The sequence below is a fragment of the Pogona vitticeps genome, chromosome 4 (genome assembly GCF_051106095.1).
Source record: "Pogona vitticeps strain Pit_001003342236 chromosome 4, PviZW2.1, whole genome shotgun sequence".
NCBI classification, from domain to species: domain Eukaryota; kingdom Metazoa; phylum Chordata; class Lepidosauria; order Squamata; family Agamidae; genus Pogona; species Pogona vitticeps.
This window is the reverse complement of record NC_135786.1, coordinates 32,307,616-32,412,992: the sequence shown is the minus strand read 5'-3', so window position 1 is coordinate 32,412,992 and position 105,377 is coordinate 32,307,616. Positions and strand designations below refer to the sequence as shown.

General features: G+C 41.9%; 2 protein-coding genes and 1 long non-coding RNA gene across 10 annotated transcripts; 2 read left to right on the top strand and 1 right to left on the bottom strand.

The window, feature by feature from the left end:
* Positions 1–6,446: 6,446 nt before the first annotated feature.
* LOC110070625 (adenosine receptor A3-like) lies at positions 6,447–36,826 on the top strand. 2 transcript variants are annotated; one of them, XM_078393234.1, is made up of 2 exons: positions 6,447–30,138; positions 35,990–36,826. In XM_078393234.1, the coding sequence occupies exon 1, from the start codon at positions 7,082–7,084 to the stop codon at positions 8,159–8,161; it is 1,080 nt and encodes a 359-aa protein (XP_078249360.1). In that variant the 5' UTR covers positions 6,447–7,081; the 3' UTR covers positions 8,162–30,138; positions 35,990–36,826. The 2 variants fall into 2 exon arrangements, with proteins under 2 accessions (XP_078249360.1, XP_078249361.1); XM_078393235.1 differs by having other exon boundaries at positions 34,040–36,826.
* Positions 36,827–40,977: 4,151 nt separating this feature from the next.
* Positions 40,978–62,345, bottom strand: LOC140706533 (uncharacterized). Its single transcript, XR_012086200.2, has 2 exons — positions 62,143–62,345; positions 40,978–49,887 (listed from the first exon to the last, which is right to left on the bottom strand). It is a non-coding gene; the product is annotated as an uncharacterized LOC140706533 (long non-coding RNA).
* Positions 62,346–62,419: 74 nt separating this feature from the next.
* Positions 62,420–99,753, top strand: TP53INP2 (tumor protein p53 inducible nuclear protein 2). Of its 7 annotated transcripts, none has more exons than XM_078393236.1 (5): positions 62,420–62,847; positions 78,632–78,983; positions 80,926–80,994; positions 89,690–90,038; positions 93,338–99,753. In XM_078393236.1, exons 2-5 carry the CDS (start codon positions 78,860–78,862, stop codon positions 93,585–93,587), a joined length of 792 nt encoding a protein of 263 aa, XP_078249362.1. In that variant the 5' UTR covers positions 62,420–62,847; positions 78,632–78,859; the 3' UTR covers positions 93,588–99,753. The 7 variants fall into 7 exon arrangements, with proteins under 7 accessions (XP_078249362.1, XP_020656785.3, XP_020656783.3 ...); XM_020801126.3 differs by having other exon boundaries at positions 62,458–62,847; positions 89,903–90,038; XM_020801124.3 differs by having other exon boundaries at positions 62,458–62,847; positions 89,900–90,038.
* The last annotated feature ends 5,624 nt before the right edge of the window (positions 99,754–105,377 follow it).

Genomic DNA, 105,377 nt, shown 5'->3' with positions numbered 1-105,377 from the left:
GGGATCTATCACACAGTTACTAAGCTGCCACCAACCATTCCCTATAATAAGTCACACAGACCAGGGATGGATTTTTAAACAATAAAAGAATAAGGTTTATTTTAAATACAAACAGGGTAAATAAAACAATCAGGTGAATAAAATAAAGTAACGTGGCTTATTCTCACACACACAAGCATACAGTTTGGTTCACCTAGAACCTTTAACTTAAAGCACAGACCCTGAACCCATCAGTTCTGGCTAACCAACAGACCCCTGAACCTTTCAGGCTGGTACTCTGACACACAGTAGTACCCTGTCAGACACCCAGACTCCCACAACAGCTTCTTCTTCCCCAGCTGCTGCTTCGTCCCAACCCAGTGTCTCACAGTCTGTCTCAGCATCTACCTTCACCACACAGGCATCACATATTTATACAGTACAGCCCCTCCTCCTGATGTCCCGCCTTCCACTCCCCATAGGATGGAACTTTCCCTCCAAACCCATGACAGACAGGTAACATCAGTGCTGTTATGTAACACCTCCCCTCTTTATAAGTTGTTTTGTAGGGGGAAAGCTAAGGTGCTTTTTCCCAAAAAACAACCTGTATAAAACACACAACACCAATTATACCTACCATATTATACTTACTTACATTCTAAGTTAAACATTTCAAATAGGCATTTAAACATTTACCATATACCTTACATTAATTTACCTTTATTCATACAAACCAAATTCAAAACCAGGTACATTTTACTTTTTGTCAACATTATATACACATAGTCCATGTTCTTTCGCCGTCTTCATTCTTCAGGTCTTCTTGATAAGGCGTCAGCAACACAGTTCACTGACCCTCTGACCACCTTCACTTCAAAGTCATAGTCCTGTAGGTTTAAAGCCCACCTCATAAGTTTGCTATTGTGGGTTTTCATTGTCTTTAACCATTGCAATGGTGAATGGTCAGTACACAGAACAAAATGTCTTCCCCAGATGTAAGGCTTGGCCTTCTGGATCGCGTAGACTATGGCCAAACACTCCTTCTCCACGGTTGCCAAATGTCTCTCACCTTTTTGAAGTTTCCTACTCAGGTAGGACACTGGATGCTGGTCACCATTCTCATCCTCCTGGCACAGAACTGCTCCTACCCCGCTGTTAGACGCATCGGTGTAGATGATGAACTCCCGGTCGAAGTCTGGAGCCCGCAACACAGGATAGTTGATTAACGCCTCCTTCAACCTCTGGAACGCCGCCTCACAGTCGCTGGTCCACGGGATGCGGTCATCAGCCTTCTTTCTCGTCAGATCGGTCAGCGGAGCCGCAATCTCGCTAAACCTCGGGATGAACTTTCTGTAGTAGCCCACCAACCCAAGAAATGATTTGACCTTTTTCTTGGTGTTGGGTCTAGGCCAATCACGAACAGCTTCTATTTTGGCCTCCAGGGGTTTTATCATTCCTCCCCCTACCATGTGACCCAAGTATTTTATTTCTGGGCTACCCAGCTGACACTTGCTGGCCTTTACTGTTAGCCCTGCTGCACTTAACCTCTGCAGCACTAACTCCAGGTGTATCAGGTGATCTTCCCAGGTATTACTGAAGATCCCTATGTCGTCAATGTAGGCCACTGTAAAGTCACTGAGCCCTGCCAAGGTCTGGTCCATCAGTCTTTGGAATGTGGCTGGTGCATTTCTGAGACCAAAGCTCAGGACTCGAAACTCATAGAGACCAAAAGGGCTGCAAAAGGCAGTCTTTTCTTGATCCCTGGGATCAATTCTTAATTGCCAATATCCCTTTACCAGGTCCAATGATGAGATGAACCGACAACCCCCTATGGTTTCAATCAGGTTGTCTAGCCTGGGCATTGGGTAGGCATCAGGAGTGGTTACACGGTTTAATTTCCTGTAATCAACACAAAACCTAATGCTCCCATCAGGCTTGTCCACAAGGACTATCGGAGAGGACCAAGGACTAGAAGAGGGGACGATTATGTTCTCCCTCAGCATCTCGTCCAGCTCCTTCCGCACCTGGTCCCTATAGGGTCCCGTTACTCGGTATGGGGATACTGCCTGCGGGGGTGCATCCCCTGTGTGGATCCGATGCATCACTCCCTTCACTATCCCCGGCTTGTTGTAAAACACCTGTTGATATTTACTAAGCAGCATTTTTAGTTCTTGCTGCTGGTCTTGGGTGAGTGCAGGACTGATCTTTACCTCCTCTGGGTTGTATTTTACTTCCCCTCTACCCTCCCAGAAGGGTAATTCAGCTTCCTCACTCTCAGCTGCTTTTATAGCAAATAGAACCCTCTGTTCCCCTCTGTAGTAGGGTTTTAGGGCATTTACATGAACCACCCTCCTTGCTTGGTTCTCCTCCTGCTCTATTAGGTAGTTCAGGTCTGACATCTTGGAAATGACCCTATATGGTCCTGCCCATTTGAGCTGCAGCTTATTCTCTCTGCAGGGCCTAAGCCAAAGCACTTCCTCCCCTGGGTCAAAGTGCCTCTCTCTAGCTTTGCGGTCATACCATGTTTTCTGTTTGACCTTCTGAGCTTGCAGGTTTTCTGCTGCCAGCTCTAGATTCCTCCTTAGGTCATTCATCAAGGTGTCTATGTAAGTCACAACGTCTTGTGGGTCATCCTGGGTGATCTGCTCCCAATTTTGTTTGATCAAATCAAGGGGCCCTTTCACCCCTAAGTGTGCAGCAACCATGTCAGAGTGACCCCTTTTTAAGATCATGGGGCGATACTTTTCAGGTACCACCAGCTGACTTCTGATCCCATCTCCCCCTTTTGAGATATTCCTCAGGGTTTCTCTATATAAAATCCCCTTTTTCTCCAGAAATCTCACTGGGGTTTCAGGTGTTAGCTGGGCGTCAGTCACCTGTTCAAAACACTTTTGGAGAGTGGCGTCTGCCTTTTGCTCCTGTCCAAATCTGCTGTCTGTGGTTAAGGTTTCCACCACAGCTTCTGAACTCCCCTCTGCTTCAGTCTCTGGCTCATCATTACCCCCCTGAACTGTCCCTGTGGTGGCTTGTGAACGTGTAATCACTAGCACCCGTTTCACATGTTCAGCCAGGTCATTTCCCACGAGCACGGCTGCTGGCAGAGTCGATGAAATCGCTATCCGCCAATCTCCCCTCCAGCCTTGAAAGTTGACAGGTACCTCTGCTATTGGCAGAGAGATTACCTGCCCCTCAATCCCTGCTACCTTTATGCTCTCATTTGGGATTATAAACTCCCTAGGGATGATATCTGGATGGCATAGGGTTACCTGGGAACAAGTGTCCCGCAGTCCCCTATACTGACGGTCAAGTATTCCTACGTCCACCCCTGCTGTCTCAAACAACTGAGAATCTGTTTTTACCAGCAAGCAGCGCTTTACCTCCCCAAGAGGACCATTTTCCTCAGCCTGATCAGCAGAGGTAGCTGTTCCAGACTGAGTAGTCATGGCAACAGGCTCCCTCTGTGACAATGAGCTTTGCTCTTTCTGGACACAGAACACAGCTTTTGGCTTGGTCCCACTAGAATTCTGAGGCACCATTCCTTTTAGCTGCTTTAATTTCTCACACTCTGAGATTAGATGACCCTTTCCCTGACAGAAATAGCATTTTCTGGTATATTTTGATTCTCTCTCATCTTGTTTTGGTTTTCCCTCCAAAATCTGAGGTCTTGGTTTCATGTCTGAGGGCTTCCCTTCACCATGGGCCCCTCCCCCTTGCTGGCTTTTCCCTGGTCCCTGAGAGTACTTGCTGTAGGTTTCTTTGGGTTTACCTACAGATTTCCCCTCACCCAAGGGCTTTCTTATTTGGGAGATAAAATCTGCGATTTCTGCGGCTGCTGCCACAGATTTCGGTTTCCTTTCCCTCACCTGGAATTTCAATTCCCCCTGCAGGACTGAATAGAACTGTTCCAGGGCTATCAAGTCTTTAAGCTGCTCATAGGTCTCTATTCCCTCCTGCGATAGCCATTTCTCAAGCAGCCTCACCAATTGGGCCCCCACTTGGGTAAAAGTCTGTTCTGGTTTCTTGGTGAGGGACCTGAATCTTTGTCTCAGCTGCTCTGCATTTATCCCATGTCTGGCAAACACCAGTTTTTTAAACTCTGCAAAATCTTTCATCAATTCCTCAGGCATCTCGGCATAAACCTCAGCCAGGCTACCACTGATTAAAGACCGCATGATGGTCATCTTCTCAGTTTCCCTCACTGAGAAGTCCACAAACGCTCTTTCCACTAAGGAAAAGAACACCTCAGGACAATCTCCCTTGTGGTACACAGGGAATTTCTTCAGGTCAGCCTTAGACAATTGGCCTCCCTCAGAATCCCTATTATTATTATTGTTCTGGTTCATCAGTTCCAGTTTTTTTAATTCAAACGCCATTTTCTCCCTCTGCAATTCCCTCTCCATTTCCATTCTCTCTCTCTCTAATCTTTCTTCTTTTTCCAATTGCCTCATCCTCAATTCATGCTGTTGGGCTATGAGCAATTTTCTGAGCTCTGGGTTCTGTTCTCCTGTGCTGTCACCCTGCACTGAGCCAAATTCATCCTCAGAACCTTGGTCAATCTGGGGGTCTTTCACTTCACTCATTTCTGCTACTTGGCTTCGAGTCAAGGGCATACCCCCCCTCAGAACAGGCTGCTTTAAAAGTCAAGCCTCAAAATAAAACGACCACTTTTTTCCCTCCTGCCCCAGAACCAGCTCTCCCAGAGATTGCTGCTGTTCTTCAGCACTAAATTTGCAACAGTATCGAGTCAGAGCCTACCCCCCTCTGCTGGGCCTCTCAGCTGGCAAGCTAGCTCACTGTTGCTACGCAGTTTTGCCTCAGCGTTTTCCCGCCAAAACTAGGCTGCCTCAGAGCACCTTAATCTAAGTCTCCCCAGTTGGCACGTTCTTCTACTAGCGCACCTCCCCGTGAGGTACACCTAGAAGATTACCTACGCGCCTCAGACTGTCCCTGACTAGACCCCCCTTGCTCTGGGCACACCTGCCAAGGCTTTGCTGGACCACTGGACAACTGGACCAGTCGTATCCCACACGCTGGACACCAATCAATGTGACAAACCCAGACCTACTGGGATCTATCACACAGTTACTAAGCTGCCACCAACCATTCCCTATAATAAGTCACACAGACCAGGGATGGATTTTTAAACAATAAAAGAATAAGGTTTATTTTAAATACAAACAGGGTAAATAAAACAATCAGGTGAATAAAATAAAGTAACGTGGCTTATTCTCACACACACAAGCATACAGTTTGGTTCACCTAGAACCTTTAACTTAAAGCACAGACCCTGAACCCATCAGTTCTGGCTAACCAACAGACCCCTGAACCTTTCAGGCTGGTACTCTGACACACAGTAGTACCCTGTCAGACACCCAGACTCCCACAACAGCTTCTTCTTCCCCAGCTGCTGCTTCGTCCCAACCCAGTGTCTCACAGTCTGTCTCAGCATCTACCTTCACCACACAGGCATCACATATTTATACAGTACAGCCCCTCCTCCTGATGTCCCGCCTTCCACTCCCCATAGGATGGAACTTTCCCTCCAAACCCATGACAGACAGGTAACATCAGTGCTGTTATGTAAAGTGCTGGAAAATCCTGAAAAGGGAGGCCATCAGTCAAAATTGACTTGAGGATATATTATTATTATTATTAAAGAGGGGCCGGTGCTCTGACTCTGTAAAAGGGAGTTTTCCTGCTTTCCCCTAAGGGGGTTTAGCAATATACCTGGAAGAGGTGGCCAAGCGATCCGTACTTGTTGAGAAGACGATGCCCGCGATCTGACCCTCCAGTGGTTTCTCTTCTGCCAAACAGACCCGCTCTGGAGACGGCCGGAGCGTCCACCTCGCCCTCCTCTTCCCCCTTCTCCTTCTCCGCGGCGCCTACACGCTCTCTTCGGGCGGTCTGCACAAGAACCACCTCGCGGAGCCTTCTTTTCTAACCAGATGGAGCCAGGTTAGAGAACTTTGCGCAAGCCCAGGAGCCCCCCCCCCCCCGCGGCGGAGAGCCTTTGGCGGGATCGAACTTCGGGTCTCCGGAAAGTGGCTTTCTATCTAGCTACCGGAAAGGGTTAACTGGGACCGGAGGCGCGTCTGATTCAAGGAGCAATTGGCAAAGCGCGCGGCACCTCGCAGGATCCCACCCGGTTCGGATGAAGGCAGCTGGACCAGTTGCGAGGGAAGTCCAAATCTTCGGGGGGGGGGCAGCGAGACGAGTTGCCCGCGCCTGGAGCCGCGCGTGGAGCGCCCCAAAGCTTTGGGGACCGAGTCGAGCGCGCAGGTGGATGGCTCGCCATCGCCGCTGGGTTTTTATTTAGCGGGGTCTTTGCGGCAAGCGGGACGCTGGCCTTCCTCGGAGAAGACCCAAGCAGTTTCGGAATGTTATCCAAATGATCCCCGGGACGAAAAACCTCAAATGTGGCGCCGGCTTGAATGGATGGAACTCCTGTAATCTGCACAAAAGGCGCCTCCAACCCGGGAGTCTTTTGCGGAACCCTCCAGCTCAGGCGCGTCCTTTGCTTGGCCGGTTTCTCAGTGCAGAGAGACCTGACCTCCATCGGCTGTCACAGGGAATCGTGGCTCATTCCGGAGTAATCTGTAAAAATTTGCCCAGGTGAAACAGAGGAAGAGAGAGAAGCAGGGTTCTCCCAAATCTCAGGATTAGTCTGACTTTATGGTGATACATCCACAAATGTCTCAGTCAAAATGAAGGTGTTCTGAGCAAAAGGATGTAAAATCATCGGTTTTACAGGTGTATCTGAATGAATGTGCATGAATTTGTAGGAGCTGCACCCTAATCTGCTTCTGTTCCTTTGTGTGTGTGTAAGTTTTGTGAGGAAGGGAGAACAAGACAGGCTGTGTTGGGCAGGCAGTTTGCCATTGCTGCCCCATTCCTATTCGGATTTTATTCAGCTACTTCATACCTTCAAAGGCTATCTGTCGGAGACCCCTGAGCCTTTGTTGGCCACAGCTTGCAAACTTGAAATGCCGCGTCAGGTGTTCCCTCTATTCTTCCTTGGAATTACTTTTTCAAATAAGGGCCATGGAGCAAGGAGGATGTGAAGTCCCGTCTGAAACCTCGCAGAGAGAAGCGAAACCAGTCAATGTGTGGAAACGGCAGCAGCGGAAACCCCAATTCGACAGCCTGGAGCCCGGGATTTGTCGGCGAGGTCAGCAAGCTAGCGCTCATGGTTGTCCTGGTCATTGCCATCACCCTCGGGAATCTGCTGAGCCTCCTCGTTTTTCTCTGCCTCAAGCCATTCAGAACATCCCAAGGCTACCTGAAGGCTTCTTTGGCCCTGGCTGACTTGGCCGTGGGGCTCATCATCGTGCCTTATTCAGTTTACAGGGAGGCGAACGGGTTATTCTTCGGCACAAAGCAGCAAGAGACGGGTCCATCTGACCAGCTTGCCTGCCTCCTCACTGGCCCCATCTTTGCAGGCTGTACTTTTGTCTCAATTAGCACCATATTTCTGCTCTCGTTGGAAAGGAGCGTTGCAGTGCTTCAGCCCCTGCAGAGGAAACGAGTCATCACCAAACGCAGGACTCTGTGGCTCATCCTGGCCTCCTGGGCCTTGAGTTTCTCCTTAGCAGTGATCCCTCTGCTCTCTGCCCCTGACATCACTCTCCAGTACAGTCCCTGCAACAAGATGTGTAGCTACTCTTTTCCTCCAGACAAGCTACCTGAACCCCGCTGGAACGTCATGCTGCTGTATCCAGTCTTTGATTTCTCCCTTTTAAGCGGTACCTTTGCCATCAATGCAGTCACTTTTGCTACCCTCCATCGATACTGCAAGATGCGGACGCAACTAGGGGAGGAGCAGCTGAGTAGTTCCCGACTCTCCTTCTCAGACATCACTGCTGCCAAGACCATCGGCATCCTGACCTTTGCGTTCTCAGTCTCCTTCATACCCATTGCTGTATTTGTGGTGGGCTCAGTGGCTGGCCACCAGTGGTGCCAGTTTTCCTTTTATGCTTTCTGGATCCTCACTTCTAATAGCTGTTGGAATGTGGCCATTTATAGTGTTTGGGACCCCAAGTTCCGTCAGGGGCTCCGGGAACTGTTCACCAAGCCAGTGCTGACAGCAGCCACACTGCCTCCCAGCTGCTCCCTGGAGGTTCACAGTTCTGCCCCTGCCTACGTGGCAGACTTGAAACAGATGTTTTGCCCAGACAGAATTTGATGGCATCACGGATTTCTTCCATTTGTCTCAGAGTGGCTGCTGTGGTCATACACTGGAACAAAATGGATGTGTAGCTGGACATTTGGATTTTCACTTCCATCCAAAGCCATCCTCCTGTTTCATTGTTCTACCTTTGTGGAGTAGTCTCTCTTTCTAAAATGCATACTTCTTTCCAAGTGCAGGACTTTTCCTTGTATATACTAGTCTGCAGCCTGTTGAACAGCATAAAGCACATGCAGCAGGGTTTTAAAGAGATGTGCGACAAAGAAGAATCTGAAAACATACTGTGCTGTCAACAAATGATCCCTGTATAGACTAAACCAGTCGTTCCCAAACTTGAATAGCCCAGGTGTTCTTGGACTGCAACTCCCAGAACCCCCAGCTGGCATAGCTGGTGTTGAAAGCTACTGGGAATTGCAGTCCAAGAACACATGGGATACCCAAGGTTGGGAACCACTAGACTAGATGTAAACGCTTTGAATAAAGAGCTGATGTATGTCTGCAATACTAAGTCCCCACTGAAAGGTCAGAGAAATAGATTCTGGTTTACATATATACACATAAGAAAGACAAAATTCACAAATCTCTAGATGTGACAAGAACTGAGAGGAGAACTACTGGATAATTCAGTGGTTTATGTATCTGACTGTGGAGCCAGAGGTTGGGAGTTTGATTCCTCGCTCTGCTTCCTTGACAGGAGCTGCACTTGATCATGCATAGAGTGTGTTCCAGCTCTGCAGTTCTAAGATGATGATAAGTTATTTTCTGCACAACTTGTAAGATTCCTATATAGATTCATATAACACTATATCACAAACTGCAGACTTTGAGTAATGGATGTAGTTATTGGTAGTAGCAGTTGTTCTGAGCCATCAAGTTGCATCTGACTTATGGAGAACTCAGCAGTTCAAGAATCTGTTTTCAAGGAATATAGGATATTTAAAGAGTGGTTTTACCAATCTACCCTCTTAATGAATTTCTCTGAGGGAGTGGGGATTTGAATCCAGGTCTCCTGCATCCTATTCTGACACTACACTCATTCTACTCATTGCTAGTTACAAAATCACAACTATGGTTAGGTACTTCAGAATACACCATAAGACTTTCCCTCAAACTGTAAATAGGTATGGTGCTTCAAAAAGAAAATAAAAACAGGAAGGAAGGAAGGAAAACATGTAGATGTTTTTTCTTGAAAATGGGCATCTCCAGATTGGATCATTTGTGCCATACAGTATATGTAAGATAGCACCTCTTCTTCCGGGTTGAACCTTTTCTGATTTCAGACTACTGTATGTTCATTATAAGAAATTAAGACAGTCAAATATTGTCAGTCATTAAAAAAAAGTGGTGAGAATACTCTTTCATCAGGCCAAAGTTGGAGAGCCACTGGCTTACTCATTTTTACCTCTAGCATAAATGAGTATAGAAGAACAGCATTCTATCTGCCCAAATTGCATGTTCCAAGGATGGTTAAACTGGATTGAAAGGGGCAGTGTGTCTATATTAAGAAACTACTTGCAGCAAAGTGATGTGGAATAGAAGTTGTAAAACATGGTCACGATGCAATATTAGGATGATGACTAAGTAATGGATACTTGTTTTGTTAGCAGACCTTTCTTTGGTGTGTGTTTACACAGGATCATTCCATGTGGTATTTTGTTATGAGTTCTGTTCCTATTTTATTGGTTTAAAAGCTGCTCTTTTTATCACGTGAGGCTATCTTGATAACCAACTCTGTTCTGAATATATTCAGTGAAGTTTGTTTGCGTAGATTAAACATCATCACAATAATATGACTGTATCATATAATAATCTTTAATGTATCACCATAATGAAAATACACACGCAGTCCATTTATGATGCGGTTGTTAGCACTGAATTCCTTTTGTAGTCAACAGCTTGAGAAAAAAACTGCTTTGTTTGGCTGTTTTGGAAGCAGGCTGGGTTCTAAACTTCTAATATTTTGTAAACTTGCAGATGCTTTGTGCTACCTTCTATTCTTGCTCAGTATGTGAATAGATGGATTTTCATAAACTATTGATTTCCAGCGATCTGATGTCTAGCATGGTCTCCTCCTACAAAAGTTTCATTCCAGTTCCCCTGTAGGCAAAGAAAGGAGAGGGTGATGGAATATCTAACAAGTTTGCAGAAGTTCCACAAAGAGATGGGGCATCTAGACTGAAATCCCACATCAATTCAGGAACTTAATGGGATTTGCTCCTGAATGGGTAGTCAGAGGACTGTTATATACCAGACTGGATTTATTTGCAGCACAACATCACTATGGCATGGTGAGGATGGTTTGTATTGGAGAGAAATGTGACCACCAGGCTTCCCTAACTAAGGAATTATTTGAATCAAAGTTTGAGAACCGATGGATAGAAATGTATTTTAAAAGTAGGTATCATGGCAGAATTTTCCCTAAGGGGGTAAGTGACTCAGGGTGTGACTAAACAGCTCAGTTGTGTCATTTGGGGGCAGTCCTTGCCTCCATATGTAGGGATTGACCATGCCACTCTTCAGGCAATTCTGTTTAGCATCATCTTTCTAGACCAATCTTTATTATCTTTAAAAGGAAAGAAAAAACAAAACAAAACAAAAACCTTCCTGTCTCCTCCTGCATGCTTTGCCTAAGTCACTGAACAATGTTCAGAAATGGAAAGCTTCCTTGATACTCACCTGAAGAGAGAAAAGGAAAGGATGTTTTGTAATTGTTTTCATTGTTGCTTACTGGCACAATACTGATGCATTAGGAACAGTTGAAAAGAAATGCAAAACTTCCTTTCCCTTCCCCTCCACAGGTGAGTGCCAAGGAAACTTTCCATTTGTGAATGCTGTTAAGTAGCTTTAGCAAAGGGACAGCCAGACAGATACCTTGATTTGATCTACACACCAAACCAAAATCAAAATGGAGCAATCTTATCCATTAAAAAGAGTAGCCCTTGACAGGGACCCCGGAGGTTGTGGGTAGGTATTGCTCAGGGCAAACTAATTCACAAGAGCATGTATGTCATGAGGTTTCCAGGAAAAAGAGCAAACCAGTCCATCTCCAACCTGAACCAAACTGCAGGACCAATGCTGGTCTGATTGGACCCTTTTGTGCCGAGAGAGCAAATTCTAGCACAGTTTTTATTAAACTGAACTTCCTCTTTGCCCCTTCACTTCTGGCAAAATGTCCAACTTTTTATTTTCAAAGCATAGGATACCTAGAAAGGAGGAGGTGGTTTTGTGATATCACTGGTTCTACTCAATCAGTGCTGTGCACAGATGGCTTTAGCCACAAACACATAAAACTGGTTTGCCCTCAACTGAATCCAGGAGGCAAAGTGATATGTTTAAACAAATTACAATGACTGTGTTCCCAAAGGTGCCACGAACCGTAGGTCTTTATGTGTCTTTTTTTAAAACAAATATATTGAATGCCTTGCTAGGAACATACATAAGAGAGTTTTCCTCTTTTGAACACAATGTCCTTTCACTAAATCAGATTTGCCTCTGTCTGTAACCTTTGCCTGAAGGTGTACCATAACCTCCCAAGGCTGCATTTTAATTCAGTTAAGTTAGATACCTCTCCCTGCTATCTGACTTCCTGCAATTCAGGGGTGGAGAACTGAATTTGGCCAGACGTTTTAGACTTCAGCTCCCAGATGCTGCAGCCAGCATGGTCAATGGTAGGAGGTTGCCAAGATGTAGGCTGGAGGACAGAAGGTTTCCCATCAATGTCCAACTGGTATTTGAAACGACACATACATTCTTGATGGAACACATCCTCCTTTCATAATATCCCAAGCTGTTTGCATGAAAGAAAAGAAAGAATTTATCTCATGTTAGAGTTTGAGGCCTGATCAAAAAGTTGAAGATATTAAATTGTTTTGATTTTCTTTTTTAAGATTAGCTTTACAAAAGCCTGTACCCCACTTATACCTTTGGAAGTAGTTGGTTACAGATTGAATACTAGCAAAATGCCATTTCATTTTCACATCCTTTGTATTGTTTGCTTTGTAGACACATCCTGGAGTGCCTTCTGAATGTAACACATTGTGGTCTGGATTGTGAAAGGATGACCTAGGGATTAGGCTGATGGCACAAAGCTCCTTTTTAAGCAGCAGAATCATATCCTGTAAAGGTTTCTTTCAAATTCCAGTTTGGGGTAAGATATGAAGAAGAAACAGAATACCCAACATAGTGTGCAGAGATCATGAAAGAGGAGGTACAATAAAACTAAAACTTAGCCAGGAATAAGCTACATTGACCTTGATGAGTTTCTATCCATCTAGATAGAATTGAAGCTGCATCCATATTGCAGATATACTCACTGTTGGTTTGTCCCTTTTTGCCATGTGTGTATGAAATTGGGGTTGAAGGGAGCCAATTATGCACCAAGTTTGTTGTCCGAGACTAAAATAAAAGTGTTTTATTATTTCATACTTAGCTTTGTATCATTAACAAAAGATACTTTGGAGCTCAGTGCTCACAAGTAGAATAAAGTGGTATGTTAAGAGAACGCAAAAGGAAAATCTTAGCATTTGAACTTTCTTGCATCTTTCAGCATTGAATAAATACCAAAAGTAGGTAAGCACAGGAAAAAAAGAAGGTATGCATGTTCAGAGCTTTATTCAGGAAGGGTAAATATTTGGGTTTGGTCACGGTACATTCTGACAGCTATGACTTTGAAATACCATTGTGGGAAAATCAAGATAACCAGAAGAATAATGGAAATATATTTGTTCCCCACCGCCACCACCGCATAGTATTATACTTGTATTATATTTTGCAAGTAAGTCTGTATTTTTCTTATTGTTTTGTGCCGATAAGACAGAATTGACTTAGAGTAACCCTAATAGGGGGTTCAAGGTAAGTGAGATATATAAGGAGTAGTTTTACCACTTCCACACACAGATGTGTATACACAAACACAAGCACAAAGTGAGTTTCCATGGCATCTCTTCATCCTTTACTCTACCGATTACACCACACTGGGTATTCAAGACTGTATTTTTACCCTTCTTTTAAAACGTCCTTGAAATCATAAAAAGTTAAGTGCCTGATTATCTGAAGAAAAGTTACATTTGGAATTTTTTTACATAGGAAAAAAAATGCAAGAAAAGGGGTCACAGCACAAATGTGGGTGAAAAGAGCAGACACAGAGAAAATGCCTCCTCTCTTTATGCCACAATCATCCAAAATCTTCTAATGAAGCAAAACGTTGGGAGAGCCAGAAGAGACAAAAAGAAAAGCTTATTCACAAAATGAATAGGTAAACAATGGGATTTGCTCTGACAAGATGAAGCAATGACCACCAACGTGGAGGGCTTTAAAAGTGGATTAAACAAATCCATGGGGACTGAAGCTGTCCGCAGTTAGCCTGCTTCTAATGGCTGCTACTAATGTTTGTGCTTTACTTGCAAGAGCAGAGGTGATATGTATTTGAATACCAGTTCCTGGGAAGTATTAGGGGGCAGGACACTATTCATGTTCTGTTTGTGAGCTTCCATCTCCTATAGCAAGAGAAATGTAGATTACATGGGCTTTTGGTCTGATTCAGAAGGCTCTTTTTATTTTCTTATACTTCCCCTTCCTACACTTGTACATGATGCAGCACATATTAGCTGCTCTGATACACACTTCAAAAAAATGTTTTCACTTCCTCAGTCCTTCCACACAGCCAAGGAAGTATTTAATTGGCCAATGCAAAGTGGTTCTCTTCTTAAGACAGCAAGCAGCTGCAGACCAAATACTGTAAGTCCACGTGCCATTTGGATGCAAGGATCCCACTAAATGGCATAGTGGATCTCTAGCAACTCTATTTAACCCAAACCAACTTTCTCCAGCCCAGCCTTAACTCTGATTTCAGCCCTGCACTGTGTGGACACTAGGATGTGATACCACTTTGATGGGTACAGGGAAATACTCAGCATAGATGGCCTCTTTGTTAACCAAATAATTATTTTTTAGGGAATAAGGAATCCCCTCCTCCCTCCCCCTTTTTAAAAGAATGTGCTAATGCAGAGATTCACTTAAATGCAGGTCAGTGTTGTAGCTCTAATAGACTGGCTGACTCAGCAAGAAGTGTCATGAGCAAGCAAGACTTGTCCCCCATCTATCCCAAATCTTATGGGAAAACAGTATCTTGTTGTTTTATGTGCCATCAAGTCACTTCTGAGTTATGGTGACCCTATGAATGAGTGATCTCCAAGTTATCCTGTCCCCAACAGCCCTGCTCAACCCTTGGAAACTCAAGCCTCCTTTAGTGAGTCAATTCATCTCATATTCGGTCTTCCTTTGTTCCTACCACCTTCCACCTTTCTCAATATTATTGTCTTTTCCAGAGAATCCTATCTTCTCGTGATGCCTCCAAAGTAGGACAGCTTCAGCATCAACACTATTGCCTCCAGAGATTGTTCAGGCTTGATGGTATTTCCTTATGGGGATTTTTCTGCTGGTCCATTTTCATCAGAAAATCTCCATGTGTGGCTGCAAATACCAAGATGATTTGTTCAAATTGGGGAGGGGGGGGACAAAAGCCCAGAACAACCTTTCCTACTAACGCTTTTGCCCTTCATCCAGTTTGCAATCTGCTGTTCTCAAAATGACCTGTTCTCATTTCCAGAACACTTGTCTACAGCTCATTCTCCTATGCTTGAATCGCATGTATTTGCGATGGAATTAAAGTGAAACAAAATCCAAGTGAAGTGGAGAGTAGAGGCTACTTTAAAAGCATTAATGTGTTCATATGAGTCTTCAACATGCAGCCAAAGTCTTAAATTGTTTGCACAATAGCACCATCTAGTGATCATTGAAAGCACTGATGTCAAACCTGAGTTGAAGGAGCATCTCTTTAAAAGTACTGTATGCTATACTGTAATTCAGAAGGGAAGGACAGAGGATGAGATGGTTGGACAGTGTCATCAAAACGATCAACATGAATTTAACCCAACTCTGAGAGGTAGTGGAAGACAGGAGGGCCTGGCGTGCTCTGGTCCATGGGGTCACGAAGAGTCGGACACTACTAAACGACTAAACAACAACATAATTCAGAAAGTGAGAAGGACTTACAGTAAGGAACCTTGTAATGAGGGTGAAAGAGGAGAGTGCAAAAAATGGTCTGAAGCTCAACATCAAAAAAACAAAAAACAAAGATCATGGCCACTGGTCCCATCACCTCCTGGGAAACAAGGAGAAGATATGGAGACAGTGACAGATTTTACTTTCTTGGGCTCCACGATCACTGCTGATGGAGACAGCAGTCATGAAATTAAAAGACGCCTGCTTCTTGTGAGGAAAGCGATGACAAACCTTGACAGCATCTTAAAAAGCAGAGATATCACCTTGCCAACAAAAGTCCGAATAGTCAAAGCTATGTTTTTTCCTGTAGTGATGTATGGAAGTGAGCGCTGGACCATAAAGAAAGCTGACCGCCGAAGAATTGATGCTTTTGAACTGTGGTGCTGGAGGAGGCTCTTGAGAGTCCCCTGGACTGCACGGAGAACAAACCTATCAATTCTAAAGGAAATGAACCCTGAGTGCTCACTGGAAGGACAGATCCTGAAGCTGAGGCGCCAATACTTTGGCCATCTCATGAGATGAGAAGACTCCTTGGAAAGACCCTGATGTTAGGAAAGTGTGAAGGTAAGAGAAGAAGGGGATGAGAGAGAATGAGATGGTTGGACAGTGTCATCGAAGCAAGCAACATGAATTTGACACAACTCCGGGAGGCAGTGTAGGATAGAATGGCTTGGCATGCTCTGGTCCATGGGGTCACAAAGAGTCAGACACAACTGAACGACTGAATGACAACGATAATTCAGATTGACACTCAGTTTGAAGTCATGGGGGATTGCATGAGGAACAGGCTTACAGGGCTATTCCTCCCCACTGCTATGAAGCAACCCCTACACAGGAATAGAAAGGGTAGGCTATAGAATTGCATCCCAGTAGATGCCATGCCTGGGGTGTTAGCAGATGTCAGTTTTGTTGCTCTGTGCCATCAAGTCAGAACTAGTTTATAGTGACCCTAATAGAGCTTTCAAGGTAAGTGAGATATTTAAGGAGTGGTTTTACCAGTACAGGGATGTGGTGGCACTGCGGGTTAAGCCGCAGAAGCATCTGTGCTGCAAGGTTGGAAGACCAGCAGTCGTAAGATCGAATCCATGCGATGGAGTGAGCGCCCGTCGCTTGTCCCAGCTCCTGCCAACCTAGCAGTTTGAAAGCATGTAAAAATGCAAGTAGATAAATAGGTACCACCTCGGTGGGAAGGTAACAGCGTTCTGTGTCTAGTTGCGCTGGCCATGTGATCACAGAAACTGTCTTTGGAGAAAACGCTGGTTCTATGGCTTGGAAACAGGAATGAGCACCACGCCGTAGAGTCGGACATGACTGAACTAAATGTCAAGGGGAACCTTTACTTTTACCAGTTCTACTCCCCTGGTGAGTTTCCGTGGCTAGGCAGGAATTGAAACCCAGGCCTCCTGAATCCTAGCCCATCACTTTATCCACTATACCACATTGGATAGTTTATGTAATATACCCTGTGAATTTGTCTAATATACTGAATGTATTCACTGACTGGCTATTATGTCTGTTTTATGCCCTTACATTTGCTTGTGAGTGTGACATGATCTGGAGATGAATTTCTCTTCCACTCACCCATGTATCCAAGACTTTGGAACTCCCTCCCACAGAAGGCTAGTTTGGCCCCATTTTGTTGTCCTTCCACAAGCGAGTGAAGATCTTTCCATTCAGGCAAGCTTTCCCTCAATGACTGGCTGCCTGAGTGGGGATCCTTTTAGATGGATTGTTATACCTCACTGCTTTGACTGTGTCTTTAGCATTGCCTAAGTTTCTCATTTCTAAGAGAGTTATTTTGTTGTTTATTTTAATATTTCTACACTTAGTGTTTTTAGCTTTTTAATGATGTACATCATCTTTGTACTGTATATTCATTGTTTTGTTCTTAAACATTGTCTTTAAATTTTGTAAGCCGCCTTGGGCCATTTTCTAAGGAGAATGGCAGGGTAAAAATATGTTAAATAAATAAATAAAATTAAATAATGTATCTCCAATGATCTCCTGCATTTCCCATCAGATGATGGTCAAATAAACCAAACTACTTTGTCCCTTTCTGAACATGATTAAGTTGGCACAGGGATAAAGACATAATCCAATATTTAAAAGAGGACAGAAAGCTAAACTATATGGGTTTTATTGTTGCTGATGGCTTTGAGTCAGCACAGGATCTCTTGATTTGCACTGTATTTAACCATGGGGAGCCAGAACCTGCCTCCTTGACTCATGTTAGGGAATACATTATCTCAGGAACTGGACTGTCATGAGTAGAATAAGGCAGATGTTCTAATATATTCCCCTCAAATATTTTAAATAACCACAGAACCATTCTCTGAGCTGAGCTAAGGAAGGTTGAGTTCACAATTCCCATATCCCCAAATGAATTACTGCCTGATTGATTGATTGATTGATTGATTGATTGATTGATTGATTGATTGATTGATTGATTGATTGATTGATTGATTGATTGATTGATTGATTGATTGATTGATTGATTTTTACCCCACTTTCCTCCTTGAGAAGGACCCAAGCTTTTAACACTATTAAAAGCTGGAAACAGTAAGTATACAAATACTAAAAAGGATCAGATACCACCATTAAAAGACAGTCAACAAAAGCAACACCCAAACCACATTCAAAGCTGTAAAGCACAACCATCCATTTAAAACCCCCACTCGGGTAGCCAGTCACTGAGAGAAGGCTTACTTGAAGAGAAATGTCTTTGCCTGATTGCGGAAGGTCAGCAAACATGGGGCCAGCCTGGCTTCCAGGGAAGGGGGGCAAAAGTTTATTTTGCCAGTAGCCTATTAAAAAGGCAATTAAAATACTGACTTCTGACTGGCTTAAACTCTCAATGCCTCACAAGAAAGATAACCAAGTTCTTCTTAACCCACACGTGACAATGTATCCTTTTAACTGTCCCACAGATAAGATCTCTATGGATGAAAAATATCCTGTGATAGGGGCTCTTAGGCTGACCCAGGAAATAAGCAATGTATATGGTTCCTAGCAATATGCTGACCATCTGGAGAGTGGCAGATTTTTCTCAATTTTCACCTGGGAGAAAAAAGAGAAACATCTTTGGTTGCACTGTTCCATGTCACACAGCTTTTGTCGCACACTTCCCTGTCACCAACACTGCTCGTACGGATCTTCTCTGGGTGCTCCTTGTCTTTCTCGTGTACCTGCCCAGAGACTGTGCAGCTTGCCCAAGGCCACACAGGCGGGCTCTTTTGGGATGCACAGAGGAGAATTGAGTTCACAGCCTCTGGCTCCATAGCCAGATACCTAATTCACTGAGCTATCCAGCCCGCAAACTTGATACATACACAATTTTATTTATAATTCATAGGCTATGCCAACATGAAGTCTGGGGCCTAATGTAACTGGAACAATGTGTATTCAGAGAAGAATCAGACGTAGGGCAGGGAACTAAATGCGCTACAATTTTCTGAATGCCTGTGTGTGCAAACAAGTTCCTAATCCCTTTTACCAGGAAGATATAATTGAAAGTATGTGGGCAATGTCAGGTGGCAACACAGAAAACTGTGTGTATAAAGAAGATTAGTATTTCCAGTGATTAGAGGGCAGCACTTCATTGCTCCATCTTTCCTTCCTTGTGGTATAATAGATTGTATTGGTGTAAGCAAAATGATTCAAAGAAGGACAGAAAATAACAACAAAGTTTATTTTGACCAAAACATCATTAAATCAATCTAGTTGAAATTTCAGGAGGAATGGTTTAATGAAATGGCCCTTCCCTAACTTTTTTTTAATCAATGGATTTTTTTTTCTGGCTAGCACATTGGCTTGGGGGGAGGTCCCACTGAATTTAGGGAGGCATAAAATTGCCCTCAGAGTGCAGCTACATTAGCGTCTGGGAGTGAGCTAGTGTGACCTGCTTTGGAATAATCAGGTTTGATTAGAGAGATCAAATCAATCCTTCCCTCTCACATGGAAATTACAGTACTCCTACAGCCCATCTCTTAAAGGGCCAGTCAAGAAACTATTTGCAGCCAAAGTCACTGCCAAGGATTCAATTGCAGGCAGTTTCTCAACCAGGCCTTTAAGAGGCGATCAAGAAAAGATCAGTGATGGTTTATTGCACGGTCTTTTAAAAAATCATTTCTCCTGCCCCTCTGCAGAGGAAGTGATTAATCTGCTAATATCCCATAGTGGCCCATTTATTAAGCCAATTTATGATACTGGCAAATTAAAACTGGAAGTCTTGCTTTGGATTTGTTCCAGTGGTCACGTGTGTTGGAACTGATCCAACCAAAGCAATGCTACCTGCACCAGGAAAGTACAAGGCCCTGACAGGGGTTTAAGAAAGGTATGTATAGAACCACTCTGGGGGTGGGATGGTTCGCTCCAGCAAAGATGTCAGCTGATCACTATCTCTCGGGGTTTTTCCTCTCTCCCCCAAGAAATGGCATCAGACCATTTTTAAAATTTCAAGTCTGCTTTAGAACATAGATGCGTCTGTTTTTGCTTATGCGCATGTGTTGCAATATATTCTTATAAAAAGCAAAAGAAATCCAAACTTTAAAGAAGTCTCTAGTTAACACAGCTTTAAAAATAAGATTACATGAAATTGCATGTTGTGACTTTGTATTTTTAACCAGCATGCTGAAGTTGCTATCCTTTCTTTCTTTCTTTGATGGGCTATTTGACACAGCACCCTTTGAGAGTTAGCTCACTTGATAACTCTGTGGACTTGTATGTAAATATTCAGGAATATCTACTCTAAAACAGCGGTCCCCGACCGTTTTTTGACAGCGGACTGGTTGCGGAGTGCAGGCTCAGTGTGCGGGTAGGCGTGTCATGCTCATGGGCAGGCGTGTTGTGCTTGCCTGGGTGTGTGTCACACTTGTGGGGTGGGCATGTCGTGCTTGTGGAGGGGTGTGTCTCGCTTGCAGGGTGAGCATATCGCTGTCATGCACATCCCCACAAGCGTGACATGCCCACCCACGAGTGCAACATGCCCATCCTGCGAGTGTGACATACCCCTCCACAAGTGCAACACATCCACCCACAAGCGTGACACTCCCATTGTGCATGCGTGCCAGGGGCAGAGGTCCGTGTCCACGGCCCAGTTCAAGGAAGCCCACGGACCAGCACTGGGCCACGTACTGGGGGTTGGGGACCCCGGCTCTAAAAGCAATCCTAGTAACTGGGAGAGGAAGCAGAAATTAATTAAAACAATGACAGCCATTTTGAATTTCCCCAGGCTACTCTGATTATCTTCTACTCAGACAGAATTTCACTTTGTTTTTGAAATATATTTGAAGCACCTAATTTTAAAGTAGGTGGAATTGATGAGAAATTGCCCTTGTCTATATAGTATATGTGCTGTGCCAGGCAGCAAATGCTGGAGCTGTGTAGTCTTAAACCACTCCTGATTTGTATTGCAGGAAATCTGTACTATCTGTATATCAAACTGTTAGTTCAGTCTAAAGAGATCAGTCACCTTCACAACAGGGAGCAAATAAAGGCAAAGCAGTTAGCAGTCCATTCATCAAGGCTGAACAGGTAGCACAGAAAAGCAAGCTAGAGGTGAATTTCTACACTGTCTCTGACAAAAGGTCTGCTGGCAACACACACAGAATGTGTAGCTCCATGTGAACCTCTTCCTGGTGACCAGTTGTTTCCAGTTAGTACCAGAGATCCTCGAAACGCTAGTTGTGCTTTTGCTCTGATCTTTTCAACCTGGCACCTCTCCGTGGGACAAATGGGTCTTGCATCTGTTTCAGGGACGGGATTTTTGGATTTTCTGCTTTACAAATACTCTAATTCTCCATTCTGGGAGTTCTAACTACCTTACAAAAAATTACAAACACTTAAATGTGATCTACCCAGGAGAAAGGTCTAAGCTGGTAAGCCTGAGGCAGATCTGACAGATGGGTGTCCAATTTTCTCTTGAATGCCTCTAGGGTTGGAATGCTGTGTCCAGAAATGAACACAGTACTCTAGATGAGGCCTAACCAGTGCTGAATAGAGGGGGGATTAGTACCTTGCAGGATTTGGAGACTATATTTCTATTAGTGCATTCTAAAATAGCATTTGTCTTCTTTGCAGTCACATCGCACTGCTGGCTCATATTTAGTTTGTAATCTAAAGCAATTCCAAGATCCTTTTCACTCATAGTATTACTGAGCCAAATAACCCCTAACTGTGAATTTGTGTTTTTTCCTAGGTGCAGAACGTTGCAGTTATCTCTGTTAGATTTTGTTCTGTTGTTTTCAGCCGGTGCTCAAACCTATCAGGATCTTTTTTGAATTTTATTCCTGTCTTCCAGAATATTAGCTATCCCACCCAATTCTGTGTCATATGCATATCTGTTAAGTATTCCCTGCATTCCCTCATCCAAGTCACTAATAAAAATGTTGAAAAGCACTAAGCTAAGGACTGAGCCTTGTGGTTCCCTACTTGTTACCTTCTCTCAGTTTGAGGCAGAGCCATTGATGAGCCCTCTCTGAGTATGATTCTGTAACTGTGTATCTACCTGACAGTTGTTCTTTCTAGCCTACAACTAGTTAGCTTGTTAATCAGAATATAATGGGACACTTTGTCAGAAGGTTTGCTTAAATCAAGATATATTACATCTGTAGTATTCCTGCTGTCTACCAGGGAGGTTGTGTTATTAAAAAAAATGAGATGATTAGTCTGACAGAATTTGTTCTTGAGAAATCCATAATGGCTTCTATTTATTTTTGCATTGTTTTCAAGGTGCTTGCAAAGTGACTGCTACATACCATGTAGCAGCTACTTGCTGGGGTGTATCTCAATTATGCAGTTGGATACAGCATCAGGTACATGACCAAGGCATGAACTGCACCTCATTAATTACCTACAAGTAGCTGGAGCAGTTTATACAAACATCAGGAGCATTCTGGCCACAGTGTCCTAAATTACGAAAAGGATGGGGAGGAGTGTAACCAAAATCCTGGAAAGTCTGTTCTTGATCTTGACATTCAATCACACCTGGCCTTAAGGAAATTCACTCATCAATTGTTGGCAGTGCTGCTGAGGAGAATGGCTACAAACTCATTATTACTGGAGCAGACATGCTATTTTTCTTCCTCATGGCGAAATGCTTTGAGCGTTGACTGACATCAATTTTGGAGTGCTATGGCTATAAAAAGACAATTAAGGATTTGCTCCTGGAATGCTACCAGTAAATCCTGAAAACCATCAAGGTTGAACATCAGGAGCCTCAGATTGGGAGATGGGTGGAAAAGAGCTATTTGACTTTAGTTTCTGCTTGAACAAAGAATCCAGCCTTGGAAACAAGAAGCAGAAGAAAAACATTAGAAGTGGTTTCTGTATCAGACCAGAAGCTCACCTCATCAAGCATCCTTCAACCAACACTGGCCAGATGGGTGCTTGTGGGAAATCCGGGAAAAAGGTATGAAGATATGAGCCTTGCCAGTACTGCCCCTGAGGCCCCAGAGGTTGAGGAGTCCTCTGGAAAAATTCCATGGATTCCAGTTCAAGATCTTCCAATTTACATTTTCCTAGCAAACTATATCATATGCCTCACTATGTATGTAAAAGATCCATCCATGTTTATTACTATGACAAGAGTAAATGGACAGCCAGGCAGCATTTTCCTCAAAGTGCTAAAGTATGATTCAGACAAAAGAAAATATTTGACATTTTGTCATGAGATGATTTTAAATACTTACTCCCAGTTTAATAATAGTTCATGTTGGCTCAATTGTTTACTTTGGTAATCTTCAAGGGCCAGCTTTATGTCATTTCGTGTTAGCTAATTGTACATGACTATATAGGGGACTGATGTAATCCTTTTGCAATCTTATTGACATGGTTAGTAGCAAACAATTCTTTTTATTTGAAAAGTCCAGGGCCACATAATATCTGCAACTTATTTATTTTCCATTAAAAATTTCTTAGTAAAATTATGCACATTTGGGTTCTTAAAGCCCAGTCTACAATTGGTAACAATCCCGTCATGCAGTTTTCTCCCAGTGTTCCTCTGGTGACATTAGATCAGGCAAAATGCTAGAAGTGGTACAATGTAAGGCGAGGAGAAATAATGCTAGATAGAGTCTTGTTTATGCTCATATAATTCTGGCTACCTTCGAATTGTATTACTGAACTCAGTGGATTTTGATCCACAAAAGCTCAAACTGAAATGAACCTGTTAGTTTTTAAAGCAACACAAATATTTTGCATTTTCCCCCCTTTTAATTTCACAGACATTGACTCACCTCCGTGAATGTATACATCCTTCAGTCTCAAAAGCCTATAGTTATGTGCTCTGAACACCGTCTATTGTGGATGAGAAGGCCAATTTGAGAGTGACAATCCCTTCCACACTGAAGACAAATACAATCTGTCCTCTGTCCAGCTGCCTGATTTTTCTGGTTTCGGGACTGCCTTTTTGCCTGAGCCTGCTGGACAAGGGTCTCTTCAAATTGGGAGAGGCCATGCTGCGCCACCTGCCTCCAAGCTGAACACTCAGATGTCAAGGTTTCCCATCTGTTGAGCTCCATTCCCAAGGCCTTCAGATCCCGCTTGCAGATATCCTTGTATCGCAGCTGTGGTCTCCCTCTGGGGTGCTTTCCCTGCACTAATTCTCCCTACAGGAGATCTTTTGGAGTCTGACCATCAACCATTCTCACAAGATGCCTGAGCCAATGTAGACATTGCTGTTTCAGTAATTTATACATGCTAACAATTCCAGCTCGTTCCAGTACTACACTATTTGAAACTTTGTCCTGCCAGGTGATGCCAAAAATGTGTTGGAGACAATGCATATGGAATGTGTTCAGCTTCACTGCAGTACAGGAGTGTGCTCAGGACACAGGCTCTATAGACCTGGAGCTTGGTGTATGTCGTCAACTTCTTATTAAGCCATACTCTCTTCTCACCTCCACACTAGCTCTCTATATAATTGGTGACTGCTTGCTATTATATTTTTGGCGGTAAGTGATCTTGTCTCCCAAGATAATATGTATGATTTAGTAATACTGCATTTCCCCCCCAGCTCTGCTGGCAGAATATTTTATTCATTCCTTCAAGCTATGTCACTTATTTGTCCAAAAGCACACTATTCATGGACCAAAGGACATGGGAGGGTACTTGGGGGAACAGAGAGGTTTGTAGAAGCACAAACAATATTTAGAGGAAAAGACCTAAACCCCACCTCCCCTCAAAAACCCCATTGAGGCTGATCATGGTCAGTAGGAATGGAAGGCTAACTGTGAGGGAGGGAGATGAACAAACAGGGAAGGTGGCAGACGAATCGGGAGTATGCTGAAGAATGGCAGGCCACAGCACTCCACACTGCAACATTTTATCCCTTGTCCCTTTCTTTTCCTTTAATGGCTACCTGAACTTTCTCCCACTGTGCAAAACCCATTGCTCATCCAGCACCTTTGGCCAACATCCAGTTGGCAAAAGACATAGCATGTCAGGGCAGTCACCCAGCAGGTTTTCCTCTTATGCAAGCTGCCCTCCACCCAATTGGTCTGTGCCTGACCTCACAATCAGAGTCTGGCTTTCTGTAATTTCATATTAACTAATTGTACAAGACCGCGTATGGGAATGATGTAATCCTGTGCAATCGTGTTCATATCGTCATGCACTGTCCCACAAAGCTAGGTTGTCTCCCTGTTGTCTTTCTGTAATCAGGGAAAGGCCTTTCTTTTCAGGCAGGGGCATGAACTCAGGCACATGGAGAAGAACCTTCTGGAAGTGGGACGAAGGGCTGTGAGACTGGTCCTTGTGCAATTGTATACAATCCTTGAATTTTGGTTAGTTTCTCACCCCATGCCCCAAATAACTACATTTCCACCCATTACATGGACAAAGTTTTTCACCCTACTGTTGATGGACTGAAGCTAGCGTGAGAACAGGGCAAAATAATATATAATGTTTTTATTTTTAAAGCAGATGGAGAGGCCGAAGAAAACACTGCTTCTGTGAGGTTCAATATGTAGAGGATTTTTATTTCCTCTCAACTGTAAACTTCATTTTCTTTCAAAATGCACCCACGTGACTGAAAATACAAAATGCAGGCAGAGATCAGGCAAAACTACTGGGTTTCATTTTCTTATTCTGCAGCTTTGTAACACTGGGCAGGTCTCTTTAATGCCCAGAGTTTCTATAATTAACTGCATTAAATATTAGATGGAGGTGTCCATGGCAGGCCAGATCCCTTACAAAACCTCTGGCAGATTTCCTGAGATTATGCGACATGCCACAATCTGGCGCAATAGATTAGAAACTGGTGATGGCCCCTTGCCAGCCTGTCAGCTTTGAGAACTGGGAAGTGAGTTGGAAGATGGTATGAATTTGTGGAGGTAGCTAAAGGAAGACGGTGAGACCAGATGGTGGGCTTAGAGCTGCATGACATAACAATAAGGAACACTGAAACATGAATTTATGAGTCTGAAGGACTGTGTTTATACTCTAAAGGATCATATCACCCCATAGAAACCTTCTCAGCTTTTAAGATCCTCTGGGGAGCCTCTTCTCTCAGTTCCACCATCTCCCCAAGCTTGTTTGGTGAAGACATGGAATGTGCTGCCCTATGAAGTTCAGTTGGCTGCCTCTCTCTTGTCCTTCCATCATCAGTGAAAGAACTTCCTTTTCAGGCAAACTTTAAAATAATAAGTTGGGGTAGTCTCAAGAATGCTATAGTTATCCAATTTAGAGATTTTTTAAAAATTGTTTTTAAATTGTGGTTTCAATATTGATAAATTGTAATGGTTTTTAATATAGTTTTTATGAAACTTTAAAATTTGTGGCGGTTGTATAATTATAGTTGTTGTGAGCCGTGTTGGGCCCTCTATTTACTTATTTCATAAACTTGTATATTATGCCTCCTGATTAGTGCTAAGCAGCACTCTGGTTTACATCCAAAGTAATTAATTTTAAAATATTATAAAAATGATGAATCACCTCCAAGTAAGCAAATTGTCAAAATATTATCCATACATCAGACCATAGAGCAACAACAAAAACAAACACTGAATGATGACAGAATGGGCAACGCTGAAATAACAAAACCATAATAACCTTTAGGAAGGGATGGCCTTAAAGATTTCAGTAAACAGTCCTGTGTTGAGCTTCCTCTTGAAGGCTGTGAGGGAGGAGGCCAGGTGCAGTTCTACTGGGAGCCCATTTCATAGGGATGGAGCCACAACCAAGACAGCCTGGTTTCTAGTCGATGTCTTCCTGGCCACTCTTGGTGTGGCAACCTGTGAAACCATGGCCTGAGAGGATCAAATGATGCAGGCTTGTGTTCTTAGGAAGAGACACTCTGACAAGTAGCAATGTCCCAAACTATGGAGGGCTTGAACCTAGCCCAGATCAACACAAGCAGCCAGTGCAGGTGAGTCAGGACTAGGGAAGTGTGATAGAACTTATTCACCTTCAACACCAGCCTGGCAACTGTGTTCTGCAGGTCAGTTTCAAAGGAAGCCTCACACAGAGAGTGTGACAATAGTCAATCTTTGAGCTCACCAGGGCATGCATCAATGTCTCCAGGGCCCCCTCTCATCCAGGTAGGAATGCAACTGGGCAATCGGCCTCAGCAGGTTGAAGGCTGACTTGGTCATGGTGAAAATCTGGGATTCCCATGAAAGCACTGGCTCCAGGAACACACCGAGATTATGAACACTTGATCCCCAAGTGGGAGAGTTACACCATCCAAAATGGGCAGACAGGCCCCTAACCTGTCCAGAGGACCAACCAGAAGGAGGTCTCAATCTTACAAAGTGGTGCCTCGTTTAGCGACGTTAATCCGTGCAGGAATAAACATTGCTAAACGATTTAATCACTAAGCGATTTTAAAAAGCCCATAGGAACACATTAAAATGCGTTTAATACGTTCCTATGGGCTAAAAACTTACCTTAAAGCGATATTCCTCCATAGCGGCGGCCATTTTGGGTGCCTCTACAGCGAGGCAAAACAGCGGTGGCCATTTTTTGTGGCGGCCATTTTGGAACCACCGATCAGCTGTTTTAAAAAGTTCGCTTTGCCATGATCGCTTCCCCGTGATCATCGCAAAGCGAATTTTAGCCATAGAGGACATTGCTAAGCGTTCGCTCCAGTGATGGCCAAAAGTCCATCGCAAAGCGATTTCATCGCTCAACGGAGCAATCGCTAAGCGAGGCACCACTGTAATTGGATTCAGCTTCAACCTATTAGCCATATCCATTTTGGGAGATGTCATTGTAATAAATTATCTTAAAATGTCAATGGGTAGATTCTTACAGCAACTTAACAGTGAGAACTATTGCAGGACACCAGTTTCCCAGCTGCCAGAGTAATAAACGGAGCCCCATATCTCGGGAACCTAAACTTTAGTTTCTTATCACACCAACATCAACTTTATACAAACTGGCGAATGGTTCGTGTGGGTAGGGCTGCAGCTGGCTCCTTCTACAAGGCCTGGGGGCTTCCAATATCATCCTTGTGGTTAGGCAGACAAGAATTCTACAGCAATAGCCATGCCACCAGCAGAAGAAAAGTCAGTTCAAATTATTTAAGGCCAAGCATCAGAAAGCTTGGGTAACGGGCTCAAGGTGATCTTCTAGGTCTTGGTACAGTGTGTTTCCCACTCATTTTTTGTATGAACAAGAGCTTGCTTTTCCCCAAAGACTATAAAGATTAGATTTTTGGATTCCAGCAGCAAAGCTGGCTGGTGGCTTCGAGAATTTGTTGCCCAAGCCTTTTTCCAAGCTTTGCCTGACTCACCTTCTTAACTTCATGTGCTTGTTATCTATTTGTCAGCTACCTGGCTCACCTTTGTTCATTTATGCAAAACTTCAGCCACACCGGGCAACTCTGTCAGGTCTTATAGTAACAATGAGTATACCTGTTCTGCAGCTGGCACCACCTAACAGCCCCTGTCACATTCCTAAGTTGTGGCTCACAAAATTATCAGGCTTTCCAATGCTGACAATGAAGAATGAGGTGTATCTTTGACACAACTACATAAGCTAAGGTTTGTGTAATGATGTTTTGCTGGATGCAAACAAATTAAGTTTGCATAAGATGTGCTTAAGAGAAGTTTCAGAGGTAGTCACTGGTGCAGACCAAAGCCCTATTGCTAGACAACTGTAATTTATTTCAGTAGTTTGCACCACATGGTAAATTGCTTTCTATATTTCATTGGTATTGTGAATGTGATGCTTGCTAAACCTTTCAGAAATGACGGGTTATGCATTTCTTAGTAGGGTGAACAAGATTACATAAGAAACCAAGCTGCCCCAAATTTATGGTGGCAACGTACACATTTGCATTTCATTTCCTGTTGACATCCCCCGTCACCACCCTACCTCCAACTAAATGTACTGCGCATGTACCTGAAGTTCTGCACAACACTTCATGCAGCAAATGAAGTGGGCCACATGGGAGGAAAGCTCATATTGTAATACATTTGGATTACATAGAAAAGGGCCACGGTGACTAAAGTAGCATCAGATTGCTCTAAATTTGAACCTGTAGGTACACTTACATTGGGCTCTGAAGAGTTTTCGAAAGAAAGTCCTTGAAAAAGACTGTTGTCTTGTGTGAAGTAAGAAGTAAGTAAGAAGACAGTAACAGTATGTGCAAATCCAGAAAAATACGTTTGTAAAATCTGAACCAGTGCTTAACCACTAGATGGGCTTGCAGTTTCACCACTTCTGGTGCAGCTGTTAAACTGCAGTATTGCAGTCAAAAGTCTGATCACAAACTGTGTTCAATCCCAATGGATTCAGGTAGCCAGCTCAAGGTTGACTCAGCCTCCCGTCCTTCTGAGATCAGTAAATTGAGTACCCAGTTCGCTGCTGGGGCTGGGCAATGTGTCGCCTGCATAATTAAATTGTAAGCCACCCAGAGAGTACTTTAAGTGCTATGGGGCAATATATAAGCAAGACATTTTTTTTTTGCTTTTTTAAAATGCTAGAAATAAAATTCAGATACACTCATCAAAGGACAAACAAGAGCTGCAAGGAGGCAGGTATTCTTCTTTAAAAAACAACCACCAACAACAACCCAGTTCAGCTCCATTAATAATGGTATTCACTGTGATCAGATTTAACAAACACTTGGGTTGGCATCCACTCCTGTACACAAGAACCAAGAGAGAAGGTTTAGTATTTTAGTGGATTCTTTCACTGAAGCAAAATCAAGACCAACTTTTTGTGACTGTTTAACTTAGCACTTGGTTACCACCATAGTTTTGCATAAGTGCATCCACAGATCTAATCATCTTACTCCTGGTAATGCTGACACAGATGTGGTTGTGGTTGTGGTATGTGATCCAGGGAGTAATGCCCATTGTACAGGCACTGAACAGCCTGTAGGGTCAACACTGGGTTGCAATGTGCAGTTCCACAAAGATTTGTAGGGTGCAAGCTTCAGCTTTTTGCTGTGTTGAGTAGGGCTAATGGGCATTGTACCTAGAGGGTTACACAATGCCCAGCCTTAGTAAAGGATTTGGCATTGATGACTATAAAATCGTTGCAGCCTAATGAAGCAAACCTGATGGGTGTTGTGTTAATGGAGGAATGAACATAACTTAGAAAAAAAAGAGACAGAAAAGTCCAGGCCATCCTTGTATAAAATCCAAAGACAAAGGTGAGAGATACCTTTTTAAGGCTATTGAAAATTTCACAAGCAGAAGCTAACATCTGTCTCTTGCAGTTAATCATTTTACTTGTAATTTAGGCACACCCAAAACTGTGTTTCCTGAAATAGCAACTGGGTGGAAAGTCAAGGCTTGATTATTGCATTTGGATTGCACTGTAGGCAAATGTGGGTGCAGTTTCAAAGCTGTTGTCACCTCTTCTAAGATGAATGTTTCCACCACTTTGCAACATTGCGAGGATACAACACTGCCATAAATCAAAGGGCACTTCTGGAAACGGAGCAGAGGTCACTGTTTCAGGTTTGGGGTTTGTTTGTTTTTTTGCTGTTGTTTCAGTTAGGATAATCTTAAATACAAGTGTATACTACAGGGTCATATCAGTGCTTATTTAGCTTTCCACTGCTGCTTGTGCCACAGTCGAAGAACCAAGAGTTGCATTTCCTGGCACTTCAGTTCTGTTGCAGAGTAAGTAGATGTTGGCTGTATGAGAGGAATCAAAATTCAGGGTTAAACTATATCATTTGTTTGCCAGAAAGCCCAGTTTCATCCCAGAGCATCTCTAGCAAAACGCACCAGGTCATGGATGATGTGATAGACTTCTGCCTGGAATTCTGAAAAATTGTTGCCGGTCACCATAAACAATATGGGGCCCGACCGGAAGTGAGCAACGTGAAGCCCTCACCATCGTCAGGGCCCCAGTACTCCCATGTAGTCAAAATTAATTTTTTAACAGTGGCTCAAAAAGGCCACTTATGCCCTCTAGAGCATGATTGTGGGGTGATTCTGTAAAGTGCAAAGGGAACACCCAGCACCCTTCTTCCTTGATTTATTTTTTCTTGCAAGCACATTTGCTTGGGGGAAAGTCCCACAGAATTTAGGGAAACATAAAATTGCCCGCAGAATGCCGCTATATTAGCAGCTGGAAGTGAGCTATCGTATTTTTTCCATGTATAAAATGACACTTTCCCCTAAAATAATTAGAGAAAAAAAATGAGGATCATTTAATACACAGAAGGCAGCAGGACGAGCCCTTTGATCCTTTTGCTAAGCTTAGCAAAAGAAAGGGAAAAGCAGGGATCAAATTTTCTAATTTGGCGTTAAAAGGGGGGGCCTTGTCTTATACATTGGGTTGTCTTATAAAAACAGAAAAATATGGTAGTTTGCATAGTTTTGGAATAGTCAGGTTTGATTAGAGAGATCAAATCAAACCCTGTCTCAGACATGGAAATGGCTTCTGCAGCCCATCTTTTAAAGGGCCAGTCAGGATATAGCCTGTTTCCCAAATTTTAGAAGTTAGAACTGCAGAGCTGCAAGGGACCTGGTGGATCATCAAGTCCAGCCCCTAGCACAGTGGGGAGTCAAACTTCCAACCTCTTTCTCTGCAGCCTAAACTATTCCTCCTGCCCCCCAAATTTTCCTTTTTAAATTGACTACTAGAGGGCAGAGAGGGGCTTTTTTTAAGTTCAAAAAAGGGGGCAGAACAAATTGGTGGTGAGGTTACAGGCATGGGTGTGGCCTTCCAAAATCAAGGGATGGGCAGGCATAACCCAAAGGCTCCTAGAATTGACCTCTCCAGGCTAGACAATCATATTGTGCTACTAGCATAAAGTAGCTCCCTATATTGTTTTGCTTGAACCTTAAATATGATCCTGAAGTGAGAAGGGTCAGAGAGAAAAAAAATCCTTGAGAAACGTGACTAAGGTTCCTTGACAGAGATGCTAGACGACACTCTGAGGAAGACCACATAGTTCAGCTATATATTTGATGATGGCTGTGGAAAAACCTTGGGGGTGGGGGAAGAGAAACTGCTTTCTCTCTTATTGGCATATTTTGTTGGCAAGCTTTTGTGTTAGCTTGGCTCTATGGTTTATTTATTTATTTATTCAATTTATGCCCCGCCCATCTAGACCAATGGTCTACTTTGGGCGGCATTACAAAATTTAAAAAACAATAGCACCAATAAACATGCAAGAATCCAAGATGTAAAAAAATGTAAATATTAAGATACGGCAGGAGGGAAAGCCTGCCTAAATAGCCATGTCTTAAGTTTACTTCTAAAGATACATGTGGATAAAAATGAGGTGCTATGCAAATGCACCACACAGTAGCAGGAGAAATAATTAGTGAGTTGCACTGAAAACAGCTGTTAAGCCAGTGTCTTTTTGTTCCTGGTTTAGTCCCTGAACCTGTAATGTGGTGGGCAGAAATCCAACACTCTATATACATGAAAGAAAAGGATGCACCTGTTGAATTCTTTTCATCAAGCAGCTGCTAACAGAAAAATGACACTGTCGGTGAAGGGAAGACAGTAAGATAGGTTGTGAGGGTGGGATATGGGGAGAGATAGAAAGGAAGAAGCCAAGTGGAAATGGTTGAAATGAGAGGTAACTTCCACCACCTCCACATTTAATGAGGAAACACTTGTTCAAGTCATAATACCGCAACAAGTGGTTCCATGGAAAGCTCCAAATGGTTTCTATCAAAATATAATGTGCAACTATTTAGTATTTTCCTCAGTCTTATTTTAGTGATTTCAGTGGGTTTTATTGCATTGCAGCTTGAAAGGCCTTGTTAACACTACAATCAACACTTTCATAAATGAAGAAAATAAATGTCAGATTTACAGGCAAATAGGATGACCACCAGGTTAACACTGATTTTTACCAACAGATATGTGTGTGTGCGTGTGCAAGAGAGAGAGAGCCATCCAGGAGATTAATCATCCTTTAGAGCCTAACATTTGTTGTGAATAAAGAGGAGCTTAAAAGTAACCATTGTAACAATGAAATAAGTTGTCAGTAGTTCTAAGGTTCTGTATTTTGTATGTTGCTGTTGAGCTTCTAAAAACGAAGTTATTTTGAAGACAATAATTAATTTATGGTATTTGTTGCCTCATGTTTGATGGTCACCAGTTCAATGCCGCTGCAGTTTCCATCACGCTTGTCTGAAGGCCTTAGGAAAAGGAGTCCTTTTATTTATTTATTTATTTATTTATTTATTTATTTATTTATTTATTTATTTATTTATTTATTGGACTTATATACCGCCCCATAGCACTACAAGCACTCTCCGCGTGGTTTACAATTTTTAATTATACAGGCTACACATTGCCCCCCCAGCAAGCTGGGTACTCATTTTACCGACCTCGGAAGGATGGAAGGCTGAGTCAACCTTGAGCTGGCTACCTGGGATTTGAACCCCAGGTTGTGAGCACAGTTTTAGCTTGCAGTACAGTGTTTTAACCACTGCGCCACGAGGCTCAATTTTACTGTGGGTCATTTGCAAACAGGCACAAAGCCACTGCAAATGCATTGAAGCACGACATGTGGAGCAGCCCAGCTACTGACAGTGCCAGGGTTGGGGCAGAAGCTTGCCCCACTTGATCTGCCAGCTGCCCAGCGCCAAGGTAGCTGGGAAGCCTCTCAGCACTGGCTGGCCAAAATCTCTGCTCTAGCCTGGGATATGGTGTGTGTGTGTGGACCCCAGTTATTTCAGTTTTGCCACATAACAAGCAGGTGAGGACTCTGCTGCCCCAGTCCTGGCAGTGTTATTAGCCAGGAAATGTCCCAGAATTGGCTGCCCATTGACAGAAATCTTACTGCAGTTTTAAAACACATTTGTGCCCTTTTAAAATTGTAGTAGGACTTGCCTCACATGCAGTGATCGAAGCTGCTGCAAACTCAATGCAGATTGAAGACAGCAGTTACTTTGGGAAAAACTGGTTTCTGCTTGCCATGGAGTTTTTGCACACATAGGATCCATGTTGTGAAAATATTTGGCAGTTCTCTGGGTGAGTACTTCAAGTAACTCAGGGGTGGGCATGAAGAGAGTGAGATCTACTGGCAGAACTTATTTAAAGTACAGTAGAAATGGATTGTGACTACCAATTACAGTCCATGGCAACCAGGAGGTCTCCAGCTGTGTTGAATGATAACTGACATCATTTCCAGCCAACACTTACCATAGTAAAAAGTTCTGAAGATGAGCAGGGTCATAAACCTACACATACAGAGGGCAGCAGGTTGGAGGAAAAAATCCTATTATTTGTCAACAGCAGAAGGTGTGAGGACTTCCACGTCGATTAAGACAGTTGAAATGGAGGATAGTTTGAGGAAAACAGTAAGCCAGTTTTTCTGCAAAAGTACTAGAAGCTCAGTTTTGTTACTAAAACAAATGACTGGGTTGCACATGTATTCAACAGAAGCACCTTCCTTGAGCCAAAGAGTAATAAACAAAACTGAGGGCAACCCTGTGAAGGACATGAATGAGGAGAGCGAAGATACAAAGCCATACAGGATGCATTCTGGGGCTCAGGAGGACAAAGGAGAAAGCTCAGCTCAGCAGCAAGCAGAAAGGGACCCTTGTCTGAAGGAGACAGAGACCTTTCTCCTCTGCTTATTTATAAATAAAACATGTACATTTTCTTTCCTGTAATGTGAGAATGGCGTGAGAGTCATTCCTTCTGAAATGTCTGTGTGTCCTTTTTTATGTTGATGGAAGCTACTGGTTTTCAGTTAAAGCACTGTTAAACTGGAGTCTAATCTGAAAAAAAAAATAAAACAACTAATTACAGACTTTGTTTCTGAATTCTAGCACTCCAAATTTTTGGGAACGTAAATGGTGGTTCCAGTGAGTTAAAGCTACCACAGGATTTGTCCTTGAGAAAACGCAATTTTTTCCAGCCTCATTTCCAAAGGAAGAGTAGAATTGCACCATTTTAATAGCTTATTTTTCTCACTGGATAAACAAAACCATGTCAGGCAGTAACCCGAAGACCTCTTTAAATGGAGACTTGAATTATTTAGAATGTACCAAGAGACTTACACATTGTTCTACAGAGACTGGCTCATATTAGGTGACCTGAGGACTCACTTCAAACCGAGAAGAAAAATCTGAAATAATGAGACAATCTGTCTTATGGAGTGCAGTCCATTTTAACCATTATATTGGATTCAGTTTTTACCTCCAGAGAATACAGTACTGAAGTACCTGGACAATGAGACTTGACCTAGCTCTTACTAGTGAAGGTCACTATGTGAGCAGTAGGCTTCAATATATACAGCATATATATATATATGAATCAGCTCCTACTGTATCTCATTTGCATTCATAACTTATCATTTACAATGTCCCTGAGGTTCCTTTGAAGATAAAAATATGAATTAGCCTTTTGCTGAACTGCTGAGCTAACCTTTTTATAACTGTGCTTGCACATAAAGAATGAAAGATAGCTGAGGTCTGTTTGCAAGTGACATTCAGTCACCTGGAGTGAGGAAAGAAAGGAGAGCCCTGAAGTGTTATATCACAGAGTCTAATTCTATTGTCTATATTTAGAGCATTTTTCAGATAGCCAAGTTGTTCTATAGCTCTATAGTTACACTGGCTCAAATAACCATGCCATGCTTGGTTATAAGTAGGCATTTAGTTGTAGATATATGTGTTTCTGAGGATGGTGCACTTTAAAAGGCACAAATGCGCACAATAAACATATGCTTTTTCTTGGCACTGAATCCACATTTTGGAGAGGCCTTGAACAAGATGCTTTTCAGAAGCACTCAGAAGGAAGCATGTGAGGGGAGTGGGAATGATTGCACCTCTTCTTTACTTTTGTCTTTGCTTACTGTCTTAAAAAACCCCAGGTAGTTGTAATCAGGCAGTGAACAAGCAGGGGAAAGAGGAGGGTCCTGGAGTTGGCAATACAGTAGTGCGTTTGCTGGGACATGGACCTAGGCAGTTACCCATCAATGCCAATGGCCGAGATTAGCCTTTTGAGAGCCAGGGTGAAATAGCGGATAGAGTGATTGACTAAGGAAACTCATTGGTGGGGCATGAAAACTTCCCAGGGACTAGCACTGGCAAATCCACTCCTTACTATTTTACATACCTTGAAGACCCTCTTAGAGGCATAGTAAGAACATTTAATTCAAGACCTATCCTTGAGCTTCTGTTTTTGTTTTTTTATGAAAAGGGCAACTTTGCTAAATTCTGGAATGTCCAGTGGCCATTTCCTATAAAAACACATACATGGACTATGGGGCACATGTTTTGTTTTAGAGAACTATGCCTCTTTCAGAGGCTTCCAGAGCCATAATCCCCTGACTCACCATTCACTTATTTATTGACTTACTTCCTTGTTGAATTTTTTTTCCAGAGGTTGGAAACTGGACCATAGTGATGTTTGGAAGGCTTGAATGATGCCACCCAAAGGAAAATAGTGAGCATGCAGGTTTCTGCCAATCTTCTTCTCCTATTATGTGGCCAGAAGTAGGGCCTTAGAGGACCTTAAGTTCACTTTTGAAGAATTCTGTCTGAACTTTGAACCCAGGATCTTCAAGGCCATCCACTTGGTGTATTTCTTCAACTTTCTTTGCACCCATGATACCACTACTGCACCCCAGTGTCCACATGACATAAAGTTGAAACTAGTGTCAACAGAATCAAAGCATCTCTCTTTCTTCTGGTCAGTCTCTACCACCTAGGTCCTATTGCTTCTCCTGGTTAGTTGTCCTGGAACATCAACTTTCTTCTGCTATACTTAAAAAAATATTATCACTTTTGTGTCAGGTGGAGATCTGAAGGCTTAAGAAGGGTGAGCAATAAAACAAGGAGAGAAGGGAGGAGAAAGAGTGATCTAGATGTGGAGAGGGTAGGGAAGATATTAACTATTCTTGCTTTTTTCAGTGCCATAGTGCTAAGGTGAATACTTTTTTTTAAAAAAAATAGAAAGTTTGAAAAGAAACATGGAAGTTTCAGAACAATGGGAGGGGAAAACAAGAAGGGAAGAGAGAGTGAAATAAGTGGGGAAAGGGCAGAGGAGATAGACAAATGGGAACAACAATCTGGGTTGGGAGTAAGACCTCATGAAGCCATTGCAGATGAGCATGGACCAGTGGTACAGGAACAACCTAGTGCATCCAAAAACAAATACTCTCCCTAATTATGGACATAATTATGGGGATGATCTATTCAAATCTGCAGTAAAAATAAATACCAGAATGATCCAGAGTATTCCCTGAACAACTGGAGACACTTACTGCAGTATAGGAGCATACTCAGGACACAGGCTCTATAGACCTGGATCTTGGTATATGCCGTTAGCATCTTATTAAGCCATACTCTCTCTGTGAGTCTATAGAACATGGTAGCTACTTTGCCAGTGTGTTTATCCAGCTCGACATCTAGGGAGAGAGTGTCAGAGATCGTTGAGCCAAGGTACACAAAATCACATGTAAGAGCTGCAGGTTAATGTCCTTGGGAGAATTATCTAGTTTCAAAGATATTTGGAAATAGCCCACTCTCAGAATGTTGATCAAGTAGTCCCTTGCAATAGTATCATTTCCACAACCAACTTTCTATAGATGTAATATCATGGAGGTGATGGTAAGAAGAACGTCTGCCTGGCAGATATGGAGGGAATGTCCTAATACTGTCAGTCCATCTAGCTCTGAACTGGGAGTGGGAACAAGGTTCACTGAAGTACTATCGAATTGTGTCTCCCAGCATCCCTCATCATTGACTACTCTAGCGAGCGCTGATGAGTACTATAGTCTAATGAAATCTAGAGGGCTCCATATTCCCCACTATTGTTCAGCACTAGCTAGCATCAGGTTTTCAGTTTTGCTAGAGACAAAAGGAACTAAACATACAACATTGTGCACAGAAAACAAGTGCTCTATCACTCTCTGGCTTCTTATCAGAAGCACACCAGCACCTGTTCTTGGGCTTGGTTTTGCCCTCCAGGCCTGAAGAAGAAATGGAAAATCCCACAAGCAAAGCCTTTCATTCTCCAACATGTGAAACGACTCTTTCTGGAAAGTGCAGAAGCTTATTATGAATCCTTTGATGTGAAGCTATTATAATGCAGTCACCCAGCATTGCCAGAAATTGACAGTATCTTCTTCAGGCACATGCAAATCAGTTGTACTTTTAAATGTTATTTTGACAAGAGTGTTTTGCTCTCCATCACTGAACCTCGTAGTCAAACCGCTTTCAAATGCTTAATGTGCTGTCTTGTCAACAGCAACATGGAGATCCTCCCAAGGTTCTCTAAGTTTAAAATACTCCCAGGAGGTTTACCAGTTCCTCCTTCTGGTGCCACTCCAGGACTAAATAGCATGCCCAAGGCCATACAAGTGGCAGGGCCTGTAATGTCACCTGACCTGTCTGCTAGGGAAGCTCAGGGGAGTGTGAATGCTCAACCCACACACTCTTAACCCGCTGGGCTAAACTAGCACATTATAAATATGTAAAGGGGCACATTTACCCTACCAAAAATTGCTAGATGTCCATTAAAGACACAGGCATAATTACTTCACAGAAAAGGAGGACATAAATCCATGAGGGTTTTGCCGTTCCAGCATAAAACCTTTCAACATGTTTCCCACATTCCATAGGGAATTTTATTTATCCAAGAGTGTTTCCAGACAGATAGCTCCTAGCAATGTTAACCAAAAGGTGTTATACAGCTGGTAAGGCTGAAACTCTACATTCACTTGTCAGTGGGTAAGTTCCATTCAACCTATCTGGGCTTGCTTTGCACATGTTTGGGCTTGCAGTATTGGGCCCGGGGTTTCCACCAATGCTATCATGGGTTGGGGGAAGTGTACCCTCCAAGGCTGCTTTTGTAGCCCTCCCGGGACCATTTATTTCTGGTGGGAGAAGAGGAGGATTGTAGCTCTTGTCAGTCTTCAAGAGAGGTGAATCCTCTTTTAAATAGGCTACAGGTCCTGCCAGCAGTTTAACATCGCCGGCACCCCTTCATTTTTCAAACTTGGAGGTGGGCGTCTAGCCACTTGCATGGGTTTTGGTTCCTTCTTTCTTCCTTTCTTGTGATCTGTGCAGCAAATCAACCCAGCAAAGGTACTCTCTCCTGGCATAAACAAAAGCTTACATCCTTAGCTTGCGCCCTGGAGTAGTTTTTTTTTTTTTTTTATGATGCCAGGAAACAGGAGATAAGAGCATTCAAGAAATAGATACAAACAAGCTTCCTCCTTAAAATAGCTTTCCGGTTAATTTCAAAGTGCAGAATACTTATAAATAGAGTTGGGGATGAATATAAAAATGGACTGCTTTTTCCGATGAATATAGCCAATTCGTTAAATATCTGTCAATCCATATTTGTGGGTTCCAGAGACCCCCCACGAATATGAAGGGACAAATATTTACCTGTTTTTTTTCGTCCTTCATATTAAAAAAACACACACACACACAAAAAAGACCACACCATTCTGCCTACCGGCCGCGGATCAGCTGATCGGTGGCAGAAAGGCAGCCACCACCCCACACAGTCACCCAATACCACAGCCTACTCCCCCACCCCCTTCCTTTCCCTACCTTAGGCTCCACGCCACCCCATCTCACCCCACTCCCACCAACACTCTCTTACTTTAATCACTGCTGCCGAGGTCTTCTGGTCCTAGCCTGCCTTAAGGGAATCCAGGCTGCCCTTTGCAAAGATGGCAGCTGCAGCTTCCCTACCATCTTTGTAAAGGGCAGCCAGTCTCCCTTTTTACATGCCATGGCTGTGAAGGCCTGATGGAGACCTCAGCAGCAGCTATTCAGATAAGAGGGTGTTGGTGGGAGTGGGATGGGGGCTAAGGTAGGGAAAGGAAGGGGGTGTGGGGTAGGCTGTTGGGGTGGCTGGCAGTGTGTGTAGGGTGGCTGCCTATCAGCTTCTGATCAGATGATCAGTGGCCGGTAGTCAGAATGGGCTTCTGTGCCGTGTGGTAAACTCTCCTGGGGGATTTGGATGTTCAACATCCAATCTTCACCAAAGTTGGCAGGTGTGTTGGGGAAAGACACAGGAAGCTCCGTTTTGATTCTAGAGTCTCTAGGTACCTGGGGGAGCTTTCCTGTGGGGATCCTCTTTGTGATTATATAACTTGGGGGTCTGTGATCCAATGTTCACCAAACTTTCAGGAGTTGTAGAAAAGTGTCTGAGGACGCTTCTCTGCAAATATGGTGTCTCTAGGTGGGGCCAGTGTTATAGCTGTTTAAAGTGCAGACAAATTGACGGATCGATCAATCAATTCATCAAAGAATATTTGTATATTCATATTCGTTGATCCGTTAACTTTGATGAATAACAGATCAAAACGAATCACAATTTTTAAAAATTTTCCTCATCTCTACTTATAAAGGAAAAACAAAACATTGATTCTAAACTACAGTGGCACACATTGTAGACTTAATGCCAAGGTCATCAGGCAGGGAACAGGTTGAGACCCGGTGGTCATGATCAAATCTGTGATTACAACCCCCAGCTGCAGCATTCCATACAAATGGATTAGTCTTTCTCAAGTTTTGTAGCTGCCTCCTGTTTTTTCAGGCTTTCATAAAACATCCTTAGGGTAGTAGGAAACATTAGTAATGCAATTCAGATAATCGCAACTCCCTTCAGTCCAAGCCAATATAGCCAATGATGAGAAGTCATGGGACCGGCAGCCCAGTCACATATGCAGGGCTGTGTATTGCCCATTGACGCTACATGTAAAGTGAAGTGCCCTAGCAAAACTGTTAGTGTTCCTCCAAAGGAATGGCAATCATTTCTCAAGGGTCTGTGTTCCCTGGGAATAAGGCTACAGCTTGGGAGAAAGTTTATTATTGAATGAAGAAAAGGCCAGGTTCAAGGACTCTAGCATCTATCTGTTCAAAAAAGGATAAAGATGTAGTCAGATCTGAAAACGCCCGTCAGCCACTGAGGATTGTTGTCATATTGCTGGCAATACCTGGTCAGAAGGTCCAACTGCTTAACACAGTAGAAGACAACCTTCATTTGACCTCTGCTAATAATAAGAAATTGTCACTACTCCTTAGTGGAATATAGTACTAATAATTTGTTTTGACATCAGGAGTTTCCCCAAGTGTAATCTCCATTCCTTGATGTTCTTAAGTAGCATGGGTAACTAGTTGAGTAACTATCTGTTGTACTCGAGAACTTTAAAAAAAATCATCTCACCAACTTACATCCCACTAGGATGCTACCCCATTGGCCAGTGGTGAGCCACAGATGGCACTGCAGCTGATTTTTCACTAGAACATCTATAATCCTTTACCATTGACCACCACAAAGCATGAGAGTGCAACCTGGCATGCAAGGGGATTCTTATGTAGTGAAGAAATATACAATAAAACCACAGGTTCCATATTAAAAAGCTTTATTAACAATAGCAGCAGAGATCTAAGGAACAAGGGAGATAAGAGACTGGTAGAATTAAAACTAACAAAACAATCTGGTCTCTGAGAAATCAGCACTCGACAGATTTAAAAGAATTACTGTATCTCAATTGTACTTGCAAAGACAAAGAACCACCTATGACAATCACAAGATCAGATACTTTTTAAAAAATGAGCAATAATCATTTTTATACCTCTGGGGAGGGTACGAATAAAATAATCCTCTAATCAGAGATGGCTGTATGTAGCTTGTGCCCACCTCAAGTGCCAGGCAAGGCTGGGGTCTGGAAAATCCAGCTTGTAGAGAAAGGAGCATCTAGAGGTCAGACGAGTAACCCACTAATGTGAAAGCAAAATGGAGTGAAATGCGAGATCTCCCATCTTATCTTGATGGACAAAGAAATCCCAGGAGTCATTCTGCCTGTTCAAGAAGACTGCTTGATTCAGGAGAGGCCGTTTGCTGTGTAATAAGGAGCTAGGCCAGGATCTGCTCTACCATTACACAGAATGAGGGAGCTATGTCCTCAGGCAGCACATTCTGAGTCATAAAAGGGTAGTAAACTATTATTTAGTTAATTTACCATCATTGTACTTTATACCGATTGAGATGAGAAGAGGTGCATGAGGAATCTTGTAGTTGTGTCAGGTGCTATGCGCCTTAACCTGCATGGATAAGAATCTTATCTGCTATTCTGCATCAGGCATCTGTAAGCAAGACCATTATGCTAGGTCTACTGTGATTGTTGCATTTTGTTCTCCGGTCTCTTTTCTTCCACATCCAGTTATAACATCAAGACATAAATATGTGGAAAAACAATCAGGTCAGCTCTGGGTTCTAAGGTCATCGCTGAAATCTGGTTACCTGGAATTTAATATGGTGTAGCATTTGCATCTTAATATTGCATGTGGCACATGGCTGCTCTCTCAGGCGTCTACTGCTTTAAAACAACTGGCTGTTATTCAGGACTCTGGGATTCTCCACTCTCCCATGCAATGGCTCCCAAGTGTGTCATGGCCTGAAAGTCATATGGAGTCTCTATAAAGTTGTAGCCTCTCCACTATAACCCATGGGATGCAGAGGCTTAAAGCTGTATTTAAGTCTGCTCTGAAACTGCATAAAGCAAAGCACAGTGAGAGTATAGAGTTTCTGCCAGCAACAGTATTGCTAACTCTTCAAAATCCCTTTCACCTTGACTTTTCTTTTTCTCCTTTTCCCCCCTCCAGGACCCAAAATAACTCACGACAGTCGCTAAATTTACCCACCTCCACCTCCTCTTTTCTTCAGGATCATTAGATTAATTTTCCAAGGCATGGCTCATGGACATACCAAAATATCAGAGAGACAAACAGCTGAGTTAAATGATACACACTCAGCAAGCACAAGTTGGAGGGATACTCAATCCTTCTGTGTGTACATCTTGATTGGAGATGCTTTCATGAGACAGCAGGTGAAGCTCACACACATGGAGCACAGCTTTGTGAAGCAGCACCCCTTCACTCAGCTGAAAGCAATCCCTTAAGCAACTGCAGGCTACAAAGAATTCTGAGGGGCAGTTCTCTTCCACAGATTAATAGGCCATGATGACAGTGAAATCTAGAGACAGGTGACCATGGTTGGGGGGGGCAAAGAATCAAACAGGCTCCTCCTCTACTTGTGAAAGCACCATATTTTTGCCCTGCAGTTCCTATGGAAAACATCTAATAAGTGGCAAGCATACTCAAAATGAGGCATTTCCCCCCAAATACTTTGCTATAAATTTGTAAGTAGAGAAGCACGTAAATTTACTTGGTAAAAATTTGGTAACCGAAGAGTTAGGTGTTAAACTCACTCACACACGCACCCCCCCAAAAAAAAGTATTATGGAAACTTTGTGAAGAAGAAGAATCCATCAAGTCAATTCTGAGTTATGGCTATCCTTTTCAAGATTTTCTACATAGTGAGCAACTAATGGGTGAATTAATTGTGAGCTTCTGATGATTCTAACTCCACTGCCTCAGAAGTGAAACCTCATATGGAAATAATTTTTTCACTTCCAAGGTACCACAATACTTTTGTTTTCCTTATGCAAGCTGAAATATCTAAGTAGCATGGCTACTCCTTTGAAAAACATTATTATGGATGTCAGCTCAGAGTCTCAGCCAGACTAACTACTGTCTACTCTGGGGAACCCCAACAAGCAACATTTTCAAGCCTCAAAATATTTAGACTTTATATTGCCTGAGTGCAGAGCATGTGGGAATGTACAGTTACATGGTGGAAAATAATGACTGGGCTGGAGGAGTGAAGCAATCTTGCATACGGTACTTCTCCTTTAACAGTTGGTGTCAGTTAGGAATAAACCCTATTTGGTTCTGCTTCCCAGATACTACTGTAGCTGCAACTAACAAAGTCTTTTTTCTTCTTTTTATTTTTCATGCCTCAGAGTTCTGAAGACAGCTCTTTGCTTCCGACTGCTCCTTTGTTGACTTCCATTCCCCTCTCCTCCATCTTCTGTTCTGCAAAGACAGGTGTGCAGAGATGCACCTCCACATTACATAGAAGGGGTGGGGGGGATACAGGTATATGCTGTCTAGGCTACCCTCCTTGAGATATGAAGTTTCCAGGGCAACTGATATGTATATAAAAAGGTCAGGTATGCAGCAAAACCAACATTTTCCAGGGGCCCTGGCCCACAGAATGCTGCTAGAGCTTTGTCTGAGACCTCAAGGAGGTAGGCTTCCCAAGAGACTTCCATGCTGTCGTAGTTACTACTGCTAGACTAGGTAAGTGGAGAAGCAGGAAGGAAATTTTAAGGAAAGAACAATTCATGGGGGTATTATAATCATGAACGCACACTTTTACAAAGTCTTCAGAGAATGAGTATGATGTAGTAGTGAGTAGGGGCTGGAGAAGGGCTCAAGAGATTGTAACTCACTAGCTGACAATATGCTTCCTCTCCAAAAGCACCTGGTCAAAAGGGCTTATGTTTTTTAGTATAGTATTAATTTCATCCTTTTTAGCATTTGTACACTCAATGCAATTAGCATTAAATACTGTCTTTTAATAATGTAAGCTGCCTTGGATCCTTTTTCAAGAGAAAGGTTGAGTAAAGATATTTTTAAACAAACAAACAAACCCCTGCCCGATAAAACCAACAGATCAAGATGGGCAGCTGTAGTGAGTTCAGGGACTACATTCTGCCCCAGAGTCTTTCCACAGCCAGAAATGGCAAAAAGCACAGCCAAAAATGGCTTAAAAGCCCATGTCCACTTTTCAGAAACAGACATCTTGGAGTAGTAAATGGTACAGGAGGGGAGTGTGACATGTTTCAAAGGTGAACCACCACTCCTGAAAACTTCCAGCATCTGCCATTCACCTTTCTTGCAAGGAAAAAAAGATGGGCAGTGGGAGGGCTGGGGACCACAGAAACAGCCCCCTCCTCTCTCAATAACAGACTAACACAGAAGAGGATTATGAGGGGGACTGTAGCTCAGTGGAATGGTGCAAGCAGAAGGGCCCAATTTCAAACGTTGATATCCCTAGTTAGAAGGATCAGGTCAAAGATGATGGGCAAGATTCGTTACTGGAGGAGACCTTGGATTGCTGCTTCCAAACAGAGCATGCTGTACTGAGCTAAATGGACAAACAGTCTGATCCTATCAGGAAAAGGGATGAGGACTGCCTGCCAAGCACTGTTAGGTCTCACAGCTTACCCTAATTTAGTCAGCCTGAGTGCCATGTTTACAGGTTAACTATTTATAGTTTCAGAAAATGTATCTGTGACCTTCACAGATATAGTCAGCGAGAATGAATAGCTGCCTGGGATGAACTTTCAGACAGGTAGGAATAGAACGAGAGGTTTTTGTTTTGAAAGCCAGATTGTGGCAGTAAGGCAGGAGCCAACCGTGGAGTCTTTGTAGAAAGGAAGTATCCTTGAAATATGTATGTAGACCCATACAGATAATGGTTATAGACTCATATCCTTCACTCTCTCAGCAATTCTTGCAAATGTCTGATTTGCCAGCAAACTGCTTGCTTGATTTCCAGTCCCACAGAATCATCTGTGCAAAGAACAAGATGGAAACATATGTTTTTGTTGGTTGTTGTCAAGCTGAAACTAAATTGGAGCCCTAGGATGCTGACTCTCAATCTATTCTCCCCACAATGGTTTCTACTAAATCGAGGCCATCATGAGAAGACAAGGCTCACAGACCAAGGCTAAGTAATACTGGGGAAAAGTTGAAGGCAACAGAGAAAGAGGAAGACTGCACAATAGATGATTGACTCAATAAAGAAAGCCATGGCATTGAGTTTGTAGGACCTGCACAGCGCTGTTAAGAACAGAATGTTTTGGAGGGCACTCATTCATGTTAAAAGAACTGCTAGACAGCTCAGGGATTACAGTACAGTGGTGCCCCACAAGATGATGATAATGCGTTCCATTGAAATCACTGTTTAGCTAAATCATTGTCTTGCGAAAAGCGTTTCCCCGCTGGAATGCATTGAAAGCCGTTTAATGCGTTCCAATGGGGAAAATAGTCATCGTTGTGTGAAGATCGCCCATAGGGAAGCCATTTTAAATCGCTGTCTTCCGAAGCACTGGTGCCGAAAACACTCTAGGGAAGCCATTTTGCGAAGCCACCAATCAGCTGTTAGAATCGTCCTCTTGCTAAGCATCGGTCTCGGGAAAAAAAAGCGTCTTCAGAAGCACAGACTGAAACATCATATAGTGAAATTCCCCCATAGAAAACATGTTTTGCAAAGCGCAATGGCAGTCGCAAAACCTCGTCGTCATGCGGATTTGTCATTTTGCAGGGGCATCGTCTTGCAAGGTACCACTGTATGTGGTTGTGGAGCCAGAGGACAGGAGTTTATTCCCCACTGTGCCTCCTTGAAACAGGCTGGAATCAGTGATCCATAGGGTCCCTTCTAACTCTGTACTTTATGATTATCTAGCTTTTGAAACTTTATAAAAGATTGAAAAGCTGTGTATGTTTATGCGCACGCATGTGCACACATACGGCTTTTCAATCTTTTATAAATATATTTTATATCCTGTGGGATTTTTATAGGAGGTTGGGAAAGTCCATGGAATGACTAGAAACCTTCCTAGGCTAATTTTAGTCCTACAGTGTTAATCTGCCCCTGCAAACAGAAAGAAGAAACACTGTTACATTTGGAGTCACAACCAAACACAAATGGTGATAATCTGAGTTCCGTTTTGAGAATATCTATCTATCTATCTATCTATCTATCTATCTATCTATCTATCTATCTATCTATCTATCTATCTATCTATCTATCTATCTATCTATCTATCTATCCATCCATCCATCCATCCATCCATCCATCCATCCATCCATCCATCCATCCATCCATCCATCCATCCATCCATCCATCCCTCCCTCCCCCTTTTTGAGGACATAACAGAAGCAAATGTTGACAGATGTAGTTAGAGACTATCAGCATTCACTGGTATTTTGCTACAGTAGTCAGACATTCACAAAATTTGTCTAGAATTCTTTATTTATTTTATTTATTTGTTCAATTTATATCCCGCCCATCTGGTATATTCTACCACTCTGGGCGGCTTACAGAATATCAAAACAATTTAAAAAACATAAAAACATTAGCATACAACAATAACAAATAGTGCAGGAATAAATAAATAATAAATAGCAAAGCAAAAGAAATCAGTAGTTGACAGGAGGGAAGGCCTGGATGTACATCCATGTTTTCAGCTGGCATTTGAAAGTACCCAGCCTCGCGAATCTCCGGAGGAAGGTTGTTCCAAAGGCAAGGAGCCACCGCCGAGAAGGCCCGGCTTCGAGTCTTTTCCCTCCGGGCCTCCTTCGGCGTCAGGCTCCTCAGCCTCACATCCTGACTCGTGCGGGTAATCCGAGTAGATCTTGGTGGGAGCAGGCGCTCCGCCAAGTATCGAGGTCCTAAACCGTTTAGGGACTTATAGGTAAGCATTAGAACTTTGAATTCAATGCGGAAACGGATGGGCAGCCAGTGCAGCATGACCAGAACAGGAGAAATATGTTGGTGTTTTCTCACTCCGGTAAGGAGTCTGGCCGCTGCATTCTGCACCACTTGATATTCGCATGGCAATGTCAATATTCACCACATTTCGGATATTAACTCTAATGTATACACTGCTGGTATGTGTGAGATATATAACACTCAAGAGGAGATCTACACCAAAGCTAGGAATCTTGGGGGATTAGAAAAGGACTTTAGTGTCCCTTTAGCCACCTTCAGCATAGTTCAAGACAACTCAGATTGCTGTATATATAGCTAGCTTGATTTCCAAGACCACTATTCCAATTTCCAACCTCCACCTTGCTCCCTCCCCCATCACAGTATCATAGGACAAGCATGTATGCCTAGCCTGCAGTTGACCTAAGGATATCAACAAGTTAAAAGAGATGACTGCTTTTTCTTGTTTAGTGCTGCCTGAGAAGACTGAGAGCTCCATCCTACAGCTGATTTATATAAACTAAAGGGTGTGGCATGTAAAAGGGAATTTCTGCATGGCTACACTGGATCTGATGGCTGGATAGCTCAGTGGTTTAGGTACATGGCTGCGGAGCCAGAGGTTAGGAGTTTGATTCCCCACTGTGCCTCCTATGCACAGAGCCAGTCTGTGCGGCCTTAGGAAAGCTGCAGAGTCCCAGGGCCCCCCCGGAAGAAGAGAAGGGTAAGCCACATCTGTATATTCTGAGTCTAGAAAATCCTGGAAAAAGTCACCATAAGTTTAAATGGACTTTATGACACACACACACAGACATACTGGATCTATGAAATGATAGACTCGCGGGCTAGTGAGGAACTACCTTTTGGAGCAGCCAGTGGTCAAGAAGTATACATTTTCAAACTGCATAAGCAAGACATACGCTGCAATCCTCAAAAAATGCTAATTTGAAAGAAAGTTCTACTTAAACCAATGTTTAGCTTATTCCCAAGTAGAGATTTCAATGGAAGGCCAATGGTGGCTCAGTAAAACTACTGGCTTCAATAACTGAAGAAATGTGAGATTTTGTTTTAACCATTTTTTTAAAAAAAACTGCCTGGCTTGGGGGAGGAAAGTTTTGATTGCAAAGATCTAGAAACAGAGTAGGCAGAGAATTTCAACTTGGTGTAGTTAAAAAAAAAACTGTCCATTTTAGAAAATTTCCAGTTAGGAAATATTTAGAAAGTTGAACTGATTCTGCCAATTGTTCCATGACCCCAAGTTTTAAGAGATAAAGAACAAATAACGAGAAGGCCAAAGATTAGAATTAAGAATTCCTAAACAATTGAAAGGATCTGATTATCACAGCAGGAGCTACACTTCATGTAGTTTCCAAATTAGCATGATTTGTTTCATGATTTGTTCATTACAAATAACGCACCATTACAGCTGAAATCATATCAAAGATCTGATTTAAACTGTTTTTATGCCTGACAAATCAGACTTATACCCTGGAAACAATTTCTCTCTGTCTTCTCATATCACATCGTCATGTTGCTCATTTTGTTATTTATTTAAGTCCGGAAAAACACAGTGTGCAATGCAGGGACCCCTGATGAGGAGCAAAAGATTGGAAAAGCCAACCCCAAAAAAAATTACTGCAGTAAAAAGCATTCAAATCAACTACCTTGGTTTGATTGCAAATTATAAGCTAAAGCTCTGATTAATCAGACTCAGCCATCTGGGCTCCTCCACTGTCACAACCAGAATTCTACACAGATAAGAGGAAGCGGAGTCTATCCCATAATCTACTGCAAGCAGGCAGAGAATACTTAACACAATGGGATTCTCTCCTCCCTTCCTATCCCTGGCATGTTTACATCTACAACAAGAACCACACCCATCCTCGTTCAGCTTCCTATCGTAGTCCCTACTCTTCGAGGAGGTGATGTTGTTACATTTGTCTGTTCCATTTCTGTGGATTACCATCTGCTGCATATTTTGGACAGTGGAAGAATGAATCAGATGACATAATGGCTCCATGGGCGGGAATTATTTTATTTATTTTTATTTATTTATTGTATTTATACCCCACCTATCTGGTCAATTACCTGTGATTTACAGAGATCCCAGATCTCCTGGTACAGTATTGAGAATATAATGGACAGGGCTGGCTATATCATTAGATGGAGGCAACTGATCCAGGCAGTAGAGGTATGGTAGAGTGAAGGTGGTATCAGCATTAGCTCCTAACCATTCCACTGCCCTCTCAATCCAGAGGGCAGAACTATGTATTCCAAGCAGCCAGACCTAAGTTAGCCTGCTGGTATCAGCAGGCATGGAGGATGCAGTCCCATCATTAAGTACAGAAAGAAGATCCACCTGGTCAGCTGCTTTTAAGTGGAATAGAAGAGGTGCCATCTTGTTCTTTGCCTCAGGCAGCAAAATATCCTAAGCTAGCTCTGTAAGTGAAAATGGCACCTATGTAAATAATGATTAACCCCTTCATTGTTTTGTATTTCTGTTTTCACATTTTGGTGATTTCTACATTGCCTCCTCTCTCACAAAAGTGGGTGCATGTATATATTTCCACTTCCTCCCCTTTCTGCTGCTTTCATTGCTCCCCATCCAAAATCCAAAAGAAATCAGCCTATTTAATTATTTCTGCTCCTCATGTTGCCTTCCTTGTTCTGTGAAGCTCATCCTTTTCTGGCAATTAATATGGAAAGCAACTCAGACTTTTTAAAAGGGTCCTGTCCCCCAAACCTCTCTTCAAGTCTCTCCAGCAGTTTCTCTTCCTCCTTTTCTTCTTCGGCTTGAGTTGGCCTCTCTGGTTTTCCTCTTTTTCTTCTTCCTCACTTTACAATGCCTCCTTCCCCTCCTCCATAAGGAGAGGTCATGAGATATAGCAAACGAAGACCCTTTTTCCTCTCCACTGCTGTTGAGAGAAGGAAAAAATAGCACAGAGAAAGAGAGAGAGAGAGAGAGTTTCTCATTCCATTGAAAAAGTTATAAGTTGGTTAAGTTATTGCAGTTCTTAAAATAATCCCATGACTGTGAAAAGTAATTTTCAAAGTAATTTGTTACAAGTAACATATTACTTCCAAGCTTTGGGAATCACTACAATAACATAACACCACATTCTGATCTGGCTCTTAAAAGATGAGTAGAAAATATTGCTGCTGCTATATAATCTTTTCAAGATGGACTGCACAATACTAGGTCTACAGATTGATACAGGCCTCCAGGATAGAGATTCTTCATGTGAGAATTTAAATTGGGCATTTCTCACATTGTAGTACGTAACAAGGAAGTAAGGGGGTAACAGATCGCTATGACCAGCTGGTTACCCAGGCAAGGCCTTCTACTGCACAAACGTGGAGAAGATCACAATAGAACACAACTCGCTGTGACCAACAGTTCATAACTGAGACCACTCAAAATCTTTTATGATCTACATAACAACACTTTCTTCTCACATGCTTCAGATTAGCAGATCTATATTTGCTTACAGACAACTGTCCAGTCTGGAAAGGTTATTGCATTTTTCCATGTATAAGATACTTTTCTCTAAAACATTTAGATTAAAAAATTAGAATCATCTTATACACAGAAATAAGGAGGGGGAGAGATCAAAGCGCTTTGATCCCTGCTTTCCCCCTCCACTTTCCTTGGTAGAAAGTGGAGGGGGAAAGCAGGAATCATCAAAGTGCTTTGATTCCTGCTTTTCACCTCCACTTTCTTGTGAGGAAAGTGTTTTACCCCTCCACTTTCTTCACAAAAACACGGATGGGGAAAGCAGGAATCAAAGCGCTTAGATGATTCCTGCTTTCCCCCTCCACTTTCTTGTGGAGAAAGAAATTCTGGGTTAGAAAGGGGGTGTCTTATACATGAGGGCATCTTATACACGGAAAAATACAGTACTCAGCAGCAGCAGCAACAGACCTTACAACAAGATACAGACCCAGAAGTCAGCACCTATGGCAGACCCGGACTTGTATGCCACCTCTGTCCCCACGTCTACTCTCAAGGCACAACTAAGGTTCTAATTATGTTCCCTACGTTAGTAGAGGATCCTCCACATCAGGGATTTTTCCACTCATTTATCCTCCAATGTAAAAATGCCATACTTCATTTTCCATGGGAGAAAAGTAGATAGTCTCTATGCAAAAGGAACACAGATGTGACATTAAAAACTGGCAATATTAAAAGACCATTGACAGAATATTTCAGTCTCATGGAACATTCTGTCCCTGAACCTCAAGGTTGCCATGCTTTAACAAATGCTCTTAAAAAGCAATTCCAAAGAGACGTAGCTGAAGAAGAACTCATCGTAAGGTTTAAATCTATCTCCTGTAGCCTGAATAGAGAGAGAGACGTCTGGTCTCATTACATGTGTTAACTAGTGTCAACTATGCAGATTTACCTGTCTTTCCACCCAGGTTCTGTTTGTTGCCCCGCAATAGTCTCCCCAATGTTTACATTTCTGTTTCCTCTGGCCCTGTGGAAAGGTTACACTTCTCTTTTTGATTGGACAATGATTTTTTTTCATCATCACACACGTTCATCTGCTTATCTATGTTACAATGAATGTTGTCCTCTTTTCAGGTATTGTTAAATAACCACTGTTACACTGGCATCTTCTGTGTTTCAATTCCCCTCACCTTCTTCCACCCAACTTGTGTATACATTTTTGCCAACTGAAACTACACTCCATACAATGATGAAGGACGTTCCCCAAAGCATGTACCAAATAAAAACTGTCTTTAAGGTACCACAAGACTCACTGAAACTTCCTGAGCAATCTTAAGCCCATCATTTTCTCTTAGCTTCATATACTTCCCAAGGTTGCTATAAGAATAAAATAGGGGTTCTCTATGTATTCCATCATGAGTTCCTTACAGGGAACATGTGATATTATTGAGATAATATTGCTAGATTTCCTGACAGAAACTTGCTCTCAGACATAGAGAAGACAGCCTCTCCAGAAGCACAATGTGGTGGACCCATCCTTCCAAAAACAAAAAATAAAGTACAGTTTAGTGTTTTTTATTGTGGGTAGAATGGACGTTCATATTACATAAAGATCAGATGTACACTGGAATTCCACACATTCTTACAAGAAAGCAAGAATCATTATTTAGAAGAAATCCTCACTGAGATCAAACATCAGCAAGCTTGGATTATTGACACATTTCACAAAAGCCCAAATAAAGCTCACAAAGTAGGCCAGTGATGTGGCAATTACAACTATCCATGCTCCTCCTATTTTACAGTTTTCTTTTCTGGGCAGAAAATATTTATAATCATTACACAGAAGATTTATGCCGTATGAAGAAAGAAAAAAAAAACATGAAGCAACATACACCCTAGAAGTGCCCCAGGTAAAAGGATGATACAAATCTCCACCTCTTCCTGTTGTCTGTCAGCGAAGAAGCAACATGTGCAAAACGAAGTTCTTTAATTTATTGCCTACAGAGTCAGAAAGGTCTTGAAAAGTTGCATCAGGTGCTTTTGCTAACTACCGTATTTGTCCATGTATAAGATGATACTTTTCTCTAAAATATTTAGATTAAAAATTTAGGGTTGTCTTATACACAGAAGTAAGGAGGGATCAAAGCGCTTTGATCCCTGCCTCCCCCCTCCACTTTCTTGTGAAGAAAGAAATTCTGGGTTAGAAAAGGGAGGGTCTTATTCGTTTAGGCATCTTATACACAGAAAAATACGTTACATCGCTCCAATACAGCCTCTGTGAAGGACATCTGAGTGAGCTCAGTTCATTCTGAAATCACGGTAAGAATCTATCTACAACAATGCAGCAGACAAGACCGTACACCAACATTTTCTATTAATTATTTCTTAGGATGTTATGGACTTCAACATGTAGCAAACTTTACTTTTGCCTAGGATTGTCAATACACTCCCAATTTTCAATTAAAAGCAGCCAGGTCTATCAATGAATATGACAAATAGCTTTGCACTGTGGAGAAGTGTCAGACCATTATGTTTTATCACATATTTCAAGGATCAAATAAGATAATCCATGGTTGTACAGATGCCCAGTAAACACCAGAACTTCAAGCTCCAGCAAATAAAAAAAGGAATAAATGAAGTGACTTCAGCTGCAAAATAACATATATCTAAGATGAAGGATCTTCTTATGCCTCTTTCACATGACCATGAAAGCATTACTCAGCTAGATTAAAGCATAGCAATGGGACGACTTAAAGCTCTCAGTCACCGGAGTACAATTATCATTGTTAAAATATATAGAAAATGCTATGTCCTGAACAGGCACCCATTTAAAGGGCCCTCAAAAGAGTGAGCGGGAGAGTCGAAATGTAAGGTAAGAAATAGGAAGATGAAACCAGTTGTTCATGAGACAGGCAGATTCCTGACCACACCTAAGGAAGCACAATAACAAAGTCCCTTGAAACTGTTCCAGTTGAAAACAATGATCTGGCAATGGAGGTGGAGGTCATGGAGGCATATGTGGGCAGATCTTCACAATCAATATCGGCAATGGAGGACATGGAACAGAAGATTGAGGAATTTACCACCATGGCTAAAGGGTTTTGCCAAATGGTGAGAAGACTGGGAAAACCACAGGTAGGTTCTTAACTTTCTTGAAGAAACTATTAGTGTTTACATTATTTCAATAACAATATTTTAAGTACTATTTGAATATTTATGCTGAGGCATCATTTGAAATGTGGTGCTGGAAAAAAAGCTTTACAGATACCACAGGCTGAAATTAGACAAATGGTTGGGTTCTGAACCAAATCAAGTCTGAACTCTCACAAGAAGCTACAAATGACCAAACTGAAGTTATCACACTTCTCAGTGGAGAAGACAATAATCCAAAGAAAAGGGGAAGCTATCAGAAAAACATGAAGATATAATATAAAAAGGATTGCCTCAATAAAGGAACCCACACAGACTTTAGTTTGTAAGACCTCGACAGGGCTGTTAATGAGAAGATCATTAAGGTATTATTAATTCATAGGGTTGCCATATGTTAGAATAAATTTGACTGTGCATAGCAACAACTGTAGTAAAATCCAAACATGTTTGACCAGGTTAAAGCTCCATCTTCTAAAAAGCTGGTTGCAAGTTACATATCCCTTACATATCCCTTAGATATGTATGCTTGTGACAAGCATACATATCTAAGGGAGAAAATTAATGTTTTTCATTTCCTGGTTGAAAATATTAAACAAAACTAAGGGTCAGCTCAAAGATTATCATGTTAATGTTAGGGACAAAAGCCCCATATTGATTAACTTTGAACAAGATAATGTGCCAAGAGAAGATGTAGCAGCCCTGAAGGAACAACCCTACTTTTTTTGCTATTTATTGCATAAATAAGATCAGATCTTAATCTCTTAAATCCAGTTCTTTATTGTTCTATAACATCACAGTCTCAGTTCCTTTCAACTATCTCCAGGAAGTAAAACTATAAAATGGTAAAGGCAAAACATATGAGTAATACAGGTATGCTTTAAAAATAACTTTCTTGAGTGGTGACATATTTGAATGGGAGGGGGTGTAGAAAATAAATGCAATAAAACTAATATTTTGACTGACATTCACTTACAATCTGTTTTATAATGATAGGGTAACCACATTTAAGCTGCCTGCACGTCTACAATCAAGTGATTCAAGAGCCCGTCACATGTTTTAAGACAACAGAACTATTGACTCTTCAGATGATGCAACCATTGGCCAACACAAAAATGTTCACGTTCCTTGTTTGTGTGAAATGTTATATGTTTTTTAATAAGTATGTCTCCATGTGAAGATGAACATTCAATTCAGTAAACACAAATGTTTTTCTAAATGTCATGATATTTTACTGAACCCACTAAATCTACATTCATATCAACTAAAAAAAGAGAGAATCTATAATTAGACAATGGTGAGCTGTAGGGGGTGAATACTCACCATTAAAGATGGGCATAAAGTACTTTGTGCCCCTTTGTCCTAAGTTGTCTGTTCCATTCCCCCACCCCCCTCACAGGTACCTCCACTCACCAGCTGGTGCATGCTGCTCCGTCCTTTACCAGTACACAATCTCCCAGTCCAGGCAGGAGCTCAGAATTTCCTTCTAGGCCTCCTCCAGGAACTGGCCATTCAAAGACAGTACTGAAGGAATCCCTGATCCACCTCCTTGTCTAAGAACAACTTAAGACAAAGTGGCACAAGTACTTCATGCCCATCTCTATTCACCAACTATTATGTCTTTAATCTGCTCCCACAAGTTACAGACCAGACAGTGTAGAGAACCATGCAGTGAGTTATGTTAGACTAGGACTTGGAGACCTGACATCAAGTCCCCACTTGGTCATGAAACTCAGAGATGACTTGTGTCAATCACAGTCTTTCAGCTTAATCTACCCTGCAGGGTTCTTGTAATAAAAAAAAATGAAGAAAGGGAGTTCTGTGTACGTAGTTACCCTACTTGGTTATAGCAGTTTAATAATGAAGTTCAGTTCACTCTTGTTGATGTACTTAGTATTCTTATCTTTAGTTCAAGAGAAAGCACTAGTATTCCTTGGTTCTAAGTTCTTCATCAAATGACAGATCTCAAGATTCTATAGAATGGAGCCATCATTATTCAGATGACATCAAAACTGCTGTGTAATCTAACAAACTGCGATAAGGAACCATCTAATACAATTTGGTCATAACACAAGAATTAGAAGAGGGAATGCAGCAGGCAGCTTCCCAGGATACATATAGGTTTGCTTTTTGGAGGTGGGATATAATTGCACACAAGACAGCATTCACAAATACTTGACCCCAACTTCCAGCTAGCTTCAGACCCTCAACCTTTCCATAGTCCACATTACACAACACAACAGAGACACTCATGGTCCCAATAACTGTTGCAGAATGTGACAAGTCATTATTAGAAAGGCTGCTGAAATATGGTGCAACAATGTATATCATGAAGTGCAGGCAAAGATTGGCTTTGATATACCAGGCCTCAAACATCATCAATATGACGATAATTCAGTATAGTAGAACTGAGACTCAGGAACTCTACTGTATCCTTCTGACTATATAGCAGAAAAGAAAGCCAGCAATTTTTCTTCCTTTTGGGCCTAGTCAGGCAAACTATCAAAGTGCATCACTGCACTTGGTCCAGTGTTAAAGATGGGAGGCGGGGGAAGGAATATGAACCTCATGGATCAGTTCCAGACTTTCGCACACAAAAACCCACCTTGCCCGAATCATCATTTTAGAACATGCAGGAGATCATGGTAAAATTGCTGCTGTATTCTTTCAGCACTTCCTAAAGACACTGAAAGATCTCCTTGCCAGTATAGTGCTTCTCCTAAAGGAAACTTTTATTGTGCAACCATTCTGCATTATTCCTGGGATGTGATCGGAGGACTGGCATCTTCCACTCTTAACTCTCCTATGTTTTCCACATTACTCTTTCCACTTTTTGCTTACAAAGCAAATTCCACCAACACAAGAAAGATAAAGTATTGCACAATGCTTTGGATTGTAAGGGCTGTGAGCTGTCTGTCTGGGAACACTTCAGAATGAAAAAGAAGATGCAGCAGCTTCCACAGTCCTGTGTCTCCAAAATCAGGTTGGAAATAACTTGTGGAGACTCTAACAGGGCTTTCATTGTGAAATATTTAAGGAGTGGTTCCACTAGCATCAAGCCCTCACCTCTACATGTGAGCTTCCAGGGTTGAGACAGAATTTGAAGGCCCCCCCTTCCATCTCATAAACCCTACAGTCAAATCCTTTGTATTAAGACATTTGCCTAAACTGTTCTAGACCCCTAATCTCCCTCTCTCCTTTCTTTAAAATCTGGATTTTGTTTTGTAAGAAAACTTGACATTTCAGCCTTCATTTTTTTAAAAGAGCAGTTACCTCCAGCACTTACGGCAGTTGAGAAATGCGATGGAAAACATAACCACACAAGCAAACCAAAGCTATGACTTGAGGTGACCAGATTTTTAATGGAGTAGAAGAATACAATCAGAGAGGTACATCCTAGGGTGCTGTCTAACACTGCAGTAACGACTGGGCTGCCAGTCTCAGCTCACAGGGAACCATCCTTTGGATTGTCTTGAGAACAGCACAGAAATGTCTGCCCTCCAGGCTTAGAAGGACCTCAGGGACTGATGAAGTGATCAAATAAGGCCATGTTCCCACTGCTGGAACAAACCAGCAGGTGGAATTGTTTTTAATTATTCAGGGTAAAGTTATGTGGATTTTAACCTAAAACATAATTATGCTGGTGTGTGCATCCTCATCAGCCATCTCAGGGCTCCCTGCGGTCACCACTTACCGCCGCTGCCATCTGCATCTCTGATCAATTTGATCACCTGGTGGGGGGAGAAAGGGGTGAAGGTAGGGACGTTCACAGACAGGTGCTGGAAGATAGGCAGGGTAATCAGGCAAGCGAGGGAGGAGGCAAGAGGCTGAGAAATCAGGTATATCGGCAAGTGAACAAGCTGGGGAGCGACTGGGCAGGCGAAGGGGCGATCAGACAGGTGGGGGGTGAAACAAGGGAGGTAACCAGGTAGGCAAGGGACCAAGCAAGTGAAAGGGGGCAACTGGGCAGGTGAAGGGGCATCCGGGTGTGTGAAGGGGTGATCAGGTGGGCAGGGGTAAGCAAGTGGAGGGAGTGAGCGGGCGTACAAACATGCTGGCTTTTCTTTTACTTTTTTACTTCTTGCTATATTCCCAGTATAGTGCTGTATCAGACAGCAAGGTTTTTTTAAAGGCAGATGATGAGTTAAGATATGTGAAATCAACCCCACATTTACCCCAGAATAAATGGATCTTTGGCAGAGGACCGGAAAAATTCACTATTTTACAGTGTTTGAGGTATGCATGCATCTCATGTGTATGCTAAATTGTAAGTTTTTTTTTAAATACAGCAGCAGGTTTTACTGTCAGTGGAATTGAGCCCTGTGAGTTAGTTTGAAGAGGAATCTGAGAAGCAGAAGCAATTGAGGGTGTGGATGAGCAACATGTGGTCCTCCAGACGTTGGACTGTACTTCCCATCAAGTACAGCCAATGATGAGGAATGCTTGGAATTATAGTACAACAGTATTTGGAGGGATGAAATTGGCCAAACCATGCTCTAGCTTCCACTGCTTCCCATATTGCTTATGCCTTTCCCATTCTTCATCCCATCTTTTGGAAAGGCAAGGCTCAGGAGCATACAAAGCAAGCACAATGCAATCGCATTTACAGTGGACCCTCAACTTACAGACTTTTCGAGTTACGGACTTCTCTGGCTGCAAAATTTAGGTTCGACTTGCAGCCGGAGAATCGACTTACAGACCAGAAAAAAACCAAAATGGAACAAAAACAGAACAAAAACGGCCGGTTACGGATTAATCGGTTTTCAATGCATTGTAGGTCAATGGAGACTTGACCTACAGACTTTTTGACCTGCAGCCACCATTCCAATACAGATTAATTCTGTAAGTAGAGGGTCGACTGTACTGAGTCTGCCATGGTGCAGAGCACACAGAGCCATAACAGAATGTGTCTACTGAGGACTCAACTCTCCATCTCTTTAGTTGTACCAAGAGTGGAAATTGTCTGGGTTGCCAACTAAAGGCTGGAAAAGGAGGGGGAAGGAAGCTCTTTAAACCTCAGAAGGTTTGCTTACCTTCTGAGGTTTAAAGAAGCAATGCTTACCTTGTTTTTAACCTAAGATCCCACAATTGTTGTGAAGGAGCAAAGGACAACGATGTAACCTTATGTAACAACATAAATACAAACAGACTAATTAAATGCTCCCGTATGACGTACATGACTGTATTCAGAAAAACTCAGTAAGATTTTTTTTGGGGGGGGATCACAGTTCTCATACATAATTCTTCATTCGTAATTCTTCATTGTTGGTTATGTTGGACAGAACTAACGAGCATTGTTGTAAGCCAACATCTGAACTCTGCCCCTACTTTAAACGATTCTCTAATACAAATATGTTTTTGTAGATAAACTCACTCTCTTTCACATGACCCTGAAACATAAGAGGAATTGGAGATTAAATGGGATCAATACTCATCCTTACTCACTGATATCCAGAACTTGGAAACATCACTTCTACTGGACACTCTAGCTAACCTGCAATCCAGAAATAAGCTAACTCTAGTTATAACATGTGCATCTAGTTCCTGACATTTTATGCTAAAGCCACTTTTCTAGCCCTAGCAGTTGGGCCTGTAAAAGAATCTGCAAATGTACAGCCACAGTTGAGTCACTAAGTTTAGCTTCCTTTATCTGTACCATGGAAACGGAGACACCAAAGTGAATTCCTGCAACCACAGTTGTGTTAAACAGTTCCAAGTCACTTCCTTGCCTCATGGTCTCTCACTGTGTCAAAACAAAACGACTTTTTATTACTTTTTCCACCAGTATCTTTTTAGCCAGGAAAGCTGAGGGTTGATTTATCTCTTCCATCATTTCCTGATTCCTCAGCTGTTTTCAGCTGAAAATAAGTTTACTATTTCTATGATAGGAAGAACACTTCCACTGGAAAGGGGAGTGACAACGAATATTGGGATAACAGTATCTAATGGGGTGACTCTCTTATTATACTGTGCAAAAATAATAATGAAGACTCTTGTGGCAATTCAAAGGCTAAAAGTTTTATTTTCAACTGGAAACCATTTTATTGCCATATGCCACAATAAATTCATCAGAAAGAACATGGAATAGGTTATGTGGTCCCCACAATTACACAAATGCAAGAAAGAGTGATCACTCTTAATGCACTACTAAAATATTAAACAAATAGCAAGCTTTCATGGATGAAATCAATTTCCTCAGGCTAATAAATTGGTTAGTCTTTGACACACTACAAAGTTTTTACTTGTTTTAAAATATGGATAAAATGCATGGGATATACAATGATGCTGAAAGATCAACATGGGAACACACTTGACCAGAATAAAATAAAGAGAAGGTGGCAACAATCTACTGAAGAACTGCACAGAAGAGATACAAGGATGACAGCTGTCTTTGAAGAAGACACCTGTGATGAAGCACTTGCAGTTTTAGAAAGTGAAGTGAACGTTGCTCTCAAAACACTTTGAAGAAATAAATCATCAAGAGCAGAGCATTACTGAAACTGTTTTTCAACAGGAATCCCTATTTTTTGAAGACTGCCCCCTATCCTTTTCAACTATCCTGAGGAGTTTGCAGATGGATTGCTTTATTTTGTACAGAACTATATCTTCTGATCAGGGGGAAAAGGGAGTTAAGTGGCAATGTATGGGTGTGGGTGAGAGTCTTCATGTCTCACTCTTGTTGCAGTGCCAAGAAGTCACACAGGAAATGGAAAGAGTTATGCAGGAGTCTGACACTGAAATTCTTGATGAAAAACATTTCTATGTATTTATTACATCTCTAAGAAGAATGATTATATGTAAGAAATAAATTAATGCTTAGAATAGAATAAGACAAAGTAGTAATTGGACTGCAACTCCCAGCACTGTTCACCAGTAGCTATGTTGGCTAGGGCTGATAAGAGTTGCAGTCCAACAAGAGAGCCACATTTTGCCTGCCTATATATATGCCAAAGAAGGGCAGTGACTATCTATCAACAAAGCAAACCCTCTGGTGCAGTAGTTAAACTACAGTACTGCAGCCAAGACTCATGACCTTAGTGTGGTCTCGAGGGGTTCAAATAGCCCAGTCAAGGTTGACTCAGCTGTCTATCCTTCTGAGGTTATTTAAATGAGTACCCAGCTCATGGGGAGCAAGTGTTCCTTGCCTAATTATGTTGTACATTGCCCAGAGAGTGCTACAAATACACTATGAGGCAGTATGTAACTCAAAGCAATCAAACAAGTTAGCCAACCTTCTTTAAGAATTCTACTGCTGGGCATAACAGAATAGCAAGCTATTTGTGACCTTCAGTGAAATGTTGCCTGGGGAAGGGGCAGGGAGCCATGTCAGTCTGTTGCAGCAAAAAGCAACAAAAAACCTTAGGGCACTTTCATGAGAAATGAACAGTATTTTGATTTAACACACATTTTCCCAGGCTACAGTCCACAAAAGCCAAATAAAACCTATTCGGTCAGGCAACTGATAATTTGATCGCTCTATTCCTGTTAAGAAACCACTGTCACTTATTTGTTTCCTGGATCTTCACCTGGCCATATCCTCTATTAACACATATTAATATAGATTGATAGAATAATGAAGTTGGAAGGATCCTAATAAGGCCAGCTAGTCCAACCTCAGGCTCAGTGCAGGAATACAAATCAAACGAAATCTGCCACATGGTACTCTAAGTTTCTTTTGAATGCTTCCAGTGTTGGAGCACTCACCACCTCTCCAGGTGATTGGTTCCACGGTTTTACAACTTTAACAGAAGAGTTTTCCTGATGTTCAGTCGAAATCTGGCTTCCTGTAATAGCCCACTGTTGCATGTCCTGCACTCTGGGATGACTGAGAACAGATCTTGCGCCTCTGTACAACAGCCTTTCAAATACAGTATTTGAAAAGTGCTATCATATCACCCCTCAGTCTTCTTTTCTCAAGGCTAAACATGCCCAATTCTTTCAGCCTTTCCTCATAAGCCTTGGTTTCCAGCCCCCTGATCATCCTTGTCGCCCTCCTCTGAACTTGTTCCAATTTGTTAGCATCCTTCTTGAAGTGTGGTGTCCAGAACTGGACACAATACTCAAGGTGAGGCCTAACCAGTGCTGAATAGAAAGGGACTAGCACCTCTCGGGATTTGGAAACTATACTTCTGTTAATGCAGCCCAAAATAGAATTTGCCTTTTTTTTGTAGCCACATCACAGTGTATAGAGGCCATATACAGTACTTGGGTTTTCTGTGTTTGAAGAAGTGGATTTTGATCCAGGGAAGCTCAGACTGAAATAAATGTTAGCCTTTAGATTACCACAATATTCCCCCCCCCCTTTTTCCCCTTGAGTTCTGCCAACGTGCTGAGACAGACATAACACGACTACTTCTTTGGAAATAAACCTTGCTAACCTTTAAGGTCCCTGAGAGTCTTAAATTTTTTCATGATGCACATTTACATTCCACAACCTAAACATCGCAGTTCTTGCAGCTACACCTTCTATTTTTAAACGTAACACAAAGTCCCGTACTCACTCCAGGACTTGCCGGAGGGGGAGCACGGATCGAGAGAAAGGGGTCCCCCCCCAACATTTTCGAGGAGTCACCTATGCCGTGAGGGCTGAAGAGGCAATCTTCACGGCTCGGCCCTTCAGCCTTTCCAGGGGAGCGTTCCGTTTTCTCTCCTTTCCCTCGCTTCCCACGACCAAATCTCCGGATCTCGCTCACCAGACTGTCGCACTCCGTACTCCAACTTACCTCCACGGCCCCGTCGCCAACCCCCTCCCCTTTCCACCGGTCTGGGCGCTCACGTGGAGCGCAAAAAACTCCCCCCACCTCGGCTCGAAAAGCTCCGCCTTTCTGCCGTTGGCCTTTTGTCATTGGCTGTTCGGAGCGGCCCCGACGCCGGCGGTGGGCGGGTCCCTTTGTGACGTCACAATCAGCTGTTTGAACGTTCTAATTTCTCAGCCGAGATCAAGTGGGGATTCAGCAATAACAGAAAAATAATAATACTGAGACTACAGCCAGGGGAGGGAGGGCATCCGGACGGGAGGGCAGCTGCGTGCAGTTTGCAATGGTGCATATCTTCTAAGAAGACCAGAGACACCATTTACATCACCATCACCTCTCCCTGCATCTTTTTTTTTTTGAGGGGAGAAGGGTCTTTTTTTAAAAATCTATTATTGATTTTGGTTCACTTCAATTAAAACTACCTCACAGACTGCCTAAAGCTGGTGCTTATTTTTTGTGGGTTTTTTTGTGTACGTGCGTGTGTGTGTGTTTACAAAACATTTGATGACATTAAAGGCAAGGTAAGTGCTACCTCTTCTTTTCTCCCCCGCTAACCCCTGCAAGCGAGTTTATTTTCAAACTTGGGAATCTTCTCTTACTGGTGGAAGAGAACACTCCGTGTGAGAGACATCGATCTTGCCACTGATGTTTTAAGAGCCGATTCTTTTGGTTTTAAGCTCCTTTTTTCCCCCTAATGGCACGTGGCATTCATTTCAAATCGATTTCCTTCTGGTGTGTCATTTTGTATTCCGTCTTATATTTAGTAGTCTCTGTACGGCTCGGTGCACCACCATAGCTTTATGAATATGTTGTTATGGACGCGATGTACTGTAATTTCGTCCTGTGGTTGGCAGAAAAAGAATTAAGAAATTATCCTGCGGTAGATCACATAAACATCAGGAAGGAAAGATCTTTGTTTCGAATTTAGAAGCAAGACGATCTTGGACTCTAGGGAGAGATAGATACTCGAGCGCTCTGAACCTTAGTGAGGAAAAGCTTATGTTTCTTTCATATAAGAGAAAATCACCCCGTTTGACTTCCACATATATATGGCTTCTGACAGTATAGTGCTCCAGGGAGAAAAACGTATCCTCTAAACAACTGCATAGATGCATTTTATTTATTTGTGAAGGGCTTCGTTATTAAACGGAAGGCTGTGAAAAAGAAAGAATGAATATCTGACTCGCTTGTAACTGACTCCCTTTCTTACTTTTATGAAAGAAGACTCTATTGTCTTGACTGCCTTCGGGGACCAGTAGCGGCAATAACAACAACAAAACGATGCAGATATTAATAAAACTCGGCGGGGGGGGCAGGAGAGAGAGAAGACGGAACGGGAAGAGGGAAAAGGAGGAGGCAAAGAAGAAAGCAAAACATTGCCTTGTTTGTGTGGAGCCTGTTTCATTGAGGTCATAAGAGGCGATGGCGAATGGAAAATGTTCCTCATAATTAACTGCAGATCAGAGAGCGCTCGGCGGGCCTGGCGGCTGTTTTTTTCGCTCAGCTGTTTCCCTGGGAGCAAGACAGAAACTAGCTAGGAAGGGAAGACGTCCGTTGCCCCCCTTCAGTCTACCAGCTACCGCTTCGTGTGGATGTGTCATCGGTCGATTTAAAATTGCAGGCTTGGCTAGCTGTTTTTTGGCGCTGCTTTGATGGTCACTATGCCCTCCTTTTGTTTCGTTTGGTTAAGGTCGGGATCTCTCTCTCTCTCTGGGGTTGAATGAATCTCTGCAAGGGACAGAACGACAAGCATCGACTGAACCACTTTTCTTTGGGTATAAATGTGTTTTTGTTTTGGTGCATGTATTTCTGGATCGGGATGCGGCGTCGGGGGGGGGGGAGGAAAATCTGCCACGTTCACCCTTCTATGGAAATTCTTTATCCCTGCCAAGATGGGTCGGTAAGACCCTTAAAACCCTCCATAAAAGAGACTTTAGTAGAGGTCTGGTGGTGTGCCATAATAAGCTTTCGTAAACTACAGCCTACATTACCCGGCTGTGGGCGCTTGTCTTCTCTTTCCAGCAGGTAAAAAGGAACAAAGAGCAGGCTATTTAAAAGTGAAAAACACAATTTGCCACTTTTCTTTAGGCTTCCTGGTGGAAAAACAGCGCTTCGGATGGTTCGTCCGTTTGACTCCTGCTCTGCTCTTCCTAATCATTTCCCTTGTCTTTGCCTCTTTTGTTATTTGTTCCTTCACCCAAGGATTAAGATTAAAGGTGGTTCTGTTTTCCCATTGGCTGCCTGGGATTGGAAGCCTGGGTTGACGTTCGCAAAATTTGCATATGACATTGAGACGTCACCAAGGCCAACCCTTTCCAATCCTTTCCCCCCCCCACTCCTCCCCACCCACGCATATGGAAGTTGTCCTCTCTTGACCTGGCATAAGAAGGCTTCCATGGACCAGAGCGGGCTTGGAGCTCCGTGTAGGCTTTGAATAATTTGCTGGCCACAGAGGCCTGTGTGGAGCAATGGTGTATTTTTATCTGGAAAACACTGCCTTTTTTTTTTTAACTACAATTCTGAGAATCCACCAGCCAGTATATTCATACTGTGCTGGCCTGGAATTCTGGAATTTGTAGGTCTCAGAAATAAACCTTCTGTGCTCTGTTTTTATCTTTATATTGCTGAGCAAAAAGATGTCGTGGACAAATCGGGTCCATGCCAGCGACTGAGATTGATGTTCCTCACCTTTCATCCATTTACTTATCTATGTTACAGATAGTTCAGATTTCAGGTTCATTCCGAACATTGTGTTTTTAAAATGTTGATGCATGGCTGTAACTGGAACACAAAGTCTTTCAAGTTTTGTTTTTAAAGGCGAGGTAGCCAAATGCACAAACATGCAGCTAGAGGCCCTTTGGAATTTGGCAGCTCTGGATCAGATTCATTACCCCAGCCCACCCCATCCGAATGTCAGGTCATGGTCTCCCAGCCTTATCTGACATGGCTTCCTCACATCTAACATCATGTTTATCTAAATGTTTCACCTATCTAATAGGCAAAGCAATTGATGTCTTCTCTCTTTTGTACTTGTTTTTATATATTCATTTATTTAATGCGGAATTCTGTGACAAGAACAGCTTGTCATATTCTATAAAATATATGAATGTATGTGTTATTCAGACTGCCTATGTGATGTTCCTTTTCTAGATTTATTATGTACAGCATCTGATTTTCCTTTATTTATTTTTCCACTACTAGTCATGAGAAGGAAATAGGTAAGGAGATGGAAGCCTTGCCCCACCCTGTTACATACAGTATTGTTAAGTCAGTTCCAACTTACGTCAGCCATCATGAGGTTTCTGGAGTATGGGAGACATTTAGGGAATGATTTCAGGAGTGCCTCACTTCAGTGAGTTTCTATGGCTAAACTGACATTTGAACACAGTTCTCCTGAGTCCTAGTCTAACACTCCATCTGCTACACTACACTGCCTGTCACCCCAATTGACCCTATTCACTGAAAACCTTAATTAGCAGGCTGTCTGGTTTCTGAGATTTCACTGGGTTATTGCCTGCACATCCACAACCAGACATATCTTGTTAAACATAAGAAGAAAGCTACTTTTTCAAAATGTTTTTGAAGAAACTGAAACTGCACCAAACCCCATATTTTGTATTTTCTTCTCTTCCTTTTTTGTTCTTAACCTTGACATTGCCCAGTTGCTGCACTGAATATAATGAGAATTTAATCAGCAATGCTGCAATTCCTCTGATACAAAGAAAAAAAGAAGGAAGGAAAGAAAGAAGAGCACATGAAAGGTCTACATTTCTCTCTTTTCCTTTGCTGAACAGATATGACAGCCTGGTATACCCTAGATTCTCTTAAATCTTTTTATTGCCGACCATTGGCCTTGCTAGCTGGTTGTCTTAAGAACATGGGTGTTTACAAAGGGGAAAGGGTTGTGGTTTGATTCAGTTTGATTTGCAAGTACTGTATTCCCAGAGGAATCTTAGCCATCTTAGGTCTGTTTCAGCAAAAATAACAGATAATCTTGAGGCACCTTAAAGACTGACAAACATGTTTGCATTCAAAGTGCCAGAAGACTACTGATTTTGTAGTTGTGTATCAGAAGCAGCTGTGTTACTGTCTTTGAAGAATTAGGGAGTTCTTTTCCCTGTCTCATTAAGAAATGAGGATTTGGGCCTTTGTGTGCTTTAAGGTTTAGGAGGAAGGTTGGGCAATGTGTGGCTAGGTGCGACATATTTAGATCCCAAACACAGCTGAGTACAGATGGCAAAGTGAGGGATCAGGCTACTTCTTCATGCACAATCATGGTATTTGAGTAGGAGGTGATAAGAGGACAGCAATTCTCAAGCACCATAGCATAAGGACATACTGCCTTTGTTTGGTGTGGCGGTGTAGATATTCTTAGATTTGTTTTGGAAAGTTTTCCATAGTGTGGTTTCAATGCCCATTCTGTTCTGAAGTGGTTGGAAGGGTTTATCTGGAGAAGAAATTTTCTCATTCTGAATAGGTAGTTTGCTGCTATTATAATAGCTCTGTTCAATTCTAGAAGCCTCGTCCCAGTTAATTACAAAAAAAGAGCTACCCACTCCTCCCTTCTTATAGTGTTGTGTTCATGTGCATCACTAGCTGCTGTTTTTCAAATGTTCCTTCTTGGGGTTTTTCCCCCCTGCTGGTGTTACCTAAGAGGATTATTCGGGAGAGCCTGTGATTCATAGAACAAATTGCTTAGGAGAATGCAGAATAACACATTTCAGTTCTGGTTTAGTTTTTATCTGCCAAATGACGAGCATTCAAAAACGTTGGTTCCTTCAAAATAAGGTATGGTCTGATATCATGAAGCCAGCTTGTCTATTCTCATGAGACAACTAGAAGACTGATACCTGTTTCCCAGTGGATCTTCTAGAGAAGGGATGAGCAAACGGCCCCCTCTATAATGTTAGATGTTGTTACTGTAGACCCTTTTTTCCAACACCCCCCTGTGCTGGATGTGCTGGCAAGGACTCTTGGGAGTTGCAGTCAAATCACATCTACATGTTGCACTCTCCTTTTCTAGAGGATCTTGTGTGGTAAAAGGAAGGGCAATCTTTTGAGGTTGAACACTGGTCAAAATCCTGTCACTTAGCCTAGTAAATCTCACGAGAGGAGTTCCATTGAGTCAATTCCAGTCATCCTCAGATAGCATGGGGATTGGGCGGGCTGTAGCTCAACCCATTTAGCTGGAGAATGCAAGTCGGTGTAAGCCATGCTAGCTGAGGCATTCTGGAGGCTATTGTCCAAAAATTAATATTTCTGAGCTATGGCCAATATGCACATAAATACAACCTTAGAGCGGTTGTTTAAGTGAATAAGAGTACTTTCTCCCACATCTATTCCCACCTCCTAACACATCTGGAAGCCTTTTAGTAAGTTTCTTTCCTAAATGTTTAAATCCGGCTGTGTTTATGGCCTTCTAGAAGCAAAGTAAGCTAGCTTGCATAAAACACTTTTTTAAAATGAAGAAACAGGACTCAGCAGATCCTGCAGGGATTTAATAGTGCATTGTTCAAAATCATTATTGTCCCTTTGGATGTACTGGCTAATTTTATATACCTAGAATTATGCATGACTGATGCATTTTGATGCAGAATATAGAGAGAACTAGGCATATCATGCAGGCATTTTGTGACGGTTTTCCTAAATTTCAACTAATTGCCATGTACAGTGTTTTTTTGCAGATAAAAACTGGCTGTGGCAAAAACCATCCAAACAAATCATCTGTATTTTCTATTAGAGTAGTTTTTTCTTTCAACTAATATAATGTATCAGAAACAAAATATGTCTTGTGTCCTTCATTCTCAAGCAAACCATAGTGCTGAGGAACAGAGATTATATAAACTAGTTAACAGTAAATTGGCTCAGTTCAGGGAGGAGATTGTAATTCTTAGTTGCTGCAAAAAGTATAAGATTAGTACATTTAATCCTAACCACAAACCTACCGCTACTGCTAACTTTCAAACACACCTGAATTTTTCTCAGATCAGAAAATGCCCAGCAGCTTACACAGTGCAAGTGTGTGTGCTTTTTCTTTTGTGTGTTGACGAAGTTGAAAAGTTTGTAGACGATATGTGTTGGAGTACCACACCCATCATCCCCAATAGCTGTCATAAGTGGACAACTTGGAGCTGATGAGGCGTGTCATCTAACATGATGCCAGATCAAAGAGGACTCTTTTCCCGGGGGTAGATACAAGGATGACCAACCCTGGCATCCTACCAGGAGTTGTTGGAATGACCGGACTCCCTAATTGGATTGTAATGCAGATGCACAAACAACATGGAAGGACCCAAACACATGTGTATATAAAGTACAAGAGAGGCACCTATAGATTCTATCTCCTGTAGAAGGTAGTGTGAGAAGAGACGAGACATGGTTCTCAAAGTGCTTCTGGATGTTTAACAAAAACCTCACAGTTCATTCTGGGAAACAGTATTCTTTCCCTCTAACTATATTCTGAAATTCACTGGACAATTTTTAATAAATACACACTGACATTTTCAAAAATCCCATTTCTGTTTGTATTGTATTGTTTTCAGTGCCTTGCCCCTTTTTCTTTTCTCTTCCTGCAAGCAGACGAAGGGAGATAGCACAACTAGTATTAGGAACTAAGGATGTAAAAGGAAAAGAAGAAGAAAAGCAGGTTTAGACTAAATGTTGGGAGAAACTACCCAAAAGTTAGAAGTGTTTTACAATCCGCCCTTAACAGACTGTCTTGGAAGTACTTATCTGGAAGCATTTAATCGGAGGTCACAGAGCCATCTGTTAGGGTTGCTCCAGTTGCACGTGACCTTGCAGATTCTGCACTGAGGTGGGGATGGGAATGGTAACCTCCAAACTCCTTTGCGATTCTGAAATGTTACGATTCTAAAGAGACTGTAGAGGTGGACAACCAGGCAGGACAGGACATCAGTGTTAATGACTAATGGAGACACTCAGGAGCCTCATGGTGATGTAATTAATTTCCTACTGTGCAGAATTTGGGAGTGACTGGCCAAGGGCAAGAAGAGGAGATAATGAAAAATCAAGGGGTGGAGAAGTTTACATGCAGGAACTGAATCTCCCAAAGCAGAGCTTGGTGGCACCAACATCCTCTTTCTTGATTTTGAATGAAGGGGGAAGAGGAGACTTTGTCCCCCTGAAACTGTAATCCCCTCTCACTGTGAGCAGATGGTGCCTGCTAGGCTTACCGTTATACAGCCTGAGCCCTGTCACTTTCTTCTTTAGACACAATAGGGGAGAGGGGGGATGCATACAGTTATTCCCTATTTCCTGCATCCTGCTGGGACAGATTGCCTCAGAACTGGGTCATATGAAGACACAGAGCATTTCCACCCCCAGTGCTTACTTGTGGGTGGGTGGGTGAGTGTGAGCTTCGTCGGTCTCATAGCCCACATTTCTATTCCCCGTGAAATGTCTTCAGAGCATTTGTGGCTTCCCACTATGTTGTCCTCAAGTAAGGCTCGCTAACCCAAGGGTAATCTAATCTTGGCCGAGTAAAAACTAGAAAGGGACAATGGTTGTGGCTGCAGATCTTGGCTTCTTTATTCACTACATTCAATAATAAAGTAGGATCTGCCCCTCCCAAAAAGTCACCATTTGGAGTAATCCCATTCAATATGCCAGCCAGCTATGAGCCATTTCAGAGTGCTCACTTTTATTCCCCACCTTTCCCACTTTTTTGGCCCTTTCCTGCAATAATCCCTTAACCATATCTGGCAATGCAGTGTTTGATTATCACTGAACTTCCTCAATCCTGATCAGGCTATTCTGGGTTTCTACATTAACTTTTTTTTAATGCAATTTTCTTTCTTTCTTTCTTTCTTTCTTTCTTTCTTTCTTTCTTTCTTTCTTTCTTTCTTTCTTTCTTTCTTTCTTTCTTTCTTTCTTTCTTTCTTTCTTTCTTCTTCTTCTTCTTCTTCTTCTTCTTCTTCTTCTTCTTCTTCTTCTTCTTCTTCTTCTTTTTGTGCATTTCTGCAAATCAGACCAGCTCATACCTCCCTTTTGAAATTTGCTTTCCCTCTCGAAGTTATTTATTCATTTTTTGTGTATAATTTTTGTGTATATTTGTATGTTTTTATTTATGTATCTGGAAGCCACCTAGAGTGGTCGCAAGACCAGATGGGCGGGGTATGTATGTATGTATGTATGTATGTATGTATGTATGTATGTATGTATGTATGTATGTATGTATGTATGTATGTATGTATGTATGTATGTATGTATGTATGTATAAATAAATAAATAAATAAATAAATAAATAAATAAATAAATAAATAAATAAATAATATTTCCATCCCACTTTTAATTCAGTGATTTCAAAGCAGTAGAGATGCCACCTTAGATGCACTACTTTCATTTCATTTCCGTGGCTGAGGAAGGTCAGGCCTGATGAATATTTGGATGGGAGACCACCAGGAATGTCTAGATAGATCTAGCGGGGAAAAGTCCTGCCTGAAATTGCTCTTGATTGCCTCATTATCCTGTTAACCTGGCTTTATCTGGTTTCTGGGTCTGCTTATCCCCATTCCACTGTTGCCAGCAGCAGCTAGCCCACTCCCAAACCTTGCTTGCCCCCTGTGATAATATTACCTTCCTCTCTGACATCACAAACTCCCACCATCTTGGTCTCAGGTTTTGGCCTTGAAATCCCAGGGAATGGGATGCTGTTGACCCATAAAGCTGAGGGCTGGGGAGTTCCTGAAACAGCAGGAAAGGTGACACAAGAGGCTACAAGGAAACTGGCAACAGAGATTGCCAGCTTTTCATGCCATTTTTGCTTTGCCTTCTGTGATCAGGAGGGTTCTTTTCATGTCTGGAATGGTTAATCTAGAGCCAACTCAATGGGTACTATCTTTGGGGCACTGTGTACAGAATTGCAGCTTTCATCTGTTTAACTTCTATTCCTTATTTTTCTCTTCCTTTTAAGTTGATTACAGTAAAGATATAACTATATTCACACAATGTTCATGTGAAACTGTGCTAGCAATAATTATTTCACATGTGTAACATCACATGAAGTGCAAACCTTTATGTTGCAATTACGGTATGTTTTCCCCTATTTTTAAATGGCACACCTGTAATTCAGATAAGAAGCTGTTGCATACCTAGTACTACTGCCAGTCTGAACTGTTCCTCTGGTGTAGATATGGGTACAGTCATACATTTTTAGAAGTGACTGGATGACACATAGCAAAGTTTTATCTGTTTATAGACACCAGTAGTGATGTTGATGGAGCGATCAGGCTTAAAAGTGCAGGCATTTGTCAAAGTAAATAGTTAAACCCCCAAGAAGAATAAAAAAAATGTAGGCAGCATGGTTGATCTCTATCAACAAACCACTTCCAACATTTTAAAAAATCTCCTCCAGGACCTCTTCTTGGTCTTTAGTACAGCTAGTGCATCTCAATTATTTATTTAAGTCCAAGCCATCCCAGATATGTTGTATTAAACAAAGATAGCACACAAAGATGTATGCAGTGCTTCTGGATAACTAGTCCTTCTTGTCTCTGCCAGTTCCTGTGAGGACTGCAGCTATGACGAGGGGACCCTGGGAAGTCTGAAGGGGTGAGGGAGGACTTCATAATCTTTGATGATCAGAGTGTCCCATCACCTCAACTCTGGGAGCTGTGACACCACTATTGTCAGGGTATTTTGAGTGGACTGCCTTGGTGGGTGGTGGACTCTCCTTCACTGGAGATTTTTTTTTAAAAGAGCCTGGATGGCAACTTGTCAGGGGTAATTCAGTTGTGGATTTTATGCTTTGGAAAGGGTTGAACTCAGAGGCCCATCAGGCCCCTTCTAGCTCTACAGTTCTGTGATTCTATGATTCTAGTTAGATGGAAACCCTTGGTTATTCAACTACAAGTAAATAATTTTGTAAACATTATGTCTCCCTTTCCCGGATTTTCTTCAAGCCCCTTTACAGTCATTTGGGAGGATGTTGTGAAAAGGTGTCTGGTGAAATCTCTGGTCTCTCTTGCTGTGTGTTGCATGGTGAAATCCTGTACACTTCTGCTAAGCTTGTCCCACAGAACATTTGATACCCTGCAAAGTTGTGCCTGTGATCTGGAATCTGGAGCAGAATCTTGTTTATATGAAGTTATTTTTCATCGGTCTTTGAGCAGGATAATGTTCCATATAAACAGATTAAGATGTGTCCCTTTTCTTTTCAGGGAAAAAAATGGTCCCTTTCTCTCTTACTGCTGGGAGAGTAAGATATAAAGGATGCCTTGTCATAAGTGAACATGCACCACCACCACCCCATGCCCACAATGTCTTCCCTCAGTTATCTGGACAGACAATTGTTCCTTTTCCCTCTTGGTTTTGCTGCCATCTGCATTGCTCACATTTCCTGTTCTCAGCTGTTGCTCAGTGCTGTGCAATGTAAATTGCAGTCCTTCCACCCACTCCACTGCCTGCCTACTATTGCTGCCGCCACCACAATCTTCTTTTCAATTTCACTAATGTTACTGCATTTCAGGAGGGATTTGTTGATTGGTTGAAGGGCTGAAAAATCCATTGTTGTTCTTAGGATGAGTACAGCTGAGCTTGTTTGTGAGGGACACTGCTAAAGGCTGGAGCTGAGAAGGCTTTAAAGGGATCCTGAGCTAGGAATATTTGGGTACTGCCCCTGAGAGAGTTCGTATCCAAATCAACCATTTACCCTAATAGCATGCCCACCCGCCCGCCCACCAGTACATGCGGGTAATTTCCCAGACTTGAAAACAGTTCTGTATACTCTTAATTCTGAGAACAGTCTCCTTCTCTTTCAAGAGTCTTCAGAGATATTACAGGCAACAGGGGAACACAATCCACTTATGCATACGTTTTCTGGTTATGTTCTCCATGTGAGGTAGTACTTTTCCTCTTAAATATATTCTGTTAAGAAATACAAATTCTGACCATGATAAATTGATCTTGTCCATCCATTGAGGTAATTCCAAGACATATTGATGCCTAAGGTGGAGCAAGAAATGGTGTCTGCTGCCCTCAATCAGATAAATCAATTGCGTAGCACAGAACGCCTGTCATGCTACTATGGGAGCTAAAGCAGAACAAGCTCACAACCATTTCCCCACTTCCTTTGCTGTACAAAACACAGCAAGAATAAACCAGATAACTAACAAACTCAATCAACTGCTATTTTGAATATGCAATTTAAAATCTGCTTCCTAAGGCAGTGCCCTCACTCACCTAATGGCAGGACTGGCCCTATTTTTCTGTGTATGCAGCAACTCCTTTGCAGTGTCTGCCAGGACAAATGGCACCATCTCTTTTCCATCAATAAAGCTGGCTTAAAACCCTTTTTCTGCCTGTGGCAGAGCAACAAATGCCCCAACAATCTCCAGTCAAAGAGCATTATATTCAAGGCCAGTCTCACAATCACTACTCCTTCACAGTAAAAATACAGCAATGTATGAAATAAACAAAAATGTCCTGCCCCTTCCTTGACACCTCAAGACAGTTGCCTGAAATGGCTGCCTCATTCTGCCTGACAGCAGAACTGGCCCTGTAAATACAACCTTTTAAAGCTTGTGATTAATATGACAACTTTAAACCTGGTATGTGCTGGGAAATGGGTTCTATTTTAAGCTGGGACACTCCGGGAGTCCAGACTACATACATAAATATGCAAGAACTGAAACACTGGTTACACAGGAAACAGCTTTTGCAAACAAACAGTGCTCTTTCACACATGTATGAATGTATGAATTCAAGGTGGAATGCAACAGGACAATCTCTAGTAAGAGTGCCTTTTGGATCCCATTAAAATTAGTGGGAGTCATGTTTATATATGGAAAATATAGGAAGATATATAAATTGTCCCAGGCAAACGATAAGTAAACCACATCTTATTTGTCCCACAGCCTTATGATTTAACCTAACCTACCAAACTTCTCCTACACCTTCAGGATTCATCCATTGGTGCCATGTCGTATATGTGTTGCTGGCATCATAATGACTTCCATTACAACTCTCTCCTTAGGTACTGGCTGCCATCCATCATTGTTATGTGTGGGTCCCCAAAGGCATTAAACTAAAGGCTTTTGATAGGACAAGGGCTGTTTTCATGGAAAAAGAAGAAGGCACCATCTGCCCCTGAACCAAATCATATCCCTGTACAAATCCAGTTGGACAGAACCAGCAGGATGTGGAGAATAGGTCTTCTGTAGTCAGCAGAAGTGATGGAGAGAGTGCAGGAAACAAGGCATCTATGCAATACGTTGTGGGGCAAGTATTATGCTATGGGCAAAAACTGCTAGGATGAATTAAAGACTTCTAGGTAGAAAATTACACGCCAGCTGCAGTTACCATTATGCTTTTTTTTCTGGGCTCTCAAACCTCGGATCCCTTCTGTGATGCATTCAGTGTCCTTGTATCATACAGCTGGCTGAAACAGAAACTCTGGAGCTACATTGTTGTTTGCAGGAAGCTGGAGTTGGAGGATGGTTGTGTGTAGACCCACAGCTAGTACCAGATCAGGGACTGAATGAATGGTTGATATGAAAAGGAAGACCTGAATTCAGAGTTTGGCCATGTTGGCTAGGGGATTCTAGGAGCTGTAGTCAGGAAGGTAAAAATAAAAAAGCCCACTGCAATGCTAGAAGAGATTACGGAGTGTGTTGATTAAAGTGCTGTACCCTGGCTGTTTATTCAGGTGTCAGCATCAATGAATTTGGTGGATTTATGTGTGACTAGACGTGCATAGGATTGCAGGTCACATTGAGAAGACCTTGGTACAAATCCCTCCTCCCCAACTATAAAGATAGAAAATAAACCATGTAAAGACAATGGCCAATAAACCTTCCTCATTAGAGAGGACAATAGGAGATACAGTTCTGCATAATACTTGCATGTTCTGATTTCTAGACAAATGTTGGGGAGAAATTACTGGAATTTCAGTAGAAATAAAATGCATCTCATCAAAGTGGGGAAGACTTTGATCAGGTGATGCATGCACCTGCTGAGTCTGCTCTCTAGATGCTCAAAGTTTGGTAGGCATAGACTCTGATCTTAACTCACTACTACCTCAGCCTTTTTTCTTGAGATTTTGACATGGTTTAGTTCACTTACTTCATAATATTGTAAATCTGCAGTGGCTGGAAGGTCCTTGGCTTCTGCCCTCTAGTACTGTTCCAATGATATCACTATTAAGAAAATTATCTGAAAAACTAGTAGGAATATTTATGATCCATCACTTTCTAGAACCTAACATCAAAACTGTTTCTTTATGGTGTCCTCTGTTGGTTCTGGTTGAATATATAACTAGCTTTCAAATACTTGTTTATGACAAATTCAGAGTCACTGAAGCATAGTGTTCAAGACCATTCTACTCTGAAATAAGGACTTGCAACTTTTGATTGAATATTTCCAGGTTTTCGACTCACGAGGTGACTTCAAGCCAGTCACAATCTCACACATAGGGTTGCTGAGAGAACAGCTCAGTATCAACGCGCTGTAAACACCTCTGGACTCAAAGTAACAGTAATAAAGGGAAAGGGGGAATGAGATGGATAGAAGAAGCCATGGATTTAAATTACAGGTAGAAAACTGCAAGCTGATTCCTTGGGAGAAGTTTATAGTAGTGGAGCTTGTGTGGTGGGGGGGCGAATGTAGAGTAGCTGTAGAATTTGTTTCTTCAGAATTCAGGGAAAGGATAGATGGTCATCGCCTGAGGACTCTTTAGGAATCTCTTCCTAGTATTTTGCCATAAGGAGTGCCACTTCTTACTACAAGGTCTATTACTGCTATTACTACTGCAGGAGAAATGTAGGGAACAACGACAGCCACTCTTTGTGGCCTTCATAGATCTCACAAAGGCAGGGACTTGGTTAGCAGGGATTTGGTTAGCAGGGATGGCCTTTTTAAAGTACTTCCCAAGATTAGATGTCCATCTCGACTCCTTAACATCATCAGGTCCTTTCATGAGGAAATGAAGGACACTGTAGTTCTTGATGGCTCAACATTAGATGCCTTTGACATCCGAAGCAGAGTGAAACAGGGCTGTGTCCTCACACCAACCCTGTTTGGGACCTTTTTTGCTGTCATGCTGAAGCATGCCTTTGGAACTGCGTCTATCTCTGGACTAGATCAGATGGAAAGCTCTTTAATCTCTCTAGATTGAAAGCAAAGATCAAAGTCAAAGTGAAATGCATGCAGGACTTCCTCTTTGCTGATGATGCAGCCGTTGTTGGCCACTCTGCTGAGGACCTCCAACAACTCATGAATCGTTTTAGCAAGGCCTGCCAAGACTTTGGACTAACAATCAGCCTGAAGAAAACACAAGTCATGGGCCATGGCGTGGATTCACCTCCCTCTATTACCATCTACATGCAAAAATTGGAGGTTGTTCATGACTTTGTGTACCTTGGCTCAACAATCTCTGACACTCTCTCCCTAGATGTCAAGCTGGATAAACGCATTGGGAAAGCAGCTACCATGTTCTCTAGACTCACAAAGGAAGAGGGAGTAAGCAAAGAAAGGATGAAACTAATAAGTTAATTGAATTACAGTAGGGCATGAAAACTAGGAGGGTTGTGCCAAAGGCTTCACAGGATCATGGTAACATGCAAGTTTTCTGGATGCAGTCCTAAGCCCTTAGGGCCAACAAAGGAGAAACAACAGTCTTTTGAGGTAGTTAGAGACCGTTGGGAAGCAAAGATCATGGGTGGGTGTTTATAGATCACCATTGATGTCTTTCCTGCTAATGTGGTTTGAGAAAGGCATCAGAAGGAACATTGCCATTTGTCTGAGACTGCAGCCCCACAGACTGTGGGGCAAATAGAAACAGAAAAAGAACTCATGCTATGACAGTTTAGTCTTATTTATATAATTCCCATCCATCAATATCACAAACTGGTGGTCAACACATGTAGTGTGAATGAGAAGAGAATGTATGCAGGGCTTATTTGCATGTTTGTGGGAGGAAGTAGGTTAATATTAGTGAAAGGAAACAGGAGATGTAGGAAAGTTCCTCACATGGGGCATCCTGGAAGCAGAGAGAGCTCAACTCAGTATTTGAAGATTCTTATCCAGTAAAACTGAGATAAACCTAAACTAGGCATAAAAGATGCTGCATACTCTTCTGGTTCCATGCTGTCACTGTGACTGGCAACTGAGTCAGTATTCCGCCCATTATTTTGCATCCTGCACATTGCCTGATCCTTAGCAGGAATCTAGAAGATAGTGGCAGCATGTGCAAGGGAAGAGCAGTCACCACCCAAAAACATGGCAGAGAATATATGGGGTGGGGGAATCCACAAACTTGTCTTTTATTTCCAGGAATGTAAGGTGGAGGTGCATTTTTAAAAAATGCAGAAAAAAATTATTTTGAGAAAATGTGACTAACTTCTGGTTATCGTTATTCAGAGTACACAAACACCATCCTCAGGTCTCCGATGAATAATTCTAGATACATCTTGCATTAGTTCAGTGGTTTAGATATCTGGTTGGGAGTTCGATTCCCCACTGTGCCTCCTTGACAGGGGCTAGACTCAATGATCCATAAAGTCCGTTCCAGCTGTGCAGTTTTAAGATAAGGATGATGCACATGTGTATTATGTTGCTGCTCTTCTGTATGCCTGTGGCAGGTGTGAGGGAAGGCAGTGTTGTGTCAAGCTCTAAAGAAAAGCTATGATATATTTTGTGTCAAAATCTGTCCTGTAAATTCCCCATTTTTTCCTTCCCCGTAAAGGAAGATTCCATTTTTCTGCTTCATTCATTTCTTTAGAATGTCTTGTTTGTTTGTTTGTTTGTTTGTTTGCAAGCTGAGCTTAGCATTGTGAGGTGGCAAAGAGAGCTCCCTTTTCTTTGTTTTCCTACTGCTCAGCTCATCACTGTTCTGCAGTTTTCTGGCTGCCTATACTTTCTGATCTTAAAAATCTCTGTGGTGGAGGCATTATATGACCTTCCCCTGAGCTTCAGCTGAAGTGTGGGAAACCCGGAATGCTGCAGGATGTCAGAGAAATAGTTGTGTAGTTTAAGGTAGGACATGTACAAACATAACTTTGTCCATCTCATAAGTAAAGGTAAGCATGAGATCCCAAGCCCCCCCCTTCCTCCTCCTTTGATCAGTTTTAAATCAAACCTAAGAGTACAGTTGAAAGAAATGCAGAAGAAAATTTTGTCAGTATTCTAACATGTAGAAGGCAATGTCAAGTAAAATGACCAAGGCTAATTGAGATTATGATCCATGCAAAGATTTCCTTCCCCTCCTTTCTCCAGGCCATCTGAGTTCCTCGTGATTCCAAAAGCTTTTGCCTTCCAGAGGCCCTGAATGAATTTTTTCTTTCTTTGCAGGCCTTTGCACTGAAGCCAAGTGAAAAACCTTATGATTGCACTATATGTAACTCAACTCGGATTTTGCTAAGGAACAAACAGCTCCTGCCTTTCAGAAGGAATTGTCCATCTGCTAATCCCAACTTGTGCTCTCCATCAGCATCTTCCAGCTCCTCAGACAGAAACAGACGTTTACAAATACATTGCCATCCTTCTCCCTAAGTCCACCTCAGAAAGAGTTCTCCAGCCATGTTCCAGCGCTTCACAAGCCTCTTCTTCAGTGAAAGCAGTGCACCTGGGGACCTTGTGGAACCCAAGCCTTTTGTCTCTAGAGAGGAAGAAGAAGATGGTTGGCTCATTATTGATATACCAGGTGAGAAACGTCGGAGGAAATTGTTAGATTCTAAAGAACGCCCTCATTCCCAAAATGGAAAACTGTGGAATTGTAGTCAACCGCAATTATAAAGCAGAAACTGGAAAATCTCCCCTGAGGACAAGCTCCTGATACATTTGTCATGATAAATGGTTATGTCTGAGGAACGAGTACTTCTTAGAGTTGTGCAGATTCCTCTTTTTGGACTGCAGTGCTTATGGAAACTATAGTCCAAAAATACAAATCTGTGCCCTCTAGTGCGTCTTTCTAATTTTTTGGAGCTTCTGGAGTTTAACTGTACCACATTACAGGTAATACAGTGTTGCTTTTGAGCTCATATTAGGTTTTATGAAATAATGTAATGACCTGTAACGTTCTTTTTGATGGTTATGGCAAGAAAAATTGATGTGTTACTACTAAATCATTTGGTGGAGAAGTCATTTGCAGGAATGTTGCGGGAAGCCAATCATTTTTGCATTTTAAAGTATATTTTTAGAAGTATCTGGTTAATATCTTTTCACCCACCAGGGAGTTCTGGGAACAGTAGTCCAAAATCAAAACAACAAAACACAACACAATACCTTTCTTTGTGGGAGTTGAAAGATCTCTTCAATAAACTTCTATGGTGTTTCAAAATTTCTGAGCTAAATCCAACTGTTAGTGGCGAGTAGAGTAGACCCATTGAATCATCGGTGTTACATTAGTAAATCCCACTCATTCGGGGGGGGGGGTATTCTCGTTGGGATTAACAATTGCCTTTAAACCCATATTAGTGTAATATATGTTTAGATTAACCTAATGAGCAGAAAAAATGTGCAAGCTTTTCAAATTACCTTATGTCTTTTTGAGGCAAAATGTTACAAAAGAGAAGTTGGACTGGAAGGGGGGACAGGAAGGGAAAAACTGACTTGATTTTGAAATTATAAGGGCTGCAGAGAAAATTTATCTCATGAGGCCATTATTCATAAATTTGAAAGGAAAGAAATTCATAAGGGGAGAACTTTGGGAGAAATTTTCATGGGTAAGGGCAGAGTTCTTCTGCTTAACCAACTTACTTCATGGCTGCAAAGTATGTGGATATATCAGGGAAGCTGCAGAGGGACAATGAGATGTGTAATACAAAGAGTATGTTGGCTGTATAGCTCAGTAGTTTAGGTATCTGGCTCCAGAGTCAGAGGTTGGGAGCTCAATTCCCCACTGTACCTTTTGCAAGCAGATACAGCCTGTGTGGCCTTGAGCAAGCTGCACAGTCCCAAGACACCCTCAGAAGAAGGGAACGGTAAACCACTTCTGAATATTCTCTGCCTGGAAAACCCTGAAAATGTGTTGCTATAATTCAGACTTGACTTGAAGGTACATGATTATTATTAATACAAAGAGCATGGCATTTGTAGCAACCTGCAATGTTATGAGAAGCGAGCTCAAAAATATAACCAAAAGAAATTCTGAAGAACCTTGAAAGCAAGGCAGGAAAATTGAAGCCTCTTTCATGTGAAAAATAAAATATTTGAGCAATTGAAGGGCAAACGAAGGCACAATATTGGCTTCACCCTTTCCCTACAACTGGATGCCATGCTGCTGTCCCTAAAATTGGCTGCAGGGTTTAGGGGGGTTAAGTTATATTATTAGACAAGATGTATCTATAATTATTCTTCCACAGTACAGAATTTTGGAAAAACTCAGGGGAGGTACTGGACCTTGAAGAATCAAAATAATTACTCAATTAACATTGTTCTGGAAAACATTCTGATTTTTGTTTCTTACCTCCCAAGAAACAGAAGGCAACTCTGCAGAATTATTTCTTTAAAAAGTATTCACTGTTTTTTGAGGGGTGCTTCTGAATCCCAACAATACAATGGTTTAGAATACAGTAGTGTGCATTGTGGAGGAAATAAAATGGTAGTTGGGCTGTCAACACAGTTATTGTTATTGCCACTTGCAGTTGCCGTGCAAGAAAACAAAAAAACCTCCAGAGGAAATGAACAAAGCTGTGCTACAACTACTACTAATGGTGAGTTCCATCTCTGAGAAATTGTTGGAGTACTTCCTCCTTCCCCTGGAGAAACCTAGTGAAATGGCCCCCTTCAGTTTCTCTTTCCACAGACAGGATGCCAGTTTAAAAAGTCTACTTGGGCACAGCTTCTGTTAGTTGAAATTGTGGCGTCTGCACGATCTCAAGGGAAAGAATAAGTAGGGGGAGAAGATCTGTAGGTATTAGAATGTGATACCTTGTTTGATAGGGTTTTAGGTTTTATCCCACTTTTAGCAACTAGGAAATCCTGGGAACAAGAAAAAGCAGAGAGCGTCTTTAAAAATAAGAAAGAAGGTGTATTACAAAAATTTTGTGAACCTCTGAGGTAGCTTTAGGAATCTGTGAGGTGTGACATGACTTGCTTTTCTCTGCTCTAGTAGCCCTGAAGTTCAGTTGCTTGTCTTTCCTTCCCAACTATCCTTGTCTTGGTTGCATGAAAGAGCCGCACACAAAGGGAAAAAAGCCAGTATCTGTCCCACTCCTTTTCCCTTGGGCTTATTTTATGCAACAAACAAAAACTTCCTCCCGAGCTGGCTGTTCTGAACTTCTCTTTCCCAACTTAAAATGCCATTCCTCCTCATGCTGAGTGTCCGGTCCTTTCCATATACCTAAAATGGAAGCAGAGAGAACTAAGACTTGGCTGTGAATTACAAACATCAGCCTATTTCTGCCTCTCCAGGCATGTCCTTGTGACAAGGATGAGAAACCCTGAATTTAGAAAGTTCCTCTAAAAATAATTAGCTACACTTGTTAATTCCAGTGTCTCCCAAACTCCAACCTTACTGTTATAATTGCAGTATTCAAAAGACAACTGCTCACATGCACGTTTCTCAAAAGTATGTTACTTTTAGTTTATTTTTTAATCTTTAAGCTAGAAGCTGCCCTCTTCTTCTGTCCACTTTGCCTCAACATCTACCGCAGAATATAAAATGTGGCAGAAGCATGTGATATTTCATTTCCACCATTTAGTGAAACTACAACCCTGCAACTTGTACAAGTAACTAAAAGCTACAGTTGCATCACAAAAGACATTTCAGTTATTAATTATCCATAGTTGTAATTGTGAGTTATACTGTATGTTTGTTACTGGAGAAAAGGAACTAATTGCAAGTAACTAATGTCTCTTCTCCCCTAGGATAAATTTCTCTTATAATCAGTCATCTTTACTATTATTCCCACTTCTCTCTCCCCCCGCCCCACCTGTTCTGCACCTTTTGGCGACAACAACTCTGGCCAGGGGATGAGGTGATAGTAGATTGTTCTGAACAAATATCCTGTCTGTCCAATGGATGGGCCAGCATTGTGCTGTAAGCTAATTTCATAGCATTTTAAAAGATAATGTCTTGCTTCAGAATGACAAGCTTCTCTACAAAATAATTTTCTTGCAAAGAGCAGACAACTTTGTACCAATGATTTTTCTTTCTTTTAAAAAATGGATGAAGAAGTAGGCAAGGCCTGTATTACAGCAGCTGCAGGTATACAGCGTTTGTTTTAGTTTTATCTATTTACAAACATAGTCTACCTGGATGCCATACAATCTGAATACACACGAGGTACTACAGAGCAAAGCTTTACTGTGTATCTTTGGGGAGATTGTATAAATAAATATACAGAAGTGTCATTTTAATCAAGTTTTCAAACATGAAAAAGGATCCTATCGCCTAAATTAAGGCTGTAATTCCAGTCTAGGCCTTCTTTTGCTTGCAAAATGAGCATAGAAGCAACGTAAAGCAATCATCTGTCTAGGTGTAGCACAGATCTTCCCTTTCCTGTTCGTCCTGGCATTCCCGTGCCTTGGTAGCCTCCTTTAAAAAATGTCTAACTATCACCACCATGACTGTATTTGCATTGTAGATATTTTTAGAAATCCTGGCACTGAGCTGTGAGCATAGCTACCTATCAGCTCAAAAGCAAGCTCTGTTTTTCAGTCCCCTCCAAGTATACTTTTTTGTTGCTGCTCTACAGCAGCCTTCCTCAATTTGGTAACCCAGTTACCAGCAGGACTATGACTTCAATCATCATGGTCATCCCCTCAATAACCCTGATCTAGATCAGCCATGATCAACATGTCTGGAGGACATGTGCTTCGGAAAGGCTCATATAGACTATTTGAAGAAGTCTGCAACAGCCTTCTCTTGCCTTGGTATGATAGATGGAGGGGTCCAACATATATGGACAGTGCTTGGTTCAAAAGAGGCTGCTGTAGCACAGAGCCTGAATAAGTCACTGGACAAGCTCCAGAATGCCCCAGCCAGCATGGTCACCCTGGCTGGGGGATTATGGTAATCCAAAAACAACTTCTTTGAGCCAAGTTCCTATTTGAGAATGCTATAGCGATCAGACGGAAGCCCAAACATTGTTTTTGCTGGCATAGCAATCTTTCAGCAACTGCAGCCCAAACTGCAATGATCAAAACAAGGCTCACCCAAGACATTTGCTTGCACACCAATGGAAAACAAAAGCGATTTGGAAAAAACACTTCTCTGGCAACAGGGTTGTTAACAGATACTGCAGCACTCAACACCAGTTTCAAACTCAGCTTCCCCTCCCCCTTAACTGAGTGATGAAACATGTTGCAAAAGGATAGACAGAGTGGGCTGATCGGCCGCTGTGAGAAATCCATCTGGTATGCTCATTTGTCATGGGATATGAAACACAAGAGTGCTTCTTGCAGAGAGGGAATTCATGACTTGAAAAGTTAGATGTGGTGCACAGGAGGTCAGTGCTGGAAATGTTGTGTGCGCGCGCTTTTTTTAACTACAGTTCCCAAAATCCCCAGCCAGCATGCTGCGCAGAGGATTCTGGTTTTATGGTCTTAAAAAATAACTTCCCAGAGGTGTCCAGAATAAGTATAAAAATGGTGAAGCTGACAAAGTGTAAGGATACAGTTTCTAACCTCAACTGAACTCCAGCACCTTTTAAAAATAGAAGTGGGCCATACTTTAAAGAACAGGATGAAGTTTGAGCCTCAACACAAGGCCAGAGTGAGCAATTCACTGCACTGATTTCATTTCCTCTGTCTTCATAAATGCCATGCATTTTATTATCTTAGTTAGCTCATGTTGTTTATATTGTTCTGAGGGACACAAGGAGGCATGAAGGGTGACCTGTAGCAGTGAGACTGATGGACACAAATCTACTTTTAGTTTTAGGCTCACACTGAAAATATATCCATTTATGTAAGCCTTCTCTGTACAGTCCAATCATACCCTCTATTTCATAGACCACATAACTATGTTTAATGCTAATTTCATTGGCCTTTATTTGCATGTGTATTTTATATTGTCCAGTTATACACTGCTTTGAAATATTTGAATCTAAGCTGTTTATAATAATGATGGTGGTAATGGTCATTGAAAGAAAGCATTAGTCCAAATCACAGCATTTCTTAAAAAAAACTTCAACAACTAAAAAATCCTCTCTAGTTTTCTCTGTCTTCCTTTGTACATTAAGAATACAGTACAGTACATAGAAGACTTTAGCAGCTTCAAGCTTGCTGACTGATATTTTGATCACAATAGCCTTCCTGTGATAAACCCTGACAACAATCTGCAAGAGGCAAAGTTGTTTATTTTTTAAAAAAGATCCTGTGCTCCTCTTCTCAGTCATAGATCTAATTATTGCTGCCCAGTTCCTTGTACTGGAATTCCATAAACCTAACCAAGACATCTACTGAAATTCAGAACTATAACAGTAATAGGCAGCTCAGTAATAAACCACTCAGAAGTGTAAGGCTTTTTCTCCCCAGAGAGGGAGTAATGACATCACCTGCAAGATGTGTAACTGGCATACTGTATTCTTCTTGCTTGGATATAGAAGGATGATGTGATAACAAGACTTCCACACTTAATGTTGTTTTTGACAGGTTAGAGAGCAGGGATGCGCAAAACGTGTCCCATGGACCTCACAGTGCAGGCTACCAGCAGAGCTGTAACTAGCAGGGAGGAGCAAGGACTTTGACCCATGGCCCAAACAGTTGCTGCTGCATGGCTGTGAACTTATTCATCCTGAACACATACTCTCCAGCCAGTTCCCCTCACCCCCCCAAGGCAGAAGGAAGCACAAAACAGGCAAACGTAGGACAGAACTGATAGGAAATTATGCACTCATGTCCACTTGTTCCTCTCCATTCCTCTATCCTCACCCTGTGTATTCCAGTTTGAATGACTTAGGTTTAACCAGCTAGCATCCTCTGTATCATTACATGCCATCACGTCAATCCTGATTTGTGGTTTCCAGGGTTTTCTCGGTAGAGAGTATTTAGGTTTAGAGTACTATTCCTTTCTTCTGGGGGCAGCCTGAGACTCTGCAGCTTGCCCAGGGCTACACAGGCTGGCTGTTCCCCTAGGAGGCACAGTGGGGAATTGGACTCCCAACCTCTGCTTACTTCAGGGCCTCTATAGATTGTCTGTTTAGGGTGTGGAGTGGATCTGAATACAAAGGGTCCATTGAGGACAAGGGGAGGGGGAACGTGCCATTTGGCATACTCCTCCCATCCGAACAGCAAACAACCCCTTGTAGCTCAATCAATTTAGCATTTCCCCTAATTGTCTGTGGAGGGTCAGGGGAAGTGATTTTTTAAAATGTCACTCCTCTCTCCCTCTGTTGGTGCCATTCCATTTTCTCCCTTCACCCCTCCCTGTTTCCCTCTCCTTGCTCTCTCCCCATTTGATCTCTCGCTATTGCTTGGAATCTGCAGCCATAATGGCAGTTGGAACCTGAAGCTGCTGGAAGCTACCATTTCCCAGCTAAACAGACTAAACAACAAGCACACCAAAAAGAATGCATGCCCTACTGCTAAGCCAGAAGGTTGCATGATGGCTCTTAAAGGGGAAGAATGGCTTGATCTAGGTACAAACATGTGCAGACACAGTCTGTTTTCTAAAAAAATGTAAACTGTGTCTGCAGCAATCTACATGCCATATCTATATGTCAGTGTGGATACCCACTCACTAACCAGCCAGCCAACAAAGCTTCAGATGCAAAAACATCTAGTTATGGCTCTGCCTACTAGACTCTTCTGGACCCTCATGCTACTTCTTTGGAAATGGATTTCAGCATGAAAGCTCCCACTCACACATACAGTAGCCTGCAGAAAACATAATTGGCCAATTATATGCTACTCTTTCTCCTCATCTTCTCCAGGTTTTTAAAATTCAAAATAGCTTTTTTAAAAACTTGAAAAACAACATGGGGGAGGTCATGGGTATGAATGTGGCTCACCAGGGTATCGGGGAGTGAAAATGGTTTGGCAAAGCCATGAAGTTCAGAGAAGTGGGAAAGGGAAGCAGAGATTGGCTCCATCTTGCCCTTTCTTTGTAGGGTACTTCATACTAGCAATTTAAATGGTTTTTACCATCTAAATGATAAGATTGTTCACATTTCTAATTAAGAGCTGAAAATTGCATTTCAGCTGGCTGAAGATCTTTTGTTAAAGCTAATTGTGTTTTACAGTTTGAACCTTGTCAGAGGTGAGGGCAGCTGATGGCTTGTCTACAACAGGGCAAAAGTTCAGGGCTGTTCATTATGGTTATTTTTCCAACTGACCAGACAATGCACCACTGAATTCAATTAGACCCATGCCTTCCCCCACCTCTGCCCATGCCTTTTGATCTCCCTGGGAGGCTTGTGCTGTTTTGAAATGGACTCTTGAGGGCATGAGTTTAGCATCAGAGCATTTCCTATGCCAAGTTCACTTCTGTGTCTGAGGCTGCCAATTGGAACTCAATAATTAACCCTTGAAGTAGCTTTTAATATTGGGGAGTTCCAATGACAAAGCTGAAGCAAAGAAGCAAGGTTAAACACCTTCCCTTGCCCCATAACACCACAACTTAGACAAAAACTGGAGTTCTCTATTGTTTCTTTAAAGGTACCCCCTGCTTCCAGTGTCAATAGATCCAGTCATAGATGTGCCATGTGGCAATATTTTGTTTCTCAATGTATGACTAAGTTGAGTAGCACCTCTCCACAGCTAAGAATACTGCAGTATCCAGTGACCATGGAGAATCTAATTCCGTTCTGGTGTAAATTCTGAGTAAATATTGGCCTTTTAAAAATCTGATGGCATATACCAAGCTCCAGGTCTATAGAGCCTGTGTCCTGAGCATACTCCTGTACTGCAGTGAGTCCTGGACCCTTTGTGGATGACAGGAGAGGAAGCAGAACACCTTCCATATGGGTTGTCTCTGACGCCTTTTTGGCATCACTTGGCAGGACAAAGTTCCAAACAGAGTAGTCCTAGAACAAGCTGGAATTTTTAGCATGTACACGTTACTGAAACAGCAACGTCTACATTGGCTTGGGCATGTTGTGAGAAAGGCTGACAGTCAGATTCGAAAAGATCTCCTGCATGGAGAATTAGTGCAGGGAAATTGCCCTAGAGGGAGACCACAGCTGTGATATAAGGATATCTGCCAGCGGGATCTGAAGGCCTTAGGAATGGACCTCAACAGATGGGAAACCTTGACATCTGAGCGTTCAGCCTGGGGCAGTGCATCATGGCCTCTCCCAATTTGAAGAGACCCGTGTCCAGCAGGCCGAGGCGAAGAGGCAGTCCTGAAAGCAGCAAAATCAGGGAGCTAGACAGGGGACAGATTGTATTTGTCTTCAGTGTGGAAGGGATCGTTACTCTCAAATTGGCCTTCTCAGCCACACTAGATGTTGTTCCAAGTCCTCCATACAGAGCACGTTACCATAGTCTCTTGAGACTGAAGGATGCCTATTGGAAAATCTTGTATCATGTTTTCTGCAGAGAGTAGCAGACTGAAAAGGAGAGCCTCATCTTTCTGTGGAGAGTCTACATGTGATCTGGAACCCTGGTTTTTCAAAGTGCTAGATCATGTAGAGAGCCTCCACAAGTGGAGAATGACACAGTGGCATGGAGAGGCTAATATGCTCATATATCTCATGTCTTTATTTTAACTGATTCCAAATACATATACATTGTGTGTGTGTGTGTGTGTGTGTGTGTGTGTGTGTGTGCGTGCATGTGCGTGTGCGTGTGCGTGTGTGTGTGTCTGCGCGCGCGCGCCAGAAAAAAACCAAGGGGGAAACACGCAAACACCAATTGTCCTGCTTTGTTTTTAATCAGTTTTTCCAGTAGAAATGTTTTTTAAAAAACTTTTTAAACTTTTAAAATTAAAAACTTCAGATAAGCAGTCAATACATACATTTCTGTAGGAAGTTGCTGTTAGCAGTCTAGCTGCTACATACTGCACCTGCTGCAGCATCCATGTCATCTTCAAGGGCAGTCCCACATAGAATACACTGCAGTATTTGAACTGGGAAATTACCAGGACTACTGTGGCTAGGTTATCCCTACACAGGAATGGTCATGGCTGGTGCATCAGTCGAAGCTGATTCCAAGTACTCAGAGCCACTGAGCTCACATGAACCTCCAATGACAAAGATTAATCTCAGAATACCCCCAATGACACACCTGCTCCATCAGGTGTCTCAAGAACGGGTCTCCTACCCAACCCCTGAATCTGGGAATCACCAAACCACACAGTCTCATTCTTATTGGGATTGTTGGCAAAGTAATCAATGAAATCTCTACTAGGGATGTCACCTGTGCCATTTTAAACCTGTCTGTGCCTTTTAAAACTTTTCTTTGTATCTCTTTGTCCTCTCATTTCCTCCTCTAAATAATTTTTTCCCTTCCCTTTTGAAAGCTCTCTTGTAATCTCTTGTTAATTGTATAGAATACATATAAATAAATGAACACATATTCATGTCCAATGGGAGCTTTTTCACTTTCTCAGAAGAGTGAGGGCAGAAACAACTGTCATAGTATCCATGGTTGGAGCAGAAAGCACCTTAGTGTTAGAGAGATGTGATTCAGGCAGACTTGTGTCACTTTACCTGAGGTGAAAAAAATTCTTTGTGGCACTCAGCAGTGGATTATCTGTCATGTCAATTTCTGCTCCAAAGCAGCTTTTTATCTACAGATGTTCTAAGCTTTATGTCCCTCTGATGCTTCGATAACCCACCTTGGGAGAAGTATCTTGCTTTGCTTGTGAGGTTTTCTTCCTCCTCCTCCTCCTCCTCCTCCTCCTCTCTCTCTATTTGGCATTGGTGGCGCACACTTTTGTAAGGCTAGACTGTTCTGCACAAACAACCCAAGCAGATTATTTGCTCAAGTAACCCAGTTCCCTTTTAAGGGCACCAAAGATGATCTGAGAAGAGCAAACCCTGCACCAGGAGCCCTGAATATGGCAAGGAAAGCTGAGAAACCACTCAGATGGGGCACAGCTACAGTTGCAAGTGATGCTGAGGCTCAGATTGTGGGCTGCAGCTGTTTGGGGTGGCAGATCATCTTAGGCCAGCCCTGACTCCTCGGGGAAGGTTTTGAGATGAATTGCAAAAAAAAGGCCTTTGGGGTGTTGTTCATACTAATAATCCCCCCTTTCTCTTCTCCCTCCCCTTCCTTCTCATCCATTGTATTTTGTACGTGTGCACTATTTCTTCTTGTTCCTATTAACCCTGCCCTCCATGCCCTGCATTGCCTTCCGCATCCCTTGCATGGCTTTGAATTCGGATCTTTCTTTTTGGTTCGTGTTGCATTTCCTTTCTGTTATTGTTGTTTCTCATGTTGCTGCTGCTGCTACTACTACTATTGTTTTGGCTGCTCCCATTTTGTGTGGGTGGTGACTCTTGTGTCATCTCTCATTAGATAGTTACGCTTCAACCTCCAGCAAAGAGCGGCGGGTAGGTGAGAAGGATTCTGTTTGTGCTTCTCGTTGCCGCCGTGGGTCCCCTCCACCTACCACGTCTTTGCCCCACTCCCTCAGTGACTGTGTCAGCAGGTCCATGCCCTCTCAGCCTGACCCCTGCTTGATGGACGAGAGTTGGTTTGTTACCCCTCCCCCCTGTTTTACTGCAGAAGGTCCTGACCCTGTCAGTATGGAGAGCAACCCCATGGAGGACCTCTTGATTGAACATCCCAGTATGTCTGTGTATGTCACCAGCAGCACCATCATTGTGGAAAGGGAGGGCCCGGAGGAGCATGTCATCCATGAAAGGTAAGTACAGGGCAGTACAGTAGCTGATTCTCTTTCTCTCACATACACGCTTGCTAGGGATGGGCTTTTTGTGTTTCAATAAAAGACACAAAAGAGGCTAACTTTCATGTAATTCAAGTTATTTCACCCACAAGAGAACTACTTAAACACAAATGATTCATGTTTACAAAAGAGGAGCACATGAACTTTTCATGTTTTTAAATGTTCTTTCATGTTCGTCTCTTTTATGTAACCTTTCTTTCTCTCTTTCCCTGAGGTTTTTTCATCCAATGGCATTGGGGCAAGAGCTGTCAGTGTCCAATCAGAACATGGGGGGGGGGGAGATAGGAATTTTGAATCTGTAGAAGAGTCTGGAAACCAGCGAGGAATGCTCTTTTTGCTTCAGTTATTTTTTGTTGGTGGAATTACTGTTTTCTGAGCTCCTGGAGCCTTCCATTTTGGATTACTGCCTCTGCCTGCCTTTCTCTCCTTTCTTTGTCCCTGTTTTGCTCTTATTTTTTTGAAGAGACACTTTCTCCCTCATTTCCTTAGATTCTTTTTGCTGCTGCCTGCCTGACCTCCCTGCTTCTGCCTGTGGCACTAGAGAAGAGAAGAAATCCAGTTTCCCCATATTCTAATACTTTTAGGTTATGGGAAGACTTTTTTTTCTTTTTTTTCATACAGCTTTATTTGCTTGCGTCCTTTTCTTGGTGTTTGAGAGAGGAGGCTCTGCGAGTGAGTGTGCTATTGTTTTCTTGTGTGACTTTTTCAAATTTTTTGCTATTCTCTCACTCACTCTGTGTGTGTGTGTGCGTGCTTTCTCTGATTTCTTTGAAAATTGTCACTTTGTTAAAGAATGGTATTCTTTTTCCTACTAAATGTGTATAATCTGGTGAAAATTTTTATGACTGTTTTGTTCGCTTCTTTAGAGGGCGCAAGGAGATGGCCTTTGTGACTACTGGTGGGCTGTGCTGCTGGTGGTGTAGTAGTAGTTAGTTGGGCACAGCCTTAGGCATTCCTCTTTTGTTGTTCTTAGTTTTGTGTTTGTTGCTTTGGTGAATGGCTGTCTCTACATGTCAGGCAGTCATACAATCACCAATCATACAATCATGAAGTTGGAATGGGTTTATATGGCCATCAAGTCCAACCCCTTTGGTACATCATGAAGTGTGCCTCCTTGCCTTTTTTGTGCTGCCCACACTTGGAGATCTTTGTTGTGCTGGATGTGTGGCATGGAATTGATTGTGGTTTTTCTCTTTTCTGATTTTTCGGCTCTTTAATGCTTTTTGATGGTTGGTGGGCCTATATGGTATTGCATAGATCTTAATAATTTTTTCGTATACCGTTGTATGTTTTGAGAGTAGATTTATACTCTGTTGTTTTTCCTCTGTTTTTCTTTGGAGTGGTATTTAAGACTTCAGAGCTTTTGAAATTTTTTTTTGCTTCTGTGCAAAAGGAAAAGACTAGGATGGATGGATGGATGGATGGATGGATGGATGGATGGGTGGGTGGGTGGGTGGGTGGGTGGAAGGAAGGAAGGAAGGAAGGAAGGAAGGAAGGAAAAGGGAAAAAATTAAACAAGTTCTTTCAAATAACTCATGCACATACACCCACACAACAGTTCCATAGATAGATAAAACAAATTGGACAGATGGTGTGTATTTTGATTGTATTGCAATGGAGGTTGAACTACTAGGCTAAATGGGATTCTGCCCTACTTTAGGCTCAGTCCTCCCCCAGCTAGAAGTGTTAGGAACATTTCTAATTTGGAGGGCAGGTGCGGTTTTCTGCCTCTTAGCTGTGCAGTGAAATGAACAAATGGGGTGAGGATAAAACAGTGTCTGAGGGAAAGCCTCTCTCTCTCTTCCGCTCTCTCAGAATCGCTGAATACTTTCCCCCCATCTCTATGTGTAAACATATAAAACAAGCACATGCCAAATATACGAACAAATGTATCACAACACCTTCAATTCTAACATATGTATTTCAGTGTGAGTTTTACAGATTTTCTTCCTTGGATATATGGAGTGAAGTATTTAGCCACAATTTTATATGCAGGCCTAGCTACATTTCGGGGAGTAAGGACCCAGTGAAGTGGAACAGAGGCACAGAAAATGAAATCTCAACGTGACAACAGCATTATCAAAATATAACAAGTAATGAAGTTTGAGAGTGTTGATTACATAAATGCCATGGCCATAGTGATATGTAATTAACATTCTCTAAGTTTATTAGTTGTGCTAATAGTGCTGTTATTAATGGTGCTGTTATCCTGAAAGATTGTTTAGAGCGACCACACATCTCAATATATTTTCTTTTCATCTTTGGAGTAAAATTAAAAATTGCCCCATAAAAGAGCAGCCCCATCCTTCTCTGTGTTGTGCTCCTAGACGTTGTTTCTCCACACAGACCCATAGCCTTGTCAGCCCTGGAGAAAAGGCAAGCTCTTTACAATCAAATTATCCCAGCTCTCTTCACTTTGTTAGCCTGTTGGGAGTCAACAAGAAGCGAAAGGAAGCAGCAAGACACACTGTTATGCTCAAAGCTACTCTTCCGAACTACTACTCAAATAACTCCACAGCCACTGTGATCAGTTCTGGTTATATATTTATCTTGCCCTTGCTCATCCTGATTAATTTAAAAGCAAATGCTATAGAAAAGATACATTGTAAAATGGTACAGTCCATTTGCCTGTCTTTGTGTCTGGCCCCCAATAATTGTAGTTACTGTATCAGAGTGGAATAGTCCAAGCTGACACAAATTTTTAGTTCTAAAATTTGAGGGTGGCAAAATGGTCCTCCAGATGCTTTTAAACTGTTTTTAATATCTTACCACTGCCTATGGTGGCTAAGATTAGGTGGAGTGAGTAAGTGAGAGAGAGAGAGTAGAATTATGCTAAAGAAAGCAGGGAAGCACTTATTCTCTCTGGCCAGTGTCCTGTTCAGTATTTGCACACACAAAGCATCAAATGACAAAGTGCCATTTGTCACTGGCATGTAAAATATTTGTATTGGTTGACAGACTCTGTCTGACCTTTGTCCTATAAATAATTCTTAACATTGCCATGATAGCCAAGTCATCTAGAGAGAGAGATTTGTTCTGCTCAAATAGGTCTAATTGACAGCTTAGAAAAAGAAGCTACTTTTAGGGACCAAAGAAAGAGTTCTCTTTCTCCCTGACACTCTGGCCATAGACTGTTGGGGAGAGATTCTGGTAGTTGTGCTCCAAAACCAGTAACTTTTCCAGTAATTGACCTTCTCCTATCAAAAGGACTATAATCATCATGACAATAATGTACTTTTGTGTCTTCCTTTCTGTAGTGAAGTACCTGAACGCCATTTGCAACGTCATGCCCCACACCACTCCACCTCAATTGCTACCAAGACCGCCATCTTGGAGAAGGTCAACCAGGTGCGTCGGATTCAGAGAGCAAAGCAGCTGGCAGAGAAGCACAAGTTCAGTAAGAAAGTCATGCAGCGGCAGAACCGCACCCGAGAGTGCCGCCCACGACGGGCCAAATGCCAAGGCAGCTTTGTCTACCAACCATGCCAGCGTCAATACAACTACTAAGCTACTTCAGAAGTCTACACTGTGGGGCATTATCCTTTTAACTTTCACCTTCACCGGTTCCTGACACGGCTTATCTTCAGCCAAGAGAGTCATCTCCGTCCATTTTCTGAAATAAATCCATCCCCCTTTCCCCCATGAGAGAACCAGCTATATTCGCCTAAACTGGTGATATTCAATGGTAGTTTTTTGGTAGGCTTTTCTTGGGCTTTATCCTACTCCCATGTTCAGCAACAAATACATTTTCTGATTTGTAATGTTCTTTCCCATTTGGGTTTAATCTCGCCCACTCTCCTCTCCACTTCCATGAGTTCTGATCTTGATTTGGATCTAAAAGTAAAAGAAACCCAACATGTTCCATTTACACTAAGTAGCAACGCTGCAAGTCTTCTTTGAAACTCCAATGTGTGTTCCTTTTTTTAAAAAGTGGTGGTGGAGAAACATGTATGTATCTTGGTTACCACACAGGACAATTTCTCTATGGTTGGGTATTTTCCTTGTTTCTTAGGTAGCATGAATTTACACACTGGCTGCAATAGCGATCATCAGTGTGAAGAGTAATTTGGTGCTTCCAGTGAATATAGCACATTTCATTTTTTTACACCTTAGTTATAGAAGGGATAAGTCACCCTGTCGTTTCCTTTTGTCCCTTCTTGTTGCACTAGGAAGCCTGTGACATCAGTGCCTTTCATTATGACATCACACTCTTCACAGTGGAAACAGACTGTGATGTCACAAATGGAGAGACCAGGTTCAGTGCAAGCTGGAACACTAAACAATAAATAGGTCCAACAAATAAATGTATATTGACAGACCTGCTTCCCTTAAAAATAAACAAACTGTGTATTTCTGTTTTCTCTTGATGAGTTCATACAGTGGCTAGCCATGTGATATTTTGGCATATATTTGTTTTGGAGATCTGGGACAACTCCATTGAAATCTATGGAGGATTTTGGTATCAGCTTCAGTAGAGGATGGATTGTATCTGAAGTTTCTGTTCAGCAGTGCCATGTGATGAATGGCACAATCTTTGAAAGTCTGTTCTGAGAAGCTGGAATTAGCAGCTGTGGTTAAACATGGGAGCTGCAAAGATTCACTGTCAATGAAAAGTCAGGATTGCTTTATTGCACTTCTTAGTCACATAAGGCTTAAAAATATATTATTCTTTAAAAAAAACAATGAATTCTTTCTCCATCTGACTGCTTGCATGGCTGTCATCATGAGTTTCCTCACAGTGTCATTCATGCCGCCATACTTCTAATAAGGCCTAAATCCAATTGGTAGGCCCAGTTATAATTGGACATATTAAATTATTTGCTTAATGGTGAGTCAGCCCTGAGGGAAATCTAATTTATCCAACAAGTTTGCTCTAGTTTGAATTACCAGTTACATTCAGACTCCAGTGTTTAAACCTGTGTGTGCAGAAGACAATATGAAAATACAATACTTTTTAGAAGGCCGTGGCCACACATGTAAGCATAAACATTTTAAAAATATAAAACCAGAATTAAATCCCCAAGCTCTCATGTTATCCATGTGATTTACCATTTTGCTAATCACAAGAACCTCCTCTGTCTCCTAAGAGAAGGATACGACTATAAGTAACATACAGAAAGTAGAATAACTCAAAACAGACAATTGAAAGTGTGCTTTTGTGTGAGCATGTCTTTCAGTTATGCAGTCTTCCACATTTGAATTTGACTGAAATCTGGTTAAAGAAGAAGAAGAAGAGGAACTACTGAACAGAAATTGAATAACCAGCAGTCCCTAATCCTTAGAAAAAATTATGAGGGATGAGTGCTAAGGGCTCAAGCAAACATGACAATGGCAACTTTTTACAGGAAATAAACAAACAATCCAGTTTCTCCTCTGGATTTTAATGGAAAACAAATTCCTTAACTTTGGCCAGAACATGTTCCAATGATATGTTACATGGTAAAACACAGTTTATCAGTCCTTAAATTCCACTGTCAACAGAATGGTTTAGATCCATTCATGTTGTCTTATATCTGCTAACATTAATAATCTCAGCAGAGAAAGGGGCTTGCTTCATTATTTTAGAGGTAACCTAGTATGTTGAAAAAAGCATGGAGGGTGTTCAATTAAGCTGATATGATAGTGAAAGAAGCAGAGTGGTGAAGAAAAGGCTAGAGGATGTAGAATAAAATTAAGGCACCAATCCTACTCACACTTACTGGAGCAGCCTTCTCGAGGACAGGTCCCTCCAGAACTGAAGGACCACAACTCCCGTCCACCCCAGCCAACGTTACTAGAGTTGACTGGGAATGATTGTTTTTTTGTGGTCTAGAACCTCTGGAGGGCCCCATGTTGGTTAGGAAAGGTGCCCTAGAGAATAAGCGCCATTAAAGTGAACATGTGTATAGGATTGCATACTGGGAAGAAATTTGATATTGCTGAACAGATGATGTAAGCCAAAGATTGGAAGGTCTGGACTCTAGAGCAGAGGTGGGTAATCTCAGCAGGTCTGAGGAGCATTTTTGAGATTCATCAGTGGCTCACACACCCTAAAGGGTGGGGGCTAAAGGGGAAGGGTATAGTCAGAGAACAAAATTTGCAAATTTAAGTTAAATGTAATATTTTATGTGTTCTCGAAGGCTTTCACGGCCGGGATCCGATGGTTGTTGTGGGTTTTCCGGGCTGTTTGGCTGTGTTCTTAAGGTTTTTCTTCCTAACATTTCACCAGTCTCTGTGGCCGGCATCTTCAGAGGACAGGAGTCAGAACTCTGTCTGTGCTTTTAAAATATTTTATTTTTAAAAGTTGTTATAAAGCAGTGGTTTTATACTATTCTGTAGGTAGCTACAATGGGTTTTTTAACTGAAAAATAAATGAGGCTTTAAAATTGGGCTTTTAACTGAAAAAACCCTTATGCCCTCTCTATATAATACTGCATATAAATATTAGAAACATCTTTTGGGGAGGGTTAGGAATCCCTAGGGGTGCTGAAGTTTCCTCAAAACATGGCAAAATTGCCTCTCACAACCCCTAGAGGGGCACAAGGGAAATTTTTGGAGCAAAACATTACAGAGTGGGAGGGAGGCTGGGAGCCTCTAGGGATACTGGGAAGCTACAAAATACTCCCTGCAATAATACTTGTATTTTCAATAAATATTTCTGAATTCAGGAGTCCCTTATAGATCAAATCCTTAGGATCTGAGACAGAGAATTTTTGTCTGAAGCATGGAGGATGACACTTCAGACTGATATAATTTCTGGAGAAATATGATTTCATGGCACCTTTTGTTGGGCAAGAGTTGTCCAATTAAGAGTAATACCAGATGAAACATCTGTAAGAAAACTGGAATGGCAGAGCAAATGTTTCCTGTTCACACTCTTGGCTTCTTCATTGTACTTGCCATTTCCAGTTAACCTGAGCAGACTCTTCATGTTTATAGTCCCAAAGCATATTGCTTCTTGAATACTTGTCCGGTGTGGTTCAAATGCACTAGCTCCTGTAGAATTTCATTTTTATCCTCTTTGTCTTCATGGGAATTCTTGTACAAAATCTGGGTGCAACCACTTGGTATATATTTGGAGTTGTGATTTAAAAAATAAAATAAAAACCACACACATAATACATTTTAGACAACAACTGTAAATCCCTTCTTGAAACTTAGACACAAAATCACTAAAATTAGAGGGGAGCACTTTTCAGCACACAAGAACACTCTTATCTTAGTGATATTTATTAACCAAGCCTGAAAAAGCCAGTTTGTATATTAGCTGATATTACTTCTTAACTAGTCTTAGTGCAGGAGCTCCACCTTCTGAATAAAGTTACAAATAGGTTCATGACAGATATGTCTATTTCTGTTCTCTCATCTGTTAACAATCATTCACACAGTTAACTTCCTGACGTTCTCACTTTAAACTGATTTTTTAAAAAGCAGCGCTTTTTCCACATAAATGTATAAGGATACCTTGGATGATGTAAGAACCTGTGGATGTGCCTTGAGATTGTGAATGACTAACCTTCATATAGTGTCACAGCTATTTTTTTTTAAATTACCAGTGCCAAATAGTTGTATGTTATGGAGAGCATGTCATAAACAAAAGGAAATCCTGAAGTGTTCAGCACATCTGATTGACACAGAAAAAGCTTTTCACTCCTCCCACTGTTTGCAAATAGCTGGTTTTGCTTTGTAACTGTTCTTTAGAGATGCAAGCTTCTCTCCCCCACCCCCCTCACAAAGTCTCAATATTCAGGCACGAAGATCTTCCAGAACTACTTTTCTGGAACTGTCGAATTATGTGAACGTCCTCATTTTCAACTGTAGTTTGCAGTACAGCATTTGAAAGAGCAGAATCACTATTCATGAATACAGAAGGTGATGCCTTTATTAGACCATCAGTGTGAATTTTTCTGGGCCTAATCAACTTCTCTAGGCCATGCACCAATATCTTGTGGACAGTGCAGAAAAATTATAAATGTCCCAAAATTCATGGCAGAAATCCGCCACATCTTAAGGTGAGCTCAAAGCTGACTACAGCCAGCCTCTGAGAGATATGGTTTAATGCTTCATCCCTGGTAACATGTGGTTGAAAACTTGTGATTTAAAAACATTGTTTTATGTATGGGGGAAATTCCAACCATGTTACTGGGGTGAAGCATTAAACCACACTCCCCAGAGGCCGGCAGTAGCCAGCTCTGAGCAATTGGTAGACTTCTGCCATGAATTTTTGGGACATTCATTTATAATTTTCTGCACTGTCTACAAAGATATTGGTGCATGGCCTGAAGAAGCAGATTTGACCCACAAAAGCTTGCACTGATTGTTTGACTTTTAAAAAAGTGATTTAATAAAGGTATTACCTTCCCCTGCATTTGCATTGTATGAGGACCACACAGCTTTTCATCATTGTTACTTTTTTCTGAATTATTAATGAAACAAGTCTAAAGGCCTTTTTTTGGGTACAGGAACAAGTTACTTCTGTGGATCCTAGTTTGTATTTCCAATCCTCTTGGCTTGTTTCATGGCACAGCTGAACAGAACATTTCCATCTGTACTAGAAACATAAACTCACTCATCTTGGTACTTATGTACAGGGTTTGCTGAGTTGCAATCTTTTTGCCTCTGATACAGGTTCCATGCCTTGCAGAACAGCGCAATAGGCAGAAATCAAACAGGTTTAACTTTGCTAGCCATGAAAACATGGAAAGTTGTTCCTGCTGAATGCTTGCTCTTAAGTAACTTTAAGAGAAATGAAGATGGCAAACCCTAAACACAGCTTTCCCGGATTTGAGAAATTCATCCAAAACCATGTAAAGACTCAGAAGCTGGAAAAAGTTACTTTTGGGGGTTCCAATTCCCAGAATCCTTTAAGTGACCTGCTTATAGAGGGATTCTGAAAGTTGTAGTCAAAAAAAAAAAGCAACTTTTCTATACTGTGAAGAATCCACAGGTTATTTGTTTAGATCAACTTGTTGGTAAACTTGGTAAATAGAGAGGCCCCATTGTCTTTCTTCCCATCTGCTACCATTCTCCCACTTCTTTTTGCACTCTTGCCTATTTTTTGGAAATCGTTCCCAAATTGTTGGTTTTGCTTATTAGAACGTAGCTGGTATTATCCCCGATCCTTCTTCCTGCAAAAATCCCCATATAGGATCAGCCTTTGTGCCTTAAACAGCTGCTGAAGGGGCACCAGGGGTTGGTGCAGAGCATGTGGGCAGGTCATCGTAATAATAAAGGGTCAGAACCTAAAAATTTGGTTGCTTACATCCTTAATTTCCTATTTTGCACCAGCTCTATGATACCTCCAGGAAGTGCAGCCAAGAAGGGCATTCCAGAATCCTGTTTTGTTTCTGGAAAAATAACACCAGACTAGTGCTCAAATTTGATCATATGTGCAAATGCCAATACTTCCCTAAAAAGCCATGCGGCTGACCTATGAGATGCAGGAAAGTATGTGATTAGCAATGACAATGGATTTGATCTTGATTGCACACACCAGTTTATTTGGTCAGGAACTGGTCCTAGAGCAATAGTACTTATATATTGCATCTTCTCCTGTGACTTACTGGGAAAGTGATTAAATTGGCAGGAGTAAAGTTGAGTCATATGTACCAGTATGATGGTAGTCACGGAATGTGTTGGGTTCATTTGATTTCATTTGCAACTGATTAAAACAGGAGATCAATACTGTCTACAACTGTGAAGTGTTTGTGTCCTTTCGCCTCTTTGATTTCACGTTGAATGCCTTTCACCATCCCCTAGGGGAAAGAAAAGATCAAGACTGGTTCATTGGAAGAGCTGGTGCTCACGATTTTGCATGTGGAAATTCTTACGCAGCTGATCCAGATACACAGAGAATCTGACCAAACAAGTTTGAAAACTGAATTTTGAACGTGATATTCAAGCATATTACATTATGGATTAGTTTATCAAATATTATAATTCTGATGATCAAATAAGAAAAGAAACCATAGGAAGACTCTGTTCTAATCATGGCAGGATCAGGGTATCATTCCATTATTTCTCCCTCCAATTGCAACTTCTGTTCTCACTATTTGCACCTCTGGAACAGTGCGTGCAAGGCCTGAGAAGGGAGAACTGGTCTATTTAGTGACTATACAAGAGCTGAATTCAGAAATTCAATGTAATGTTTCTCGGATAAGCTGGAGTTAATTCCCATGCATCAATGTTGCATTTGTAAAATAATGATAATCACCTCCTCTTCAAGTAATAATGCATTGCACATCTAACAAACAATGGTATATGCAACATCTGTAAAATTCCCACATCATTTTGCTAAAATTAGCAATTCAGGAAAGTGATTTAACATTTCCATTCTAGTGATCCTGTGTTAAGTTCCAACCTACAACAGCATTCCAAAACATCAACTATATCAATGTTTCCAATGTTAAATAAAAGGTGCTGAAAACTAGTAACTTCTTTGTACATTGGGTGTATGCATATTTGTAAATATGTTACAACAGAGGATATAAGCTTTAAAAAAACTAGAGTTTAACATTGTGGTTAGTTATGCAGTAAATGCCTGGGAGAGTGTTGTAATGGCATCCTTAATAGAATAGACTGAGTTCTTCTGTCTTCTTTTGTGTTTGTATAGCAAAATTTACAGCACAGTCTCAGGGACAAAACAGTATATGTTGTTACTAAAGATGTTTAGAACATTTTGATTTGGAAAGAGCACGGTGTGTGGGAATTTTTTTTGTTATGTGTGCACTTGTTGATATTAATCTGCATGTTCTAAAAAAGTTTATGAGCTTGATAGGACTACTTTAATTGCATTCTTTTAAAATGTATGCTAGCATAATTGGAGCATCATGCTCTGCAACATCTTGGCCGCCTAGAGTAGTCCACCACGACTAGATAGGCGGGATATAAATTAAATAAATAAATAAATAAATAAACTACTTGCTGCTTTTTGGTTGAGGAAAAAGGACTTATTTTGGTTGAGGAAAAGGGACTTGATTATCACTGGCTATCACATAACTAAATCCAATCTATGAGATGTAACTACTCTGAAGCAGCATGACTGGGCTGTGGTACTGCCACTCCAAATGTGTGGATAACAAAGGTGTTAATGTTCATGTCCTTCTTTAGACATGTTCTCTTGTAAATACCAATTTATATTATAAATATGTTTTAGTGATATTTTTGTCAAATTCCCCAGATGTTTGATGCGTGCTGACAAAGCAAGCAGACAAAGCCCTGTGTTTTAGCTAAAACAGAGCCGAGCCAAACTCTTGCTCACCATTGATTTCAGTCAGACTGAGGTAGACCCTCAATGATGGAGCATATTCTGAGATGTCTGCAATATATACAATATGGAATGGGTATCTCAACATTCGTTTGACTTGTTCAGTCCTGATTTAATCAAATGTGTTAACAAGAAATAAAATCCAAAATGAAGGAAACCACTCACTGGCAAACATGGAATGTGAAAGACATTTACTGTCATTCTTAAGTGACTTTAATGTTAACATATTTTAGCTTCTATAGACTCTATCTGCCTGGGCTGTGTAGAGAAAATGGACATCACAACATTAAACATAGATTACTATGATATAAACTCCATGGAACAATCTTTGTTTATGAGCACAGATGCTGAGGACTGGATTGTCAGGGCCACCTTAAACATTACAGCAAAATATCAGTCTCCATAGCATCTCAAACATACCTTCTCTTTATATTCAGTGGAGCATGGAACGTAACCTGAATATAAATGTTATTAAGACCAAAGGCCTAGTTTAAGAGGCCACTCCACACTAATGGTAGAACTGAGGTTATTGATCTAGCAGATTGTCATTTTTAGCAGGATGATACTCAAGATAATATCCAGCTAACTCCTCTCCCTGAAAGAAGAGTTTGACAGAAATCACAGCCAGGGGCAGAAGCTGAAAAAAGGAGTGGGGGGGGGGGGAAGAATTATTATGTGAGTGGATTTTCACTCATGTGTTGCTAGATTCCATTCTCCATAGGATCATTATATTTAATACATGGTGTAGGTTTTCATTTCAAACATGCCACGGGTGATACAAACTATATGATAATAATCCAGTGTCTTTCTACATTGACCTATCTGCTGAAGAGCCCCTGAGGTTTTCCAAAGATTCCGGGACATATTCTAGGGCAACCTATGAGTTCACAATGGGCACCAAAAACCAATCAAACAAAAAACACTGTTGGACCTCATTATCAATCCATGTACAGACTATGTTCTACAACATATACTGTAACTTGCAATTAACTCCCTCTTGCATTGGAAAATCAGTAACAGAAGATGGTAGACACTTGTCTCCCTTGCTCATCTTATTTCAAAAATGGTTTTGGGGAAAGTGTAAGTTGCATTCAGCTACAAATAAGAAATTGTATTTGCTGTGTAGCCTTTTTTTAAAAAAGTCCTCTCTGCTTGATGCTAAATGGCGAGTTGTCCTGCTTCATCAAAAGTTGACGACTCACAAAGCTTCCCCCATGAACCGACAAAGTACACATTTATTCATCAATTCGTGTGGGTAACTAAAAAATCCTGACATCCCCTGCCGCCCCCCCAATGTCCCCTACTGTAATCACTGCCACCATCACTGCCGTTTCCAGCGGGTCTCCACAGCCATAGCCTGTAGAAAGGGACACTGGCCGCCCTTTGCAAAGATGGTGGCTGTGGCTTCATTTAGAGTAGGGAAGCTGCAGCTGCCATCTTTTGCAAAGGGCAGCTTGGACTCCCTTAAGGCAGGCTAAGGGAATCCAGGCTGCCCTTTGCGAAGATGGCAGCCACAGCTTCCCTACACTAAATGAGCTGCCGTCTTTGCAAAGGCCAGCTAGTTTCAGTTCTGCAGACCATGGCTTTGGAGGCTTGCTGGAGACGGCAGCAGCAACAGCGATTATAGTGGGGGGTGTCAGCGGGGTGGGGGTGGGGTACAGCAGTGGCTAAGGTTAGGAGAGGAAGGCGGCAGGGATAGGCTGTGGGGTGGGTAGCTGCCTATCGGTTCACCAATCAGTTGATTGGTGGGCCGGTAGGCAGAATGGGAAAGCCATAGGAAGAGAGGGAAGGCTAGCCTTTTCTCTCTTCGTATGGGGGACAAATAAAAATGGAGAAATATTCATCCCTTTGTATTCATGGTGGTTTCTGGAACCCACAAAGATGAATATTTAATGAATCAGCATCTCTGACAAATATTGCAATCCCTTTTTTTATTCATTCCCATGTCTATATATGAGGAAATGTACAGTGTCCCCATTTCCCCATTTTGCTCTTCTTCCCCGAACTCCTAGAGAAAGTTAAAGATGATGGTATTTTGGCAATAAGCCCATACCTATTTTTAGTACTCATTTGTAGGAGATAAAAGGGCAGGTGGTTAGAAACCATTATTTTGATTGCTGAAAACATAAGATCGATCCATTGTAGAGGACCTTCAACAGCAGGACTGTGCTTTTTGTCATTTTAGCTCACCCATTGCCCAAGAAGAAAATTTGAAAATATGAAGCATAAACCAAGTAATACAAGATATAGGCATGGAAATAGTTTGCTAGAATTAGTCTAGACTCTAGCGCTTTTTGCTAATAGCATGACACTTAATTTTTTCACAGTTCTTCTCCCTAAAACATAAACACTGTATTTTGTCCTTCATTACTGAAGAAAGTATTTTAAAAAACCATCCTTTCTACTCTCAATTAACTAGGCCTGCATTTTGGACCAATGTTCTTCTTTAAATCAATCATATCCCTATTTCTGGAAATAATTTTGCACCTTTTTCCTGCAGGATATAAATTTTTCTTTCCTCTGCAAAACAAATTCAGAAAAGGTTTTACACAGAGCATAAAATAAGGCAGATTCCAAATGACAAAATTTTAAATACTAAATTTGCAAGGTAATCCTTCAACATCCCAGATGGTCAGGCGGGGCTTTGTTGCGGTGCTGCCAGTAGCTCCAGAGAAGAGCTCTCTCTGGAAAAACTAGAACCGTCTGGTGCGGGATCCCCTTTTTGAAATGGGGATCGAAGAAGAGTCTACAAGAAGTCTCTCTGAAGCAGATGGTGAGCAGCAGGGGGAGAAGAATGGGAGGCAAAGCCAGACTTCTTCCCTCTGAAGAAATCACCCAGCACGGATCGGAGCGGGCGCCATATTTGGCACGGAGCCATGAATAACCCTTTACCGGGGGAGAGGAAAACAACCAATATAAGCTTAAAATATATAACTAAGTAAGCTGAAGCCTTTGATTTATGAAACAGCCCCATTAAGCTGAAAATAAGAATGAAAATATTTGGGTGAAAAAAGAAAATCAGTGGCGAACCTATCTTATCAGTCTGCCTTAAAAGCGAAACTAACTCTTAATACAGCAGACTGATTTCAAAGCCGAGAGAGAGAGACGGAAAAATAAATCTTGTGTTTCTGGAAAGAATCCCAAACGGTAATACCATCCGACAGGATTTAAGAGACGTGAGTTTTGTGAATGCAGTTTGGCTGGGACAAATTTCTCTTTGCCTTTTCCTGGACTCTGTGAACTGTTAATAACAGAATCTGGTTGTTTTCTGGAGAAGAAAGAAGGAGCTGATGTGGACTGAGGAGCATCAAGGGGTTAATGGAAAGACCATAAGACAGGCTTCAAGGACAACGACTGGACAGTTTGAGATTCTGTAATTGTTGTTTTGTTTGTCGGACTGCATGCGAGACTGATAACAGAAGCCTGCTAAACTCGGGAGAAGAAGAAATAATTGTGCCACTGTTCTATTTGATCTTGAATTTGCTGGGTTAAAAGGTGATTTTTATATTATAGTACAGTGGTGCCTCGCTTAACGATGTTAATTGGTTCCAAAAAACCCATCGGTATGGGAAAACATCGTTAAGCGAAACACCATTTCCCATAGGAATGCATTGAAAACCGGTTAATCCGTTCCAATGGGAACGGATTGTTGTCCTTAAGCGAAAATCCCCATAGGAAACATCGCTAAGTGAAACAATGTTTCCCCCAAGGGAAAGCCATTCAAAAGCACTGAAGCCGGCTTCAGTGCTTTTGAATGGCTTTCCGATGTCTGTTTTTGCTCATTTTTAAGTGTCTTAAAATGTTTGGAACATGTTTTAAATGCTTGGATTCAGTAGTCCACCTTGTGAAACCTATGCACACTTAGTTTGGTTTTGTTTGTTCTGAGTCTTCGTTAATTTTTGGTGATTTTTTGTTTTCCCCATTTAAATCCATTGAACTGTCCGTTCAATGGATTTAAATGGAGAAAACAAAAAATCATCAAAAATTAACGAAGACTCAGAACAAAACCAAATTAAGTTTGCACATGTTTCAGAAGGTGCACTACCGAATCC

Coding starts and splice junctions, on each gene's coding strand:
- TP53INP2 (XM_078393236.1), top strand. CDS start 78,860: ATGTTCCAGCGCTTCACAAGCCTCTTCTTCAGTGAAAGCAGTGCACCT. Junction 80,995..89,689: donor TGCTACAACTACTACTAATG/GTGAGTTCCATC, acceptor ATCTCTCATTAG/ATAGTTACGCTTCAACCTCC. Junction 90,039..93,337: donor GAGCATGTCATCCATGAAAG/GTAAGTACAGGG, acceptor TCCTTTCTGTAG/TGAAGTACCTGAACGCCATT.
- LOC110070625 (XM_078393234.1), top strand. CDS start 7,082: ATGTGTGGAAACGGCAGCAGCGGAAACCCCAATTCGACAGCCTGGAGC.